Source organism: Mercenaria mercenaria, chromosome 6 (genome assembly GCF_021730395.1).
Source record: "Mercenaria mercenaria strain notata chromosome 6, MADL_Memer_1, whole genome shotgun sequence".
In the NCBI taxonomy this organism is placed as follows: domain Eukaryota; kingdom Metazoa; phylum Mollusca; class Bivalvia; order Venerida; family Veneridae; genus Mercenaria; species Mercenaria mercenaria.
The window spans coordinates 35150469-35294647 of NC_069366.1; the positions used below are offsets into that span (position 1 = coordinate 35150469).

At 35.1% G+C, this 144179-nt stretch overlaps 3 protein-coding genes and 1 pseudogene across 4 annotated transcripts; 3 read left to right on the plus strand and 1 right to left on the minus strand.

The window, feature by feature from the left end:
* The first annotated feature begins 5221 nt into the window (after positions 1-5221).
* Positions 5222-19172, plus strand: LOC123549205 (39S ribosomal protein L52, mitochondrial-like). Of its 2 annotated transcripts, none has more exons than XM_045337108.2 (5): positions 5222-5375; positions 11596-11791; positions 13492-13559; positions 17891-17955; positions 19007-19172. In XM_045337108.2, exons 1-5 carry the CDS (start codon positions 5330-5332, stop codon positions 19127-19129), a joined length of 498 nt encoding a protein of 165 aa, XP_045193043.1. In that variant the 5' UTR covers positions 5222-5329; the 3' UTR covers positions 19130-19172. The 2 variants fall into 2 exon arrangements, with proteins under 2 accessions (XP_045193043.1, XP_045193044.1); XM_045337109.2 differs by lacking the exon at positions 5222-5375 and adding an exon at positions 7520-7610.
* Positions 19173-30680: 11508 nt separating this feature from the next.
* LOC123549206 (transketolase-like protein 2) lies at positions 30681-86893 on the minus strand (annotated as a pseudogene).
* Positions 86894-95247: 8354 nt separating this feature from the next.
* On the plus strand, positions 95248-112040 carry LOC123549208 (endosome-associated-trafficking regulator 1-like). The gene is made up of 7 exons (XM_045337111.2): positions 95248-95464; positions 102339-102919; positions 104762-104835; positions 105683-105794; positions 106370-106432; positions 107407-107540; positions 111689-112040. The coding sequence occupies exons 1-7, from the start codon at positions 95272-95274 to the stop codon at positions 111804-111806; spliced, it is 1275 nt and encodes a 424-aa protein (XP_045193046.2). The 5' UTR covers positions 95248-95271; the 3' UTR covers positions 111807-112040.
* Positions 112041-129798: 17758 nt separating this feature from the next.
* LOC128558122 (uncharacterized) lies at positions 129799-134118 on the plus strand. The gene is made up of 4 exons (XM_053546974.1): positions 129799-130099; positions 130950-131041; positions 132601-132752; positions 133441-134118. Exons 1-4 carry the CDS (start codon positions 129980-129982, stop codon positions 133641-133643), a joined length of 567 nt encoding a protein of 188 aa, XP_053402949.1. The 5' UTR covers positions 129799-129979; the 3' UTR covers positions 133644-134118.
* The last annotated feature ends 10061 nt before the right edge of the window (positions 134119-144179 follow it).

Sequence of the window (144179 nt, forward strand, 5' to 3'; positions counted from 1 at the left end):
ATTTTTTCTTTCAAACATCAAAGATATTGAAAATGTATGGTGGCATATTTCTGCCACGAGATAGCAAGGCAGCGATATTTCTTGACAAAGCAAAGTTTTCTGAAAAGATTGTCTCAGTGGTCGAAAGTTTCCTGGCAATATTATTGCGGAAATTTACATTATTATCTCGATAAGTTTTGTGTTAGTGCTCAAAGCTGCCATTTATTAGCTAGATAGCTATCTCGATATTTTCACTAGTAGCCTAAAGTTTCTTGGAAATAAAAAGCATCTAGAAATAAATAATTTATTTTCGACAATGCATTCAGAAAAAGAAAAAAAAATGCAAAAAAGTATAGAATATTATCCTGATAGCTACCAAGCATCTCGTTGCAGTTTCAAGCATAAACCTGAAATTCTGTGCCAAAACATTTTCAGAAAATAAATAAAATACCTAGAAAATATAATATTGTTCATTGCTGAAATATTTTCAGAAAAATTGCACATATTTCCTGGACAGTTTAGGATATTATCGTGACAGCTATCTAGCTATCTCGTGGCAGAAATATGCCATCGTAAGGATGCACTACTAGAATTCAAAAATGATGTATGATGTGAATAGTTAATTAGTTATATAACCAAATGGTTTCTAGGCGAACCACAAATTCTATGTTGTTGTACCTTTCAGCGTGCGCCACTCGCACGTATCGGGCCTCAGTAAAAACTCAAACATTTTTATAAAGTTATTTTTGATAAAAATCATTTTAAGTTTCTTAGAGATAGATAAAATGTACGTGCATGTGTATAAAATGAATGTAATCGGACGTCAATAAAAATGATTAATCCAAGTGTCTACGATTTTTTGGGACAACCCTCATATTTTCATATCAATGTTAAAGGCTCATAATGCCTTTGCTTAAAATCTGGCTGCCACAGTTTCCGTTATGAATATAAAATATATTAATTTCTTCTTAAATCCTATTTCTGATATTTATTTTCTTTAACATTTGTCAAAGGATTAAATATTGCTGACTATACTAGAATGTTTTATTGAATCAATTGTTTTTTATTACCTCCCTTTATGGCTCTAACTATGACAGTTCATGTTCAATATTAAAAGTAGTGCCTTTCTAACCATGTAAAAATTGAATGCATTATGGACCTTCAAGAGTTATTTGAAAAAAAAGTAGAATAAACTAAATGTGGTGTACATTCACTATAATACGATATCTGTCACACATGCCAGACAGTGACCGTAAAATTGAAAATATCATTAACAAAGGTGAATAAATAGCTCAACATCCTTGACATAGTTACCTGTAGGGCAAGCGAAAGGGGCAAAAAGTAGTAAATCTATTAAACATACAACATGTAACTTCTGTGAAACCTTTACTAATTGACTATTTATCAAAAATCATAAATGTTTTACGTAATATGTTTAAACCCTTTACTATCCGGCTGATTATCAAAAATCATATACATTTCTATATAATTTGTCTGTGTAAATGTATGTTATTTGTTGAACGTCTCGTTGAACTTTTGACTTATTACAATGTGGCATACGACAAAATATGGAGTGGAGTCTTGGAGTGGAGTCATGGTGTGAGATTTTGGAGTGACCTTGGAGTGAAAAAATGGAGTGAGATTTTGGAGTCAAAAATCATATGTTTCGTTTTTTTTTTTTTTTTTGTTTTTTTTTTTTCACATCAGATATATTGATTACACGCTGAAGGTCATAAAGAAGGTGGAACGAAAATGGAAATAGCGAAGCTGGTGATGATGATGATGATGATGATAGTTTCTGTAGCGTTATTTGATGATTATGTTTATGCAAAGTATGCTGATATTACCTTTGTCAATGTTTTATAATGCTGACGATGAAAATACAGCTGATGATGTTAATAGCACTGATGATGATGATGATGTTATTTTTTTAATTGAGAAAGGGAGGGAAAAGAATGACATGTAGTTACAATGTATGCCGCTTTTTTATTATGATTTTGTTTTGATTTTTTATTGCTGCCGCTGCTGTCGATGATGATAATGATGGTGATAATGATGATGATGATGATTTACATGACAGGATGTTTTTAATGATGTTGATAGTGATGAAGATATTTTCATTATAACGTTGTCAGAAATAAGAATGGCATGCATATGATAATGATGATGATTTATATTGTTGTTATTGGTGAAAATTATTTATGTTTGCGATGATGTAATTAAAACATTTGATTTGAAGTGACACTTCAATTAAATGCAATAACTGTATACTGTAAAATCATTTAATTTCGTGGGCATGAATTTTCGTGGTTTTGGTCAAAAAGGCAATTTCGTGGGGATATGAATTCGTGGATTTCAACTTTTGAACATAAAATGGATGGGAGTTTTACTTTTTCGTTGGAATTAAATTTCGAGGATTGACTCAACCACGAAATTCACGAAAATTAGTCCCCCACGAATATTAATGATTTCACAGTATTAGGTTTTTTTTAATCATCATCATCATTAACATCAGCATCAGAAAAATCCTCATGGTATATTTACCAATATTGAACTGGAATGCTCACGATTGGAACTTTTTTATTTTTCAAATTATTTTAATATCAGATTTGAATTTCTCAACCAAAAAAAAAAAAAAAAAACAACCACAAACATATTGCCAATTTGGACGAATGAAAACATTAACATTGTTTATATTATACATCGAACATACTGGGCTTATCAGTGCAATCATGGCATCATACCACTGCTGCATGCTTGGGTACTTCTGATCAGAAAAATTCTTGAAAGATAACAGGCAATAATAGATAAAATTTGAAGGTTTTAAGGTCAATTTAGTGCGTGCCTTATGAAATCTATTCATTATGTAATCCTTTATGCTGGACACAGTAACACTGAGTAATGTGTCGCAGAAACTTGAAAAACATTATTTCAATTAATGTCACCACCACCACCACCATCATCATCATCACCACCACCACCACCACTATCATCACAACAATCATCATGGTCTACATTTTTACCATCACCCCCACTTTCATCAACATGACCACTGTAATCACAATCATAACGACAATCATCATCATTACAAACACTATCATCACCAGCAGCACCACCATCATCTTCATCATCATCACCACCACCACCAACATCATCATCATCACCACCACCAACAACAACACCAGATAATCATCGTAATCATCATTGATTTCATCATCACAATCACCATAGTCATCATCACCACTGCCATAAATATCATTATCATAATCATCATCATCATCATCTGTCATTACATCATTATCATCATCGTTAGTTTTACTGATGGTTTTCTAATGAACAAATGAAAAAAAACCAAGATGTTTTCGGAAGATAACTGTGTTCTTATTGTTGTAAATAATAATAGCGATGACTGAAATTTGGAAAATTCTTTTTCTTAAGTGTGTCCGATTATTTTGCTGTCAAGGGTGATAAATCGGTTTTCAGGATATCAATGATGACGATAATGATGACGATTACATAATTGGTGGTATACATTTTCATCCTAAAGACATGAACAACAATCAATAGTTTTTGTTGTAAACCCTTAAGGAAAGAACTGTCCTAATTTCAATCATCGCCATTATTATTAAGGCGTAAAAAATTGTTTGTTATATCTATCTTCCGTTTTGGTTAACCCCTCGCGAGGACGTAGACCTTTCACACGTCAACCGACAAAAGAATATTAGTAAGAATGTAAAAATAAAGAGGTTTAAAAAAACAACAACAAGGAAAAAAGGTTGGTTAAAAACAGTTAAAAAACAGAGCAGGTGGTTTATGAGGAGATATGTTTAGTCTGACTTACAGCCTGACTGAACTGCGGACCGGACAAGTTGATAGCATTTGGCGGAATAGCATTCCAGTGTTTAATGGTGCGGGGGTAGAAGGAATATTTGTGGTAATCAGTTGAGGTTGGAATTGGCTGGAATGTTTGGGAGTGAGTGTGGCTAGATGGTCTGGCGAGTGGTTTAACATCGTCTGGGAGGGAAATGGCTACCTGGTTATGAAGAATGTTATGAAATATAACAAGGCGCTGGTCTATGCGGCGAAGGTCAAGACGTCTCCAGTTTTGGGAGGACAACATATCGGTGACACTGGACAGTCTGGAATAATCATACATGGCCCACCGAGCTGTCCTGCGCTGCACCGACTCAAGCTGATCAATGCGAGTACCTGTATACGGGGACCAAACTGTAGAACTGTACTCCAGCTGGGGCCTGACCAGTGCCTTGTATGCCGTTGATTTGAGTGCTTGCGAGTGAACTTTGATGTTATGTCTGAGGAAGCCAAGTGTCTGATTTGCTTGTTTGGTGATGTTGTCAATGTGGTTGTTAAAGGTTAAGTCATTTGATATTATAATGCCAAGGTATTTGGCAGATGGAACTGATTCGAGGATGGTGTTTTGAAGTATGTATTGAGTTGGAATGACTGTACTACGTTTTGTGATTTGGGTGACCTGGCACTTGGATGGATTAGGCCTAAATTGCATGTCCCATTTCCGTTCCCATATTTTAAGCTGGTGTAGATTTGTTGTAGTAGGCTAAATGTGAGGCAACAATTTTTTTTTGCCCGAACTTAAATGTTTTTATGGCCTTGGAGAATTTTTTTTCAACTTTTTAACAAAAAGTTGCAAATCTGCTTGTTTTATGCTTTGTTTCCGGTATCCCGACCTACCCTAATTTTTTTGCCCGAACCTAAATGTTTTTATGGCCTTGGAATTTTTTTTTCAACTGTTTAACAAATATTTGCAAAACTGCACGTTTTGTGCTTTACACATTGTCAGTGATGTTAGAAATCAACTTATTGATGCCTCTAAACGCATAACCCCCTTATTTGTATTCATTTTTTGACACAAAAAAATAATTTCCGAAAAGTCTCATTTAGATTTCTAAAAAAAAATCCGACCTACCTACCCTAATTTTTTCGAGCATGTTACCGGAAACAAAGATTTTTTTAAGCCATATATATGAAACAACAATACGAACACAAACAGTTATCTTCCGACAACATCTATTTTTCATCTTGTTTGGACGGCTATATTACATATTATCAAATGTGTACATTTCCCAAACAATATAATTTTCCAAATTTACAGGATCAAAACTTTATATACAGTATTGGTTGCTGTTTAGAAACCGAAAGCAGAGATTAGAGATTAGAATACGCACAGTGGCAAAAGTTTCTAAGGCAGAAGGAATCAGTTTTATCACTCGATTAATTATTTCAGTTGTACATAAGTCAATCACTAATCAAGCACAGCCAAGCAAAGCTAAGACTTACAAAAGAAAGTTGATATTTTCTCTTCTTTCGAACCATGAAACAGGCATTATATACGATGCATCTGTGTAAAACATGTATAGGTATAATATATTTACTGGTTTATTGATTTACAAGAAAAATATGTTATGAAAATGGTAATTGTCTTGTAAATTCGCGACGAAGGTTGTCTTCTGTCGCTTGGTCAGACATTGCTATTAATTTTTCCATAGGCTTACATTGTAAGAAATGACTCTCAGTCTGTAGTAGTCCAAGTAATAGGACGTTTCAGGACAGTGTGATAACTTTTGACTGTCCCGTCACGTCCAAACTTTTATTTATTATGAAATCCGTTAACACAAAGAGCTATAAAAATAAATAGATTGGCAACTTGAAAGGCATATAGAGCAAATCTCACCAACCTCCCGTGACAAAAAAAACGAGATCTCGTTTACCGGAAGTGGCGCTTTCTCCACGCGCCATTTTGTATGCGAAAGTAATTATTCATCGGTAAAATAATTATCACCGTATGACCACGCTTCTAACGATGGCAAAAAAATACGTGTACTTCTTGTCTTAAAACCATTTCTCATTAAACTAATTTTGTGTTAGAAGCTAACATGTATTTTAAATGTAGTTTTAAAGGTACAAATTGTAACTCCATGCTCGCCGATGCTGTTTTTAGTAAGATAACGCCGAATCACGCTCTGACACGAGCTCACGCGAGATTACAGCCAGTTGCCATTCTGAAACTGAAACTGAAACTGGTTTATTTGCTTAAACGCCTATTTCTACATTTAAAACATATTCAATGGCGTTTTACAATACAAGTTGAAATAAAATATTAAATATAAAATATTTTAAATAAGATTAATTAAAACGAATCAAAATAGCAATTATTAATTTAAAGTCAATGATAATACTGTATTTTAAAATATTACTAACATACAATTATCACAGACAAACATTAAATTTCTATCACTGTCACCAGCATCATTGTTTAAAACTCAGTCAAAACTTAGAATAATGCAAAGTAGTCTCTGAAGAAATGCGTTTTCAACCTTTTCCTAAAGCAGTCAATTGAAGAACTTTGTCTGATGTTCAACGGCAAATTGTTCCACAACTTTGGCCCTATAGTACTAAAGCTTCTATCACTAAAAGTTTTTCGCTTGTTGAAAGGGACGATGTAACAGTCAACTGATGACTCCGAGGATCTGAGGGAGCGCTGGGGGATTTTCGGTGTTAAGAGTTCAATCAAATATGCAGGCGCATTTCCAACATGGCAATTGAACATGTACGTCAAGATCTTAAAGTTTATTCTGGCTTTGATCGGCAGCCAGTGCAAATCGTAGAGTGCCTGCTTAGAACTGTCTCTTCTTCTACGATTCAGAACTAACTTCGCACACATATTTTGAATGCGTTGCAGTTTTGCGATGTCACAATCAGAAATACCGTATAAAATAACATTACAGTAGTCTAAATGCGAAATAACCAGCGATAGCACTAAGGTTTCAGTTGCATCCTGAGTCAAATATTTGCGAATGTTTTTGATTCGGAAAAAATTTAACATTGCCGTTCTACACTTTATTTTTATATGCTCTTTGAAAGTTAAAGTTTCGTTCAAATAGGCCCCCAAATATCTGATGTTACTCTGTGTATTTTATACTTCTTTGGTTAACATAATAATTTCTGGTACATGTACAAAGGGATTATGTATCCCACTACAGTGGTGTGGGAGACGTATTGATTTACTCCTGTCTGTGAGTGTGTGTGTGTGTCTTCACAAATCTTGCACTCTTAAGCACAGGTGGCAGTATCATTTATTGGTCACCCCCTCCCCAACCTAAGACCCCTGATACAACCCTGAAAAAAATTCTGACATTCTCAGGTGTTCCTTAATATCCCCACCCTACAAGACCCCTGATACAACCTTGAAAAAAAAATTCTCAACTATCAAAAAAGTACTTATTAGAAGGTATAAAGTCTGCTATATATCCATTTGCCAAACAATGTGGAACATAATTATGATATCGTCATTTCGGTGACTCAGACGCATTCTGACAGCATATCGCTATACCTATCATTCACTTAAATAAAAAGGTCTGCAATTCCATAGTTTACCTAATTCAGATCCAACAAATGACTATATTCTAGCAAAATATTTCAATTTCATGGTATTTTGAGTTGTTGGAAGCCATCTTGGATTTGGCAGTACCTGCGTTGTAACACACGATCTGATTGGATGAGCGTTTCAGTTTCAAGATGGCTTCCAACAACTCAAAATACCGTGAAATTGAAATATTTTGCTAGAATATAGTCATTCGTTGGATCTGAATTAGGTAAACTGTGAAATTGCAGACCTTTTTATTTAAGTGAATGATAGGTATAGCGATATGCCATCAGAATGCGTCTGAGTCGCCGAAACGCTGATATCATATGTTCCACATTGTTTGGCAAATGGACATATAGCAGACTTTATACCTTCTTATAAGTACTGTTTTGATAGTTGAGAATTTTTTTTCAAGGTTGTATCAGGGGTCTTGTAGGGTGGGGATATTAAGGAACACCTGAGAATGTCAGAATTTTTTTCAGGGTTGTATCAGGGGTCTTAGGGTGGGTAGGGGGTGACCAATCAATGATACTGCCACCTGTGCTCTTAAGTCCAACATTTCTCATCCAATCTTCACCAAACTTGAAAAAGATGTGTTTAAACATAAGACCTCGGCCAAGTTTGATAACTAGCCAAATTGATCCAGGCACTTCCTAGTTATGGCCCTTGAGTTACCGAAAATCGGCCTTTTTAATCTTGTCCTTGTGCTAAGTCCTAACAGTAAAATGCAGATATCGGTAAGGCTTATGTGGGGTATTGCGGGTAAACTATATAAGAACGCACATCTGGGTCATCTGAATCTATTATTCAAACTCAAGATGTTTACAATAAAAGGAAGTGACATCAATTACGCCAAAACGTTCTAAATATAAATAGTGTTAAACGTTGTGATACATAAATGTACGTTATTTCCGACAGCTTAATTAGAGGGATGACAACCATTAAATATCGGATCGTAAAATAAGTCATCCTGATAAGCCAAATGAGTAAGGCTAACTCTGTAGGACCCCCTCAAAACTTTTGTTGACACATGAGGTGTCATTTACCTTATCAAATAGCCTTCCATATACCAAAAAGTACCATTTTTATATGGGCATGCCAGGGCCCTCGTTTGCCGATTTTTGGGGCCGAAATTCGGCCCCATTCCCCCCTCGAAATAGTATGTTTCTTTCCCCCCAAGTATAGAAAAATTCCCCCTCGAAAGAAAAAAATATCAAGAAAAAAATCGATACCCGATAGTCTTAGGAGCCCGGGTCCGGGAGATTTTCAAAAGACGCTCAAAGGACCATGATAATTGCCTGTGCGTCACTCGGGACCCGGAGACATTTTCCTTTGATAATCCTTCCTCTTATCAGTCATTTCCCAAAGTAAAACTATGTCCACGATAAACACGTGTATTCAAAGTAAACACTCGCGGTCATGCCCTCCTTCCTGCCTTTGATCTTCTGCTAAATTCCCGCCCTTTATCCTGTGGACATGCCACGCTGATTTTTCTTTATCAGCAAGTTACGTCACGGCGAGTGCACATAGGTAATGAGAATCAATGAAGTGTTAACATTAATTCATTGATAAAGCGTTACCCGTATTGAGCCTGCATACTGTCAAAAAAGGCGCCAATTATTAAATTATCGTAATTAAGCGACCAGCTGATTACCGAGCATGTGAAAAGTGTCCTGCAAGATTTCTTCATGCAAACTTTAAATTAGATCATTGTTTAATGATTGTACCTTAACTTCAACGAGAAAATCCACAAATTTAAATGAATTTGGAAAGTAAAAATAAGTATAGAATGTCCATTCACGATTCTAATTACACCCGATGACATATGCAATTTTTCCAAAATTCACTTAAAAACTTGACTTTCAATGCAATTTTTAATGAAAAGTAGCATCATTATTTGAGGAACTATCTCTGGTTTACCTTAGTGGACCAAGTAACTGGCAAAAAACAACATTTCAGACGACATTCCAGAAGTGTACCAGTATCCGGATAGTACGTTTTTGGATACATTTTTACAGAGTGTTTTAGCACTTTTCTGCTAACAAACAAAAATATTGAAGAAAAACCTCATCAAATTAAAATGAATTTTGATAAAAATTTATTTACAATATGAGATTATATGACCTGAAACAGAAATTGTTATTATGCTGTAACATGTTCTTGGTTGTAGTAGCTATTAATTACGTAGTATTACTTTATAAGAAAATATAGTCAATTGTATCGATGTGTTGGGGCAGGACTCTTGTATTTTGAAAAGGGACCCTTCAAAATTTGGACCCAAGGGTCCCGGGACTCTTTGGTTTTCAGGTCTAGTGGAACCCCTGGTTTTACTGATCCGTATAATACGCTCGTTTTTCAGTTCCCCGGGTGCGTGTATGCAAAGTTACTTCCCTTTGAAAAAAAATGTTGCATAATGTACATCATACAGTAAAAAGATCACAGATGCAACTGGGGCGAAATGCGCAAAAATAGATTTGCTTTTTAAGCAGCATGCTCTCAAAAAACAAACTACTGTCACGGACACCGCTGTTTCATCAGGGCCAGACATGCACAATCAGGTAGATATGACGAAGGGAAGCACTGCTCCGGCTGCTGCTGAGACAATGTCCGTGGATACTGCTAGTGCTTCCGTTAATGACGACATGTGAACCTCGATTGGATGTCACCTAATTGATTTAATAAAAGAAAATAAAAGTTGCCTGTTTTCAATAGATTATGTTCTGTACAATACTTCAGATATATTCACATTAGTTTGATATCTGTAATACTCAATTGACCTTAATTTAAGGGGTTATGTTCAGATGTCATATCTCCAGAATGAATTCCCCCCTCCCTTGAAAACGACGCGAAATTCCCCCCTCCAAGGGCCCCGGCCCCAATCCCCCAAAATGTAGAGAGGGCCCTGCATGCTGGATCCATTTTTTTTCTGTTTCCATTCTAAGACAGCCACCCTCAACTGTGCATGGAATTTAGTGGTGAATTTCCAACTAGTACTTGCTTCATTAAATTGCTAATTTCAGAGTTAAATATATAGGCAGGCAGCTTTAAATACTTCAAAATGCACAGAAAATATTACATTTCAACAAAGAACTATAAAATACATAGAATGGCAACTGGGGATAATCCCGGGTCATCTCGTGTTAGCGCGTTATCTTATTTCAAAGCATTTGCCGACTTGATCAATCGTGATCAAATCAATACTGACGCTTACTGAAGTATAAAACTGGCGGTACACCCGGTGCATAATAAACCAAATCGAGTCCTTTTTTCAAATGAAAACTGTTGATTTCTCAGACTTTCAATCATAAATTCATTCCTTCCCTGTGTAGAAAATACTAATAACATGAAAAAAGCACCATTATCATTATAAACAAACGATCCGAAAGTAACCTTATTTCAAAGTGTTTGCCGACTTGATCAATCGTGATCAACCAGACGCTTACAACGAGATCTCATTCAGTTGTCACGGGATGTTGACGAGATTTTCTCTATATGCCTTTCAAGTTGCCGATCTATTTATTTTTATAGCTCTTTGATTTCAAGATTTTAAGGATATTTTCATGATTCAAGGCAAAACATTTTTAACCAATCAGTTGATGTCTCATTGAATCCTACGGGTTTCCCTACAGTGTAATAGTTGTCATCTCACTAAACCTTACTGGTATCTGCATTTTACTGTTAGGAAAATGAAGACATTCAAAAATCAAAAAAAATCATAATGTACTGGTCAGACTTAATGCCGGCTATATATTTAACTCTGAAATTAGCAATTTAATGAAGTAAGTACTACATTGTAGTTCGAAATTCACCACTAAAGGTTTTTTCAACCAATCCAAAGCGGGCAAACAATAACAACATTTGACCACTTAAAGTGTCGGGTAAGGTTAGCATGACTATTTGAGGAATAGTCCAAGCTATTCTACTCGCCCATGCGTCTGCAACACACCTTGGTTTAGTTCTGCCTACCATAACTTAACTGACACTATTTTTTTTTCTGATCATCCCTTTCATTAAGTTAAAGTTATGGCATAACCTCATTGCATGATTGGGTTACCTAACCAATGTTGAACAGTAACATCTTGAAAGAAAAGAATAGGGCGAATGAAAATACATGTACATGTATAAGAACGTAGGCAGTCAACTTCAGGGGATATTTTATATTTATCACTGCTAAAGTAGTTAAATTATTCTTAAAGTTCTATTTCACTTTGCAGAATGTTTCAAAGGCATGTCTTTGAGGACAGTCAACTCGGCAATTCTGCTGCACGCACAGAAGTCAGCACCTCTTAGCATAGTGACACAAAGAAATATAAGCACAACTCTTCCGCTACAGAGGAAGAAGAGAAAACAAACAAAATATAATCCTGGTGTTCCACCATTTACTGTTTATGGAGATACACATAGGCTAATGTAAGATTTTTTTCTCTTCAGTTTACTGCTAGTAGTGTTGGGAGTGTAGCATGCATGATACCCTACTTAATACAGGTACTGAGACTGTCAAGTAAACTCACCAGAATCCCATGACCAAATGTTTTCAGAGTTTCCACAACTCTTTGGCATTATGGGATGACCTCACAAAGCAAGTTTTATAACTTGGTCTTTACTTTGAGAAAGTTATGCCCCCTTTTCAACTAGAAAATTTTGCTAAATCTGTTGCATGGAGCTAGTATTGCTGGAATAGCTTGAAACAAAAGAGCGTGCTGTTGTTAGCTCTTGTTTATAAGCTAGATGGATTGAACTGCAGTTTAGCTTGTGTTAACCTATCTTACCTACATGTTTGCCCTTTTTTAGCTCGACTTTTCAAAGAAAAGAGCTATTGCATTCGCCCTTGCATCAGCGTCCAGCTATTGCATTTGCCCCTTCGTCAGCGTCACTGGTTAAGTTTTTGATAAAGTCAAATATATCTTCTGCTATCAAAGCAATTGACTTGAAACTTAAAATAGTTATTTACTATCAAAGTCTACACTAGGAGAAACAATCCCCGTTATTCTGATTTGAATTTTGACAGAGTTATGCCCCTTTTTAACTTAGAATTTTTTGGTTAAAGTTTTTGATAAAGTGAAATATCTCTGTTACTATCAAAGCTTTGACTTGAAACTACTTAAAATAGTTAATAAGTTATTTACAATCAAAGTCTACACCAGGAGAATTTTTTGGTTAAAGTTTTATCAGTTTTTTGCTGGCGAAGGTCTAATTCAGAGTCAAGCACTGAGAAAAGTCAAGGCTGTCGAGCATGCTACCTTACGGACAGCTCTCGTTAGCTCGACTATTCAAAGAATAGTCTAGCTATTCTACTCACCCTGGTGTCTGTGTCACATTTTGGTTAAAGTTTTGCATGCAAGTACATATGGCTATCATTTAAAGGCATATAGATTTGAAACTTAATTTTTTAATGTTTCTAGGTCAATTACAAACCTCACTGGGCCAAGTCCCATAACTCTGACATGTATTTTGGCCAAATTATGCCCCCTTTTGTACTTTGAAAATCCTGGTTCAAGTTTTGCGTGCAAATACGTATGGTAATCAAACTAATCATTTAAAGGCATATAGCTTTGAAACTTATTTTTTCTTTTTCTAGGTCAATACCCAACCTCACTGGGTCAAGTCCCATAACCCTGACATGTATTTTGGCTAAATTATGCCCCCTTTTGGACTTAGAAAATCCTGTTTAAGTTTTACATGTAAGTTACTATCTCCAAAACTAATGCAGATATGGATTTGAAACTGCACATGTGTCTTCGGGGTTATGAAACTAGGTGAATGCATCAAGTTCGGTTACTCTGACATACATTTTGGCCAAATTATGTCCCCTTTTGAACTTAAAACTTCTTGTTTTGCATGCAAGTTATCTCCAAAACTAATGCAGATACTGGATTGAAACTCTATAGATATTTTAACATTTAGGGTAATATTCCTGCTTCTGTGACAAAGATTCGAATAGTCGAGCTGTTTTAAGGACAGCTCTTTTAGTTATACTGGTAGTTACACTGTAAGTAGATTTTCCACAAAGTTGGGAGGGGGAAACATAGCAGTATTGGGGTAAAAGGGAATAAAAACATGGCCTTAAGAATAGCATTTTATTAATGTTTAAACTGTTGCATATTTTACAGGAGAGGAGCTTGTGTAAATGGAGAGAGATATGGGCCATTGTTTGATAAGCCAGACTACACATTTTTAGGTAATCTGTATTATAAGTGTAATTTCCAACTATCATAATTATTTTTATGCCCCCAGCATCGGGAGGCATATAGTGATTGGCCTGTCCGTTCGTTCATTTGTCCGTCCGTATGAGGTTAACCAAATGGGACCGTTTCGTCTAGCATCAATACCCCTTACTAGAATGGCTTGATACTAATGCAGATGTAACCTGTGACCATTCCTCATCTTCAGACATCACCTGACCTTAGTTTGACCTTGACCTCATTTTGGACTTAGGTTGCTTTATATGGGCCATCTCTTGGTTAACCAAATGGGACCGTTTCATCTAGCATCAATACTGCTTACAAGAATGAATTGATACTAATACAGATGTAAACTTTGACCATTCCTCATCTTCAAACATCACCTTACCTCAGTTTGACCTTGACCTCGTTTTGGACTTAAGTGCAAAATCTATCGACAAGGATGCCACTGGGGGCATCAAGCGTTTATTGAACGCAGCTCCTTGTTTTCTTTCTTAAGTATGATTTCAAGTACTGGTAGTAATGACTGTTCAAGAGTAACTGTTCCATGGTTAATAAGTGTAATAACTGAATACTTATTATGTCTCCCCAGGAGACATATTGTTTTTGCCCTGTCCGTCCGTCTGTCCTTCCGTCCGTCCGTACGTCACACTTCATTTCTGAGCAATAACTGGAGAACCATTTGACCTAGAACCTTCAAACTTCATAGGGTTGTAGGGCTGCTGGAGTAGACGACCCCTTTTGTTTTTGGGGTCACTCCGTCAAAGGTCAAGGTCACAGGGGCCTGAACATTGAAAACCATTTCCGGTCAGTAACTTGAGAACCACTTGACCCAGAATGATGAAACTTCATAGGATGATTGGTCATGAAGAGTAGATGACCCCTATTGATTTTGGGGTCACTCCGTCAAAGGTCAAGGTCACAGTGGCCTGAACATTGAAAACCATTTCCGATCAATAACTAGAGAACCACTTGACCCAGAATGTGTAAACTTCATAGGATGATTGGTCATGAAGAGTAGATGACCCCTATTGATTTTGGGATCACTCCGTCAAAGGTCAAGGTCACAGGGGCCTGAAAATGGAAAACCATTTCTGATCAATAACTAGAGAACCACTTGACCCAGAATGTTGAAACTTCATAGGATGATTGTACATGCAAAGTAGATGACCCCTATCGATTTTGGGGTCACTCCATTAAAGGTCAAGGCCACAGGGGCCTGAACATTGAAAACCATTTCCGGTCAATAACTTGAGAATCACTTGACCCAGAATGTTGAAACTTAATAGGATGATTGGTCATGCAGAGTAGATGACCCCTAACGATTATGGGAATCACTCTGTGAAGGTCAAGGTCACAGGGGGCCCGAACATTGAAAACCATTTCCGGTCAGTAACTTGAGAACCACTTGACCCAGAATGATGAAACTTCATAGGATGATTGGTCATGCAGAGTAGATGACCCGTACGATTTTAGGGTCACTCTGTTAAAGGTCAAGGCCACAGGGCCTGAACATGGAAAACCATTTCCAATCAATAACTTGAGAACCTCTCGACCCAGAATGTTGAAACTCATAGGATGATTGTTCATGCAGAGTAAATGACCCCCTATTGTTTTTGGGGCCACTTCGTTAAAGGTCAAGGTCACAGGGGCCTGAACATGATAACCAGTTCTGATCAATAACTTGAGAACCACTTGACCCAGAATGTTGAAACTTCATAGGATGATTGAACATGCAGAGTAGATGACCCCTATTGATTTTGGGGTCAGTCGTTAAAGGTCAAGGTCACAGTGGCCTGTTCATGTAAAATCATTTTTTGGAAATAACTTGAGAACCGTTTGACCTACAATGTTGAAACTTAATAGGATGATTGGACATGCAGAGTAGATGACCCCTATTTATTTTGAGGTCACTTGATCAAAGGTCAAGGTCACAGGAGCCTGAACAGTGACTGGAGAACCACTAGGCCAAGAGTGTTGAAATTTAGCGGGATGACTGGACATGCCAAGTAGATGATCCCTATTGCAGCCAACCATCAGTGTCTCTTTGATTTTTGCTCCTGACCCCTATTGACTTCTTGCCTATAGGACTTTGCATTGGGGGAGACATGCGCTTTTTTACAAAAGCATTTTCTAGTTTATGTATTGAAGCTGATTTATAAATACAGCTTTAACATATAATAAATCACTCCCCGAGCCTGCCTCTGTGTTACCTTCTTCTTTGACACCCTGTACTATGTAGAAGCTCTCAGGAGCAATTTATGTAGAGGATCTGACAGTGTCTTTTCAGATTTAATTCTGTAAATTAGTTGAATAAAATGTGATGCTCTGCAAATCATTCCATCAATTTTGTCTCCACCCCCATTTGTTTTAGAGAGGAGGGGGGTGTTGGGCACAGAGTTGCTATTGTCCATCTGTCTGAAATTGTCTTGTGCATATCTCAAAAAAGAATTTGACCCAGAGTCTTCAAACCTCACAGGATTTATATGCGGCTTGGGAAGTTGTGCACCTGGTGATTTAATTTGGATCTCACGCAGATAGACCAGAGTTAAGACCCTTTACTAAAAGTAATCAAAAATATGCAAAAAAAGGGCCTAAGTTTATGTTTATCTCAAAAAATATTTGACCAAGGATTATGAAATATTACAGAAATATTCAGCATGTGAAGTTTTGCAACTGAGTTTTTGTTAGTGATATCACTCAGTCAGACCAGATTTATGGCCCTTGATGTAGTAAAATATGCCTACAAATTTGTGTCACACATACCTTCAAAAATAATTCGACCAAAGGTCATGAAACATCATAGAAATATCATTCAGCATGTGAAGTTGTGCAGCTAGGACTTTGTTCCAGATATCTGTCAGTCAGACCAGAGTTATGGCCTTTGATTGTCAAAAATATACATAAAGGGGATACAAGTTTGTGTTGCATGCATTTCCAAAAGTGTTCCGCATAGAGAAATAAAACATTAGAGGATTGTTATCGGCACATATATAGCATGAAGTTGTGCACCTGATATTCTGTTTGGCACTAAACCAGACCAGATTGATGATCCTTGACTTAGTGAGAAATACACATAAAGTACTTGAAAGTTTGTGTTGCATAAAAAATATTTCACATTGAGTCATAGAAAACCATGTAGTAATATTATCAGCATGTAAATTTGTGCATCTGAGTCTTTTTTAATTTTTTCAGTTTGCAAGACCAGAGTTATGGCCCTTGATTAAGTAAAAAATTAGAAGTTTGTTTCCTTGTGTCCCATGTTCCTCAAAATGTTCTTGATTGGGAGTCATAAAACATTAGATGATTGTTATATTATTGCATGTGAATTTATGTATCTGGTGTCCTCTTTGGGATTTCACTCAGCTAGACCAAGTTATGGTCCTTTACTTAGTGTAAAATACCAAAAAAAGTGCTTAAAAGTTTTTGTTTCATTTATCTTAAGAATATAGGGGTGGGGGAGTTGGGGGAACATGTCCAATGGGTTTAATTCTTTTTTGTGCTCCACAAAGATTGTGTGTGGGGTGGGGGGTGGGGGAAGCACTTGGATTTGCCCTTGTCTGTCTGTCTGAATTTGTGTAAACAGGATTGTTCTTGTACCCCCGAATAACAAGAGTTGTAAGGGGGTATACTGTTTTCAGGTTGTCTGTCTTGTGGTCTGTCAATATGTCTCTCTGACCGTAGATGCAATCTTGTGCGCAGTATCTCACCATCTTCCCCTTGACTCAATTTAATGAAACTTCACACAAGTGATCAGTAACCACAGTAGTTGTGCATGGTGCATGTTAGGTTATTTCCCAAAAAAAATGCAGAGTTACGGGACTTTGTTTTTTGTTATTATACTATATACATAGAGTCTATATACATGCAGTCCATATAATGCAATCTTGTGTGCGTCAAATTGCAAAGGACTTTCTCAGTGTGTGCGGTGGTGGTGGGTGGGGGGGGGGGTGGATACATTCATTACCTTTAGTGATAGCTCTAGTTCAGTTTATGAAGTTGTGTTTTAATTGTTAAACAAATCAGACAATGATCAGGTTTGTACCTCCAAAGGTAAGGACACTAGGGCTAAGGTTACAAAGACCACTTCAAGGACATTCTTCACTTTCTAGTGACATCTGTGGATCAGGCCATTTGACAATATTGGAGCATATTGCCAAAGTCAACCACCAAAATTGACACAGATATCTAACAGCAAATACATGTGAAATGATGCTTGCATATTTAAATATGCAAAATATATTAAATGAATATTTTACATTTGTTACAATCATACTGAAAATGTTGGGATAGTTTAAATCATATGTATTTTTTATTTTGCATATAGATGGGAGACCTACACCTCTAACACCAGAGCAGATGAAACAGAAAGTTGAAAGGAGAGACTTGGCTGTAAGTGTTACTGACTATTTGTTTGAGAAAGAATCAGAATGCTTCAAAAGGTGTATGTCAAAAGAATACTTGAAATTTACCCTGCTAAATTTCGAAAATGGATTGGTCCGTCATTCAGATTGGGCAGTACCATTTGTTATTCGAATGCGTGTTCACTGAAAATTGACCAACTGAATAGCGAACAGTGCAGATCAAGATCAGCCTGCATGGACATGCATAGATCAGCCTGCATAGATGTGCAGGTTGATCTTGGTCTGCACTGGTCACAAAGGCAAAATCATTTGCGGCCAGCATGCTAAAGGCTAAATGAGTAGAAACATCAATCATGACAGAGAATTAAATTTTTTTTTTATTAAACTAGATCAGTTGCACTTTTTAGCTCCCCCAAGCATAATGTGCTCAGTCATCATGCCTCATCAACAATTTTACTGATAACACTTCATAGGTATAGGTCACAATTTTGGCCGTAACTTCATGAAACCTGGTCAGGGTGGTTGTTTTAAGGAATTCTTGGTCAGAATGGAGACTAGGACGTCTTGAGTAGAAAACTAGGTTACTTGGTCAAATGATAAGAAAACATTGTTAACACTACAGAGGTCATTTTCTACCTCATGTATATGCACCTAGTCAGAATGTGTCATGAAATTAGGTCAAATTTTAATTGAGCACTATCAAAAAACTAGGTCACTTGGACTTAGCATAGAAAGACATGCTGGAGGTCATATTTTAAAGCTGATTTACATGAAATCTGGTCGGAATGGTAATCTGTATGAATTCTGGTTAAACATTAAGAATAGGTTATCAGGGATTGTAAGATGTGGCTGTCGTAAATCTTTACATCAAGTCAACCACAGAACTTTCCCACATGTTACTTGCAAAAATAGTTTTTGCAGCTTTTGTTGAATCAAGTTAAAATTTCAATCTTTTCAATTTTGGAATTTTAAAAGCTTTCTGAAATGTAAAGTACTGTAATGAGAAACACTACATGCACAAGAAAAAGTACAGATTAGAAATCTCTTCATATATTGTTTAAATTGTTTTTGCTTTTCAGGAAAGAGTAATGAAATATTTACAAGAAATAGACACAGTGAAGAGCTACAATAAACAAAAGAAGGAAGAGATCGAGAACTATAAAAGGCAAAGAATAGGAGAGAGATTGAAAGCAAAGAGTTAATGTTAATATAACTATAATATTAGTAATAAATTTGTTGATTAAATTTCTTAGTTTTGAAATGCCTTTTTAGCTCATCTGAGCCAAAGGCTCATGGTGAGCTTTTGTGACCGCTCAATGTGCTTCGTGTGTCCATCAACATTTTCTAAAAAAATCTTCTTCTTGAAAACCACTGGGCAGAATTACACCAAGCTTCACAGGAATGATCCTTGGGTGGCCCCCTTTCAAAATTGTTCGAAGCAGAACTCTGGTTGCCATGGCAACCGAAAGGAAAAACTTTAAAAATCTTCTTGTCCAAAACCACAGGGCCTAGGGCTTTGATATCTGGTGTGTGGCATCATCTAGTGGTCCTCTACCAAGATTGTTCAAATTTTCCCCCTAGGGTCAAATATGGCCCCGCCCCGGGGGTCACATGGTTTATATAGACTTATATAGGGAAAACTTTAAAAATCTTCTTGTACAAAACCACACAGCCTAGGGCTTTGATATTTGGTATGTAGCATCATCTAGTGGTCCTCTACGAAAATTGTTCAAATTATCCCCCTAGGGTCAAATATGGCCCCGCCCGTGGGTCCCAAGTTTTACATAGACTTATATAGGAAAAAAAAGTTTAAAAATCTTCTTGTCTGAAACCAAAACACTTTAGACCTTTGATATTTGGTTTGTAGCATTGTCTTATGGTCCTCAACCAAAATTGTTCAAATTGTACCCCTTGGGTGAAAAGAGGCCCTGCCCGGGGGATCCCAAGTTTTATATAGACATATAGGAAAAAGCTTTAAAAATCTTCTTGTCTGAAACCATACGACCTAGGCTTTTGATTCGGTATGATGCATTGTCTAGTAGTCCTCTACCAAAATTGTTCAAATTATGCCCCTGGGATTAAAAGAGGCCCCACCCTGGGATCACTTCATTATTATGTGAGTTGTATAGGAAAAAATACTTAAAAAATCATTTGATCCTATTTCCAAGACTGTTTAACTATAATTACCTGATGACCCCAAGTAATATGATGTCACTTGACTGTGACCTTGACCTACTGACCTACTCTCCTGTTTTTAGCTCACCTGTCACGAAATGACATGGTGACCTATTGTGACCGTTTGATGTCCGTCTTGAAAACCACTGGGTAGAATTACACCAAACTTCACAGGAATGATCCTTGGGTGGCCCCCTTTCAAAATTGCTCAAAGAATTGAATTCCATGCAGAACTCTGGTTGCCACATATGCAACCGAAAGGAAAAACTTTAAAAATCTTCTTGTCCAAAACCACAGGGCCTAGGGCTTTGATATATGGTGTGTAGCATCATCTAGTGGTCCTCTACCAAAACTGTTCAAATTATCCCCCTAGGGTCAAATATGGCCCCGCCCCGGGGGTCACATGGTTTATATAGACTTATATAGGGAAAACTTTCAAAATCTTCTTGTACAAAACCACATGGCCTAGGGCTTTGATATTTGGTATGTAGCATCATCTAGTGGTCCCGGGGGATCCCAAGTTTTATATAGACATATAGGAAAAAGCTTTAAAAATCTTCTTGTCTGAAACCATACGACCTAGGCTTTTGATATTCGGTATGATGCATTGTCTAGTAGTCCTCTACCAAAATTGTTCAAATTATGCCCCTGGGGTTAAAAGAGGCCCCTGGGGTCACTTCGTTATTATGTGAGTTATAGAGGAAAAATACTTAAAAAATCATCTGATCCTATTTCCAAGACTGTTTAATTATAATTACCTGGTGACCCAAAGTAATATGATGTCACTTGACTGTGACCTTGACCTACTGACCTTCTTTCTTGTTTTTAGCTCACCTGTCACAAAGTGACAAGGTGAGCTTTTGTGATCGCGCGGTGTCCGTCGTCAGTCGTGCGTCCGTCCGTCCGTAAACTTTTGCTTGTGACCACTCTAGAGGTCATATTTTTCATGGGATCTTTATGAAAGTTGGTCAGAATGTTCATCTTGATATCTAGGTCAAGTTCGAAACTGGGTCACGTGCCTTCAAAAACTAGGTCAGTAGGTCTAAAAATAGAAAAACCTTGTGACCTCTCTAGAGGCCATACATTTCACAAGATCTTCATGAAAATTGATCAGAATGTTCACCTTGATGATATCTAGGTCAAGTTTGAAACTTGGTCATGTGCCGTCAAAAACTAGGTCAGTAGGTCTAAAAATAGAAAAACCTTGTGACCTCTCTAGAGGCCATATATTTCACAAGATCTTCATGAAAATTGGTCAGAACATTTACCTTGATGATATCTAGGTCAAGTTCGAAAGTGGGTCACGTGCCGTCAAAATCTAGGTCAGTAGGTCAAATAATAGAAAAACCTTGTGACCTCTCTAAAGGCCATATTTTTCATGGGATCTATATGAAAGTTGGTCTGAATGTTCATCTTGATGATTTCTAGATCAAGTTCGAAACTGGGTCACGTGCGGTCAAAAACTAGGTCAGTAGGTCTAAAACTAGATAAACCTCTCTAGAGGCCATATATTTCATAAGATCTTCATGAAAATTGGTCAGAACGTTCACCTTGATGATATCAAGGTCAAGTTCGAAACTGGGTCACGTGCCTTCAAAATCTAGGTCAGTAGGTCAAATAATAGAAAAACCTTGTGACCTCTCTAGAGGCCATATTTTTCATGGGATCTGTATGAAAGTTGGTCTGAATGTTCATCTTGATGATATCTAGGTCAGGTTCGAAAGAGGGTCTTGTGCGGTCAAAAACTAGGTCAGTAGGTCTAAAAATAGAAAAACCTTGTGACCTCTCTAGAGGCCATAATTGTGAATGGATCTCCATAAAAATTGGTCAGAATGTTCACCTTGATGATATCTAGGTCAAGTTCGAAATTGGGTCACGTGCCTTAAAAAACTAGGTCAGTAGGGCAAATAATAAAAAAAACCTTGTGACCTCTCTAGAGGCCATACTTTCATGGGATCTGTATGAAAGTTGGTCTGAATGTTCATCTTGACGATATCTAGGTCAAGTTTGAAACTGGGTCAACTGTGGTCAAAAACTAGGTCAGTAGGTCTAAAATTATTAAAATCTTTTGACCTCTCTAGAGGCCATATTTTTCAATGGATCTTCGTGAAATTTGATCTGAATGTTCACCTTGATGATATCTAGGTCGGTTTCGAAACTGGGTCACGTGTGGTCAAAAACTAGGCCAGTAGGTATAAAAATAGAAAAACCTTGTGAACTCTCTAGAGGCCATATTTTTCATGAGATCTTCATGAAAATTAGTGAGAATGTTCACCTTGATGATATCTAGGTAGAGTTCAAAACAGGGTCACGTACCTTCGAAAGCTAGGTCAATAGGTCAGATAATAGAAAAACCTTGTGACCTCTCTAGAGACCATATTTTTCAATGGATCTTCATGAAAGTTAGTCAGAATTTTTATCTTGATAATATCTATGTCAAGTTCAAAACTGGGTCACATGAGCTCAAAAACTAGGTCACTATGTCAAATAATAGAAAAAACGACATCGTACTCAAAACTGGGTCATGTGGGAAGAGGTGAGCGATTCAGGACCATCATGGTCCTCTTGTTTAAGATACAGCCTTGAAGTTTTGATGACATACAGTTTTGCACACAAATCGTAAAACTGAATTTCATTGACCATGACTGTGACCTACTGACTTTCTTAATATTTTATCATCAGTTTGACATTTGAAACATGTAGCTCATATTACTCAGGTGAGCGATCCAGGGTCATCATGACCCTCTTGTTTTGGTTTTACAGGGAGTATTGTTCTCTTATAATTTTAAAGGGAAGTGTTTCATAAAAATATGAAAACTAAAGAAGTTTGTTGTTCTCTATGAAATAACCAATCAGCAGTTAAAAAGTTTACTTTATGAAAGGCCAAATACAGCAAATTGAATGCAACCACTTTAGAATGCCTTGCCTTCTCGTTTTGAATAAATTGGACGTCTGTATATATTGAAGAAATTAAATTCCAGAATGAAGACTTTTCATAAGGGAAGGTTTTTAAACATCTTACTTTAACTAAAATTTAAAAAGTTCATGATTAGTAAAGTACTGTAAAATCATTAAATTTTGTGGGCATGAAATTTCGTGGTTTTGGTCAAAATGGCAATTTCATGGGGATATGAATTAGTGGATATCAACTTTTGAAGATAAAATGAATGGGAATTTCACTTGTTTGTTGGAATTAAATTTCGTGGATTAACTCAATCACGAAAATTAGTCCCCTATGAATATTAATGATTTCACAGTACATAAAGTTTTTTTTTCAATGACTGAAGTTATCATCCACCTCTGATGCATATGCAGTTAATAAAGACGTTTGTATTTAAAGCTATGTATAGTCTCTTCGGTAACCCATCAGAAGACTGTTATTAATTTTAGTTAGATGATAGCGCAAGAAAAAGACGCTTAAATTCTAGACTCTTTCCTAGTTCTTTAGTATGCAGAGTGTAAAGCACCAAAAAAAAAACACGACTTACCAGAATGGTATATAATTTGGAGCGAGGTCTCAAACTCGCAACCCCTGGTTTTGTAGTCTGAGACAATGTTGGCAGCCTGGACAACTTTGTTCACTGGTACTGAACAGGGGCCTGCATGGGTAAGTTCACCGACTTAATCACTTGCCTCTCACTGATAGGGGGTTTGAATGTAGAATGCATCGTGTAATGAAGCCATCCACCTCACTTACAGAATGTTACTTACAGAGCAGATGACTCCTAATGTTTTTGGGGTCACTCCATCAAAGGTCAAGGTCACAAGGGGCTGAACATAGAAAACTATTGCCAATTAATAACTCGAGAACCACTTAACCCAGAATGTTCAAACTTATTAGGATAATTGGACTTGCAGAGTAGATGACCCCTACTGATTTTGGGGGTCACTTGATCAAAGGTCAAGACCATAGGGGCCTGAACATAGAAAACCACTTCAAATTCATAACTTTAGAACCACTAGGCTCCAAATGTTTAAACTTAGTGGGATGATTGGAGATGCCAAGTAGATGATCCCTATTGCAGCCAACCATCAGTGTCTCTCTGAATTTCGCTCCTGTCCCCTATTGACTTGCCTATACGACTATGCATTGGGGGAGAAGTGCTTCTCTACAAACATGTCATCAGTCAGTTTAGCTGTTCTAAATAAAGTCCGCTGGATTTCCATTGTCACTTCTCGGAAGTAAAACTAACAAGGACCATTTTTAGCGGGACTATTCATAAGAAGAGCTATTAGACTAGCCTGTGCGTCGGCATCGCGATTTGGTTAAGGTTTTGTATGTAAGCTGTTTTCTCAGTTACCACTTGTGGGAATGAATTGAAACTTCACACACTTATTCACTGTGATAAACTGACTTGCATTGCACAGGTTCCATAACTCTATTTTGCTTTTTTACAAAATTATGCCCCTTTTTGACTTAGAAATTTTTGGTTAAGGTTTTGTATGTAAGCTGGTATCTCAGTACTCATTGATGGGAATGGATTGAAACTTCACACACTTGTTCACTGTCATGATGTGACATGCACAAAGCAGGGCCCATAACTATATATTTTTTTTAGATTATGCCCCTTTTTCACTGGTTAGAAATTTTTGGTTAAGTTTTTTATGTAAGCTGGTATCTCAGTATCCACTAATGGGAAAGGATTGAAACTTCACACACTTGTTCACTGTGATGATATGACATGCAGTGCAAAGGGTCAATAACTCTACTTTGCATTTTACAAAATTATGCCCCTTTTTCAACTTAGGAGTTTTTGGTTAAATTCTTATAAGTAAGCTGGTATCTTGGTACCCACTAATGGGAATGGATTGAAACTTCACACACCTGTCCACTGTCATGAGCTGATAAGCATTATGCAGATTCCATAACCCTGTTCTGCTTTTTTACAAAATTATGCCCCTTTTTTCGACTTTTGTATTCATTCAGTTGACAAGGCTGTTGAATAGTCGAGCGTTGCTCTCCTCCGACAGCTCTTGTTGACTTTTGTATTCATTCAATTGACAAGGCTGTTGAAAAGTCAAGCGTTGCTGTCCTCCGACAGCTCTTGTTTGACTGCCGCTTACCATTTTGATGAGTAACTGCTTATCGGAGGTCAATATGAAATTAATATGAAAGGTGTGGAGGGGGATAAAACTGTGCTGTGAGGAGGTAGCTGCTCGTCAGAGGTGCCTTTTTGGGAGGTACAAGTATTATCAGAATTAAAAGTTCAGTGGTGTTTGTCAGAAATAACTTTTTATAATCATCAAGCAAGACAAAGTCTTTTGTTTAAGAGAGATATACAATTCAATAACCGTGACTATTTGATAAACGACATTGTGTCTGAAATCATTAATCCTCCACCTCTGATAATTCATGTGGGGAAGTTGGCAGTTACTTGCGGAGAACAAGTTTGTACTGGTACAGAATCCAGGAACACTGGTTAGGTTAACTGCCCGCCGTTACATGACTGAAATACTGTTGAAAAACGGCGTTAAACCCAAAACAAACAAACAATTCAATATAAAATCTATATAATATTATGAGCTTCCCCATAATTTTTTTTTATGAACTATCAAGCTTGTGTACAGTAGGTCACTGGTTCTAACCAGATGTCTCTTCAGGGAAATAGGCAGGCACCTGGGTCTTCACCATCAAAAGGTGGAAAACTTGCCATATGACCTAAATTGTATCTTTAAACCAAATAAAAAGAAAAAACAAGAGGGCCATGATGGCCCTATATCGCTCACCTGAGTACCATCGCTTTCGGCAAAAACATAAAGAAAAAATTCTTACAAGGTACAGATATGTCAAAATACACGTAACAATTGGATGAACCATCCATGTTGTACCACAGAAAACTGGTCTCAGTTTTTCCCTACATTCAATAATAAAAAAGTTACTAAATAAGCTATTTATAGTAACATAAAAGGGAAGTAATAAAAAAATATTGTAAGCAAACAAAAGGATCTGCCAAATAAAAACAAGAGCAGTGCAATGCAAGGCAAATGCAGAGCAATATTTACATAAAAGTCATATGACCTTTGATCCCTAAGTGTGACCTTGACATTGAGTTAAGCCATCTGAAACATGCGCTCTGCACATCCTTTCAATGAGTGAACATTTGTGTCAGGTTTCTCTGAAATCCATCAAGGGGTTCAAAAGGTAACAGAGCAGAAGGGAAATTGCAAACCAACACACAGACAGACACCGAGGCGATAACAAAATGCGTCCCTGCGGGCGTATAAAAAAGAATTGAGATCTTATGGTGATACAAGTTGTGTGCAAGTTTGGTTAAATTCAAATCATAAATGAAGCTGCTATTTTGCAGACAAGCTCAAAATAGCTAATTTTGGGTCTTTCAGGGGCCATAACTCTGGGACCCATAATGGAATCTGGCCAGTTCCAGCAAGGAACCAAGATCTTATGGTGATACAAGTTGTCTGCAAGTTTGGTAAAAATCAAATCATAAATAAAGCTGCTATTGTGCAGACAAGCTCAAAATAGCTAATTTTGGACCTTTTAGGGTCCATAACTCTGGAACCCATAATGGAATCTGGCCTGTTCCAGAAAGGAACCAAGATCTTATGGTGATACAAGTTGTGTGCAAGTTTTGTAAAACTCAAATCATAAAGCTGCTATTGTGCAGACAAGCTCAAAATAGCTAATTTTGGCCCTTTCAGGGGCCATAACTCTGGAACCCATAATGGGATCTGGCCAGTTCAAGAAAGGATCCAAGATCTTATGGTAATACAAGTTGTGTGCAAGTTTGGTTAAAATAAAAGCATAAATGAAACCACTATCGTGCAGACAAGAAATTGTTGACAGATGCACGGATGGATGGACTGACGACGGACAAAGGGCGATCACAAAAGCTCACCTTGTCACTACGTGACAGGTGAGCTAAAAAACAGCAATATTCATTTTCATATTTTAGATTTTTTTTTTTACAGTAATTTATTAGCACTATTAACAACCATTAAACCATCTTACAGATCCTTATTTTATATATGAATATATCAGAAAATAATATACAGATTAATATACAGAAATGCCATATATACATGTCGTATGCAACAAAATTATCTGCCAACATAGTGGGTTTGCGACCAGCATGGATCCAGACCAGCCTGCACATCCGCGCAGTCTGGTCAGGATCCATGCTATTCGCTGTCAAAGCCTATTGCAATTAGAGAAACCGTTAGCGAACAGCATGGATCCTGACAAGACTGCGCGGATGCGCAGGCTGGTCTGGATCCATGCTGGCCGTAAACCCACTATGTTGGCACAGCTCAAATAAGAAAAAATACCAAACTACAAGATATGCCAGATAAAACGAGTTGTCGCAGGAGACGGCAAGCTTGACAATTTCGATGCTGGATAATATAACCGGACACATGCTGTCACTGGAGTGTTTAATTACTCCAATGTGGATGAAAATATTGGACATTAGCTTAAGTCTGTGTCAAATGTATTTAGTAACAGTCGAGTCAGTTTGAGTCAAGTCTATTAAATTTTAAAGTAATAACATATAGAGCTAAAGTGCATCACAACCAGAACTTCTAGTAATTAGGTGGCGTAACTTGTAGCATTTTGGTGCCAGCATTATGAACTTTGTATCATATGATGTGGGTGATGATGCGGAACAATCATTTTAAGTTTGAATGAAATCCATTTAGTTACAACAGACATATGGTGGAAAAACATCAAAATTAAACTGAAACTAGAGCTGCTTTTGAGAAAAGCGCATATCTCCCATTACTGCCTAATCATCTGAATAGTAGTACATTAGTCAACCATGCACCAAGACCTCAACTGCCTTATCAGACTTTCAGTCCTTTGATTATCAAAAAAAAAGTTTCAAGGGCCATTATTCATAAGTGCCTGGGCCGATTTGGCTAGTTATCGAACTTGGCTGCGGACTTATTGGCAAACACATTTTATTCAAGTTTGGTGAAGATCAGATGAGAAATGTTCTACTTAAGAGTGCGGACAAGATCACACAGACTGTTACACACACACACACACAGAGGAGTAAATCAATATGTCTCCCACACCACTGTGGTGGGAATTCTAAGTAAACAGGGGGACATTATTCATGAAAATATTTCACCAGAGTTATAGACCTTGTGTCATATGATGTGGAAGAACTATTTAAGTTTGAATCATATTCATAAAGTAATAGCAAAGATACAGTGAAAACAGGAACCTGATATTTTAGATGAAACGGAGTCATAATTCAATAAAATACTGGTGCAAGAGTTATGGATTATATGATGTGGGTAAAGATTTGGTACAACTTGTTCAAGGTTGAATCAAATCATTTGGTAATAACAGATATAGAATGAAAATGCATCAAAACTTCAAACTGAAATTTAACATATGGGGGCGTAATTCATGAAATATTGCCATAATTGGTTATAACCCTTGTGTAAAATAATGTTGATGATATGGAACATTTTAAAGTTAAAATCAAATCCCTTCTGTAATTATACAGATATAGTGAAAATGCATCAAAATTAACCTAAAAATTATAAATAAAAACGTGGGCATAATTCATGAAATATTGGTGCAAGAGTTATGGCCCATATGCCAGACGATGTGGTCGAGGATGAATAGTTACTTTTATTAACTATTTCAAGTTTGAGCCAAATCCATCAAGTAATTACAGAGATAAAGAGACAAAAAGAGGAAGTGCATCAAAACTTTAACCAAGGTGTGGACATGAAAGGAAGTCGACACCGGGCCAAGTAGGATAGCTCTCAATATACTTTGTATAGTCCAGCTAAAAAGAAATGACCAATGTCAACTCATTTTTCTAAAGATTTTAAAGAGAGAAATGGTACAACCAAATTTGTGCATCTAGCATGAAAAGATTTTTTTTTTAATTAAGAATTCTGTGCAACATGTATGGTATAACCAGTGTATTCTTACACGACCAGTGAAAAACCTACATACATGTAGAGCAAAATCTATCTCGAGTTATTCTGCAATAAACTATTACACGCAATGACGTCATCCGATCCGAGTGCATAGCACGGTCGTAAAAAGTAGTTGCCATTTTTTCTAACACTGTTGATATTAGTATGTCGTGTTAGAATCGAAATAACAAGTTCCCAATTGTGATTTATCGTAGAATAACCCTAGTTTTTTGTTCTTATGCGAAATGATATATCATTCAGGCCTACGGCCTTCGTGATATATTCTTACGCATAAGAACTCAAAACACTGGTTATTCTACAATAAACCACTCTTGGGAACTTGTTATTTCTTAATTAGTGGTTACATGTATATAGCGTATGCTTAGAATGGTCACCTTCTGGTCCCTAAAATTATACTGACCCTTTATAAAGCATCCCGCTGTCTAATGTGGTCAGCAGACAGTAGAAAAAAACAACGCAAAAAACATAACTGAGGAATAGCTGTAAGGCTTATGCTGCAGGATTACTTTTTTTTTAGCCCTTAGCCTGCTAAATTTCTAAAATGGACTGGTCCATCATTCAATTTGGGCAATACCATTTATTATTCAAAGGGGTGTTCACTGAAAATTTACTAACTGAATAGCGAACAGTGCAGACCATGATCAGACTGCACGGATGTGCAGGCTGATCTTGGTCTGCACTGGTCGCAAAAGCTGAATCACTTGCCGCCAGCAGTCTAAGGGTTAATATTATGGATTCAACAAAAATAGCTAAGAATTATTGATCTAGGAGCTGCATAGCATAACGAATTATGTTGCGAAATTGGGATGGAACACAACTTACAACTGAACTGGCTGGAAAAGTTTTTTGACAAAAATGCTGGCATATTAGACGTAGAAAAAAATGTGTTGTTTCCGGTAACCCGACCTACACTAAATTTTTGGCCTGACCCTAAATGTTTTTATGGCATGGAGAAGTTTTTTTTTTTCAACTTTTAAACAAAAAGTTGCTAAACTGCACTTTTTATGCATTAAACATGATCAGTGATGTTAGAAATCAACTTACTGATGCTCTACAGGCATACCCCCTTAATTATATTCATTTTTTTTTACACAAAAATAATTTCCGAAAAGTCGCTAAAAAAATAAATTAAAAAAAAAAAAAGTTTACCAAAAACCATCTGTTTTTTAGGCCTTATGTAGGTTGAGTTGATGTCTTGTGATAATTAACTTAAGACAACAACCCACTAAATGTTTTGTCACCAATATAATCTACCAAACGATGGTAAATCAATGAAAAATAGAGCAAGCCAAAAAAAGTATAAATACATTTTATAGCTCTTTTGTTCAAACAACCACAATAACAACCACAATAACATTTCTAGACCATTAATTACCATTATTTCTTTTGAAAACTTTAGTAAAGACACCATTGACAAAACATAATTATGAGGTTCAGATGAGGGAACAAAGGCCAAGTCAATGTTGCGGTCATCATCGCATCCGGTTCAGAGGACATGAGGACCTGTATGTCCAGGGCAAAAACAGAAGAGCAAACCTCAAAAACGAAAACCAACAGAGTCAAAGTAAGATGATGATAAGAAGGTTGTTTCATGCCTTTGTAGGAACACACAAAACTGGTGTGTGTATATATATATATATATATATATATATATATATATTTGAAAAAAAAAATACATGTACAAGTTAAGTGTTGACTCTGTACTATAAGTAAAATTTAACGAATGATTACATTCGTTGTCTAATGGACTAGAGTATATTTCAAAGACACATTTTGCCGGAACCTGCAACTCTTGACACATGCTGGAACACTCAAGTTTGGCACAAAATGGCTAGTGTTTTGTGGGTCACTTCATGATGAGGGAAAAAAAATATATCATTCTAAATACGTGTAGAGGATGGAAATTTTGACTGATGAGGTAGCCATAATTTAGAGACAAATAAGCTAAATTGTAAGTTGCAAGACGTAACAGTTGGGGGTATTGAAAAGGTAATGACACAAAATCATTTTATAGAGTACATAAGGATGTTTATAATTAATGTTACAATATCATTGTTATTGTAGATTACCGGCAGGTAATTATGTACACTGTAAATCTGCATCTGCATTGCAGCGCAGACTTAAATAAATGATCATGGTGTCCATTCAGGACTGTTAGCGTGTCCAGGACACTGTGATTGAACATGTTTGTTAAGTTTTTGTCACGAGGATCGCGTAAAAACTTGACTTTTCATTTTGGACATACCATAGTTTGTTTTATACAGTATTGTCTACCTGTACATGACTTGTGTATAGCTTGAAAATTAGGATAACCATAGGGTACCAGTAATTCTAAAGGCAACAAAGGGAGGTTATTAAAACATATTTCAAGGGAGATAATTTTTCCTGAAGAAAAACAAGTCTGGCACTGATGGTGATTTATAGAAAAATATCTCACTGATATTTTCCCATATTTCACCAGCTAGCATAAAATAAAACAATTTATCAGCTTTGTAACAAAACTTTGATGTGTTACATGATACAAGATGTTGTGCAGTTTAAAAAACAATACATCTTAATAATATGTTCATAATAAACAAAATGAAATTTAAAAAAAATGATGTCCTATATAAAATTCCTGGATACATAGAGGTCACCTGTCAGTTAGTCCCTTCAAACACCGCTATAAACAAGTTAGACTGTACTTATTTCTTTGTTATAATATATATGCTCTTTGTCTATCTGAGCATACTGTACACAGCTTTAACAATACAGTTAGCACTGATTCCAAACATCTCCATAAGTTCCTCCGGTTTCCCGCTTCGAGGTACTTCTCTGACTGCCAGCATCTTTATACACAGATCTCTCTCCTCACTTAAGGTACCAGCAACACTGTCACCAAGGCCTCCTGTATCATACAAAATCATAAATTTAACAAGAGGGTAGTAGTAGAGCTATATCGCTCTCCTGGATACTTTCACAAATTAACTTATGTTTCATGAAGATTGCAACTGCAATATGGCCACCTGTACTAACATTTTACAAATTCCAGGTCAAAAGGTTTTACTGATGCAATAATTACCGGTATTATACAATTATTGCCTTTTGATGAAGTCGATATGTGGATTTATCAGGTCGATAAATCTACACAACGACCGAACCTAAAAGCAACAAATGTTTTACTATTAAATCCAGCTTACTTATAAGACTAAACGTGTAAAAATCAAATACAAATATCTGCAGCCTTTGGTCATTTTTCATAGTAAATTGTGTACGATGTCGTATTGTTTTGATGTCAAACCGTGATGACGTCACAGCTGGAGGTCAATATATGTTTTTGGCTCTGCCTTTGAGTCAATACGACTTTTTATCATTGATCATGTGACTACATCTAGATCAATGGGAAGGACTATAAATATAGATTAAATAATAATAATCCTTATCAAATTTGTTCAACATCTTGTAGATTTATACATTCTGTGCAAGTTTCATGAAGATCATTAAGGAATAGTAGAGGTCCATAATCATATGCTGGATAAGATTTCTTATTTAAACAAAACTAAGAGAGCTCCATGCAAAGACTGTACAAGTATAGTATAATGACGATCCATCAAGTGGTTCATTAAAAGGTACACATTGGACTATCTATCTGTACTGTAAGCTCACCTTGAATCAAGTTGAACTCTGCACTGATTGCACCACAACCCTATCACAAATTGTACAACCAATTTTAAGAAATGTTTTTGAAGACAGAAAAAAATGCACCCGCAGGCATATTTTGGTTTACCAATACAGGAGTAAAAGAACACAAACCCCATCTATAATGGTCTTCTACAGTAATGATTCTGCCTCAAGTTTCTCTAGCATTAGTTAGTATAGTATCTTTATCAAGTGGTTTAATGGTGAATGGGTCTATGACTCTGATATTGATGCCGTCTGCTGCTAATTCATCTGCTGCTCTCAGCGTCTCCACCAGAGTGACACAGCATCCAATCACAGTCACTTGGTCACTGTTACTTTTTCTAACTACCTGTTATATAAGGATACAAAAATTAATTTTGTTAACGCTTAGCCTTACACTTGGAGAAAAACAATTCAATCAACACCAAATCGAAGAAAAGAGAGGTTGTTTCTCATGAAAATTAAACAACATATAAAACATGTATATTACTCTACAAAACAACTGTCAGTTAACTAATATATACATTGAATTCCGGAAAAGGACTGCATGCATAAAGGGGCCACACTTTCTGACAATTCAACACCTTTAAAAACACACCATTTTCAAAACATATCTTCGTTTTGATGCATTTGCAATAATGTCCCAGTGCCAAAATTTCACAGAACTATGTGGAACATAATTTTCAGCAATTGTTTATATTTATTTGTTTACAAATGGCATTCATTTTTAAAGGGGGACAACTTTTTGTTAATATCTTCAGTATCAATCATACTGGACATTATGGCAGAACATGTATTGGTCAGGTGATTGTTGGTAAAGATGTTGTTTGTTTATCAATTATTTCTGTGTTTGATGATATATTCTTAAACCTTAAAAGTTTTTCTTGCAGTGTCAGTACAAATATCTGTACAGTGTATGTTGTCAGACAGACGTGTTTTTCTGGGCTGAGACTTTTTCACAAATTTAAAGTGTTTAAAATGGAGTAAACATATTGAAATTTATATGGACATAAAAGTGGTGTTTCGGACTATAATTTGGTAGATATATCATAAACTTTCTTTACTTTACTTTTGATAAACATCGAAAAAAAGATAGAACAATAGAAAAGTTACTGAATTAGTGTTGTGTACATTCATTCATTGACATCCAATACTACTAATCCGTCTTTTGTTGTCTTTTGTTATTGGGGGCTCTATTGACAGTCAATGTGTAGGTATGAACACACCTGTGAAATACCTGTGAAAGTAACACTGCTAGAAAATAACATTCTTTATATAGTGTTTTATAGTAGAGTGTATCTGTGGCTATCCTTGCAAATATGGGCATTGACTTAAGTACGTACAGATGTCGGATTGGTCTTTTCCGTGGAGGACTTGGGAGAAAATGTAAAAGGTGTACTTCAAAAGTGAGATATAATCCATACACTAACGGGTCTGATATTCATTACAGAGCATTTGCCTGTTGCTTTGTTACCATTGTGATATTATTTGGGTGTAATATTTTGCTGGCTACGAACAATTATGTAACTACTAACTGGAACATTACAATGATTGATAATGTACTATTTTGTCCAGGGATATCAAGTGAATCCAGCAGATATTTTAGCATTAATGAACCCTTATTCACACCGACAGATACATGTCCGCAATCAGTAATCTTTTATGTTCAGTATCATCAAAGGCTGTTATTGTTGGCCGCGGATGTTGAATTAAATCCGGGTCCATCTGAAGAAACACAAGAAATACTCGATGCTATTCATGAATCTAGAAGTAGAATTGATCAAGTCAGAAATGAAGTATTGGCTGCTAGATCTGATATTGTCGAAGTAAAACAGCAAATGATGAACATTAAGTTGAAAGTTGAAGATATTGAATCGAAACAGTTACAAATGGATTCGCGGCTATCACAGATGGAATCGGGAATGGACGAATTAAGATATAAGAATGATATTACGAGTATGGATATGCAGGAGTTGGCATTTAGCTTTGAACAAAGGTCTGACGAACTTGAGAAAATAAATAAACAGGTGCATTACATAGAAAAGGAACACCGGAAGAACAATTTGAGAATATTTGGCTTGTCTGAAATCGAAATGGAATCAGAAGATATGTTAACAAGTAAAGTGAGTGACGAGGTCTTGAAAGTTGCTTATCCGAATAATGAGTATGGTGAAAGTTCTATTATTAGTGCCAAAAGAGTAGGTACATCACAAGAGGGTCAACCTAGAATGGTGTTGTTAAAATTGAAAAGTTTTGACAGCAAACTTAAATTGTTTAGTGTACGTGATAAGCTACGTGAGAGAGGAATTAAAATTGCAAATGATCTTACCAGCTGGGAGAGAGAGCAACTTAGAGATTTGAATAGACGTGGGAAAAGAGGATACTTTAAAAATGGCGTACTGAATATTTTACCAGAAAAGAATGATGCAGAGATTAAAACAAGGGTATTTAAGAAAGGGTCTAGAAAGGCAGGTGAAAGTACACCAGTGGGCGAATCAATGGAAATGTCAAATGGTGTTGATCGTTTAGTAACTGGTGAATCTTCAAATGTAGATTAGGGGGATGGTCAAGGTCCTGCACAAGTACACCATACATTGAAAATTGTGTCATGGAATATATGTGGATTTTTAGGGAAACAATTAGATGAGGGGTTTGCTGAGTATTTAAAGTCATTTGATGTAGTGTGTCTTATTGAAACTTGGGTGAACGGGCATAACTGCGTACAGCACTTTTTGAAAGACTTTACATGTTTTATTTGTAATGCAAAAGTATCCAAGAAAGGGGGTCGTAATATGGGTGGTGTACTTGTTTATATTCGTAATACATTGTCTTATGGGGTTAAACGTATTTGTGATTATTACGAATTAGGTATTTTTCTCCGTTTTGATAAAAGCTATTTTGGTCTAGAAACTGATGTTATTTTTGCATGTCTGTATGTGCCACCAGAAAACTCGTCTTTTTTTGATGACACTGTTGAGTATGGCATACAATCTTTTGAAAGTGTAATTGTTGAAAATGAGTACCTATTCGCAAATAGCGAAATGTTAATTTGTGGGGATTTTAATGCACGAACAGGGGGTCTTTTAGATAATGTGACAATTGATAAACAGATCCCAGAAATGCAGGAGTATCTTGAAATTCTTGACGATGATATAGAAATACCAAGAAAAAATTCTGATAATGTTGTAAATAAGTTTGGACGAGATTTAATTTCGTTTTGTAAATCCTATGCACTATTTATAATAAATGGTAGATTAGGAGAGGATGCAAAAAGAGGCGATTTTACCTATGTTGGTCATCTTGGATGCAGTGTAGTAGATTATTATATTTGTTCAAGGAATATTTTTGACAAAGTTTGTAATTTTTCAATAGCATCTCGGTCTGAAAGTGATCATTTACCTATTTGTTTATTTTTAAGAGTGAATGAATATGTATACCCAGATTTTCAAGATGTGAATACAAGCCATGAAAGTTCAAATGTAGATATAAGAATAAGTATAAACACAGAAAATAGTGAGCATTTTAAAATGTTCTTCGTGAAAATGCAATCAGCGGTATGTTTGACGCAATAGACTTGCAAATTGATGAAGATGCTGATATAGATGACATTGTTTTGAATTTTGAAAAAGCTATACTAGCTTGTAGTGATCCTTTTAAAAGGAGAAAGGGTAAATCTTCGAATAGAATGTCTTTCAAAAATACTTGGTATGACAAAGATTGCAGTGAATTGAAACTCAAAATGAATAAGCTTCTAAGAAAATTCCGCACTAGTAGAAGCATTAATGACCTTAATTTATACATGGGCTGTAAAAAACAATATAAAGCATTATGTAAAGAAAAGAAAAAAATGTATAAAAATCAGTGTCTATATGAACTTGAAGCTTCTGTCAAAAATTCTAAATTGTTTTGGAATAAGCTCAGGAGTAATGTAGGCAGTGGGAGTCATACTCCGAATATTACTTCTAGTCAGTGGTTTGAACATTTCAAACAAGTGTTTAGCTGTGATCCAGAAGAAAATGATGTAAATGCAGAGATATTTGTTGAAAATATAACTATGGATGAAGTAGAAGATATACTGTTTAATAACGATATAACTGATGATGAAATTATTGAAGCAGTTAAACTCTTAATCCAAATAAAGCTTCGGCAGGCAATCTTATAGCAGAACATTTTATTTATGGAATAGAAATCTTATTACCATATATAAGGAAACTTTTTAATAAAATATATAGATCTGGTCACTTCCCATCAACTTGGACTAAGTCTATAATAATTCCTTTGCATAAAAAAGGTAACATTGATAATCCTGATAATTACAGAGGAATTGCTCTTGTTGATATTTTTAGTAAAGTGTATATAAGTATATTGACTACACGAGTAACTTTTTACTGTAATGCATTTAAAATAATCACCGAAGCACAGGCTGGTTTTCGCTCTGGATACTCTACTATTGATAATGGTTTTGTTTTATATTCTATAATTAGTAAATACCTAAGTATGAGGCGTAAAAAGTTGTATGTGGCCTTTGTTGACTTTAAAAAGGCATTTGACTCTGTTCATAGATCAAAATTATATACAGCATTGATTCAAAATGGTATAAAGGGTAATCTGTTGAAATCAATTGTAAGTATTTATCATTCTGTAAAAGCATGTGTAAGAAGTAATGCATCATCAACTGCAACATTCGATTGCCCCCTTGGTTTAAGACAAGGTTGTAAACTTAGTCCAATTTTATTTGTCTATTTATAAATGAGTTAGATAATGTAATCAGAAGTAGTGGAATTCATGGCATACAACTTTTACCAAATGATGTTGAAATTTTCTTGTTGCTGTTTGCTGATGATGTGGCCCTAGTATCTGATACTGTTAATGGATTACAGAGGCAACTTAATGTCTTACATCAGTACTGTTTAGAGTGGAAATTAAAGGTTAATGTTGACAAAACTAAAATTGTTGTATTCAAAAATGGTGGTACTTTATCAAAAAATGAAAACTGGATGTATGATGGCCAGACCATAGAAACTGTAAATGCTTTTAGTTATGTTGGTTTAAATTTTACCTGCAGATTGTCATTGTATAAAATGTCTGAACATATGGCACTTAAAGCAAAAAAAGTGCTCGTATCCCTTTTAAAGAGTATGTATAATTTGTTACCAATGTCTTATAAAACTTTCTTTAAGATTTTTGATGCTAAGATATCTCCGGTTTTACTATACGGTTCAGAACTTTGGGGCTTAGAAGTCAGGGATTGTATAGAACGTGTTCATGTATATGCTTGTAAAAGGTATATGAATGCACCATTGTATGCTTGCAATGCTGCTGTTTTAGGTGATTGTGCCAGATTTCCTATGTATATATGGGCTTCAAAGAGATGTATAAAATTTTGGATTCGTATTGTTAATATGCCTGAAGATAGATATGTTAAGAAATGTTACAATATGCTTAAACACTGGGACCATCTTGGTTATAAAAACTGGGTTACTGCATTGAGAAATAATTTGTATAGTAATGGCTTTGGATATATATGGGAGAAACAAGCAATAGATAATCCAAATGTATTTTTAAAACAATATACAACTAGATTAAAAGATCAATATTTACAAATTTGGAACGTTGAAATGGTTAACAATAAGAAACTGGTATTATATAAAGGGTTTAAGCAAAGATTTGTTTTTGAAGATTACCTTGAACACATAGATATTGTTAAATTCCGACGTAGTATTGTGTCTTTTAGAACATCATCTCATCAATTAATGATTGAAAAAGGTAGATATATGGGCTTATCAAAAGAAACCCGTTTTTGCATTCATTGTGATCATGTTATTGAGAACGAGTTTCATTTCCTGCTGGAATGTCCACTTTATGAGATAATTCGCATAAGATATATACCTGATAAGTTTTGGCGCCATCCAACTATACACAAATTTAATGTTTTAATGTCTAGTAAGAATTGCTTGTTACTGCGCAACCTTTCACAGTTTATATATTATGCCATGAAATTACGCTCTGAAATAATATCGTAACTTTAAATTATTAGGTATGCAATGTGACCTAGCACAGTGTATATTTATAATGTCATGTAATTTTGTTTAGATGTAACATCTTGTCATCACTTACGTTTTGTTTAATTATTTAGTTTTGTATTACCATATACCTTTACCTGAACATTTTGTCATGACAACATACACATATTTTATTATTTATGCTTGTATTATACTATTGTGTATGGGCCGGTGGCCTTAAATGCAAATAAATAAAGACATATACTGTAAAATCATTTAATTTCGTGGGCATGAAATTTCGTGGTTTTGGTCAAAACGTCAATTTCGTGGGGATGTGAATTCGTGGATTTCAACTTTTGAACATAAAATGAATGGGAATTTCATTTGTTCGTTGGGATTAAATTTCGTGGATTGACTCAGCAACGAAATCCACGAAAATTAGTCCCCCACAAATATTAATGATTACACAGTATCTACTATTATTTTTCTCTTTACCATCTGGTTCTTTCTCTTGTGACTATAGAAGATCAATGGCAACTAAATTTACAAATGAACATCCCTGATGTCAGACAGTATGGTCTATTGCAACTAAATTCAAATGAAATCACTGGTTGGGCCATAGGGAAACTATGGCAAATAAATTCAAATGTTGCAACTAAACTTCTATTCAACACCATTTATTCAGACTAAACTGCAGTCTATGGAAACTGAATTTCTAATGAACACAACCGCCTCGGTAACCTAGTGGTAGAGCGTCCGCTTCAAGTGCGGGAGGTCGTGGGTTCGATCCCCGGTCGCGTCATACCAAAGACGTAGAAAATGGTACTAGTAGCTTCCTGGCTTGGCACTCAGCATTAAGAGGATAGTGCTAGGACTGGTCAGCCCGGTGTCAGTATAATGTGACTGGATGGGGTATCATGCCAAGTGTCTACGGCTTGATATTCCAGTGAGGCAGCATTATAAAGTTGGGCATTGTGCTCACTGCTACAAGTAGACACCATCGTTTATATGACTGAAAAATTATTGAAAAAGACATTAAACCTGAACACACACACACACACACTCTAACGAACACTGCTTATTCAGACTATAACGCAGTCTATGGCAATTAAACTTCTAATGAACACTACCTATTCAGACTATAATGCAGTCTATAGCAATTAAACTTTTAATGAACACTGCCTATTCAGACTTTAACAGGGTCTATGGCAACTAAACTTCTAATAAACACTGCCTATTCAGACTACAATGCGGTCTATGGCAACTAAACTTCTAATGAACACTACCTATTCAGACTACAATGCGGTCTATGGCAACTAAACTTCTAATGAACACTACCTATTCAGACTTTAACAGGGTCTATGGCAACTAAACTTCTAATGAACACTACCTATTCAGACTACAATGCGGTCTATGGCAACTGAACTTCTAATGAACACTGCCTATTCAGACTATAACGCGGTCTATGGCAACTAAACTTCTAATAAACACTACCTATTCAGACTACAATGCGGTCTATGGCAACTAAACTTCTAATGAACACTGCCTATTCAGACTATAATGCGGTCTATGGCAACTAAATTTCTTATGAATGCCTATTCAGACTATAATGCGGTCTATGGCAACTAAACTTCTAATGAACACTGCCTATTCACACTACAATGCGGTTGATGGCAACTAAACTTCTAATGAACGCTGCCTATTCAGACTATAATACTGTCTATGGCAACTAAACTTCTAATGAACATGTACACTGCCTATTCACACTATAACACAGTCTATGGTAACTGAACTTCTGATGAACACTGCTGGATCAGACTATAGTGTGAACCACAGTCTGTTGCATGGTTCAGACCATGTAAAACAGAAATAGAACCAGTGCATAGCATGTCAGACCTTCACAGTGACCAGCTGTTATAAAGACATAATTATATTTGATATGAAAAGTGTGATCTACAATTATATCAATATATTTGTTGGGACAAGGCAAGTGGCTTTTGAACAGCTGTCATCCATCTGACATGATAACTGTTAGAACAATATCTTTTAAATACACAGAGATTTTGCAATGACCAGATACTGAGTTTGAGCAACAGGAGCTGTTCAACTGATCCAAGCGAAGTAAGTCTATTTACAGCCCTGTAAAACATAATGTAATGGGAGCAGAAATTCTTATAAAATCAGTGTTAGGGGCATACAAAGTTGAAATTCTGGCAAATCTTGATTCTCCAAAATTTGAGGTTGTTCCAGAGCACAATTATTGACTGGACCAATCATGAGACTGCATTCTGAGACTGGTCTAAAAACTTAGTTTAATGGAAAGGCTATTTAGTAGAGTTTGGGAACCAGTCACAAATGCAGTCTTCTCATTGGACAATTTCAAGATAATACTTGGAATGAACCAATCAGATACAGGAGTTATGAGACTGGTCTCCAAATTCAGTTTCATTACTCTGAAGACTGGTCATATGGGATAAAAATAGACTTAAGAGCATACCTTTGCTTTACCAGGCTCAAACACCTCATCATTGCTGTACATGACAGGAACCGGTGTTCGACTCGTTCTAATGTAACACACCCCCTTTGTGTTGGCTGCTAACTCAACAGCTCTTTGTGTAGATACAGCATCACTGGGGTTAAACACTGTAGATCCTGGTATTGATCTAAACATGGCTATATCTTCCAGTGCCATTTGTGAGGAACCATCCTTACCTGTAAGAAAGCAATGCTGATGTAACAAGACATGATAAACTAATATTACAGGCTGTATTATGGTGTATTATTTCTGCCTGTTTGTACTTGTCATACTGCAGCCCTCACAAAACAAGAGGACCATGATGGTCCTGAATCGCTCACCTGTCCCCACTTGACCCAAATTTGAACTGAGTATGACGTCGTTTTTTTCTATTATTTGACACAGTGACCTAGTTTTTGAGCTCATGTGACCCAATTTTGAATTTGACCTAGATATCATCAAGATAAAAATTCTGACCAATTTTCATGAAAATCCATTGAAAAATATGGCCTCTAGAGAGGTCGCAAGGTTTTTCTATTATTTGACCTAATGACCTAGTTTTTAAACACACGTGACCCAGTTTTGAACTTGACCTAGATATCATCAAGGTGAACATTCTCACCAATTTTCATGAAGATCTAATGAAAAATATGACCTCTAGAGAGGTCACAAGGTTTTTCTATTATTTAACCTAATGACCTAGTTTTTGACAGAACGTGACCCAATTTTGAACTTGACCTAGATATCAAGGTGAACATTCAGACCAATTTTAATGAAGATCCATTAAAAAATGTGGCCTCTAGAGAGGTCAAAATGTTTTTCTATTTTTAGATCTACTGACCTAGTTTTTAACCGCAGTTGACCCAGTTTTGAATCTGACCTAGATATCATCAAGATGAACAATCAGACCAACTTTCATACAGATATCATGAAAAATATGGCCTCTAGAGAGGTCACAAGGTTTCATTTATTATTTGACCTACTGACATAGTTTTTGATGGCACGTGACCCAGTTTAGAACTTGACATAGATATCATCAAGTTGAACATTCTGACTAATTTTCATGAAGATCCATTCAAAAGTATGGCCTCTAAGAGAGGTCACAAGGTTTTTCTATTTTTAGACCTACTGACCTAGTTTTGGACTGCACGTGACCCAGTTTCGAACTTGACCTAGATATCATCAAGATGGATATTCAGACCAACTTTCATACAGATCTCATGAAAAATATGGCCTCTAGAGGTCACAAGGTTTTTTCATTATTTGACCTACTGACCTACTTTTTGAAGACACGTGACCCATTTTCAAACTTGACCTAGATATCATCAAAGTGAACATTCTGACCAATTTTTATGAAGATCCATTCACAAGTATGGCCTCTAGAGAGGTCACAAGGTTTTTCTATTTTTAGACCTACTGACCTAGTTTTGACCGCACATGACCCAGTTTCAAACTTGACCTAGATATCATCAAGATGAACATTCAGACCAACTTTCATACAGATCCCAAGAAAAATATGGCCTTTAGAGAGGTCACAAGGTTTTTCTATTATATGACCTACTGACCTAGTTTTTGAAGGCACGTAACCCAGTTTCGAACTTGACCTAGATATCATCAAGGTGAACATTCTGACCAATTTTCATGAAGATCTTGTGAAATATATGGCCTCTAGAGAGGTCACAAGGTTTTTCTATTTTTAGACCTACTGACCTAGTTTTTGACCGCATGTGACTCAGTTTCGAACTTGATCTAGATATCATCAAGATGAACATTCTGACCAATTTTCATAAAGATCCCATAAAAAATGTGACCTCTAGAGTGGTCACAAGCAAAAGTTTACGCACGCACGCACGGACGGACGACGGACGCTACATGATCACAAAAGCTCACCTTGTCACTTTGTGACAGGTTAGCTAAAAAAAAGACAGATCTGAACAACTTTTTTTAAAATTAAATATGACCCCTGAGTTGACACTTTATGATTTAGGTAATGGGTGTTACTATTGTAGGTGTCACAAGGTCCTGAATGATGAAAGCTTGGGCGAACTTATTTGAAGATCCATCCATGCATGGCAAACATACTTGTTAAGACATGAATGTGTGAACTAACAGTCACAGTACAAAATCTTTTGTCTCAAGTTTTCAACTGTAGAATGAAAAGAAGCTCTCCAAAACTTGCTCACTCCAAAGTTTGCTTACCTATACATACACCAACATGGGAACCAGCAAAGTTTACATTGGTTTGGGAAATGGCTCCCATCCTGATTTGATCAAATGCTCGTGTAAAGAAAGCGGCAAATCCATTAATGAAGACAACATTTCTGTCCCTGGCAGCACACCCTATTCCTACACCAACAAGGTTCTGCTCGGCAATATAACATTCTATGTAACGATCTGGGCAAGCATCCTGCAGAAAAAAATGTCCCCAAACTAACATTTTTAGTATTTCAATCAGTACAACTTTGTACATATGATGCACCATGACATCTTCTATCCAAAATACAATATTACATCATTTGAGAAAATCTGAAATAAAGATAATTATGTCAGAAAGACTGGTTGAATTTAACACAGGTTTAGGGCAATTATTCAAAAATAATATTTTTCAGATAGGATAGGCATATGAATGGAGAAACGATCATTCTATAGTATTCATTTCAACATTGCTCAATATTGCTATTTTGTCTTTTTATCAAGTAATAGATGATTGATCGTCCTTGAAACCACATTAACCATTTGAAGATATCAGAACAGGCCCAATCCTTTTAAAAAAATTCACACGTTTTACAAATGCCTGAAATTTCAACATTCAGAAACCAAAAGGGAGGGAGCAAAATGGCTGACTGTTGCTTTTTAATGCCTAATATTTCTTTTCTATAGCCACTTGACAGTGTTTTCTCTGCTTTTTTGAATGCTGTTCTTTAATAACACTCTTCAAAGATAATAACATACTTTTTGTACACTCTCACAAATAAAATATTAAAAAAATCTAATAAAAATCCTAGAAAACTTACCCTGAAAATGTAAGAATACGTAGAATTATTGGTATCGCCATCTAATGCTATAACTCTTGAATTATTTCTTGCAAGTTTTGGAGCACTTTTAGAATCTGTCCGTAGGTAAAATCTGCATAATTTGCAATATCCAGTACCTGTATGGTTTAAATAAAGGTAAGGCTTTTTAGTTTGTATATTTCATAATTGGGGGGCTGCTGCCCCCCACACCCCCCGCATTTTCTAAACCTGGCGAGGAAAATATATCCATGCTACCATATCGATAAATAAAAGAATGCCCAAATAACGAGAATAGTACGGAAAAATTCAAAGTCTAGCCCAATTTTTTCTACAGTTTTTTTTATTATAGGCCACCCTTTTGCAACGGGGAAAATTTGGGGCAGAAGAAATTTTTGGGGGTTATAAAAGTTTTTGCTAAAAAAATAAGGTTTATTTCCCACGGGTAGACTGGTGCCGGGTTTTTCCTCTAGGGTTCCAAAAAACCTTTGGGGGGAAAATTTTAAAGGGTTTGAAGGTCATGGGAAAAGTTCCCAGGTTTTTTGCGACTGTAAACAAACATGGGCGTCCTTTGGGGAAAACTATTGGGGGCGCCGTCTAATGTCAAACAAAAAAAGCGCAGCGGGTTAGAGGCTTTTGGTTTTGTCGGGGGGAAAAAAGAAATGATGTTTTTCGTACTTCCGACAGGAATATGTTTTATTTTAAGGTGGGATTTCCTTTTTTTTTGGGTTTTGGGAAAAAAAAAATTTCCCAAAAAACTTTTAAAATCGGTCGGGCCGGGGGGTCTCTTTTTTAGCCAAATTTGGCTTTTTTAAAAAACTTTTAGCTTATAAAGCATCAGTTAGCGTTTAAAAAACCATCGGATATTGTTTCCCAACCCTTTTTTGGTTTCTTTTGAGTGTTTGACACGAGTTTTATGTAAAATTTCCCCAAATATAAAAAAATTCACCCTGGTATTCTTTTTACACTCAATGGGCCTTAAGTTTTTGTTTTACCCTTTTTTTTAAATTTTAAAAACTTTTAAAAAAAATGTGATTAAATTTTTTTGGGGGTTTTTTTATTGTAGGGAAAAGGCTTTTGTGGTACAGAACCAGGAACCCCTTTTGGCCTAACTTTCCCCCTTTAAAATTAACGGGACAAAACCTTTACAAAACTGGAATACATTTTTAAAAAAGGTTTTAATCCCAAAAAAAAAAATTTTCTTGTTTTTGCGTTTTTAAAAACCCCTGGTTTTAAAAATGAATCTTTCCCAAAGAAGCACTTTAAAAAGGTACCCCCACCCTGTATTTCAATAAAAGAAAAACCTCTTTTTTCAGGGGGAAACCTGTCAAAAGGGGGGTTGATGTCGTTCAAGTCTGACCGGGGAAATTTGCTTTTTCAGGGCTTTTTTTTCTTATGAAAAAAAAGGATGGGAATTTTTTTTAATTGTTTTTTTTTAATTTATGTAGAAAAAATTTTAAATTTTTTTCTTTGGATTTTTATGTGATTGCCCAAAAAAAAAAAAAAATCAACTGCCTAAAACTTAAAAATTTAAATTGGGCGGGTTTTTCCCAAATAAAAACCTCCAAATGGGTCCCCCCCACCCCCCAACGGGACTGAACATTGCACCCCCAGTGAGTTTTGTTTTGAAAGACGTTGTTTATACCTTTTTAGTGGGGGGGGGGGGGGGGGGAAAAAAAATTGAAAAAGAAAAAAAAAACACATTTTCCACTCCCAATTTTTTAAGGGCCATTGGGAACATATATTTTTTTTCTTTAAAAAGTTTTAAACTTAAAAATTTTTGGGGAAAACCCTTTTTTTATTTTAAAATTTTTATCCGGGGAAAATTTTTTAATAACTCATTATTCTTATTGAATTTTAAACGAGTTTTGCCCCTTTTTTAAAAAATGGTTTTTTTAACTTCCCAAAGCTCTAATTTAATTAAGGAAAAGCACTGAGAAAAAGTCAGTGCACTGTCTTTATGGACAGTTTTGAAATTTTACTGAGATTTGATTTTAAAAATTGCAAAAAAGATTTTAGAGCGTCTGAAGGTGGCAACTTTAAAATTTTATATTTTGTCACATCCTGAACAGCTAATAAAGCATGAAGTGGAAGAGACTGCTGATGTCACCCCCATTGGCAAATAGAGTATTCCCACTTTTAAAATCTTGTCTTTTTTAATTTAAAAATTTGAAATGTAACAGAAAACTCCAAATTAAAAGATTTTTGGAAAAATGTTGATTTTGTCATATGTTCACCTTTTTGGGGGAAAATTTTGCTGTAAAAAATTTTAGATGATAAATTGATATTTTTATCCTCATTTTCTTTTTTTTATTTCTGTCGGCTTTAAAAAATACATTAAAACCCTTGGGTTCCCACCTGAACTAAATGTTTTTTATCGTTATTGGTTTTTTAAAAAAAAAATAATAAAATTAAATGAGTACCTTGTTTGGGACTTGAGGGATGGGTTTCTTTAAAAGGGTCCCCTTTTTAAATTAAATTTATTTCTTTTTTGAGAAATTTAAAAATTTGGGACTTTTAAGTATGTCCTTCCCAGGGGGTACTGTGATTTTCCAAAAAAAGGGTATTTTTAAAGTCATTAAATTTAGCAGTGAATGAATATTTCTGCAAAAGATAAATTTCAGGTATTGTTAAATGGGGTTTTTTCATTTAGATAAAAAACATGGTTTGTGGTGAAGCCCACTGTTTTTTCAGGGGTTTTTCCCATCAAAATTTGCCGGCATATAAAAAGTTTGGGGAAAGGCTGGAGCTGTTGTCCCCAATGAAAAAGTTTTGGCGTTTGACGGGCCCAACAGCAACTTTTAAAAGGGCCCCAAAAGGGAAAAAATTTTCCAGTCTCCCATACCCATGACACAAAGGTTATTTCAGCGGTACCGGGACAGGTTTGTTTTATAAAAATTTACTGCCCAAAAAAACCTTTTGGGTTCTAGCAATGGGCAGTATTTTGATTAAAAAAATTTAAATCAAATTCTTTTTAGCTCGACTATACGAAGTATAAGGGAGCTACCTACCCGCCCCGGGCCCGTTTCCCGTCTTTTCCCCGCCCCCCACTTGGTTAAATTTTTTTTTTTTACACTTTTCCATTTTAAACTTTTCTTTTTAATTACTGTTTTGGATTTGATTCAGACTTAAAATAGTTATTCCTCATCATCACCCACATCATCTAAACTTTAAAGGGCCCCTTTAAACTCTGACACCAATATTTCATGATTTACCCCCTTTTTTTAAATTTGATTTTAAGGGTTTTAAAGTTTTGATGCACTTTCCCCCTTTATCTCTGTTATTTCGGGAATGGTTTTGGATTCCAATTTAAAATAGTTTTTCAAAAAACCATCACCCACTTTCTTTGGGACACAAGTTGCAGAATCTGGCACCCATTTTTCATGAATTTTTCCCCCCTTTTTTACTTAGTTTTTCCCGGGTTTTTAAAGTTTTGATGAACTTTCCCCTTTTGTCTTGTTATTATGAAGGGAAATTTGAATTTGGACTTAAAAAAGTTATTAAACTTCATCCCCCGACCCCATAGGAACCTTTGGGTTTCCCTTTATAACTTCCCCCAAAAAAAATTTTTTCTTTTAATTATTCCCCCGTTTTTTTTTTAAAATTTTTCGGGTTTAAAAATTTTTGATGCCTTTGACTTATCTGGGTTTTTACTGAAGGATCTGTTTTAAAAACTTATAATAGTTGTTTAAACATCATTCCCCAAACATCACGACACAGGGCACAAGTCGGGCCCCAATTTTTCATGAAAATGCCTCTTTTTTTACCTAAAAACCTTAAAGGGTTTTAATTTTGATGCATTTTCACTATATCTCATTTATTAAAAAAACCCCATGGATTTAAATTTAAAATTTGTTTTTCCACATCTCGCCACATCAAAATGACACAAGATGCTTTTAAATCTTCCCACCGCATTTTGGATTTATCCCCCCTTTTTTTGCTTAGACTAAAAATTCCCATTTTTGTGTTTTTTTGGGTCCACTTTATCTTTACCACTTTAGTATTTTAATATTTTTGACCCCAGACCAGGCTTTTGGTGCAATATTTCGCCCACCTTTTGGGGTTTTAAACACTCCAGTGACAGCCCCCTTTTTTCCCTCATTTCCCCCGTTTAATTTTAAAATCCAGACCCGGAAATAGCCCGGTCGCACTGCCCCCCCGGGGACAGCTTTTTTTCTGTTAGGATTTTTTTATTCTCCATTAAATTTCATTTTTAGATGGGATTTCGGGGAATTTTTTCTAATTAAAAAATTTTTTCAACCAAAAATTAGTTTTATGATGTTTTTTTATTATGATTTTTTCCTTCTCGCTGTATTACCCCCTTTTTTTAGTGAGATTACTCCGGGGAATTTCAATAAGTTTTATGCAGCATATGTTATTTGTCTGTCAGATGTATTTTATGTGGTTGTGCCCACATCCAAAAATTGTTTTGTTAAAATTTATTTGTGGGGTTTTTGCACGCCTTCAAAAAAATGTTGAATTTGATTACTTCTTACAAAATATTTTTTCTGGAAGACCAGGTTTTAGGTCTTTAAATGTTTTTCCCCCCCAAAAAAAAAAAAGGAAAAAGAGGGGATATATAGGAGGGGGAACTTTTCGATCAGCCTGTATGTAGTCCTGTTTGGTTTTCGGGTTTTCCCCGGACAATAACAAATAAAAGTTTTAAAAAGGGTTTGGGCCCAAATTGCCCACACTTTGACCCCAATTGTTTTTGGAAAGATAGAAGGTAAAAGGGGTAAGGCCCACTGTGCCCGGGAACTTTTGGGAACCCGGTTTTCGAAAATTTTAATTTAAAAAAAATTTTTGGGGTCTTTAAACCATTTTGGGACATGGGAAGGGCAGATGACCCTTTTGGTTTTGAGGTTCGATTTCGACTTTGATTTATTTTTCCTGTGGTAGTTTTAAATTTAAAACCCCAAAAACAAACAAGTTGGGGAGTTGGGGTTTAAAAAGGTGTGAGCTTGTCAGTCTGTCAATGGGTTTTGTTTTCATGTTTTTTTGGGAAGGGTAAAATTTTTTAAAAATTAACTATTTCCAAAATACCAACAAAATTAACCCCTTTACTTTAAAATTTCTTTTTTTTAAAAAAAAAATTTTTTTTTTTTTAGGTTTTTTTTTTTTTTGGGGTTTCCCCCCCCCCCCCCCCCCCCCCCCCCCCGGGGGGGGGGGGGGGGGGCCCCCGGGAATTTTTTAAAATGTTTTTTGGTAACTTCAAAATTCCCTGGGCCCCTTAGGTTCAAAAAAATAAATAGGGTTTAAGTATGCCCAAGCAGATGCCCCCTTTGACTTCATGTTCAAAAGGTAAAGGGAAAGTTCTCGGGACTTTGGGGTTTAGTTCTGGAACAAAACTTTTAAGGGGGTTTTAATTCTACACTCCTATTTTTTCCCAAGGGGTCGTTTTTATTTTTTAAAAATAGGCTAAAAGGGTATTAATGGTTTTTTTCCTTTTTACCAAAATTAAAGTACTATGATCGGTAGGCCCAAAAAAAATTTTTTGGATTTTACAATTGGGAAAAAAGTATTTTCTTTTTTTTAAATCTTTTTATTTTCCCTTTTTGGGACTTATTTCATGATTCATGTTATTGTTTCAATCCCATAGAAGGGAATGGAAAACTTTTTAACAATCTGGTAAAAAACATTTTACTTTTTTTTGGGTTTTGGGGAAGTTCCCATTTCACAATTTTCTGTTTCCCACTGCTCATATGTGTTTTTTTTTTGAAAAAAAGTTTTCCCTCGAGGGGGAAAAAAGGAGACCCCCTTCAAGTGGGGGGGGAATACATTTGGCAGAGGGGGCGGTATTCTCCGGTTTTAGATCCACTGTTCAAAGGTCTAAAAAACAAGGGGGAAAAAACTTTCCAAAAAAGTTATCTATACACAACTTAAATGGTGTGGAATATTGCACAAACGTGCTAAACCCCAATTTTGGGGGCCCACATTTATGTTAAGCGGGTACCTTTCCCCACAATAACGGCTGTAAGTGAAAAATTCGATTTTTTTTTTTTAATTTATCTAAGTGACTGATTTTTATGTTTGCTTACATTTAAACGTTTTTTAAAACCCATCAGCAGCTCTTCTTTTTTAAAGGTGTTATTTATCTGGGTTTACATATGAAAAAATTGTCTGAAAATTTCTCCCAGAGGGAAAACGCTATTGGGGAAAGAGATGGCAGTTTATGTTTAAAAAACAAGAAAGTTCCAAAACAAATTTTTTGTTGCCCCCAAAAAGCCTACGGAAGGGGGATGGAGTTTAAGACAAAAGGGAAATTATTGTACTTTGTTGGCCCCCCAATCAAATCTGGAAGGAAAGGGGCATTAAAATATTTTTTCCCTTTTTTTATATCAAACAGGTACTGGGGGGAAACCCAGTGTTTTTGTGATTTTTCTAATTTTTTGGGGTTTTATGGTGACTGCTTTCTTCTAAAAAGTTTATTTCCAAAGAAACATAACAGTTTTTTTTAAATTTTTCAAAGTTTGGTAATCCCAATTAAATTTTAAAACCCAAAAAAAATTTTTTTGCCTACCAAAAAAAAAAGGGTTTTTAAACAGTTTTATCATGAAAAAAAAATTTTAGTTGGCTTGCGGTGTAAATTTTGACTTGATATTCCGGGGCGCCTGGAAAAAATATAATTTCTTTTTTTCTGTACAAAAACGGGTTATTTCTATGGCTCATTGGGTCATATTTGGTATCTGGTAAAAACCTGAACGATTTTCCAGCTAAATTTATAAAAATTTTTAAGTGAATTACTTAGATTTTTTTTAAATTTTACTTTTTTCAAAGTATATAGGACTCAAAAAATTTAAAACAAAATGATCATTTGTCATTTTAAAAGTGCAAAATATTTTACACTTTGCAAGGGGTTTAAGGGTTAAAATATGCCCCTGAATAATTTTTGGCAATGTTTTTTTTATTCATATGCAATACATCAAATTTTACACTGCAATATCAAAAATTCCCTTTGTTTTTATAAAAGGGAAAAACCCTTAAGGGAAAAACTTAAGAAAGGTTTAACAGTTTGCACATGGAAATACCTTTGTATCATAATATACACATGATAAACAGTTTTTTTTAAAAATTCATAAAAAAAATTTTTAACTGTATATATAATATTCAATAATTTAAATTTTAAAAAAATACATTTTTAAGGGTCGAATAAAAACTTATCTGGACTTTATGTGAATCACAGGGGGGTTTTTGTAACTAAATTTTTTTTAAATTTAAAAATTTTAATCGGGGCTTTGAAGTGGTTTTTCGTCTGTTTACCCGGGCCCCCCGGGGTTCGGGAGGGTGGGGACTGAACCCCATGATGGTTTTGCATCTGAACGAGGGGATTTTTATTTAAAAGTAGATAATAAATCCAAGAAGGCTTTAAATTTGGTTGTTTCACCCTGACATACTCATTGTCATTTTTTAAAAGTATCATAATGGACTTATTTACCCAAATAAGTTATGTTTTGGACTTTCCAAAAAAGGAAATTTAGGCGTCATAATGCCTCTTACTGGGTCCCCTCTTTTTTTATTGTTTTTTGCGAATTAAAAGACCTTTTTTTCCCTTCTTTGTTTAAACCCTTGAAATCAAATCGAAGCCGGGTTAAAATGTTCTAATTCTTTATATGAAATATGTTTTTACTACATATATAGGATTTAGAACATGAAAAAAGTTTTGAGTTTTAAGCCCTTTGTGTATGAAATCAAAAAATTCTAATTGGCTTCGTTTAGTTTTCCCATTAAATGAATTAGATATTTTTAATATTAAAATCAATACATTTCGTGAGGTATTTAAAGTATTAAAAGTAAATTTTAAAAATTTTAAATTTTTCCGAAAAAAGTTGGACTTTGGTTTTAATTAATTTTTTAGATTAAAAAAAGGCGGTCTAAAAGAACCCTAAACCCCCTTTTCCCACGGGCTAGGGATACTAAAAAGGGTAAACCCTTGATTTTTTAGTGTGCTTTGCCCTTTGGGAACTAAACATGGCTGACTCATGAATTCTCCCCCAAAACGTCTTGTTGAGGGGTCCTTTGGCCCAAAATTTTTCAGGGAAAATCCTTAAAGGGGTTTTGGGAAAAATAGGGGCCCGGACCCGAAAGTTTAGGGCAGAGGGAAAAAGGAGGGGCCCCAAAGGGACCATTCCTATAACCCCCCCCAATTTGGGGCGGGGGATTTAAAAAATTTAGTATTATCTAAAAATTTAACCTTAGTTTTTTAATTGAAAAAGTTTTGCGGAAAAATGATTGTACAAAATCATTTTTTTTTTTGCCCTTTCGATAGTAACATGTTCATTAAAATAATTTTGGCACCCCTTTTTCAAGAGTTTTGGGCGATGTGGAGGGAGGGGGGCCCAAAAGGGAAAAAGTTGCCTTATTTTTTAACAGCTCTGATCTAAGAAAAACAAAATTAAAAAGGAAAGAAAAAATACTGCACCACAGAAGGGTTTGGTCGCAGGGAGCTGTTTTTAAATTTCTTTTCCCTTTTTTTAAAAGTGCGCCCAGTCCAAGAAAAACATTTACTGTTGTGATAATTGGCCCCAAGGGACCCTTTTAAAGTAAATTTGGGGTGTTCCCGGGAATTTGGAAAAAACGGGATACTAAAAAATGAAGTTAAAACCTTTTCCCTTTGGGTTCAAATCTCTAATTTGCGGGAAATCCCTCCCCAATTTTTTTTTTTGGAAAATGGTATTGTTGAAAGTTTTGGGAAAACGCAAAAACTTGGAACAGGTCTGTCTAAGATTTTAATTTGGCCCAATATCTGCAAAAAAGTACCAATTGTTGAACCAATTAAAAAAATTTTATATCCATTTTGACTTTTGGGGTCAAACATGAATATACTTTAAGATAATTCTTTTGCCGGGTATGCAGAAAAGGGGTTTGAAATTTATTTTCATCTTTTTTTAACAGTTTCACTGAAATTTTTGGGCCCAAAAATTTTCAAAACAACGCAGAAATGCGAAAATATAACATGTTTAAAAGTTACACTAAATTCAACATTTTAAAATTATTTTGTATTTTTGGCATACAGGATAAAAAGAGAATTTTCCCAAAATTAATGTTTTATTTAAAAAAGCGGCTGCAATAGTTAAACAGCTAAAATGTTTTCATATTTTGACACCTGGAAACCCTTTGGGGCCCTAAATTTGTTGATCTTATTATCGTTTTCTAAGTTTTGTTTTGGTTTTTACTAAAATTAAAATTAAAAAAAAAAACTTTAAAAAAATTTTGAAATAGTTTCTTTCATAAAAGAGCAATAACTTACTACATATTTTGCTATTTTTTGTAAAATTTTTTTACTACTATTTTGGTTCAATTTCACTTTTATTTTTACCTGAATGAATGGATCTTTTTTTTCAAAAAATGACCCATTTTTAAATTTTAATTGTATGACATCTTAAACTAAAAAGATTTCAAGTTTCACTTATTAAATTTACATTACTTTGGAAAATTTTTAAAAATTTAAAAAAAAGCATTAAAATTATCGACCCCCAAATCTTTATAAAATTCATAACAATTTCCGTATATGCAAAAAACCTCATTAGGGATTACTTTTTGGTAAAACATTTTATCCGGGAACATGAACAGGGGCCTTGCAAATTTTGACCAAAGAGGGTTTATTTGTTTTGAGTGAATAAGAAAAAAAAAATTTCCACTGAGAACTGGGGGGAAAAATATAAAAATTTTTTCATGAGCACAAGCCCCGAGTGAAAATGTCCAAAAATTTTCCCCACTTTGGGGGGAGATATTTTTATTCATAAAAAAAAAAACAAAAAAATTTTCTTTTTATCTTATGCTTATTTTAAAATTGAGATATGCATTTAAAAAACCCTTTAAAAATTTGCCCCAGCCGGGGGTACATATATGCTTAAACGAAAATTTTGGTTTAGACGTGTTGTGAAGTTAGAAAGATGCCAAAAACCCCATAAAATTCCATTTTATTTAATTTTTTTGGCCCCCATTATGGGGTTTTTTAAAATTTTCATAAAGTAAAAAAAAATTTTAAATTTAGAAATTTTGCTTTAAAGAACCAAGGGGTGAATACAATTTTTTATCCCGCTTAAGCAAATAATTTAAAAATTCATTCCCCAATGTCAAATGGTCGGCAAAGCAGTAAATGATATGGATTATATCTCCAATTTAAGAAAAATATATCTCTTTCCGTGATCGGGCGTTTAATTTAAAACATTGTTTTTGGGTTTTTGATGGAAAGGGGGTTATATCACGGGGGGGCAGCCCCCATTGATATAATAATAGCTCTGAACGACAAACAATGTTTTTTCAAGGGCAAATCACGAAATGGGGATTTGTTATTTCGATTTAACCGTTTTCCCCGTTTTTTTTTAAATTTCACCCTTGCGGGCATTATTAAATATTTTCAAAGTTTTCAATCGGTTTCTTTTTAGGGCCCCTTTTTTAGCCATGACGTAATAATTTTTTCGTCAGAACAGGGGATTTTTTGTTTAATTTTTTCCTGTTTTTGGGCCTTTTTTTTTATAGGAAATGAATCCCGGTTTGTGTTAGAATTTATTAAATTTTAAAAACGTATTTTTTCAGGTTGCATTTAAAAAAAAAATAGAATTTTACATTTTGTTATCTTGAAAATTAATTAAAAAATTTAAAAACAGTATATGTAAAAAATAAGTTTCAAAAAAAAAAGGGGGGAATTTTCAAAAATTTTATCACACAAGAGTTTCCCCAGTACAAACCCGGGTTTCCCTTTCAAGCAACATTTTTGCTAAGGCCTAAAAAATTTAAAAATTTTTTGGGGTTTTCCGGGTTAAAATGCCCCAAAATTAAATTTGGGTAGGGGAGGTCCCGGGAAATTTTTTTTTTTTGAAATTTTTTTTTTATTAATTTTAAGGGGAGACTTTTCAGAAAAACATTTTTTTGTCAAAAAAAGAACACAAATCAAGGGTTTTTGCCTTTTAAGGGCACTACTTAGTTGATTTCTAACATCACTGCCATGTTTTTAAACGGGTTTTTAAAAAATAAAAATGCCCGTTTTTTTCCAAATTTTTTTTTAAAAAAAATTGAAAAAACATTCTCAAGGCCATAAAAACATTTAGGGTCAGGCCCAAAAATTTAGGGTTTTTGGGCGGGGGGGTACCGGAAACAAACAACTTTTTTTAAGCCTAAATTTCTTTGAAAACTGCTTCAAAAAAGAGGGTTATATTTCTGAAATTTTTTAAATTTTGACAAGTTAGGAGTTTTGGGGGCTCATTATTGTTTGCCCTTTTTTTTTGATGGGTTTTTATTCTTTCCAGATTTAAAAAAAAAACAAAACCAACAGTCATGCACCCCCCCTTTATCAAATTTGCTTTTTTAACGTTTTAGTTGAAAACTTTCTTTAAAAATTAAAATTCGAATCAAACTGGGGGTTTGGGGGCAAGTAAAAATTTTTGGGTTTTTTTTCTTTCTTTAGCTCTTTTTTGGAAATCAAAACATTACATTTTTTTTGGCATTGATCTTTTAAGTAACATGTTGTAAAATTTTTTTGAAAAAAGAAAAAAAAAATTTTTTTAAGAAAAAAATGCCAAAAAACAATTGCCAAAAATTTAGTCAAAAAAGGCCCGAACTAAAATTTATAATCTTTGGGGGATTTTTTATTGAAATTTAAACCTTGGGCCCACACTTTTTGATATACCTGTGTACCAAATTTTTAAATTAGAAACCCAAACAAACCTTAATGGATTAAAGGGGGAAAACCCTTTTTTTGGGACCCGTTCCCCCAAAATCACACACAGCAAGGCAAAATTTCGTAATGCCATTTTTACTATTCCCCTTTTAAAAAGGCCCGGGCTTTTAAAAATAAGACTCCTTTCAAAGGGTTTCAACACAGACTTTTAAAAAAAAGTATTTGTTAACTTCAAACCCAAAGGCCCTTTGATTTTTTAAAAACCCTCAACTTTCTTACATTGATCTTTTAAAAATTTTTTAAAACCTTTGAAAAATCTTCCCCTTTTATGTGGGAAAAGGGGCCTTTATATGTTTTAAAAGTCTTCAAAAAAAATTAAAAAAATTGGTGACCATGTATGTTATATCTGTTCTTATTTGGCAGTACTCTTCTTTATTTAACAGAAGTTTTTCAAAAGACAAAACTTTCTAAATTGGGTTTCAGGACTTCTTTTGGTTGCCAAAAAAAACATGGTCATTTCCCAAAGGGATGTAGATGTGAAATTATGCTCCATATGTTATGTTTGTTGGGTGACTTTAGGGGTGGGTTTCCCAAAACTTTTATTAAAGGGTTTTCACCTATCAACCTTTTTTGTTTACCCTCATTGGCCCGGCCCTCGTAATCAACTGTGGGGTTTTAACTTTCCCCCCGGATGTTAAAAAAACGTGGTGGCACGTTTCGGGGAACACACTCCCAAAACGTTTAGTCTGTCATTTCACCTTTTAAGAAGAATAAAAAAACAAATTTAGTATTAAAGACACTTTAATTTTCCAAAAATTTTCAATTAATTTTTACTCCAATTTAATAATTTAAAAAATTTAAAAAATTTTTTTTTTTGGGTAAAATTTTAGTCTGAAATTTTTAGACAAATGTCTTTACAAATATGAATTTGGAAAAACATGAGTTAACTATTGGGAAGTGATGTATATTTTAAAATTCTTTTAGTAGAGGGGAAAGATCAAAATCTTAAAATGATCATAAAGAAACTCAACTTTTTATTTTGGAAAAAAAAAAATTGGGAAATTGGACATTCAGCCAAGGGTATAATCTTATCAAAGGGGGGATAAAATGAAATAAAGAACAATTTTAAAAAAATTGTAAATTTTGAACTTTGGCACGACTTTAATTTCAAAGTATTTCTCTCAACCTGATTGGTACCTAACCTTTAAGTAAATTTTTCCAAGCCCTTACGTTGTCACATGAAAAAAAAACTCAATACTTTATTAAAAGTGGGTTTTTCGAAGTGATTTTCACGGAATTTTTGGAAACCAAAAGGGTTATGGAAACCTTTTTTTTAAAAGGATTTTTTCACCCCGGTTTTTTGAAAGGAATCAAGAAACTTTTTGGGAATTAAGTTTGGGTGCAATGTTGGTTAAAAATTTTAATATAAAAGTCTTTTTTTTCGTGTTCACAAGGTTAAAAAATTTCCAAAAAATTTTTGGCCCCTTTTAAAAGGGCTGTCAGGGGCCATTACTCCTGATCCTAGGATTGGATCTGACCGTTTTATCCCCGGAATCAAGATTAATTGTTGTTGAGGATATTTTTCGGGTTTTTTTCAAATCAAACAATTTAAAAAAGAAAATCTACAAGTGCCAAAAAAATTTGGACATTTTGACCCCCTTTTCGGTCTCTATCTTTTTCAAAAGCCCCAAAAAAAATTTGCAGTTTTGGCACTTTAAGGGGGGCCCTTTAAATCGGGGAACCCCTTTAAAGAATTGGGCCCCCTTTTTTAAAGTATCAGAATTTTATATGTCTATACAAGTTGTGTGCTTTTTTTATTGAAGTTAAATTTCGAAAAAGTGGTCACGGGTATTTATCAACTTTCATGAAACCCAGGCACAAGGGTTCTTAATTTTCACCAAGAAAAAAGGTTTTTTGTTTTTTTTCAGGATTTACATGACCTTTTACCCTTTTAAAACAGATCTCTAAAATCAATAGGGGTCATCTGCTGGTGAGGGCCCAAACCCTTCCCCTCAATTTCATTTTTTCTGGCCCAATTTGGGTTGTTGAGTTAATTGGAATTTGATTGGTTTTACATTCCAAACGGGGAAAAAAAATGTGTTATCTACGTGTTCACAAACAAACAGTTGACCCGACAGAAAAATTGAATATGGGCACCATAAAAGATTTCCCGACCCCAATTTTTTTCATTCATGTATTTCCCTTCTGCCCAAAAAGGGCCCTGGGAAAAAAAAATGGCTTTAAATTGTTACTACCTGAATCAAAAAAAATTTTAAAATGATAAAAGTAATGAAGTTAAAAAGAGAAAAAAAAGTAACAAAAAGCAACCGGGCCCCTTCCCTTTCCAGGGAAGTGCAAAGGTACTTAAAAATTTATCCCCGGTCAGACTTGAAAATGAATTACCTTTTTTTTTCCCGGTTTCCCCTGGACGCAGGTCTTTCTTTCCTGGTTTCTACAGGGATGAATTTTTAGTACATATATATAGCTGACAGAAATTCCAGTGTAGGCTAATAAAGCCCTTTCCCGTTCACGGCCCTTTTGTACGGAAAAAATTCACACTATTTCAAAAATAAAAATTTACCGTTCCTATTTGTTCCCGGAAAAAATCCCTTTTTTTTGTCCTAACCTTTGTTAAAGGTTAATCGCCCTCAAAATTTTAACTTCCCCGGAGCTTCGTAAAACACAATTTTATCGCTTTTTCTTTGGGATCGCCTTTTGTCGGGTTTGGGCTTTGCAATTGAAATTTTTTATTTGGGGGAAAAAAGAAGACTTACCTTTTTGAAGACAAATTTTATATAAAATTCCTTAAGATCATTACATCAATACAAAACAAAGGGTTTCACAAATACAAAAGGAAAAAAATTCTATTTTATCATTTAAAAAATATATGTCAAACTATAAAAACCTTATCAAAAACTTTAAAAAACTAAAATTTCCCGAGGTTAAAAAATTTCCCTTTTTTACTTTTTGTAAAATTTCATTTTCCCCAACTTGATTATATTACATACAGACAAGGGGTAAAACGATAAAGTAATCATAATGATTTTTTTTAAACAAATTTAAATTTTTTTTATTATTTTCTTTAAACTTTAATCTTACTTTTTTTCCCTGATTTTTGAATTAAAATTTAAATTTATTTTTGAAGAAAAAATTTAGGCGGGAATCATGGGGTTTTTTTACGATTAAATATGATTTTTTGTTTATTTATGGGCTTTATCATTACCTTTAAAAATGGCAGCATTTGGGTCATCCTGGGCATAAAAGTGTGGCAATTAACAAGGATGGTTAGATTGAAATTAAAACCCTTTTGGATATTGCCAAATTTTTCAATAAAATTTTGGTGTACCCCAAATTTATTCGGGGGGAGTTTTCCTAGGGGGAAAGTTTTAAACCATACAAAATTGTATGTAGTTATAAAAGTTTGGGGGAAAATTAAATGGGGAAAAAAAAACAAAAAATATTTAAATTCCAAGAAATAAAAAAATCTTTTAATTTCATAAATTTTCTTAGCTTTTTTTACCATGTTTTGGGTTTTTTTAGTTAACCTATTCAAGGTAATTTTTGTTTTACTAACTTCCTTAGTGTCAACATGGGTTTTGTCCTTTTTCCTGGAAAAAAAATTTTGCCCTTTATTAAAAAAATTTGCCCCAGGAAAAGGTTTTGACTGGTTTTAATTCATGAACATTTGGGGGTTTTGAAATTTTTAATTTAAAATTTCCCTTTCATACCGGCGGGGAAATTTTCCCGTACTTTTTCCGGGGGCTGGGGAAAAAACCCATTTTTTAAACCCCCCGGGGGGTTTTAAAAATGGCTTCGTGCCCTTTAAAAGACGTATTATGGGAAAAACAAATTGTTTGAAGATTTTTGTAGTTATTTATTTTTATTTCGAAAAAAAAGGAATAAAAATCCAATTCCCCTTGGGCAGTTCCTCTTTGTTCTAATAGTTTAATTCTCGATTTTAAAACACCTTTTTTTTATTTAAAACTCATAAAAAGTTTTTGCTGCAGCTTTTTTAAAACAAAACCGGAACCTAAACCAGTTATTTGTCTTTTAAAAAAGACATGACAACATTTTTGTTTAAGGACGTTGGGGTTTTTTTGCGCTTTGTTTAAAAACGGGTGCTATAAGAAAAAGTTATAAAAAAGGGAAAAGGGCCCTTTTTAATTGATTTTTTTTTTATTATTTAAACTTGATATCGGTATTTCAAGAAAAAAAAATTTTGTTTTTGGTTTTTGGTGAGAGGGAAATCCCCGGTCTCAGGTAATGTTTAGGCGGGGAATCGGTTTGGGAAAACCCCGTTACCCGCCCAAAACAGTTACCCTTGGGGGCCAAAGGGAAAAAAATTTCCCCTCCCCGCAAATATAACCAGTGAAAAAAATTTTTTACGATTTAAAAAGAAAATTGGGGCTGTTAATCAATTTAAAAATTGATTATTAAAAAAATGTTTCCCTTAAAAAATCGATTTCTTTTCAAAGTAAACGGCCCCATGTCTGATTACATAAAAAAACAATTTAACTTTACAAAATTAGATATTACATTACCTTTGAAGTTGACTTCCCGGGCATACACACCTTGGGAAAATTTCCCGTCTGTTTTGTCCCCCCTTTATAAAATTGTACACATCTTCAGGTTCATGAGTCTTTGGCCACAAAAAAAAAAATTTTTTGAAAAAATATAAACATAAAAAATACTTTTACATTTATATACGATTTGTTCTCTCAAAATTTTTTTTTTAAATTTTTAAAAATTTAAAAACTTTCGAATGAAACTACTTTTTTTTAACTTTGACCCTTCGTTTAAAAAGGGGCAAAAGTAAAAGTCTTTAATAAGTTTGCCCTTACTCACATTCTTTTTTTGGGACAGGGGGAAACGAAGGGAGAAATACATTCCTTTCCTTTTTTTGTTTGCTGGGCTATTTACTGAAATTTTGATTAAAGAAAAAAAAAATTTGTATTTCAAAAAAAAAAAACAATCCAAAAAATTTAGTGGACAAATTATGCAAAATTGTTTCATAACAAGGATACAAAAATTTTTTTCAAACTAAAAAAAAATAACTTAGATCATGCAAAAGATTAAGTAAACAGAAAATTGGTACCAAAACATTTCCCCAAAAGTAAAGAGTTAAATTATGCATTTATTTTTTAAAGCATCCAGGGAAAATTCCCGATGCTGTTTTGGCTGTTTGGGGGGCATTTGTTTTTATTAAAAAAATATGCAACAAAACAGCATTTCTAAAAATTCAACAGAAAAATCTTACGTCCCAAAAGGGCGTAAAAAATTTCTGTAGCCCCCATCATCTTCACAAATTTATGTCAGAATTTTATTTTAAAAATTAAATGAAAATTTAAAAAAAAAAGGGACAAAAAAGGGGAAACATTTTAATAAAAAATAAATGTGCTTTTAACGAAAAAAAAACGTAACAACCCGAATTTTTAATCATTCTTGTTTTTATCACTTTTTTGGTTTGAATCAATTTTTAAAAAGAAAAAACCCTGGGTTTAAATTTTAAAACACATGTTTTGGGGTTTTGGGACCCTCCTGGGGGAATACCTTTAAAAAAATTTAGTTTTTGCCAAGGGGGAGTGTTTGCAACCTTACCAATTTTTAAATGCCAGAAAGTTCTTTTAAAAAAGGAAAAGGGCCATGAAGGCCCTGTAAAGCTCACCTGACCTATTGCCAAAGATTTATCAAGATCAAAAATTCTGACCAAAACCCCTTTATTAAGATATGGTATAAAAAGTGCCTCTAAAGGTTTTTAATAGCTTTTCTTTTTTAGTTGACCTGGGACCTAGGTTTTTTGATCCCACCCTGAAACCCCGATTTAAACTTGACCTAAAAATCATTTAAGAAATAACTTTTGATTAAGTTTCTTTAAGATTTCAGTCTTAAAAGTGGGGGTTTTAGGTTTTTAACAAGCTTTTCCTTTTTATTTGACCCGGTGACCTTTTTTTTTGACCCCACCCGACCCCGATTTAAATTTTGACTTATAGATCATCAAAATTAACATTTGACCCAAGGGGGTTTTATTAAGTTTTGTCATAAATGTGGGGGGGGATACGTGTTAACAAGCTTTTCCTTTTTTTTGGGCCTGGTTTACCCGTTTTTTAAACAAGAAAGAACCCCAAAAACGAACTCGTTTCCCGATTTTATTGGGGGGTAACATTTGGGCCAAGTTTCATTAAAAATTGGGCCAAATTTTTGAAACTCTAGGTTTTTAAAAAGCTTTTCCTTTTATTTGACCTGGTGAAACCTTTTTTTTGAAACCCCCCCTGACACAGTTTTTAAACCCGATCTTGGATCATCAAGAAATTTTCATTCTGACCAAGTTTCATTAAGAAGGGTCAATAAAGTGGCCCCTAGAGTGTTAAATTGCTTTTCCTTTTTATTTGACCCAGTTTTTAACCCCACATGACCAGTTTTAAACTAGACCCTGAGATCATTAAGATTAATATTCTGACCAAGTTTCATGAAGATATAGTCATAAATGTGACCTTTACAGTGTTAACAAGCTTTTCCTTTGATTTGACTTGGTGACCTAGTTTTTGACCCCAGATGACCCAAAATCAAACTCGTCCAAGATTTTATTAAGGGTAACATTCTGACCAAGTTTCATTAAGATTGAGCCAAAATTGTGACCTCTAGAGTGTTAACAAGCTTTTCCTTTCATCTGACCTGGTGACCTTGTTTCTGACCCCAGATGACCCAATATCGAACTTGTCCAAGATGTTATTGAGGGTAACATTCTGACCAAGTTTCATTAAGATTAGGTAAAAATTGTGACCTCTAGAGTGTCAAATTGTTGACAACGGACGGACGAACGGATGACGACGGACACAGGGCAATCACAAAAGCTCACCTTGAGCACTTCGTGCTCAGGTAAGCTAATAAAACCTGAAAAAAAAGACATCATTTTTAGGTGCAGTCTAATGTTCCAATAACTAATGAGGAAATATGCTTGGGACATTTCAAAAATCAGGGAAGATTTACATGTACCTACTGTCCTAACTGCCACTGTCAAATGTAAGCTGTAGGTGTCATGCATATGCTGTGGTGCAGGTGTTACAAACTTTTAGTGCATTCTGTTTTTCTAGTCAGTCTTCAACCTGTTCATGGAAAACAATGACAGACATTTAAAGCAGGAGATTATCAAAATGGAACTAACTAACTCTGCTGCAGAACAGATAAAACTAGGTACCAGTACACAACAAGAGCTGTATGTTAACAACATGCTCCTTTGAAGCATTGATGGAAGTATGGGGTAAAACTATTACCACAGACTTTCAATTTCCAAGTCCAAAAAGGGCATACTTCAACCGAAATACTTAACAGTACTATTGCTTACAGATGGAAATCATGATGATAAACATTTGTTCAAAGTTTCAAACCCGTTTGTCAAATAGTTTTGACAAAACATGGATTTGTACAAAAATTGTACTATTTCCAAGTCCAAGCAGGCCCATAATTCAGCCAAAATAGTTGACAGAGTTATTTACTCTTGCCTACAGCTATAGACTGTAATAATAAACATGTGATAAAAGTTTCAATGCCATATATCAAACACTTTGTAAACACAAAATGTGAACTGGTACGAAAAACATAACCGAGATTTCTAAGTTAAAAGGGGCCATAATTCAGCCAGAATCCTTGATAGAATTATGTACTCTTGCCTACAACTGGACATGGTGATGGTAAACAAGACAGGTCTAGGAAAGTGGAGTATTTACAGATTATCTGTAAATTTACAGATAATCTATAAATTTACAGATTTTTCAATCTGTAAATTTACGGATTGTGTGTATGAAAATGATGAATACATTTATCCTCAAAACCGCAGCTTGGAATTAATTTATTATAAATTAAGGTCATTTTGTGGGTTTCAGCCATTTTTGTGACTTTCAGTTTTTGGCATTTTAAGAAAAATCAAAGTCAACAGAATGACTGAACCCACAAATGACCTTTATTTATACATACCATAAGTAAATCAATTAATTTCAAGCTGCGATTTGTGTCTAATATAATTTTAGCAGTTTTCAAACACTTGATCTGTAAATTTACAAATAATCTGTAAATACTCCACTTTCCTAGACCTGCAAGAGTTGAAAGTTTCAACGCTTATCTCATAACACTTTGTAAAAAAGTGAACTGGTACGAAAAACTTAAAACAAGGTGTGACGCCGACGAGAGTAGGATAGCTCTACTTATTCTTCGAATAGTCAAGCTAAAAATATATATCTAATCTTTATCTTAATTCTATTAAAACTAATGAGCGTCAAAACAGATGATCGAAACGTGAATTGAATTATAAAGATGGATATTGTGCTGCCTTCTGGACAGCTGAGCTGGCACTGCACATATATAACAGTTTACAGTAATACATAAATTTTCTTAAAGGTCTGTTTATAAAGAAAAAAGTAGTCATATCATGTTATAATCGTTTAAAACACTTCTGACATTTCATTGTTTACATTTTCAGCGGAAGGCTCAGGAACGCTGTCTGTATCCCGGTTTCTACGAAGGCGCTTTAAAAAATTGGGATACAGCAACTTCCGTTTCGTAACTTCCTGTATTAGCGCATACCGGGCTGTTTGGAGAGAATGATTCTCGATATACAGTCGGGTACCAGGCTACTTCACAGGGTCAAAATTACACATTTTAATAGTTTCAATTACTTTGAAATCATTTCTAAGTGGGACTAATTATTGTGAACTTCATGGTTACATGAATCAATCAAATTAAATTCCCATTCTTTTTTGTTTTGTTTTTGTTGGGTTTACATCACACCAACACAGTTATCAGTCATATTGTGACTTTCAAGCTTTTCATGGTGGAGGAAAACCTAGGTGCCCCTCCAGGCATTATTTCATCATGGGTGAGCATCTGGGTGGAACAAGAGACTTTCTGTAACCCAGCTAGATGGCTTCCTTACATGAAGAATTCTACGCCCAAAATGAGGCTTGAACCCATATTGGTGAAGGGCAAGTAATTTGAAGTCAGTGACCATAACCACTCGGCCACGGAGGCCCCTCCATTTCCATTCACTTTATCTTCAAGTTGGCACAAAAATATTCCAGCTGAATGGCATCATAACATGAAGAATTTAAGCTCAAGTGAGGTTGGAACCCAAATCTGTGACAGGCAAGTGATTTGAAGTCAGCCACGTTAACCACTCCACTCTGGAATCCAAAATTAGGTGCTCAAGCAAACTGTATCATAGCAGATGTGTTACCTCTTCTCCAATGACATATTTTGGTGGTTCAGCAAGTTTAACACCAGTAATGTCTACATCCGGCACTGTAGCAGTGATGCACTGTGGGTGAAAATTCCATGGTCCCTGACTGCTCATACGACTCCTGATTACCCTTATAGTAGACTCGGCTTTGGTTCCTAGAACTTTACTGTGCCAGTTATTTACACCTTCAATATCTAAAACAGGGAAATACAAGTATTTACATGATGTGAAATCACTTTATGTCATGGGAATGGAATTCCATGGTTGGAGCCAAAATGGCTGTTTCAAGGGGCATATGAAAATAAGGATAACTTGGTTAATGACTGGAAACATGCTCCATTCACAAACCAACCATTAAGTAAAATATCATGTGTATTCTGTGAAGAGTGAAAGTGCCACATTTGTAATATTTGGTTCAAACTATTTACTTTTGTGTCTTACCATACCTGGACATCCTTTTCCTTTGACTGTTTTAGCCAGGATACAAGTTGGTTTGTCTTTGACCTCTGCTGCATCATGTAGAGCTTTACATAACACCTCCACATCATGGCCATCTACCACATACGTATTCCAGCTGAAGTGAAAATACACATCAAAAATAAATTCCAGTTTAACACTACAGCTTTTGTCCAGAACGAAATAAAAACTTCAGGTATGAACAAATTAATTCAGTGGATATGTAATAGGTATAAAACACAGTCAAACCTGTATTAAGCAGCCAGCCAAGGCAGCGACTCAATCTGCCTGCTTAAGACTGGTGGCTGCTAAGACCAGTTTAAATTAATTTACACATAATTTATTTTAGGTCAATTGTGAAGCAATTTTAAGTTTTACAACTTATATCAATCACTCTCGACACCTCATTCCTGATGGAATCCATTACCACGAGGGTATAAAGTCAAAGTGGGAAGTTAGCAGATTGACTACTTAACGCAAGTGATTGATTAATGCAAGTGGCTACCAAGCAACTGTATATACCAAGTAGGGAAAAATGCTTGCAACAGGGAACACTTTCCACAGGGAAGAAATAGGCTATTTGATTCCTTTACATCAGCTTTTTCAATGGCAGACAAAAAATGACTGGGGGGATGGGGGACATGAGGGACCAGTACAGAGGGATTCCAAACTAAGACCTGGATTCCAAACTAAGACCTTATGCTTGAAAGTCTTATGCACTACCTACTGAGCCAATCCAACCTAAGATATCATACACCTGTGAATGTCACACTTACCCAAATGCATTTAGTTTTTCTTCATATACATCCATGTTATGCCCTGTCATTGTTGCTTCAGTCTGCCCTAGTCTATTCACATCAAATATGGCCACTAGATTATCCAGCTTATAATGTTTAGCAAATGCCAGTGCTTCCCAGATTGAGCCTTCAGAACTCTCCCCATCTCCAACCAGACAGTATACACGATAACTGAAAATATACCACAATTTGCATATTTCCAGTCAATAAAGGGGCTGCTACATGAAGTTAAAGGGAAAATATTTTCACTAATGGGAAGTAATTCTGATGGTTAAAAACCAACATTTTTTCAAATCTTCTGTAGTCTAAATTTTTGTAACAATTATTAACTAAAAACTGATATGAGCCGCGCCATGAGAAAACCAACATAGTGGGTTTGCGACCAGCATGGATCCAGACCAGCCTGCGCATCCGCGCAGTCTGGTCAGGATCCATGCTGTTCGCTTTTAAAACCTACTGCAATTAGAGAAACCATTAGCAAACAGCATGGATCCTGACCAGACTGCGCGGATGCGCAGGCTGGTCTGGATCCATGCTGGTTGCAAACCCACTATGTTGGTTTTCTCATGGCACGGCTCAATTTTTTTTATATTCTCTGTTCCTTTAATGAACTGGTTGCTTGAAAAAAAAAACTGCCAAAGAAGATGTCTCAAGGAAAACATTTTAAAAGAAAATCTCGTCGACGACAAAAATGCTTTCTGGACAAAGCTTCCCGTGCTTATTTTTGTTAAGTTAAATCACTTATCTGTATTATCATGTAGAACAAAAACCTCCCATTAAATGTTCAAAATTGAGAAAACCCCTCCCACTAAAAATGTGAGATATACAACAACACTCCCATGATTCTGAACAGATAGGACAAAACCTAGGCCTACTATCGGTTCCATCTTGCCCATTCAAAAACATTTTAAGAGGTTTTGGTCAATATACAAAAATCTGCTGGCAGGGCTTTATCCTACACTCACAGAACCATCATCACATGTCAGATATAATTAGATGCAATCTAATACATTGTAACGAAACCCTTATATAATTTACGTAACAGCTTTGAAAAAGGGCTTAAATAACATTTTAAAAATGGCATAAAAAAGCCATTTGCTGCACTGAAATAAAGTTGCCATGACATGAACATTGTCAGTATGACAAAAAAAAAGCATATGAAATAGCATCTGTTTTTTAGTGCATTAATCAAATTTTTAACCTTTAGCCTGCTTGCGGCAAGTGATTCTGCCTTTGCGACCAGTGCAGACCAAGATCAGCCTGCACCATGTAGCAGGCTGATCATGGACTGCACTGTTCGCTATTCAGTCAGTACAATTTCAGTGAACACCCCTTTGAATAATATCTGCCCAAAATGAATGATAGACCAGTCCATTTTAGAAATTCAGCAGGGTAAAGGTAAGGAGAACTTCAACGAAAGTTTGAAAGAAAACCTGTATCCCCTATTTTGAGTCTTAATCCCCTACATAGTGAGTGTCAACAAATAATGGGCTTGACATATTGTTGCCCTTCAACATTCTTTAAAGTTATTAAGCGGAAACCATTTTTTCTATTTTTAGAACAGTAACCTTGACCTTGATCCAAATGCAATTCCAACCTTCGTCTCCTTACCATCTATCTACAGGCCAAGTTTGGTGTCTATAGCTTGTTCCAAACTAAAGTTGCTGTGTGGAAACCAAGTTTGATGCCCGCCTGCCCGCCTTTTGATGCCGCCCACCCATCCAACGACATACCCCAATCTAATAACCGGTTTTGAAACAAAACCTGGTTAAAAATAAGATTATTCAATGCATATCAAAGTTATTTGTTTGTTTGTTTTAGGTTTAACACCGTTATTCAACAGTATTTCAGTTATATAATGCCTGAGGCAGTTAACCTTATCACTTCTCCTGGATTCTATACCAGTACAAACCTGTTCTCTGCAAGTATCTGCCAATTCCGCCAAATAAATCAGGTGGAGAATGAATGATGTCAGATTATCAAATCGTCACAGAGAATATCCGTCCTGCGTGGGGAATGAACTCACGACTCTCTGATCTGTAGATTTGCCCTCTGCCTACTGAGCTAAGCAGGCGGACTTGTCAAAGTTTTGGCACAGACAAGCTCTAAAAATGATGTTTGTCCCCTAAGTGTGACCTTGATCTTCGAGGTAGGGGTCTAGGAGTTGCGTCTCATTAATCGGAGGCAAACATTTATTCTGAATAAAAAAGATTGCTTTATGCATGGCAAAGTTACAGCCCAGACAAGCTCTAAAATAACCTTTGACCCCTAAGTGTGACCTTGACCTTAATGGGTTTGTATGCCACGCTCCATCTCATAAATGGTAACATTCATGCCAAATACAAACATGATTCCTTTATGCATGTCAAAGTTATGGCCCGGACAAGATCTGACATGACCTTTGACTCCAAGTGTGACCTTGACCTTTAATAAAGGAACCCGAGGTTTGCACATGACACTCTGTCTCACTGAGGTAAACACTTAGCCAAATATAAACAAGATTGCTCCATCAATGTCAAAGTTATTGTCCGGACGCAAAAATCTGTGTGGACGCACGCACACGCACATACAGCGAATAGCCATAAATTTAGACGACTATGTCTTCGCTTCCGCAAGTGGATCTGACCAAAAGCAAGAAATTATGGAGAGGAAAATATTTATCTCAACTAACAGGCCCTATGAATGGCCCTCACGTGACCATGGCAGTCATTTATTAAAGTTAGAATTCTTACCACTAAATGACCTTCATACTAAATTTTGTTACATTCATATATCAGTCTGTTCTGAGGAAGAAGTTGTATTCATCAATTAGTTCTGACAAAGAAGTTGTCTGACAGATAATACTTAAGGCAACCAAACCTCTGACTATGAACTGGCCAGGGAAATCATCGGATAGGTTCAACTTTAATTCCCCTTGCTAGAGAATACATTAACTCCATCATGTAGTTCAGGTGAAGAGGATGTTTGAAGGAAATGACTACTGTAGATTTGGTAAAAATTGCTATCATGTTCTCTATAATCTTCGCTAGAATTTGTGAACAGAGCGACAGGCAAATTCAAACATTTGCAAATATTAGGCAGTAATATTAGCACAAACAGTTTCAAAGCTCAATTTCATCTATATATCTTTTGTCTTATCAAATTTTGAAATAAAAGCTGACTCAAAAATTATCCCGTCTGGAGTATTAACATCAAAGGGACCACACCCCATGAGCCCTATTAAAGGGAATTATGGCTGCAATTTGTACAGTTTTTGCTCTCTACCTTAAGGGAATGCTTAAAGCCTATTTTGGTTCTTTTCTATACAGTGCATCTAGTGAAGAGACATCTGAAGGAAATGTTGATGGTCAGATAAAACGGACATCCCCTGTTCTTTCTGCCCCAGGTGAGCCAAAACATGATGATGACCCACAGACAAAGGTGCTCTCTGAAGCTGTATTACTAGCTCTCCCCATGTCTTTGGCTCAGGGGAGCTAATAAAACTTACTTTGTATTTGCTTTGCGTCAATGCTTCAGAGTGGGCCCTGTACTTTATCCGGAAGAAGAAGAAGAAGAAGATAGTGTTGTTATTTTTAACCTTTAGCCTGCTGGCGGCAAGTGATTCTGCCTTTGCGACCAGTGCAGACCAAGATCAGCCTGCACATCTGTGCAGTCTGATCATGGTCTGCACTGTTCGCTATTCAGTCAGTAAATTTTCACTAAACACCCCTTTGAATAATAAATGGTATTGCCCAAATTGAATGATGCAGGCTAAAGGTTAAAGGTCCTTCAGGAGAAATGGAGTGCAAATACAGTCAAATTTCATTCGCTTGAACTTGGATAATTCAAACACCACCCTTCACTCAAACTCCTCATTAGGTTCTGGCAAAATCCCTGTGTAATGTATATTGTTGGATACCTCAAACTACCAATAACTCCAACAAATTCTGTCGGTCACACCCAGATCAAGTTAAAGAAGTTTGACTGTAGTGTTTAGTAAGAGTTTCAACTAAGCCAGTACTTGTGGGTGTCAGAGGTAACTAAATGAACTCATGAACATACTCAAATTAAATCAAGTCTGCTATTATTTTGCTGACCAAATGATTTTTGTCTAATTATTTTAGTTATTCAAGATATCCACTTACTCAGATTTGTCAAAGTATTTGCCTGTATAAGCCATACTAGCAGCACAACAAAGGCCTTGGCCTAAAGATCCTGTTGCTACATCAATGAAATTCAACCTCTGTAATTAAAATGACAATTCTAAAACATAACTACCATACTGTCCTTACTGACTCTCACTTAATGTTATAAAGTTCAGCAATTATTATTCACTCTCAGTATTTGACCATGTGCCCCATTGTTATAAGGTTCAATTTATAGTTGTGGTCAACTCAGTGTCTGGCCATGAGCCCCACTTATCCTTACTGCTATAAAGTTCAATAATTATTACTAACTCATCTCTCAGTGTCTGGCCATGAGTCCCACTTATCCTTACTGCTATAAAGTTCAATAATTATTACTATCTCATCTCTCAGTGTCTGGCCATGTGCCCCACTTATCCTTACTGCTATAAAGTTCAATAATTATTACTATCTCATCTCTCAGTGTCTGGCCATGAGCCCCACTTATCCTTACTGCTATAAAGTTCAATAATTATTACTATCTCATCTCTCAGTGTCTGGCCATGAGCCCCACTTATCCTTACTGCTATAAAGTTCAATAATTATTACTATCTCATCTCTCAGTGTCTGGCATGAGCCCCACTTATCCTTACTGCTATAAAGTTCAATAATTATTACTTATCATCTCTCAGTGTCTGGCATGAGCCCCACTTATCCTTACTGCTATAAAGTTCAATAATTATTACTATCTCATCTCTCAGTGTCTGGCATGAGCCCCACTTATCCTTACTGCTATAAAGTTCAATAATTATTACTATCTCATCTCTCAGTGTCTGGCCATGAGCCCCACTTATCCTTACTGCTATAAAGTTCAATAATTATTACTATCTCATCTCTCAGTGTGTCTGGCCATGTGCCCACTTATCCTTACTGCTATAAAGTTCAATAATATTACTATCTCATACTCTCAGTGTCTGGCCATGAGCCCCACTTATCCTTACTGCTATAAAGTTCAATAATTATCTTACTATCTCATCTCTCAGTGTTCTGGCATGAGCCCCACTTATCCTTATGCTATAAAGTTCAATAATTATTACTAACTCATCTCTCAGTGTCTGGCCATGAGCCCAACTATCCTTACTGCTATAAAGTTCAATAAATTATTACTATTCATCTCAGTGTCTGGCCATGAGCCCCACTTATCCTTACTGCTATAAAGTTCAATAATTATTACTATCTCATCTCTCAGTGTCTGGCCATGAGTCCCACTTATCCTTACTGCTATAAAGTTCAATAATTATTACTATCTCATCTCTCAGTGTCTGGCCATGAGCCCCACTTATCCTTACTGCTATAAAGTTCAATAATTATTACTAACTCATCTCTCAGTGTCTGGCCATGAGCCCCACTTATCCTTACTGCTATAAAGTTCAATAATTATTACTAACTCATCTCTCAGTGTCTGGCCATGTGCCCCACTTATCCTTACTGCTATAAAGTTCAATAATTATAACTATTTCATCTCTCAGTGTCTGGCCATGAGTCCCACTTATCCTTACTGCTATAAAGTTCAATAATTATTACTAACTCATCTCTCAGTGTCTGGCCATGTGCCCCACTTATCCTTACTGCTATAAAGTTCAATAATTATTACTAACTCATCTCTCAGTGTCTGGCCATGTGCCCCACTTATCCTTACTGCTATAAAGTTCAATAATTATTACTATGATTCTCTCCATGTCTGGCCATGTTCAATTATTGTTATTTACCCTCAGTGTCTTGTAATGTTCCCCACTTATCGGCTTATTGCAATAAAGTTCAATAATTGATATTTACTCTCAGTGTCTTGTAATGGTCCCCACTTATCCTAACTGTCATAAAGTTCAATAATAAAATTTTTAAAAGAGTTCAATAATAACAAGAGCTGTCAGTTGACAGCGCGCTCAACTATTCTCAGTGCTTGATAGTATAAAAATAAAAATTAAGCTATGAGTAAAACTTTTAACATTACAATAAGCATATTCTAAGTCAAAAAGGGTCCATAATTCAGTCAAAATGCTTGATAGAGTTGTCTGCTTCTGTTTACAGACTGGGGTTATTATGGTAAACAAGTATGCAAAATATGAAAGCAATATCTCAATGGACTTTGAAAATATTTGGGGTGGTATGCAAACTTTAACATTACAATAAGCATATTCTAAGTCGAAAAGGGGCCATAATTCAGTCAAAATGCTTGATAGAGTTGTCTGCTCCTGTTTAAAGAATGGGGTCATGATGGTAAACAAGTATGCAAAATATGAAAGCAATATCTCAATGGACTTTGAAAATATTTGGGGTGGTACGCAAACTTTAACATTTGTGTGACGCTCACGCTAACGCCAGGGCGTGTAGGATAGCTCCCCTATTCTTCGAATAGTCAAGGTAAAAATTATCAAAGACTCCAAAAATAATAGTAATCACTGAAATTTTTGACAATAAGGATAAAATTAGATTGAATTTAAATATCTTTATAGTCCCTTTACTTTAATAATTTACACTAAATTTATATTAAGCTGATGGTGAAACAAGTTCTACAGCTTATATTCTTGACATCCCATTTTTGATGGTATCCATAGCCACAAGGGTATGACTGAAGAGAAGCTAGATTTCCTTTTAATGCCATGTGCAAAGGGAAGGAGCTATAATTTGGTAATTACAATGTATGTCGCCAGACAGCAAACCCACAACCTCCCATACTCAAAGAAAGCACTCTACCGACTACGCTACCAATTATTTTGATGATAGAGGGTAACATATTAAGACAAAATATTAAAACATAAAATTATTATGAAATGAAAACATAGTATACAGCTTATAAATCACAACATGTTTTTATTACAGAAAATACAGAAACTGACATTAAATCAACCGTTAAGCCTGATTTTTTTTAGCAGTATTTTGACCTGATTTCAGGACACATCATTTGCATTTGCTTTTGCCTATGGGAGGCCATCTGTTGCATAATAGCACAGTCAGCTGCATACATATCAACAAAAGCTAAATTAATATTTTTTACATCGATCCCATTAACATGTAATGATGTTGAAAAGATTAGTTTATGCAATACAAATTTTTACCATCTGTGTTCTGTGTGACAAAAACTAAAACTGGAACATGTGTTTTGATGTTATACATCAAAGATACTCAAAACAAGCTGATAAAGCTTTAAGGAATTTTTCTCTTTAAAATCCACAAAAAGCTATTTCAAAATGAATCATCAGTTTTCTGGCTTGAGTAAAACTGTTGTATAAGAATGGTGGACAAAAATAAGGGCAAACTGATATTCGTATCTAATGGATTATGCTTCACTATTGCGCTATGAGCACTAACATTAGTACCATGAGCAGTACAAGTCTACTTTGAGCACTACAACGGAAACTATGAGCACTACAATAGGTACCATTAGCTTTACAAAGGTACTTAGAGCACTGTGTACTAAGAGCACTTCAATGTGTACTACCAGCACTTCATTGTGTATAATCAGCACTACAGTGGGTACTATGAGTACTACACTGGGTACTAAGAGCACTACCGCAGATACTAAGAGCATTACACTGGGTACAATGAACACTACACTTGGTCCTGAAAGTACTACTCTCACTGGGTACTTAGAGCACTACACTGAGTACTAAGTGCACTACACTGGGTATAGTGAACATTACACTGTGTTCTGAGAGCAATACAATGGGTATTATTAGTGCTACACTAGGTACTATGATTACTAAAATCATAACTAAGACACCTAAGACTGGTAACTATGGGCACTGCAATCAGTACTAAAAGCACTGCACTGGGTACTGAGCACTACAATGGGTACTACATGCACTACACTGGGTACTATGAGCACATCAAATAAATTTACAAGAAGACCTGGGGTCAATTACTTTAAAATGTAATTAATTGCATTACAATTACATTGTGAAATATTCCATCACATTACAATTACATGAAATTTAGCAATGTAATTAATTAAATTACATTGCAAATTGTAATTAATTACATTCGATTACAATACCAAATGTGGTAACAACCTAACGTCTTTACTTTGTACTACATATACAGGATAATACACCCATAAACTGATTTCAGGTATTTCAAAATTGAATTTATGCTGAAAGTAAAATGTGTGTTTGCGGGACAACATGACTCAGTCCTTGATATTGCAAAAGAAGGTAATATTCAGCCCTTAATCAATATTTAATACAAGCAAACTTTGGTTAGGAAAGATGCATGTTACCAGGTATTTCTGTGAGGTCTGAATTTCTCTGAAATTCATATGATAATACTTACAATATCTACAATAATAATTATATTTTTTTATCTTGCTAGAACTGTGATGTCAAAATTAATGCTATGTTGTTTGTATCATGTAATTTGACAAATTTAATCATAGATAAAAAAAAATGATTAAACTGAATGCTAAGCTTTTCAATTTTTGCTTAGATAAAAATGAAATAATAATGATGCAGATAACAATTTCATATCAGATTTGATCATTTTCTTCAAAAACATAAAGACAAACATTATCAAATTTACCAGTTGTTTGTAATAAAACAATTAGGCTGTGTCCAAGGGATTAACACTGACCATAATATTCTATTGACATTTTTCACAGCTATGAAATGCAAATTAGCATGTATAAGGGAAGTGTCACTGGTAATAAACTTATAAACTACTTGTTCAACAAACTGAATTAAAGCATGTGCCATGTAATTGGAATGTAATTGAAATGTAATTGTCAATTACACCCCAAAACAGCACTGAAATTAATTAAATTACAATTACTTATAACTGACAAATGACACAATTACAAAGTACATTCAATTACTTAGGAAGCTGAAACTGACCTCAAGCAATGATCCTATTAACTTTGACAGCCACAGCTCAAACAGTGCTCCAGTTATTGACGTGAAAGCAGTCTCAATTTGGCATCATTACCATGTCCTGTGACCTTCTAACCCTCTCATATGAAAGGGGTCATGACCATCATTTTATGAAATCTCACAGCAGTAGGTCTTAATCCTTTATTATTGATTGGAAACCATTTACAGTTTTGTAAAGTCACAATGGCCTTGACCGTCGACACCCACAGCAATAATGGCCATTAACTGACCATAACAATTGTCCGGTAGGTCCAAGTACTCCAGTTATTGATCCGGGACAGTTTTAAGTCTCAAATTAACTATGACCTTGAAACATCTGTTCTACTAACCACAAAACAGAAGAGATCCCCTACTGACCATAAGCACTCATCCTCTGAGGTTTGACAGCGATAGGCCTATTAAAGGTTTTAAAGCCTCAGTTTTCAATTTAATGAAACCGTGACCTTGACCCCTCATCTACTGACTGGAAAACGAAAGGCGGTAGCCAAATGACTAAAAGGAATTATCCTATGAAGTTCTCTATTCCCTGAGGAAGTTTCTGCATGCCAAGAACTTCGGACATCTGAGCTGGTTTCTACGTAATCACTTTCTGACATCTTATATGTAGATTTCTTAACTTACTGCCAATCTGGGGCTTGTGTTATATACTGTGAAATCATTAATATCTGCGGGGGACTAATTTTCATGGATTTCGTGGTTAAGTCAATCCACGAAATTTAATCCCAACGAACAAGTAAAATTCCCATTCATTTTATGTTCGAAAGTTGAAATCCACGAATTCATATCCCCAAGAAATTGCCGTTTTGACCAAAACCACTAAATTTCATGCCCACGAAATTAAATGATTTTACAGTATGACATATCTTGCCTAAACACTTTTTAAGTTCAATGTTTGTTTAACTAAAGCCATTTAATATAAACCACTTACAGGAGTTGGATGACCTTCAAGATCAGAGTCCACTTTCCTCAGGTTCAGCAGTTCTTTGACATCGAACAGACCTGCTTCAGCCCATGCTGCATATAAAATAGGTGCTGCATGCCCCTACAAAACAGTATGATATAAAAGGTATTTCATATCAGAAATACAACAAAAACAAACTGAAAGCACCATAGCACAAACCATAGGCACTCACAGTTCTGTGAGAAAAAAATCATATCCTATATACCCGAGTATTAAAAAGTGCAGAACTTTATTATTTCATGTAACTATATGGTATAAACAAGCTTGTGCAGTTTTTTACCAGGGTAGTAGCAGAGGGGTCTTAGGGGGTGGGGCTGGGGTGGGAACTGAGAATAAACTATAAACTACACATAATGTCAACTGGAGCGAAATTTATGTTCAACAGGAAAAACATATACTGGTCTAAAATTGCACTCACAACACACGTACAGCCTGGAAAATTCACATAAACCCCAATACCCTTTTACTACCATTCTCTGACATCTTGCATTCTTTTTTTCTACTCTGCAAGCTATTTCAATATTTTACTGTTAATTTATAAAATTGAGATACTGACTGCACTTGGTTCAACTTTACAGAAATAGATGTAAAATTAAAAAACCTGTATAATATTTTTATTTATGTAAAAAATACCAATAAAAATGATAAATTACATTTAAAAAAAAGAAAAAAGATATATTAGTGATAACAAAAAAAAAAAAAATTAAGCAAGATTAATACCGCCTGCAGCAAACTGTACCATTGATTTCGCATTAAGTGTAAAAATGACATTTTTATCTGTATTTTAAAACATTTATGATTTATAGGAATAGGTTTTTTTACACATCCATCAGTATAGATGGCATATGATTTTTGCATTTCACTTTTTCACTTTGGTTACAATAATATCGTAATTCACACATTAACAAGTGTTTTTATGATAACAAGGCAGTCTAAAAGACAGCTTTATCCCCTACCACTGTTATGAATAGTGAAAGGGGTAATGGTATTGGGTGGAAGCATTGACGTTCAATGTTAAGTATTTTTACAGTCCATGTATGACGACATCAATGAATTTGAAAATCCTTCAAGGGGTTTAGGAGATACAGAGTGGACACAAAATGGAAGGCTCAAACCTTTGACCTTGAGTTGTGACCTTGACCTTGAGCTGACATGGCTGACTCATGAGTTCTGCACATCGTCTTGATGAGGTGATCATTTGACCAAAGTTTCATGAATTTAGGAGATACAGAGCGGACACAAAGTGGAAGGCTCAAACCTTTGACCTTCGAGCTGTGACCTTGACTTTGAGCCGACATGGCCGACTCATGAGTTTGGCACATCATCTTGATGAGGTGACCGTTCGACCTAATTTTCATGAAAATTTTTAATCGTGGCGGGGGATTAATAACAATATGAAAATACGAAATTTGAAATAAAACCTAAAATAAGCCAAAAGAACTTGTTCTTAAAATTTACAGTATCACATAATCACAAACAGAACAAACAAACAGTAGTTTCATTAAATAAATACATTTTTATTATAATAGACAGACAGATGTAATATTTTAAGTAAAGCATTAAATAAATTCCAAACTCTTCAGCTACTACTTCAAATGTTTACAACCAATGGCAATTTTCCATTTTAAGTTACATAAAAATCAAATATCAGAAAATGTTAAGACAAAATACCTTTGAAAGGACAAATCGATCACTTCTTGGGTCTCTCGGGAATTGCAAGTCATAGCGCATCGTATGAAAGAACAGCACAGACATAATCTCTGCTGCAGACATACATGATGTCACATGTCTGAAATAAAATATGCATAAAATTTGGGAGGTTTTAGACTATGAAAGCCAAATACAATTTCAGTTTATCAAGCAGTTCATGAGTTCCATCCCCTGCAAGGCATACATACTCTGTGACACTGCAATTGTAATAATTCATCCTCCACCTCCAATTCATGTTGGGGAAGTTGGCATTTACTTGCCGAGAACAGCTTAATACTGGTACAGAATCTAGAAACACTGGTTGGATTAACTGTCAGCCATTATATAATTGAAATATTGTTTAAAAACAGCACTAACCCCACAAAAAACAAATCAGCTTCTTCCATGGCAATTTTTGTACCCCCCGACAACAAAGTTGTAAGGGGGGGTATACTGGTTTCAGGTTGTCTGTCTGTCTGTCTGTCTGTCCGTCTGTCCATAGACGCAATCTTGTGCGCACCATCTCTCCTTATCCCCTTGACAGAATTTAATGAAACTTCACACAAGTGATCAGTACCAACAGTAGTTGTGCATGGGGCATGTTAGGTTCTTTAAGAAAAAACATTTGCAGAGTTATGGGACTTTGTTTTTTGTTACTATACTATATACATAGATACAATCTTGTGCGCACCATCTCTCCTCATCCCCTTGACACAATTTAATGAAACTTCACACAAGTGATCAGTAGCAACAGTAGTTGTGCATGGGGCATGTTAGGTTCTATTAGAAAAAAAATTTGCAGAGTTATGGGACTTTGTTTTTTTGTTACTATACTATATACATAGACACAATCTTGTGCGCACCATCTCTCCTCATCCCCTTGACACAATTTAATGAAACTTCACACAACTGATCAGTAACAACAGTAGTTGTGCATGGGGCATGTTAGGTTCTTTCAGCGACAAAAATTGCAGAGTTATGGGACTTTGTTTCTTGTTAACATACTATGTACATACAGCCTGCATATGCAATCTTGTGCGTGCCTAATCTACCAAACCCTTGCACACAATTTAATGAAACTTCACACAAGTGATCAGTACCAACCCTAGTTGTGCATGGTGCATGTTACATTCTTTTAGATAAATATTCTGCATAGTTATGGGACTTTGTTTTTTGTTACTATACTGTATACATACAGCCCACATAATTATGCAGTCTTGTGTGTGTCAAATTCAATGTACTGTGTCAGTGCATGCGGGGGGTACATTCATCACCTTTAGTGATAGCTCTAGTTAAACCTACCTCAATACTACTATACTTTAAGGAAAACATATATCTAAACTACTTTTCTCGACAAAAGCAGCAACCTGAATTCCCTACACGTTTTAAATACTGGACGGAATAACAGATGGAGAATGGCAAAGTATGTATAATACACTTTCCGGTCTTCAAAGCTGCTAAAGAACATGCTGTTTGATAATTAAATTGTGCTTTAAAAAGAAGCAGTCTATCAATCAAAATTGAATGTTTTAAAGAATATTGTCACTTAAGAATAATTTTTTCAAAAGGAAATACAGTTCCTTTCAAAGATCTTATTCCTGACTTATGATATCTATAGCTGAAACTACTCAGTGAAATTCTATTTTGCTAGTACTTAAGTAGTGTCATTACTAATTGCTGCAAGACTTAAGCTGGGAGGAACTCCATGCGCATTTTAACAAATAGCAGTTAAAGTATTCAATCAGCCAGTATTGACTACTACATGTACTCTTCTGAGTATACTGCACTGGACCAAAATGACCAGTATTGTCCATTTCAATGAGTGTAATTTATAGTAATAAAACCTTTAATTAATTTAAAATAAAGGCTACTGCAAGAAGATAAAAGCATTGAATAATGTAGTATTGACAAGTCTAAGTATTGTCCAAAATGGAGCCTGACCAGGAAGCATTGGCAAGGACCAAAACTGAATCAACCAGTATTGACCACTATAGTTACTCTTCAATGAACAAAATTTTATATTATTCAAATTGCTTTATCATTTTTATATTATCATTACAGCCTGTGCTAATCTGTGAATCTAAGTGTTGAATTATACTAGTACTGATTACCTGAAAGTGACCATAGTACTGAATTGACCAGTATTGACTGGTTTTAACCAGTACTGACTGCCGGTGCAACAATTAAATACTGACCCCATTGAAATTAGACCCCATGGATCCTTTTTCAACATTGAGAATTGACCCCGTCAACATTTCAACATTGAATTTAGATCAAAAGGTCCTTTTTCAATGTTGAGAATTGACCCCGTCAACATTTCAACATTGAATTTTGATCAAAAGGTCCTTTTTCAACGTTGAGAATCGACACCACCAACATTTCAACATTAAATTTTGATCAGTGGGGTCAACTTTCAACGGGGTCAATATTTAATGTTACACTGGCCCGGTCAATACCCATATTGACCGGCTTTTTGACAACAATGGCTAGTAGTGTCACTACTACACTGCAAGACTTAGGCTGCACAGAGACAACAGCGTAAAATCCTCATACTATACCGGATCTACTACCAACTGACTGATTACAATGCAGGTAATACTATGCTTGGCCTAGTCAGAGATCTGACCTACAAGACAACCACTTCCTTGAACACTGCTTACAAAGTAGATCATTCTTCCCATCTTGTAACCTAGTCCAAATAATATGATTTTTAGGAACAGTGTGATAACTTTTGACTGTTGCTGTCCAACTAAGTCAAATGAGTAAGGCTACTCCTCTACCATACACATTCGGAAATGTTTTAACATCTCAGCCATAACAATGCCACCTATTTAGTATTTATGCCTTCAAAGCCTATACTGGTGCAGTGTTCAACAGCAACCACAGACGCATTTGCTTTAAGTGTACGGCCCACGTTTTGGAAAAAAAATTTTGAACATCAAATCATAGAAATATAGAGAAGTTTTACATGAAAATTAAGCAGCATTTAAAACATTTGTATCATTCTACCAATTCACTCATATATGTATTGAATTCCGGAAAGGAATTGCATGAAGGGGCCACACTTCTGGAAAGTTCAACACCTTCAAAGGCACTGACCTCCATATTTGCCCTAAAATTGTATGACCTTCTTTTAAAATTGTAGTTTGAGCTTATTGTGAACATTAGAGCACGAGTTCTTTTAAAAATTATCTTAAAAAAGCCAAAACAAGAAAAAAAAACATGACTGTGGATCAAGGCAGGGCTGGTCTAAGCCCCAGTATATATGCCCCTTACCAAAACTGACGCTCATATGCACCTAGATACACGAGTTGCTTTTAAAATATAGTGAAATTGAGAAGATTGCCCAAGAAAGCAACATCATCGCTGACACATGGCCCAGGCAGGTACTTGTTCTTGAAAAGTCAAGCTGAAAACGTATGTTCATATTAATAAACCTTTATAATTTGAAGATTTAGGACCTTAATTCTATATCTAAAACTTATGGTGGCATATTTTGATCACTACTTAACCAGTTAATTTTTATGAAAAGTTTTGCGTTACAAATGGTGGATATGTAAGATAAACACAGATCTAGCAAGTGGAAACTTGAACTTTTACAATGTGGTCCAGCCATGATGGAATATAGGGTGTTCTGTGAACTTTAATTATAATCTTTTAATGATACCATTAATAACACAGGCACCAGTATCGGGATGAAAACAATGTCATATTTTTTGTCCTGATACTGGTGCCTGTTATTAGTTCAAAATATTAGTTCAAAATGAAAAATATATAAAGAAATACACTGTACTATCTACAGTAGACATAATTATGTATCTTTTTAAGGGGGCTCATATTTCACTACATATTTTTCATTTTGAACTCATTTAGGATGAAAACAAACATATTTTTGTCCCAGGTCCGATACTGATGCCTGTGATTATACTGCACATCTGTATTTTCGCGGCAATTAACAATTTTCAGTGATGTTGTAATAAATTCTGAAATCAGTTTCTTTCGTTGAATAGGGAACAATTTTTGCTGTTTCAAAGCTTGCAAAATCTTCGTGAGTAAGTCGAAAGAAAGTCAGAACTCCAAAGCAAAACAAATGTACAAATGCTTCACAATGTAACTTCAATACCGCGAGATTAGTGATACCGCGAGAATAGTGATGTCCAGTATAATAATAAAACAGGACCAACGTGTGACCGCAGTTGATAATTTGACACCCTATAGATTACAGCGACCACTCAATTAAGCACGGGTGAACATTATCGATTATTTTCATAATTTCATTAACAAATCGAGATGTCGGCGCTTTTGATCATAGAAACAGCGGTTACGCCAATATATCAACCGGCCAAAATATACGAGGCGATTTCTTTTACAAGTGGAGTTACTATATCAAGGGGGCGTAACTGTGCGCACTGGTGATTTTCATATCTATTAAAGTACTTTCCTGCTGATTTGCAGGATGTCCCGGCCAGTCTTACTAGTCTACCCGTATTTTATATTGACATTTTTACGGTATCGTGCTACAAAAACCAGTGGTTTGCTTTCCGGGACAATCAGAAAATCAAATCACAATTATGTATTCGACAAATTATGTACCAGCCAAAAAAACCCACAGGCACAGGTCCAGTGATTTTTTTGTTTAATATAAAAAACTCACCTTTTTCACACAAATATACTTTTTATATGTTAGTCAAATGAAAAAAAAAATGATGACAAAAAATCTGGTCACAGTATCATATACATTGAATTATATGATACTGTGACCGGATTTTTGCTCATCGATTTTTTTTTTCATTTGACTAACACATATAAAAAGTATATTTGTGTGAAAAAAAGGGATCTTTTTATATTAAACAAAAAATATACACTGGACCCGTCCCTGTGAAAATACCCACCAACGTTCCTGGTTTTTATTTAAAGTTGTTTCATTTGGTGTTTTTTTTTTTTAATTTTTTTAATCCAGTGAAAAATCATGCAGTCGTGCCGATTCAGTTTTGATCTTAACGGTCGGAAAAATTAGTTATGTCAGTAGAGCTTTAATCAAAATTTAATGTTCTTTTTGAAATTTTTGCGTCCAATCAAATCAGTTTTCAAGAAAGACTTTTTCAAACACATGTTTTTTTTTTATTATTTTTTATTTTTATTTTATTTTTTTGTGAATGATGTCTGATTACCACTGCAATCTCGCAGAAAGGACATATACCTTGATATTATTACACCAGTGTTGTTTATACGAAAATTAACGCCCTTTTCTTTCCATTGAAAATGTATAATGAATGTAAAAAAAAAGCTACAAACATCAGCAAGAAGTTACACTATACGAGACATTAAGTTAACAACCTTAGGGGATTTCTTCAGGACTGTGATGAGATTTTGCATTAAATTTGCTCGACTATTTGCAAATGGTAGAGCTTTAGTAATCACCCTTTCGTAGGCGTCAGCGTCACACAGGTTAAAATTTTTCATGTTAGCAGGCTTCTCAGAATCTACTGGACCATATGCTTTCAAACTTCAAACATATCTTTTGCATCATGAGATGACCTCCCAGGACAAGTTATATAACACTAGCTTTTATTTTGTTACAGTTATGCCCCTTTTTAACTTAGAATTTCAGGTCAAAGTTTTGCATGTAAGCAGGTTCTCAGAAACAACTAGGCCAACTGCTTTTTTAACTTCACATATGTCTTTCATATCATATGAGATGACATCAGAGGGCAAGTTATATCACTCTAGATCTAGCTTTTATTTTTGTGACAGATGTTCATGTAAACATATTTCTCCGGAATTACTTGACCAAGCGTTTTCAGATTCTCCGCACGTCTTTGACATCATGAGTTGATCTCATCGGACAAGTTACATAACTCTAGCCTTTTTGTCAAAATTAAGCCCCTTTTACATAGAAATGTTGCTAAAATTTTTGCACGTAAGCATGTTTCTGAGGAATTACTTGACCAAATGATTTCAGACACCCCTTACAGAAGAAAAAGGCCTGCTGCGTACTCTTGCTGTGTACATACAGCGTATATGATGCGTACATGATGTGTACTGAAATCAAGGGCTTTAAATAGTACGCAGGATATACACCGCACATACACCGATAGTACGTTTGTAGTACACTTTTGACATGCAAATGAGCTCTGCCGCGTACTACTTGCTGCGTACATGCTGTGGACTACATAGTACACAGGATGTACGCTAGAGGAATTTAGTATGCGGGAAATAGTACACAGCATGTACGCGGCACATACACTTTTCACATGCAAATGAGCCTGCGGTGTACTAACCCTGTGGCGTACATGCTGTGTACTCCTGCGGCGTACATTCTGTGTACTCCTGGCCCGAGTCCTGCGGCGTACATGCTGTGTACTCCTGCTGCATACATGTTGTGTACTCTTGTGGCGAAACTGCTGTGATAATGTAAATTCCTTACCCCACCAACTTTCTTATGCAAATGCTGATCATTTGGACAGAAAAAAACAGAAAAAAGATAAGTGACATGCATCAATAAGTATTTACCCATACCAAAATAATGTAGATTGATGTTATCAAATAAATTAGTATGCTTTTCTTCATCCACTTTTCAATGAAATAAATCAATTTTTGTAGCATGTAATTTGGTAAATATCTGAAGAAAATGGTGTTACTGCATCAAGGGGAAACAACTTTAATGCAACTAAATATAAGTGTTATAAATTTCAAAGTATCTGCGGTGTACATGCAGTGTACTATTTTCTTGTACAAGTCCCTCCTGCGTACATGCAGTGTACTCCTTAAATTTTCAGAGTCTGTGCTGCGTACTTGAAGTGTACTACTGACCTCCTGCGTACATGCTGTGTACTCGTCGAAATAGTACGCGGCATGTACGCGGCATGCGGTGTATGTAAAATGTACTCCTCTGGCGTACTACTGTGTTCGCGGCATATACACAGCAAATACGCAGCATGTACGCCACAGAGGCTTGCTTCTGTAAGGGACTCCACACGTCTTCGGCATCGTGGGATGACCTCATTTGACAAGGCTCATAACTCTGGCTTTAAGTTTATCAAAACCTAGAAAATGTTGCTAAAGCTTTGATATGTAAACTAGTATTGGAGAGCAGCTGCGCAATAATACAAGGAAAGTAGCAAATCATAGAAACTGCATAAAAACCGATACAAAATATAACCACATTTAATTTAATATATCATTTGACTCGGTTAAAATTCAACCCGTAGGTATTCAAGTAGATGATTTTTGATACTATCTCTTTCGACTAGGTTATTACCACAGTACATCTCTTTCCTCCCATGATTTACATTATCAACTTACAGATTTAGTTTTACATAATATGTGCGGAATGCTAATGTTTCATTGAAGGGGAAAGTTGTTTTCATCCATCAAAAGGTTCGACATGGCCCCGAGAAGAGTTCTGGGAAGTGTATATATGTCTAAATCCTTGGTAACACCTCCTTTGAGACATGTGGTAAAGTTGCAAGCTATTCAAAGAATATGAATGTTGCTACTAAATCAAGGGATAATATGGGGTGGACGGAAAAAATGTTATAAAAATGCATTTACAAGAATTGCACACAACTTGTGACATTAAAATCCATTAATTTCTTGCATAGACAGATATATAATAATACATACCCTATTGACAATGTCGCAAATGTTATATTTAAGTGTTACATTAGGACGAAAAAATTTAGAAAGCTGTCTAGGTAGTGTATAAACATAGTTAACATCCAGGCTACTCAGTGCCGGTCGCAGTATATTAACGTCATGCATTCTGTTAATGTTTCAAGTACTTTTTTTTATCAAACATATCTAAAAATATCTCTTATTAAGGTAAGTGTCAGCTTATAGGTTAGGCCAAATGCCCGGTGACCGTACCTCCAGACTTAGCGTCTTGATATTCAGCATAGTCGCTGCCTTGAAACTACAAAGTTCTATGTTTTGATCTCAGTGTTGTTATATTTTCTTGTCCTTTGGGTTCATGGAGAACTTTTAATTCTATATTGCAATAGAATTCCGCTTTTTAGCCGATGCTAGGGAGAGAGATGGGTAGGTCCCTTATAAACACACCCAGTCAAACCAAGTCTGCTATTATGTTGCTTTGTTTCGTTCTATGTTTGAATTCACAAATCTTATTGAAGATGCCTCTTGTTGAACGTTATTCTAGCGTTAGAGTATTTTAGATCTCGGCGATTCACAAATCATGTATTTTTTTTTTATTTTGCTACAGACGATAAAACGTCAGAAAAATAAACATACTTTGCAATACCATTGATTCTTTAATGCAAAGCAGTCATGAAGTTGTTTTATACATAGATATCTTCTCTATTTCATTTATAAATCGAACTTCTGAAATTGTATTTTACTAATAAATCTGCAAGTGTTACACCCATTTTACGGAGCCAGTGCGCTTTTAATTATCTTCGCAGGAAAGTAAAACTTACACCCCAGTAGGGAGTGTAAAAATACTTCCCCCTAAACTATATGAATATGTGAGATACTCATCGATGAGCTTTAGTCCCAACACTCTATTAATCATGCAAAAAAAGTATTATATGCCACTTACCCTGAATTACTGGCCTGGGTAGCATTGATAGTATCAATTCTTAGCTGATTTGCCATGTCCCTGAGGAACTGAAAAGCTTTCGAATCTGGGTGTTGATAGTCCGTCATTATTTCTTCCTATAGGTAGATGAATCACGTCGAATCCGAACAAAACTGGTAAAATCGTAAGAATTTTCAAAACTTTGCTGCCCTTCTTTTTTTAGAAAAATCTGCTTCAGGATTTTTTTTCATGAAATTAAGGCAGTACGCCTGCGTCAGTATATTATACAAGCTCCGCCCAGTTACAACAGGACAAACGACTGATTTTACTAATTTATTGATATATTCCAGTTAAAACAATCCGAGACTATGGGAACGTTTTCCTCATGAAAAAGAAATATACGACAATATTGCATAACCCGTACAGTTGCGTTAAATATTCCAGACTACTGAGGACAAAGTGCGAATTAGGATGGATATGTTTCACGAAAGTATAATATTGAGCCGCGCCATGGGAAAACCAACATAGTGGCTTTGCGAACAGCATTGATCCAGACCAGCCTGCGCATCCGCGCAGTCTGGTCAGGATCCATGCTGTTCGCTAACAGTTTCTCTAATTGCAATAGGCTCTGAAAGCGAACAGCATGGATCCTGACCAGACTGCTCGGATGCGCAGGCTGGTCTGGATCCATGCTGGTCGCAAACCCACTATGTTGATTTTCTCATGGCACGGCTCATATGTTAAAAATCAGATTTATTCCAATCAGAGTTCATAGTTCTTATAAACTATTCGACTCCATAGAGCTGCTTTAGTATATAGTTTATAAATGGTACCGGTTATAACTCATGAAAAACAAATGCACTGCAGTTTATCCAGTCAAAGAATAAACATCTGTTGCCAAACATTTACTGCCTTTTTAACAACGGTTAACGGTTTATACAAAATTTTCTGATAAAACACCATGTAAGAAAGTTTGCAAAATATCTTGTTCATGCATACTTGCATAAACGTAAATCTATTTATCTAAATGTATAAATGATCTCGCAGGGTTTTAATGTATGACTTACCACTAAATAATCTTAGTGAAGTTTTTCAGATATATGTTTACGTGATAGTTCATTTAAATTCACACTGTATTATTACCATTATATTTTAATAGAGACTTATAGGTCCATGGGGCTGGATGATTCTTTTTTTGTTATTTATACGTTTTGCTATATTGTATATATCACATATCACTTTAATAAACGATTTTTCTTCTTCTTCTTCTTCTTCTATAAAGCCACTCAACATGTTATTTTTAAAAATGACCCATGGTATTTCCCTATACAATTTCAGAAAGTGATTATGTAAATTATTGAAAATAAATGTTTTGAAATTATGTAAAGCGTTTAATTAATCAGGAATGCATTTAGGATATTACATAAATATATTCAAAACCGATGTTCGCATGTTTTTTATTTCTCAATGTTAAAAGCATGTACACTTTGTTTCGTCGAAAGTGTGAACGAGTAGCTTTAACCTTGTAGTGAAGGTTTCTGAATAATAAGTTTGACTGTGCTGTTAATTTTATGTTTACTTACCCACAGTTTGGATGAAATTTTTCATTATGTCCATTTCCATCAAGTTTGGCATGGAATGTATATATGACACTGAAAAATGATAAAGTTGGTGAAAATAAAAGTTAGATATTGGTAAAAATGCAAGAAGTATGTAGATTTTCTGCATTATTTCAAAAACCCAGATGTTACGTAACAAAGACCATATAAATTTGCGGTAATATACATAAACGTTAACGTATGGGGCAAAAGGGTACACATTTCTCAAAATCGCAAAATCTGTAGGCATATTGAAACAGTTTCTTGTTAAAGGAATTATCCATATTGTCAATGCTCTATCAAGCTTTTAAAATTAATGATTTGAGATAGGTATTGCAAATAAGTAAGTTTAGAATATATCAAAGAACAAATAAATGAAATTTTTCGAAGTGTAATGCCTTTAAAAGTGCGCTAACAGCTTTTCGAATTGAATTAATGGCTAAACAATTTAAAGTTCACCTAAGCTAAAAGTTTTCATGGTGAACTTCTATATATAAGATTATTGGATGTCATTTGTCTGTCCGTCCTTTGTCCACAATCTTCTTCTAAACCACTACGCTAAATTCAACCAAGCCTGACAGAAATGTTCTTTGGATGTGGTTCTTTCAGATTCTTTCGACGAATTTAGATCACCCATGCTCAATTCTGGTTGCAATGGCAACTGAAAGGGGAAAAAAATAAAAATCTTCTCGGAAACTATTACAGAAGAACAGCTACCCTACTCATCCGTGCAGAACTCTGGTTGCCATAGGAACCAAAAGAAAAGATTTCAAAAATATTCATCTTCTCACAAACCCCTGGCATATTTTTGAAATAATTTCACAGAAATGTTCCTTTGGTGACCCTTACCAAACTCCATTCCTTCAAACCATTCATTCTCCTTAAACCTAGCCCCCAGAGGGCGGGGTTAGTTTTCCCATTGTAGCTTTACGGTAAACTTAAATATTTTCACACAAACGGTCCATGGTTAACCCTCTTCCACATTCCACCAGGTCCCCCCTCTCTCCCCCACCCTCTCCCTCCACACTTGAACTTTTATTCTTTTTACTAGTATTTGATATTTCTCTTAGTATCATATGTTATCATTCCTTGAAGCATATCCCACCAACCCTCACATACACGCGCCAGTGTTTTTTTTTATGGAAACTTAATTACACTTGCCGTGTTACAGATATTTTCTTTGCATTACCGTCTTGTAAAACTGTTCAGTTAAGGAAGCTGTGTCACTCAGACGAACGATCCAGGACCATCATTGCCCTCTTGTTTTGAGTGTCGGTGTTTCATATCATTTGAAGGCAAATAAGAAATAGCACATAACGTTTATCGTACATTGAACGAAGAGATAGTGCAATATAAAAGAATCGATATTAGATGAAAGTGAATATTTTCTATTTAAGTTCGACTATATAAAGTATAAGGAGAGCAGTCTTACTCGACGGGTGTCCGCGTCCACACTTTAGGGAAAAACGCCTTTCTCTTTTTTTTTATTACTCAATGGATTTGCTTCAAACTTAAAGGGACTGGCCTCCAGATCGTTCGACAACAAAATTTTTTTTTTCAGATATCTGGAAATAAATGCTGTCTTTCTTAAGAAGGCTTTAAAACTTAATTACTGACAAACTATGAGAACTTACTGATTTTACTACTTTTAACGATGAAAATCGAAAAGCGTTTGTAACGCTTTAAATTTACTGCAGGTAAACTGTCTCGATTATAAATATCTACATTTTGAAGTTATAATTCAATACTTCACCATATATAGCGCTATTGGTTGCGACGACGGGAAAATGTCTTTATTGCCGCCCCTTACAGAAGCAAGCCTCTGTGGCGTACATGCTGCGTATTTGCTGTGTATATGCCGCGAACACAGTAGTACGCCAGAGGAGTACATTTTACATACACCGCATGCCGCATACATGCCACGTACTATTTCGACGAGTACACAGCATGTACGCAGGAGGTCACTAGTACACTTCAAGTACGCAGCACAGACTCTGAAAATTTAAGGAGTACACTGCATGTACGCAGGAGGGACTTGTACAAGAAAATAGTACACTGCATGTACACCGCAGATACTTCGAAATTTATAACACTTATATTTAGTTGCATTAAAGTTGTTTCCCCTTGATGCAGTTACGCCATTTTCTTCAGATGTTTACCAAATTACATGCTACAAAAATTGATTTATTTCATTGAAAAGTGGATGAAGAAAAGCATACTAATTGATTTGATAACATCAATCTACATTATTTTGGTAAGGGTAAATACTTATTGATGCATGTCACTTATCTTTTTTCTGTTTTTTTCTGTCCAAATGATCAGCATTTGCATAAGAAAGTTGGTGGGGTAAGGAATTTACACTATCACAGCAGTTTCGCCACAAGAGTACACAGCATGTATGCAGCAGGAGTACACAGCATGTACGCCGCAGGACTCGGGCCAGGAGTACACAGAATGTACGCCGCAGGAGTACACAGCATGTACGCCGCAGGAGTACACAGCATGTATGCCGCAGGGGTAGTACACCGCAGGCTCATTTGCATGTGAAAAATGTATGTGCCGCGTACATGCTGCGTACTATTTCCCGCATACTAAATTCCTCCAGCGTACATCCTGTGTACTATGTAGTCCACAGCATGTACGCAGCAAGTAGTACGCGGCAGAGCTCATTTGCATGTCAAAAGTGTACTACAAACGTACTATCGGTGTATGTGCGGTGTATATCCTGCGTACTATTTAAAGCCCTTGATTTCAGTACACATCATGTACGCATCATATACGCTGTATGTACACAGCAAGAGTACGCAGCAGGCCTTTTTCTTCTGTAAGGGGCGGCGGTCCGGGATTCGATTCCCGACGCGGTCATCATTTTTTTCTTGATTTAGATTTTTTAAAAATATTTCAGAAACAAAAATTCATATTCTAATGTTCGTAATATAACCAAACTTTAATTTGACAGAAAGATTATTTTTTTAGCCAATTCTGGAGGTCAGTGCCTTTAAAGTTGTTATTCCTCATCATCACCCGCATCATATGACACAAGGGCCATAACTCTCTGGCACCATGAATTATGTCTCCTTCTTTTAGTAAGAATTTCAGTTTAAAGTTTAAATTGATGTTGTTGTTTTTATCTCTATTCTTTCTAATTGAAATTGACTCACAAACAAGTCTGCTGTTATTTTACTTAATTGCGTTCTATGCTTCCAAATGGTCTTTCCAAAGATATGATTCAGTAAAATTACCAGCCGGATTATTGTAATAAAACGTCCAAGTAAGCATGAACGTTATACATCACTGTTCAAAATCACTTTCTATTACCACTTCTGCAAACTTTCGTAAGGATCGATGTATATGTTTTTAAAGGCGTACGCTAGAATTCCCTGTATATGAGATGGGCGAAAATTTTCCCAGTAACAGAATTTCTGTAAACTTTGGATATTGAAGGACAATCATCTAAGAAACAAAAATATGCAATAAAAATCATAGGTCACCGGTATCGAAAAAGAGTTATCTGCCCTTGAAAACGTCATTTTTGGGGAAATGACGTTTTCAAGGGCAGATAACTCTTTTTCGATACCGGTGACCTATAATTTTTATTGCATATTTTTGTTTCTTAGATGATTGTCCTTCAATATCCAAAGTTTGAAGAAATTCTGTTATTGGGAAAATTTTCGCACCAAATTCTAGCATACGTCCTTAATATCTAGATAGTTCTTTCACAGTTCAGATGAAATTAACGGATAATAATAAAACTAGTGCACGCCTTTGCGGGTACATACGCGCTCTTGGCATTATTAATCGATATTGTGTCATAGTTTTCTGTGTATACCCTATGGAAAATATGCAGATAAAGCCCATGACCACATTTTCTCTAGAGAGAATGGCTGCGTGTAGAACCAGCAGAAAAAAAAGAGAGAATTTCGAAAAATTCGTCACGGCTTAGAAGATATGCGAAGACGTTAAACAATCAAATAGCAGGAACACCATATCACTCCTTGCCCAAAGAACGGCTTTGAGTTGTTGGTGGTCAGGGTGAAGCAAGTCACAGGGCCTCTGATTGGCTGAAAATGTATAGGAATTCCGCGGTGTATATTTCCATGTAAAGTTGTCTCCCATTGGTCTAACAAGTGTTGAATGTGTTTGAAAACCATCTAATTTCATAGGTTAAAATTCTAATCCACGACTTCTGGCTAAAATTATTTGAAATTGTGATTTTTGGGTGATAGATATGTATGTTTTTCTAGTGGAGCATTTTCATGAAAAAAATCACTGTCGAACTATGGGTAACCGAGTTCAACGAGAAAAAAAGTGCCCTAAAGTAATGGTCAACTGGTACATTTCTTGCTGTTTTATAATTGGCCTTGGACAGTTCTTTCACCCTGAGTAGGTGGTATCAAAAGTTTAACTGTTAGGAAAAGCCTAAAACACAAAACATTACAATGTAGGCCCAGTTCCCTCCCTATGACCTAAAGGCCTACCAGCGTAGGAACGGACAGGATTTTGAACATTAATTTTTCACTTGGTATGGCCACAGAGGTCTAAATTAAAGCTGGTTTATGTTTAAATTTCATTGTGGATGTATTATTGACATTTTGGTAGAAAGAATGAAAGAGGACGTTATATCTGGTGAAACGAAAGTCAATTTTAGTACAAGTTGTACTTCCAGGTCACAGTAGTATGATTTCGATGTGATTTTACAGTAAGCAAATGTGACAAGAGAAATTTCTCTTACAAGATACATGACCCCTTCTGTTCTCTTCATTTTGTATCAGTTTTACCATAATTCTTTAAAATGAGGTCAGGATTTGTTCTCTGAAATGGGTCTAGCTATGTTTGGCAGCTCTTTCTAAAGAATGTCAATTTTAGAATATTAGTCAGAGACTACCAATTCAAAAAAAAAAAAAGTGCAGGGAACTTACTGGGAATGAGGCAAACTCCAACACAGTGTTACCTCCCCTTATCGGTACAGTAGATTGACAATGTTCCTGCGCGGAGGTTGGGAATGAGGTAAGTGTATATATATCTGGACAGAAGTAAGGTAATGTTTTGTCAGTTCAATGACATGTAAACAAACCCAAGAAGTGATTATTTTTCAAAATGGAATATTTTTACTGCATTTACAGTATTTCATTATACATGTTGACAAATTTTGCCACATTTTATGTGTATTGAAAAAAAGTTTTATTAGATGAATTTCTGCCGCCATGCCAACGATGTAAACAGTTCACACGAAAATTACTTAAATAAAGTAAATAACTATTCATATGTTTTTCTTCCGATATTTTGGTGGAACTATAATAGGTATTGAAAAAAATGCGATTGGATATATATGTTTCGATCTATGGAAGGCCGTACACACCATAATGTAATAATGGAAGTCTATCTATCTATCTGTCTATCTATCTATCAATCTGCCGTTGACGTCAAACCCCTTGCGGCGGGAACGTCGACGTTTTGCGCGTCAAAATCAAGAAGAGAAAGAATATAGTTATAAAAAAATTTAGAGTGGAAGAAACTAAAAATAAATTTGGTGATATAAAAAAGATTAAAATTGAGTTTGCAGGATGACTAGGGCGAGACATGTTCTATGCTGCAAACTGCAGCATTGAACTGCTCTAGGGTAGGGATGTGGGCGACACTGGGGGGAAGCTGGTTCCAAAGGTACACTGTTCTCGGAAAATAAGAAAACTTGTCATAGTAAGTGGTTGCAGTAATTAACCTATAACTTAGGGAATGGCCATAGCGAACATAGCGGGTCATTGGGGTCAGGTAATCTTCGACTGGGATGGCAACCAGATGATGATGAATCTTACAGAAGAGTGATAACTTAGAATCAATACGCCTTAAATCCAGTAGACGAAGGTTTAGGGAGTACACTGGAAGTACGGCCATAGTCGGTCTTGATCAAACGGGCGGCTCTCCTTTGGGTGCTTTCAATTTGGTCAATTTGAGTCTGAGTGTGGGGCGACCATACCTCGGAAGCATATTCAAGCTGGGGGTCGGACTGGAGTCTGGTAAGCAATGGTCTTAATGGGTTCGGATTTGACCTTAATGTTTCTTCGCAGAAACCCAGGGATTGGTTAGCTTTCTTGGTTGACCTGTTTATGTGATTGTCCCACGATAGATCATTTGAGATATCCATGCCAAGGTATTTAGCTGAGCTGACTGATTCAAGTCGGACTCCATGTAGGTAATACTGGGTAGGGATAGAATGTTTCCTTCTAGTGGCGTGGATAACTTGACACTTGGAAGAGTTGAACTCTATATACCACTCCAACTCCCACTTTTCTAGAAGTTTGAGGTCATTTTGGAGAGTGACTGTGGGACACCTGATGATACCGGGATGGCATCAGAGGTAGTGCCATTTAGGACTACTGACTGGATCCTATTATCTAAGAAGCTTTTGACCCATGACCACCATCTTAGGGTGTTACCTTTTAGAAGAGCTTTCTCATGGCTTACCTTGTCGAAAGCCTTGCTAAAGTCTAGCAGTTTAAGATCTACTTGGTTCTTACTGCAGACTGAAGTGACCAGATCATTTACTAACATAACTAACTGAGTAACAGATTATCTTTATTCCCTAAAACCATGCTGCAGGTCATACAGAATACCATGGGTGGTGTGATCTGGAATATGACCTCAAGGATACGGGATAGTTCTATAGAGAGTGTTTTAAGTATTATAGGCTTGATTTTGTCAGGACCACTGGCCTTATAGGAGTTCAGGTTGCTGAGAAGTTTCTCAATACCATTGGTGCCTATCCTAATGTCTGGCATAGTAGGGACTGATTTACCATCTGGAGTTAATTTTATTTTGCTGAGCGAGGCAAGGTTTAGTGGCGATTTGGGGCTAAAAACAGACTGAAACTGTTTGTTTAGTACTGTTGCCTTATGTCTATGGGAAAACAATTGGTGTTCTCTTACCATTACGGAATACTATAGGGGTGTGTGACCTATAGGTAAGGAGCATGTGGGACCAGCTGTTGGTAGATATCTTTTAATATATATATTTTTTATAATCAGGTCGATTGTAGTTTACAGAAATAATACTAAAAATTAAAAAATAACACCAATGACTTTTTAATTGAATTCATAAATCATTTTTGGGGTAAACTCAGTCCGAAATAATAACTTCTCCTACAAACAGGAAGTATGGCGGAAGGTGGACAAAATCCGGACAGAGATAATCCGTTTTCCTTCAAAAGCTTCGTAACAAAGAAAGATAAAAAGTTGACAGGGGATGGCAAAGAATCTGCTGATGATGACCTTGATATATTGGACATGCCAGATGTCAGTAGCCAACGTAAACGCGATAAACCGAAGCAAATCGTTGTTGTTGACGAAGGTAGGCAGTAGGTGAATAGAAAGACCGGAAAGCACCGGATAGCACCGAAACACCGGAAAGCACTCAAATTTCTTATAAAAAACATATAAGGGATGTTCTGGGCGAGTTTTCAATGGTTTAAATCGATTTATTATTGAAAAAAAAAGATATAATTTGATGAAATGTTGACCAATTATCTTGCTTGTATCAGGATAGTATGATAATTGACAATTAGCGAGTGCTTTCCGGTCAGTGAAAAAAGAAGAAATATATATATTTCTGTTTGAAATATACTGCAATTTTATCTTTCTACATGCTTTTAAGTGGTTTTACTTATTTATTAAGTAATCTGTTTCACATAGATTTATATTTGATCATATTGATGATGTGACTATGTTCATTTGAGTAGTGCTTTTCGGTCAGAGTTTAAAAAAAAAACGTGCTTTTCGGTCAGAATTGAAAAAAAAAAACGTTGGATAAAGTAATGTGAGAAATATTTAAGATATATAATAATGATGCCAAAAAATATGTAAATGATGCAATTACATTGGGTCTATGTGAGTAAACCATATTCCCCAAGCTGTCGAAAAGCAGTTCATAAAAACATAACATCTGAAACCGGAAAGCACTAACAGAAGTGTTTTTGTAGAAATTGAATAAAAAATAAAATAAAATAAATGTGTTTTTATATTTATATTTTAGTTTTCAATATCTGGATTATATGTAGCAAAAACAGACCTATATGAACTCACTTTGACTGACTATTAAACATTTCTAGATCACCGGAAAGCACATAAGACATCACAATATATTACTTAAGATATGTAATGTTAAAAAATAACTCGCTTTATTTATAAAGTTAGACAGTTAATTCATCATTAGAATACCTGATAACCTGATAAGAAACTTTAATTTAAAAAAAAAACGATAAACACAAGAAATAAACACGAAAAAAAAAACGAGCAAGAAACAGACTTAATAAACTCAATATTCACTCGAGATCACCGGAAAGCACACACGACGTCAGCGGGATCAGAACTATTATTACTTAAGATTTTTAATTCATAAATATAAGTACTTTATAAGAAATATTAATTCATTATTATGTGTACTTGATAAGAAACATTGATAAATAAAATTAACGATAACCACTAGAATTAATAAAAACAAGTAGATCTAGCAGTAGTATAACAAGTGTTAATCTAATCAATGATTAACGGTTTAGCGGCCTTACAGAGGTGTTAATTTAATCAAAGATGATTAATGGTGTTGTTTATTGAAAATGAAAAGAAATTGCACCGACCGGTTGGCTTTAATTTTGAAAAAGGATATTATTAACAGCGGTTTATCAAAAGCATATATGGCCAAACTGAGGAAACATTTAATGTACGATCCATTTAATTCTTTTATTTATTTTTTCTGAGATAATTAGTACAGACACCTTTTTTTAAAGAGATGACATGAGAATTTTCCGACAAATTTTCAAACGGCGGTTTCCTTTTGATAAACACACCCTACACCTTACATTAAACAATATATGTGACCAACAAATAGTTAATAAAGAACAATTATTTTTTGAGTAGAATCTACATTTAGTATATAAACACTGAAAAAAATATTCCTTTTACCATTCGATATTGCTATTTATGCTTATCTATTATGCTATTACATTGCTAAATCAAAATCAAAATCATGACAGAATTTCCGTGCATTGAATGCACTTTAGAGTGTTCAGATGACACAATACAGTGTTCAAATTGTAGAAATTGGTTACATCGCACTTGTACAAATTTGACTGATGTAGAATTTAGGTCTTGGTCAGATAGAAATTTAGTTTATCTGTGTAAGTGTTGTGCATTCCGTGGAACGGATTACGATGCTGAAGGCGCTCTTAGGCGGTGAGTACATTTGTTGTTTCATTAACTTTGTATATAGAAATTGTGATCCGGAATTACTGACACTTAAGAAAAAGAATAAAACTAATATAACATGTTATTTTTTATTCCTCTCTTCCGATAAGACCACCGTGATGATTGGATTAACGCCTATTAATTATCGCTAATATACAATCGCTGTGATTAAATTAGCACCTCGTTAACTATAGATGTACAATACACGATGTGACAAGTGCTTTCCGGTAACCTTGAATTTGCTTTTCGGTACACAAATACATATAATATTGAACGTAAACAAATGTAAACATGTCATATCATAAAATAGTTAAAGAAAAAAAATGTTTAGTAATTCTGGATCATCGTATTTTTAATGTTTTTAATGTTTTTATATGTAAGTCTTGTCTTCAATTTGTGATCATAAAAGTTCAACAACTACGATGAATTTTACAGACCGTCATCTGCTTTACGTTTGTATGTATATTATATGTCGTATGTGCTTGTACATGTTTGTATGTTATTTTGACAGTTGTCACAAAAATAAATATGAAAATTGTTTTCAGATATGCTTTGATTCTCTTTATCTGTTTAACAAGTTTATTTTCTCAAAACCGGAAAGCACTATTGAAATAAATATTATCAAATGAACGTAATTATGAGACTTAATTTGACCAAATATTTATCACTTTTTATTACTTTTTCAATCATTACAAGTTAAACAGATTCAACGCTATGATTAAAGATTGCTTTCCGGTCGTGTTGATATATTCACGAAGTGAATGGACATGTGCGTCGGACATTTAGTTTTCATGTAGACATTGATAAATTCGCTTATAATCAATTAATATAATAAAACTTTAAATAATTATCTGAATTTCTGCTGCTCTTATAAATTCCAATTTCCTTCAAATATTATTAATCTCTTATAATTTAACAGGATCGCAGAACCGGAAAGCACTCGCGAAATGTCAATTATCATACTATCCTGATACAAGCAAGTTAATTGGTCAACATTTCATCAAATTATATCTTTTTTTCAATAATAAATCGATTTAAACCATTGAAAACTCGCCCAGAACATCACTTATATGTTTTTTATAAGAAATTTGAGTGCTTTCCGGTGTTTCGGTGCTATCCGGTGCTTTCCGGTCATTCTATTTACCCGTAGGCAGTAGATAGGTAGAAGATATCTAGGAAAATCCACAAGAACTCGGCCTGTTGTCAGGACACGTAATTCATAACATGGGGTTCTCCGAAATGCTCAATTCAGTGTCAAAATATTTCAACCTTGAGTCCCTGGGACGTGTAAAAATATTGTCGAACGCTTAGCTTACCGATTACTCAAAAGAACTATTAATAAATGTCCGAAGTTTGCCTGTCAATCAAAGGCGGAGGTTGCGGTGGCTGTTTTACTCTCTCGGGCAATGAGAGATCCTTGTGTTCCAATAACAGCATGGTCGATTAGATAGTATTGTTTACGTAACATGCGACAAACATGTGCCTTTGATTTATGTGCTAAGTGGGTTGACCATCTACATCGTTACAACCAACAATCGATTTCCGATTATGACTGGATAATGCTGGACCATGCAATTTATTTTCATAAGACGTGGCTCACTTAAGCTTTTTGCATTCACCACAAATTTAGATAATTGGATTAAATGATGACTGAAAGTGTAGTAGCTCTAGTGCAGGGTTTCCACTGGGCACAATTTTTTTTCCGCCACTTAAATTTTTTAAAGAAAAAGGTGCGCGCGGCAGAGGATCAGTAATGTTGAAAAAATTAGAATTAATATAATATCACTCAATGAGTTCAGTTTTTTAAATTTATTTTCTACATTCCACAAATAACTCAACAAGCAGATGCATACACTTTAACATTGATTTATCATGTAAAGACAAGTAGTCATTTCAAAATCATATACCTTTTTTTTCAATCTCTTTTTCATTTCATACTTTAACTATGCAATTTGCTCTTGAACCAGTCTATCCTAATATCACATTGAGTCAAAAATAGATTTTAATCTTAATTCTCAACCATTTTCAAAACAAATCTATAAAACCCTTTAATGGTCATTTTTCACAACTAAGATGTTTCTAAAACATGAACATTTAGCTCTTTAATTTCTAACTTTTTATTTCAAAATTTATATAAGGTCATTTATCCAAAACAGCGTGTTTTATTTTGTTTTATGACTTTGGAAAAGCTTTTCAAAAAGGCTTAAATTTCATTATATATATATCTAAATTTCTTTAATGTTTCATACATAAAATGTATAGCGAAAATACCACCTAAAGGTACAAGTAGCTCTTTATTTTGATGCCCCTGAATGGGGCCGTCAATACTATACGTTGGGCACATAAAAGAACCAAACGAACTGCTTTAGTTCATTTGTATCTCAATTCTTCGACTGAAATTTTACAAACGCAACTGAAATTTACGAGCGCATAGATTTATTTAACAGTAATATTTTATGATCGCGCAAATTTATCTTTAATATCTTCGACTTTTCTTTATTATTGATTACTTCGGCGAATTGGCTTGATATTAAAAATAACTTGCGTTTTAGTATCAAGAAAATGGGTGGGGCTTTAGATGAAGCGCTCAGCAAATATTTCATTTCATTTGCTTTTGTAATAGTAGGCGGGTCTGAATTTGGCGAATCAGATTGACTGATAATCATTCTTGCATGGAGGAACACTCTCGTGACTCCGCGAAGTTTTAAATTATGCCCAGAGGTGTAATTCGGTATCGACACGGTGTATTGTCTTCGTGTTTTGCTTAATATCAGATTATCCGTGACACGCTGTGTATAATTATTGATCGGTGATAGTTGGCACGTTTCTATTGTACTATGACCTTGTTTCCGGTAGTAAAACAGATGTTTATTTTACACAAATTTAAAATTGTTAACTGTGGAAATTTTTTTTTGCCAATTTAATTTATTTTTCGCCAAAAAAGGAATTGGCGAATAGCAGCGGAAACCCTGTAGTGTTTGCACAGTAACTGGACTTAATTTAGCCGTACTCGATTTTATTGTGAAGTTATTTGCAGCCGTTCAAGAATTAGAAATTTAATATGTTAATAATTGACTCGCTTTGTTTCCATAATAGATGCGATACAAAATATATTTCAAACGCTGACATGGTTCAGTCATTTAAAGTATGAAATTTGGGGAATAAAAATATTCAAATGATTAATCAATGCAAAATTTTGACATTCTGATGTGATTATATCGCAGTTAAAATTAGAAAATCTTTGCGTAAAATGCAAACGTGTTGAATCTAGTGCAAATATTGAAAATATTGAAAGTGAAACCGAAATTGAATCTAACGTTAAAAACGGATCAGATCTGTATGGAATGATTCCTGGTTCAGGACATTTCCGTGGCTTGAAAAAGTGACTGAAAATGACAATGTTCAAGAAGTTTATTGCAAACATGTAGTTGATGCCATTGATGATTATGATAATGTGTTTTTTTTTTCCACTTGAATAAATAGACTTTGTTTTGAAATGTTATTCCTTCATCTTTTTACCATGAATACAGTTACATTAAATGGAATTTTATAAGGCAAGAGTGTTTGATTAGTTGTCTCTTGGGAGCAATAAATACGATATACTGAAATTCAAAGTTAAAATAAAAGTAAGGCGTTTTTGTAACTTCATCATATTAGATCATTGTAGATATAAGAAACAACCTATTAAAGAAGCTGGTATTAAGAGTTTTTTTTCTGGTCTAGCTTGAATTATTTTTTTTTCCTTGGCCAAGTTGGATAACTAGTCAAATCAGCCAAGGCACTTTGGAATTATGGCCCTTGAATTACTGAAAATCACTCAGGTCTTGGGGCACAAATGACTCATATACATGTACTACTAATCATGTGAGTCATTTGTGCCCCAAGACCTAATCTTGTCAGATGATTAGGCAGTTGAGGTCTTGGTGCATGGTTGACTCATACTACTACTCAGATGATTAGGCAGTTGTGGGAGACATGCGCTTTTCTCAAAAGCAGCTCTAGTTTATTGTTAAGTAACAACATAAATTGGTGCCTATGCCTTTTCATATCGTAAAGTTTGTTTTAATTATTTTTTCTGCTGAATTTCAAATATCATTCATTTGAAAGTTTGATACTCTAGTGAATCTTTACACCAACAGTTTATTTTACAATAGATTAATCAGCACAGAACAATACTTTCATTTGGAGTTCCTCGGTTTTTAGCTTGCCTATTCGAAGAATAGTTTAGCTATTCTACTCACCCTGGCGTTGGTGTCGGCATTACACATTGGTTAAAGTTTTGCATGCAAGTACACATGGCTATCATTTAAAGGCATATAGCTTTGAAACTTATTTTTTTTCTATTTTTAGGTCAATTACCAACCTCACTGGGTCAAGTTCAGTAATTCTGACATATTTTTAGGCCAAATTATGCCCCCTTTTGGACTTAGAAAATCCTGGTTAAAAATTTACATACAAGTTACTATCTCTAAAACTAACGTAGATATTGAATTGAAATTTCACGTGCATCAAGAGCCATAATCCTGACATGCATTTTGGCCATATTATGCCCCATTTTGGACTTAGAAAATTCTGGTTAAAGTTCTGCGTGCAAGTACATATTTCTATTACTTAAAGGCATATAGCTTTGAAACTTATTTCTTCTTTTTCTAGGTCAATTACCAACCTTACTGGGTCAAGTTCCGTAACTCTGACTTGTATTTTGGGCAAATTATACCCCCTTTTGGACTTAGAAAATCCTGGTTAAAGTTTTGCAAGTTTCTTTCTCCAAAACTAATGCAGATACTGGATTAAAACTCTGTAGATATCTTAACATTAAGGGTAATATTTCTGCTTCTGGGAAAACAATTCCAATAGTGGAGCATTGGCTGTCTTACGGACAGCAGCTGCTCTTGTTTTACTTATCATTATTCTTTTTGTTTTTGCATCATGTGCAACCTAAAGGTTATATACATTACAGGCTTATTAATCATATCTCTTTTTAGAAGAACCAAAACAATCACACAAGAAGAAAGGGAAATCTGAAAATCCATTTTCTTTCAAAAAGTTTCTGTCTGGATCTAGCGGGAAAAGTAGCGAAAGGATCGGTTCTTCACAGCAGCCCTCCGTTCAGAGAATCAGTGGTGACTTACACAGTATGCCAAATTTACACGTTGCTGGGGACCTTCCAGACTTTGTACAGGATCACTACTCGGATAATATCGGAACATCACCAAGAGGTTTGGAGCTGCCAGATTTCACCCTGAGAGGTATCAGAGACAATGGTCCCGACATTGGTGATACAAATTTTCCAAATACAGACTATTCAAATTCAGTAACAAATGATAATCTGGAACTCAGACACAATGAACATAATTCTGGTGCTAATGATCAAAGTGATTTTGATGAGAATTCCGACGTAGAAGATAATGTTCCACAACAGGGTAGCTTAGTTAATAGTTTGCCAGATTTCTTATCGGACGCTGCAGTTAGCTCAAATAAAAGCTCAGACAATGTTACAAACAGTATTCCAGGAGATTTAAGACTTTCAAGTGATCAGTTAAATGACCACTTAGAACTTCAGAGGGTAAATATTTTTCATTGTATTTACAATCCATGTTCTGTAGAGAAAGATCTGTACAAAATTTGCAATTTTAGAATTTGATAAAAAATTGAGCTCAGTCAATTGGGAAGATAGTTATGTACATTATGTATTATTTGATTTTGAATAATGTGTAATTTTGTGTAAAAAATATGAATTCTTAACCTTGTTCCAGGAGGTATTAATTAAGAAAGCACAGTGTAGGATAATTCTAAATGAATGCAACTGTCTGTTTATAAAAACAGAGAATATTTCATAGAGATGGTACCTACCCAAATAAATCAAAGGGGGACAACTCTGAATTGATCAATAAACTGAAGCCAACATTAAACATTGATCAAAAGTGAAAGAAAAATCAGATAGGTCCTTTTTCAAACAACTTATCAGGCAGACAAAATGTGACCTACATTTGCTTAAATCCCTTTGTATTCAATATACAATATGCATGCTTTTCTCATGATTTACACTGACAGTTATTTTGTAAGTTGTAGTGAGGCCCTGATAGAAAGTTTAGTAATGCAAACATTAGAATAATGCATGCATTCCTTTGAAGAAAATTAACGACATTAAGAAACGTTAAGTTTTGATCTTTTAGCCAAAGTTGTTCATTTATTGTTCTCAATGGTGATACATTGGTTTACACAACATTTATATATCAAAATGTAAAATGTATATATCCAACAATGAGAAATAACAAAAAAAGTTAAATTGGTAACACAAAAATTCATTGTCGTCAAATATAATTACAATGTTTTAAGGTAGTGGTTGTAATTACTACATGTTAAGGTAGCTGACAGGTAATGACTCTATGTAATGTATTTTAAGCAATTCTCAATTTAAAAATTCTCTGGAGGGAACTAGCACGATCATTTGCTTTCCTTGAAAATCGAATAAATGCTGAAAAAGTATATGGAGATTACTTTATTTGATGATTTTCGTTACAGGTCAACTACCCTAAACAAACTAAAAGGTGTTTTATTTATTGTTGAAAACAAAGTAATCGGATAATTTCAGATATCAACATTAATTTAAAACTTATTCTGTTTACACAACTTGGAAAAAGGTTTTTGTTGGGGCCTCTCATTTACAAATATATCAACAATTATCACCTGAATTGAGTGCATTCATGAGTGGAAAATATTGATAGTAAAATGGTGTAGAGGTTTGTTTACAATACAAAATCTTTAATAACTTCTTTAAGGTACATTTTTGGTATGGTTTTTGGTAAGCTTATAATAAAGAGCATGTCATTCTCTTTCACTCAGATTTTTTTCAAGCGTTTTAGACTCTTGGCTAGTCTTGGAATTTGACTTTATTAAAAGACAAAAGGAAGTTCAGTATAGGCTCTTTCAAAATGTTGAAAGTAGAGTTAACTTACCTTATACTCTATTGAATTTATTTAGCTGTTGGAGCTTTTGATATAGACTATAATTGGGGAAGTCCTAAAATCTTTGAAAAACGGTCAATACAAGAGTTGTTCATTTTGCTTCAGATATTTTGAGAAAGTCATTTTTTAGATATCAAATATTGCTATTTTTGACATGGAGAAGAGGAAAACCATGAATATATTTAGAAAATTGGTGCACTTAGCTATCATTTCAGTCTGAAAAAAAACTATAAAGATGAATTTGAATTTTTTAGGTACCATCTCTATATTTCATTTTTATCAACTCTGTAATAGATATTTAATTTGCCACTCAAATGAACATTATATTTTAGAATAAGGAATATTCATCCTAAAATTTGAAAATGATGTGCAGAGAAATCAAAATGGTTTATTGATGTTGTTATTCTTGTTTTATTCGTACGAATGAAGGTTTGTTTCAGTTACATGAGGAAAACTTGCAATTAAAAAGGCAGCTTGAAGAATTTAGAACAAAGAAGTTACAAGATGCAGAAAGGTACTTAGTATGTTTTTAACTTTTCTTGATATTAATTAAATTCCATAATGTTTTATGTGAAACCTAATCATATAATTAGTGCCTTTTCTTTAGTACTTTGTTTTGAAATGTCCTTTGACAGTGTAAGTACTAGAAGTATGTTTTCTGGTCCTTTGGAATCCTTGAGTACATTCAGTGTATCTGTATCATAGAATTCTGTCTAACTGGTGCTTGTAGCTTGAGAGGTGTTGCACATTTCGTAACGTCTCCTTGACAGACTGGGTCGAAACTAGTTTGGTGTGATTTTGCTTGGTTGCATTCTATGCTTGCAAAGGATCTTAAGGATTATATTTGCAAGAGGTAGGTAATAAACTACATATGAGCCGTGCCATGAGAAAACCAGCATAGTGGGTATGCGACCAGCATGGATCCAGACCAGCCTGCGCATCTGCGCAGTCTGGTCAGGCTCCATGCTGTCCGCTTTTAAAGCCTATTGGAATTGGAGAAACTATTAGCGAACAGCATGGATCCTGACCAGACTGCGCGGATGCGCAGGCTGGTCTGGATCCATGCTGGTCGCATACCCACTGTGTTGGTTTTCCCATGGCACGGCTCATATTTATTAATTTCAGCTAGAATTGGATTATTACTTATTTAATTCATGTTTGTCATAGGTTTCTAACCTGTATTTATAATGGGAAGCAGTGCCCTATTCATGAATGCTTTAAATTTGAAATTTAGAACTTCGATGAATACGAATATGGAACAAGCTGAAGTACAGGAGCTATCTATTGCTGAGTGATGAAGGTTGCTGACTTCCAGTGATAAATGTTGCTGACTGAATTACATGGTTCTCATCTATTTTCAGAATTTCTGAGCTTCAGCGTCAGATGGTTGAACAAAAGAAGAAAGAAGTAGAAGAGACGACAGCAATGGAACAAGCAATGGAACAGGTGGAACAGAATCTGTCCACAACAACGGTAAATAAAGATCTTGAAACCCATCCAGTTAGCTCAGTCTGTAGATCATATAACTATGAATCAAGAGGTTGCAAGTTCCATTTCTGGGTGGGGTATGAGTTCTTCGTAAACATTTCACAAAAGACATAGTATCTGAAGTCATTCATCCTCTGAATCATGTTTAGAAGTTGTCTGTTGCTTGTTGGGAACATCTGAATTCCGGTACAGAATCCAGGAACCACATGCTACCTCTATTGCATATCTGAAATACTGTTTGAAAAAGCATGATAAAACTAGTCACAGACATGCAATTAAACAGTTTAATGAAACTCATTTAAATGCTTGATATTTTGCAAAGTCAAATTTTTGTACCAATACGTAATCTTATTTCTTTTAGCACAGTTGAGACTAGTTTTAATTATTCTTGACTCTGCTTCTTTGAAAATTAGTTTCAATTTCATACAAGGAAGGAGGATCTGAATTTGAGACTTGAGACTACATGAATACCAAAATTACTTTAAACAATTGCTTTTAAATATAAGAAATTGATCCATTTTAAAAGACATGATATAACATTTGTGTTGCAATTTTGCCAGAAACGAGCTGTGCTTGCGGAATCATCGGTGACAAAGTTAAAACAAGAGGTTAAAGTGCTGCACGTGAGTTACATATTTTGCTTTGCGATAGTTTCCCTTTGATGATTTTTGAGCCATAAAATAAAACAGATTTGAAACTGTCAGAAAAATATAGATTGAAATCTCACTAAATCTCGCAATACAGCTGTAACAAAATGAGATCTTGTTGATCATTGAAGATGCCTTATTCTTTACTTTAAAATTTAGAATTTTCTTTTGTTTGAGTATTTCTGTTTGAAGGCCAATTATTGAAACGTTTAAGCTGTTCATTTGCTTTACATGATTTTTTTTCCTATTGAGACAGTATTGATAGCTTAGGAAAAAATTCCTTTATGTGTGTAAATTTGTGTTCTTGTATTTAAAATTTGAATTAAACTAACCAGTACTATTTCTATTGTTTCGTGTTTCTTTAACAAATTTTGTGCATGTGCTAAAGACGATTATTCTGAAGTCATCTATTTTGAATTTTATTTAAAATTTTGTGGTATAAACCAAAGCTGTTTGCTGAGTTCAGATACATTTGCATGGATTTTTAATTTTACATGCAGAGATAAGGTTAATGGAAGTCTTATTTGATAGTTGGGATTGAATTTTATCAATTCTGATATAAATGTCTCATGAATATTAATGATTTGTCCTGCACTGCTTAATCATGTAGGGAGGTTGTCATTTGCTGGTGAATTATAAGTCAGTACGGGTAAAAAAATGCAGGAAAATTGGTGAAGTTAACTGACCACTGTTGAGTAACTGAAGTACTGTAGAGAAATACTGTAAAATCACTTAATTTCGTGGGCATGGAATTTCATGGTTTTGATCAAAACGGCAATTTCGTGGGGACATGAATTCGTGGATTTCAACTTTTGAACATAAAATGAATGAGAATTTTACTTGTTCGTTAGGATTGAATTTCGTGGATTGACTCAACCATGAAATCTGTGAAAATTAGTCCCCCACGAATATTAAGGATTTCACAGCAAACAAACAAATAAATATTTCAGACAGAGATTAAAGTGCTACGTGGAGAGAATGGTATGTTATCTGGAGACCAGTATCTCAGTGACATCAAGGAAAGGACAAGTTATGTTGCAGAGCAACTGTCGTCTGCTACAAAAACTGCTGAAACATCTCTAAAGTAAGTTTGAACCTCATTAGAATATCTAGGTGGCCTCCCTCCAGTTCTACCTCAACCCTGTCTCGCCAGGTTTCATGTATATATAGGTAAAATTTCGGATCCTTCAGGTTATTGTAGAAATTATATTTTTCACATTTTACTGATATGCTTAGTTTGAATTATAATAATCAGTCACTAGTTGGAGACAGGAATATCTGGTTTGAGGGTAACTGCTTTGGTAGTAAAGAATCAGTTACTTGAGAGCAGGATATTCCTGTCTGCATCTTCACCTGTGATAGATTATTTTTCTTTTATAGATATTCTACTGTTTTACAAAATAATAGAAAAAAAGCAAAACAAACCACTTTCTTTATAGAAATGACGTCGTCATGATATGTCAGTAATGCACAACAACATAGTTCTGGTTTTGTTTTATTTTTTGTAGCATATTGCATACAATATATTGTCAATGCACGAATTACTAGTTGTCATTAACAGCACCAAAGTCATCTGGGATGGGAGGTGACAGGTGGATTTTGACAGCACTGGTAAGATCACTTCAAACACAACACTTCAGTTGTCTGTTCAATGTCTGACTGTGCCTATTATAAAAAATATGGGGAACCTATAAGTTCAGGATGGTTAATTAGATCGGGAACAGGTGTATTACTCAGTTATTTTAATTTTGAAAATGTACAAAGGAAAGCAGCCACTAGTTTTGATAGAAAATATATGAAATCATTGTCTACACTTTGGTTTGACCTGCCAAAATTTCAAAATTTGATTAAAGGGATACTCACATATTTTTCAAAGAAATACATATATGATTTAAGAAATAATTTATAACAAAACAGTGCTTTATCACTATTTATACACGATGGGCAGTTATACGTCGGGCGTAATAATTTCACAAGGGCGCAGCTTGAGTGAAATTATTTCGGACGACATATAGCCGCCCGAGTGTATAAATAGTAATAAAGCACTGTTCTGCTATAAATTATTTCGATTCTGTTATGTTCATTATTGTAAAATTTATATCAAATATGATGGAACTGTTTCTTCGCGCAAGCATGGCGCCAATAGTAGGTATTTGTTAAAACACGCCAGGACCGGAAACGGTAATACGTCTTGCGGCAGAATTCAGTTTGAGCAAAAATTATTGCGAATCATCAGCAAAGCGAGTAACTAATTCAGTATGTGTATAAATTAATCAAAACATTTGTGCAATGTGATTTTTCGTTTAAAACATGTTATTAAGTAAAATATTTCATGAAATTTAAAAGCGCCATTTCTTGATGCGTACATGGCGCTAAATATCACGTTGACGTGACATCAACATAACATCGTTGTGATGCTTAAAGCATTGTTAGTCATACTAGAATAATTTATAATATTTTGCTAAGTTAATTAAAGAAACAGAAAGAGACTGAATTATCAAATTAAACTTTGCTGTGGTAGTCACTCTGTAAATGTTAAAAAATACATGACAAAGCATCCAGTCAGTAATCTGACCATCAAAATCTGTTTAAATTATCTTACCTTGTCTGTAATTAAAATGAGTAACGTCAAAAAAGATAAGTGGAATGTGACATTTTATAGCCATTTTTAGATGTTATCTTAACCTGGCATACATAGGTCAGGATGTTATCTTAACCTGGCATACGTAGGTCAGGATGTTATCATAACCTGGCATACGTAGGTCAGGATGTTATCTTTAACTTGGCTTACGAGGCATACGTAGGTCAGGATGTTATCTTAATCTGGCATACGTAGGTCAAGATGTTATCTTAACTTGGCATACGTAGGTCAGGTTAGCAAAACATGCAAGTTGGGAGCCCAGATCATGTAAAGTAAGACTCCATATATTATAGCTAAGCATGTCAGCAAAATGTGAAAAAGGTTTTTTACAATGATTTAAAGGCTTTTAACCTTTAGCCTGCTGATTGTAAGTGTTTCTGCCTTTGCGACCAGTGCAGACCAAGATTAGCCTGCACATCTGTGCAGGCTAATTAATCATGGTCTGCACTGTTTGCCATTCAGTCAGTATCTTTTTGGTAAGCACCCCTTTAAACAGTTAATGGTACTGTCCAAATTGAAAGATGAACCAGTCCATTTTAGAAATTTAGCAGGCTAAGGGATAATTTTCCTGTCACAGTTTTACCTCTGCATCTTGTTTATATACCTTTTCAACAGTGGATCATTATAGAGAACAACAAGAAAAGGCCTGAAAAGTGAACAAAATATTTTTATTGTTTTATATTTGATGATTTATTTTTACAAAAGGCCTTTGGCTATTGCAGAGAAAAAAATACCATTAAAGTTGTTTTATAACTAATTGTTATTTTTGTTTATCAGTTCAATCAGATAAGCATCTACCTATGTTTTGTAATGAATTGTGGTGATTTTTTTGTTCATTTCATGTATATTGCAACACTTTGTTGATGTCAGTTAAAGTTATAATATTTATGTTGCTTGTGAATTCACCAATAGGATCGGTTGTTTTATTTAAGATGTGAAAAAAAGGTTAAAGGTTTTAGAAGTAACCTAGATTTTAACAAAATTATTCCCCTTCTAAAATTGAAAAGGTCCTCCATTGCCCCATGGTTGAGGTCACTGACTTAGTGCCACTTTCCCCTGTCTGCTTTGTGATCAAACAGGATTTTCAGGAAGCTGTCCAACTGACTTGATTCATGGTTTTCTTACAGGACTCTTGTCAATACACATGAAAAACATGAAGTCAACATTAAGCTGGAAATTGTGCTATGATCTAAAGCATTTCATTTAGGCTGGACAGTTACCATCTGGATATAAAATTCATTGAACGGTTTAAAGCATTTTGAGGCTGAAGGCCTTATGCATATTTTAAAGAACTTAATGTATTCATTTGCAGATGGTAACTCATTCCTTATATTTACAGTTTTGTTCTTTCTCATTGATTTATTTGATTCAATGTTGAATGCTTTTAAAGAAATATAGTTTTCAACTAAAGACATCTGTTTGAATCTGAAGACTTGGTGTTTTAATGTGGCATTACAATGTACGCTTTCCATGTGCAACTTCAAGGAAAATGAGCTTTTTATGCCCCCGGCATCTACTGATGCGGGAGGCGTATAGTGATCGTCCTGTCCGTCCTTCCGTCCGTTCATTCGTCCGTCCGTCCGTCCGTACGAGGTTAACCAAATGGGACCGTTTCCTCTAGCATCAATACCCCTTTCTAGAATGACTTGAAACTAATGCAGATGTAACCTGTGACCATTCCTCATCTTCAGACATCACCTGACCTCAGTTTGACCTTGACGTTGACCTCATTTTGGACTTAGGTTGCTTTATATGGGCCATCTCTTGGTTAACCAAATGGGACCATTTCGTCTAGCATCAATACCACTTACAAAAATGAATTGATACTAATACAGATGTAACCTGTGACCATTCCTCATCTTCAAACATCACCTGACCTCAGTTTGACCTTGACCTCATTTTGGACTTAGGTTGCTTTATATGGACCATCTCTTGGTTAACCAAATGGGACCGTTTCGTCTAGCATTAATACCGCTTACAAGAATGAATTGATACTAATAACCTGTGACCATTTCTCATCTTCAGACATCACCTGACCTCAGTTTGACCTTGACCTCGTTTTGGACTTAGGTTGCTTTGTATCGACAAGGATGCCACCGGGGGCATCAAGCGTTTATTGAACGCAGCTCCTTGTTTCACATGAATTTGATGATTTTACTTATGAAAATGGTTGTAGCCATTCAAACAATATGCTCTGCCACTTTGGTCTCAATATTCATGGGATGCAGTATGCACCTACAGTATATAGCTTCATCCACAGGTGTTTGAAGCTCAATCAGTAAAAATGTATATATGTAGGTCTCTTGGTATCTATTGATACAGCTTCAAAGCACCTGTGCTTCATCTATGCACACTGGTTTCAAATTTTTTGTGAGTCACTTTCAGAGAAAAAAGTAACATAAATAGACTTTTAATGAAAGATAGTCTAGTTTTAAGAGCAACAGTTTTGTTGAACTTGTAGCAAATGGCTCAAGTGGCAAATTATGAATAAATAGTCAACAAAACAAACAATCATCATAGTGGAGAATATTCTAAGCAATGTAGAGTTATTTGTCATGAAATAGTTATAACAATGATGAATTTTGTTTCAGGCAACTTCTGTCTGGTGTAGATAATCTGAAGTTACTATCCCAGGTGCTCACTTCCATAGACAAGATTTCAGAAGAGACGACGTCGAGTACAAACAAAAATACACATGACAGTTCCTGACACACACACAAAAATGAATGCATGTTTTTGTTGTTTATTATATGTATTTTCCTGTATATATTATGCTAATACAAAATGGAAACCAAATGAGCACTGCTGTGCAGAGACCAACGTTAGGGCTTTGCGACCAGCAAGGATTCTGAGCAGTGTACATTCTTACCATTCATTTATCCACACCTCTGTACCGTTTGTTCATCAGTTTCAGCACTTGTATGCAACTGAAAACAAATAGTGTGGATCCAGTTCAGACTGTATGGATGTGCATGCTGATCTGTACTCGTACTGGTCGCAGAGCCTTAACGTCAACGTTGTTTCCACACAGGTGCGCTGAAACACTTCGCTTAAGAATATGCCTCCAAGGCAATGTAAAATTTTAGAATTTGTTAGTACATGTAATTGTCAATTAAAAGCAAGAGTGCCAGTACCAAAGGTCTACCATGTTTTGGATATTTCTATTCTCTTTACATACAGGTTTAAGGTTTCATCCAATCAGTGGCATTTTGCTACAAAAAATGTGAAATTCTAAGGCAGTCGAAATTCTCTATGAAAAGCGTTGTCATGTTTAATCAAAATTGATGCCAACTAACAAGAAATAGGGCAACTAACAAGAAATAGTTTTATTTGTCATAGTAAATTGTTTGACATCCTATATGCAGTCAGTATGTCTTTATTGTTGGCATTTATTTTTGTGTTGTCATTTTTCATTGCTGGCAAGCAATCAGATAACTGTAAGAAATAAATAAGAAGTTCTTCTAGTCAGTATGTCAGACCTCTTTTTGATCAGAATTTTGAGATTTAATAAAGTAGTTATTTCTAAAAGTATATGCACAGTCTTTGACACATGTTATAAAGGTCTCTGCAGTGTTAGTCAGATAATTATCTATATTTGTTTAGATTACTACAGAAGAATTGACTGAAATGATTTGATGTAATCTTACAAAGTTTATATTTTTTTTCAAAACTTTTGCTATGATATTCAGTTGGAGCCATGCCCATCATAGGATACAATAATCCTGACATTTTCACCTGATATTGTTGAACATAGTGTTAGTTTGTTGTTTTCATGGTTGAAGGGTTGTTGAAGGTTGTTGTTTATCTAACTGTTTACTTACAATGCACAGTGTAATTTTCAGTAGGACTTTCATCATTAATTACAAAATGTAAATTGACCATTGTGATCAATGGAAATATCAATATATTGATTCTTTCCAATTTACAATATGTACAATATGTATGTCTCCTTTGCAGAATAGGGGATGTATTGTTTCTTCATGTCATTGGATAGGTTGGTCTGTCTGTCAGTTGGTAGACTTTTTATTTTTTGTAAAATTTTTGCTTGTGTTCATGATGGTTAGTAGTTGACCTCTACTGCTTTAGGGCTAATAGGTCAAATGTCAAGGACACACTAACCTAAAACCATTTTAACCTCAGTAACAGGGGAACATTTAGGCCAATAGGTCTCTAACTTGATATGATTGAAACCTACGATCAAGGAATGAGATTTATAGTAATTATGTCTCCCACCACACAGTGGTGTCGGAGACATATTGATTTACTCCAGTCTGTCTGTCTGTGTGTGTAGTGTGTGTGTCTGTCACAAAGCTTGTCCGCACTCTAAGTCAAACATTTCTCATCCGACTTCAACAAAGTGTGTCTGCCAATAAGTGCTCGGCCAGGTTCGATAACTAGCCAAATCGGCCTAGGCACTTCGGAATTATGGCCCTTGAATTACCAAAAACACTCAGATTTCTTGTGCAGTTTTGCCCCCAAACTGGTGCCTATACTACTCCTTTTGGTGTCAAGAAAGCGCATGCACATGTGGATTAAGTAAACAGTATATAAAGACTGACTTACTATTTAGATGATTAGGCAGTTGTGGGAGACATGCGCTTTTCTCAAAAGCATCTCTAGTTTTTGGATCTGATTCAGTAGGTCAAAGGTTAAGGTCACATTGATATTAAACATGAACATTCTCTCTGATCAATAACTGAAGAATAATGTTGTCTCATTTGAACATTTTTGAGGGGTCTGGAGGTCAAAGGTCAAGGTTACACTGACATTGAAACTTAATGTGATTTAAAACAAATTTCTGGATAAACCTGTGCTCATTAAACTCCATGGAGTAATAGCTTTTAGTTAAAAATCAACCACTATTGTTTTGGTGGCTGGTATTTTATTTGTCAAAGTCATAGCGATGAAAATGCTTTCCTGTCAATAACTTGAGAAGATTTTGGCCTATCGGTCTTAGTTATGTAAAATAATTGCTTATTGGTCAGTATAAAATTGAAAGTAAATGACCCATTTTGCTATGTTTAATGTTAAGGTTGTGCTGCACGTATGGATCGAAAACTTTTCTACAATGTAGAATTAAATTAAACTCTGATTTTTCAGAACTACAGAATATACTGAAGAAATTCAGCAAATAAAAAAGATAGGGTCCTGTGCTTGATTTTTTGCTAGACCGATATAAAAAAATTGGACCTCACGCAATTTTTCATAATAGGAAAATTACAGCTTTCATAACATTTAAGTGAATAGAAATCTTTCTACAATGTAGATTTTAATGAAACTGCTCACAGTTGAAAATAAACATATGGCCTATATTCTGGTGAAATAAAATGTATTGGTCATTGGGTATTTTTTTTTTAGGTATATGACATAATTTAAGTGACCCGCACATTTTAAGCTTAATTTCAGACATTATTTGGGATTATCTAACATGTCAGCTGTTTTAATATCATATTTTAACTTTAGAAAGATACTGTCATTGTGATAAATGTACTCACAGGTTGTCATTAATTCATAAACTGATTTTCATGTCCGTAGCCAAATCCAGATATCCAGATAAATGACGTTACACCATCACTTTCGGTAATGGCCAGTTATTTCATACAATGTACGTAATAGTTATAGTATGTGTGAGAGTGTGTTACCAGGATATATCAGAGCTAGGGGTACATCGAGGGTATTTTTCTCTGCACATATCGTCGAGGCCGGTAGGCCGAGACAGATATGTGAAGAGAAAAATAACGAGATGTACCCCTAGCTCTGATATATCCTGGTAACACACGAGCATTACATATTATAACTGTTTTATCGCATAGTTTATCATTAAAATTTATATATTATTTTCATTTAAATTTGTTTATTATTATTTTTACTATTTTGATTCCCTTTCTGCGCCTCGCTGACTGAAACACTAAAACTTCTGTTTTAGAAAATGTGTTCCCCAGATAAAAGTACCCAACAAATTTCTGCATTGGTTTTAAATCTTTGCATTTCATTGGCCAGACATATTGTAAAACTTGTTGTTTTGTTTGTAAAAAAAATCAAAGAAAAAGAAACATTTGAGAAATCTCAGAATTTCATATATTTCATGTATTTCTGAATTTGGCAATAACTATCAAGTTTTTGAAATATTCTAGTTTATTTATTCTTTTACTTTATAAATGTAGGTGTTTGTGACAATTCTTTCTCTGTGAACTGTAAATTGGAGCTAAAATCATCTTTTCTTTGAAAGGAAAAAATTATACTCCCTTGATAGGACCTCAATAGAGAAAAAGTGTTCCGATATATATCGGAACAGTTTTACTGTGCTGATATATATCGGAACACTTTTTTTCTTATGAAACTCCATAGAGATTTCCGTGTTGATATATATCGCAACAGTTTTGTAAGATATCAGCACAGTTTTGTAGTAATAATGTGTGTTACTATGTATAACATGCTGCAAAGATCAAAGGAAAATTGCCGCACTATGCGATAAATGCATAATAATGCATTGGTGAATTGACTGTTATAGTGCTTGTTTAATTATATTGTGTGATAAATACACATAAGTCGTCATTGAGGATGCATATGTGTTTTGCAAAAAGCCCTTGTTCATTGTTATATCATTGTATAGTTGGTAATGCTTTTGAAATGAATTCCTGTTGAAGAAAAATGTCTTTGTTAAATACATAGGCCTGTTTTCATGTGATAGATATGTGCAATGAAATAAAAAAAAAAAAAGATGTTGACAGAAGGCTATGTGGTTAAAATCTCTTTCTGGTTGTTAGCCGCTTTAGTTTTTAGCTTGACTATAGCAAGTATATGGAGAACTGTCCTACATACCGGTTGTTGGCATCTGCTTTGTCCTCCATTCTGCGTCCACACTTTCTTCAAGTTCTGATGAACTTTCTCTTATATCTGTAATAAATTGATTGATTGGCTTCAGACTTAAAATCGTTATCGCTCATCATTACTCCCATCATACAACACAAGGGTCATGACTCTGGCACCGAAATTGCATGAACAATACCCCCTTTTCAGCTTATCTGATCTAAAGGCTCATGGTGAGCTTCTGTGACCGCTCAATATCCGTTGTCCGGCCGTCAATAGTCTCTGAAAAAATCTTCTTCAAAACCACTGGGCAGATTTATGCCAAACTTCACAGGAATTATCCCCAGGTGGCCCCCTTTCTAAATTGTTCGAAGAATTGAATTCCACAAAGAAGTCAGGTTGCAATGGCAACCAAAAGGCAAAAACTTAAAAAAATCTTCTTGTCCAAAACCACAAGGCGTAGAGCTTTGATATTTGGTATATAACAATATCTAATGGTCCTCTATAAAAAAATATTTCAAATTATGCCCCTGGGATGAAAAGAGACCCCTTCCTGGGGGGTCTCGAGTTTTACATAGGAAACAACTGTCTAAAACCACAAGGCCTAGGCCTTTGATATATATTTGGTATAATGTGGCATTGCCTTTTGGTCCTCTACCAAGATTGTTCAAATTATTACGCAGGGGTGGTTCCAAGCTTTACATAGACTTATATAGGAGAAAAATTTAAATATCTTCTTGTCTGAAATTGCAAGGCCTAGGCTTTTGATATATTTTATGTTGCATTGCCTAGTGGTTCTCTACCAAAACTGTTCAAATTATGCCCATGAGTGAAAAGAGACCCTGCCCTGGGGTCCCTAGTTTTACATATACTTGTAAATAGGAAAAAAAACTTGAAAAATCTTCTTGTCTGAAAGTTCAAGGCCTAGGCCTTTGATATTTGGTTTGTAGCACTGCATAGTGGTTCTCTAACAAGATTTATCAAATTTTCCCCAGGGGTGAAAAGGGGCCCCACCCTGGGGGTCACTTGTTACATTAGTTATATAGGTAGAAATACTTTAAAAATTATCTGATCATATTTCCTAGACTGTTTAATTGAAATGATGGATGACATATACACTTTTGCACACTGATCTTAAAACTGACTTTCAGTGACCATGAATGTGACCTTACTGACTACTTTCTTAATTTTAGCAACAGTTTGACATTTGAAACATGTAGTTCACATTACTCAGGTGAGCGATCCAAGGTCATCATGATGATCTTGTTATTTAGAATATTTTAGGTTAAAGTTTTTATGCACTTTCTTTCTATCCGTGTTATTACTGAAAGGATTTGATTCAATCTGATGATAGTTGTTCTACATCAGTATCATATGACTCAAGGTGTCATAATCCTTGCACCAGTTGATGAATTATCCCCCTTTTTTGCTTAGAATTTCAGGTTATAGTTTTCATGCACTTTTGCTCAATTTTTAGCTCACCTGAGCCAAAGGTTCATGGTGAGCTTTTGTGACCGCTCAATGTCCGTCGTTAGTCGTGCGTCCGTCAACATTTTCTAAAAAAATCTTCTTCTTGAAAACTACTGGACAGAATTACACCAAACTTCACATGAATGATCCTTGGGAAGAGCCTTGATATTTGGCATGTGACATCATCTTATGGTCCTCTATCAAGATATTCAAATTGTGCCCCTGGGGTGAAAAGAGGCCCCGTCCCGGGGGTCACAAGTTTAATATAGACTTATATAGTAAATAACTTTAAAAATCTTCTTGTCTAAAACCACATGACCTAGGCCTTTGATATTTTGTATGTAGCATTACCTTGTGATCCTCTACCAAAATTATTCAAATTATGCCCCTGGGATGAAAAGAGGCCCTGCCCCGGGGGTCTCATGTTTACATAGACTCATATAGGAAAAAAAACTTTAAAAATCTTCTTGCCTGAAACTGAAAGGCCTAGGCTTTTGATATTAAGTATGTTGCCTTTCCTAGTGTTTCTCTACCAAAATTGTTCAAATTATATCCCCAGGGGGAAAAGAGGCCCTGCCCTGGGGGTATCAAGTTTAACATAGACTTACATAGGTAAAAAACTAAAGATCTTCTTGTCTGAAAGGTCAAGGCCTAGGCATTTGATATTTGGTATTTAACATTGCCTGGTGGATCTCGAACAAGTTTGTTCAAATTATGCCCGTAGGGTGAAAAAAGGCCCAGCCCTGGGGATCACTTGTTATAATTATGAGTTATATAGGAAAAAATACTTTGAAAATTATCAGGTCATATTTCCTAGACTGTTTAATTATAATTACCTGATGACCAAAGCGATTAGGGATCACTTGACTGTGACCTTGACCTACTGACCTACTTTCTTGTTTTTTAAGATACAGCCTTGAAATTTGGGTGACATGTACAGTTTTGCACACCAATCTTAAAACTGTCTTTCAATGACAATGAATTTGACCTGACCTACTTTCTAATATTTTAGCGTCAGTTTGCCATTTGAAACATGTGGCTCATATTACTCAGGTGAGTGATTCAGAGTCATCATGACCCTCTTGTTGTTATTACTGAATGGATTTGATTTAAGCTTAAAATAGATGTGCCTTATTATCTGCCAAATGTTAGTACAAAATGTTTTGACTCGGAATTAAACTTGTCCGATATCGTCATCCACATTATAGTCATTAAAGGCTCTGTGACAGTTGCATCTTCTTCAGAATTGGCCTATTTCACTTTCCAGCATTGAAATAGTCGAACACGCTGTCTTCTGTGGCAGCTTTTGTACTTTTGTCTGTCTGCCTAGCAGTCTGCATTTATATACAGGTACAACCGGACTTTGACAGAAAAAAGTTAGGCCATTGTATTGGCCTTGGCATGGCTGTTTTATTCGTGGTTCTTTATTTCATTTTGTTTTCTCCACCACTGAAGCCAGTAAATTATCAACTTTTTCTTAGGGGTTTATCCTGGTAAATTACTGTTTTTTGACAGACACCTTTGATTTAGGGTCAAGTACTCCAAAAGTCAATGTTAGATGTAATAAGTGTGTTGGTCAAAGTTTTTTTTCAGTGCTGTCTATTTGACATAAACTGCATATTACTGTCTTTGACAGAAGTAAATCTCGCAAGGCAAAAGGAAAACGACCACCCAAAGGTCAAGGTCACTGGGGATAACATTCTCACCTGACCCCTATTTTTTTTGTATCGATTTCTTTAGTAGAATCCACAATTTTCTTCTTTCAAACCAAAGAAGTATAAAATATTTAATTTTTATAGCTCTTTGTTCAAACAGTTTTCGCATTTTTTAGACTGGTAGATGAACAGGTTGCTTCAAACACTTATCCATTAATCCTATTTTAACAATTACCCTATTAAATACCTGCAATGAACTCGTCCATCTTTCTATTTGGACAGAACCATTAACTGTTAAAAGGGGTGTTAACCAAAAAGATATTGAATTAATGGCGAACAGTACAGATCTTGATCAGACTACACTGGTCGCAAAGGCAGAATCAATAGTGTCCAGCATGATAAGGTTATGCTACGCTATTTTTGAGTCCAGTATTTAGTTTTCAGATAAGCGAATTCGGTCAAACCTGTGCTATAAAATCACATGGAGCATTGACCTGGCTCTAAAGTAATTATTAGCGCCGATGTATGGAAAAAACGTAATAGCCTTGTGACAGTATGGATCCATAACAGCTTGCGAATGTCCGCTTATCAGTTGCGTAGAAGTGCTTAACTCGATAAACGGCAGTATTTTTCTAAAATAGACCATAATATTATTATACAACAACTTATTTTTGGCATATTTATGAAAACATTATTGAATTTCTTGCAAAATTGATAAAAAAGTAACATCTAAAAACGGTAAACAACAACAACAACAACAAAACCCTCTCCACCAATACATAGACATGTTCGAAAAGTAACATCTGAACTTCGAATTAAGGTCCCCTTTTCTCAGTATATATAATACAATTAATTACGATCTGGATTACATCAGGCACCGTCCTCCGTTCTGAAATAAAAAAAAACGAGTCTAGAAGTGCAGATTTTACTGGGTCTGTGGCTGGAAACGGCTATAACTGCGTAGCGCAGCGTAAACAATGAATAAAACAAATGGGTTAGGGGGAATCTAGATCCTTCTTGGTCACAAAGCCCTATCAATGGCTTTCGCATATACATATTGGGTTGACCTCCACTTAAAATCAAATTTTCGATAGTTAGTCATTACCAAAATATCAAAGACTATGTTAGTTTAATACACAATATCAAACATGGTAAACAAATATTTAAGAGGGACTGAACAAATTTTACTGACAGTTAAACCTTTATTTGAAGACAAACTTTGGAAGGTCTGATTCTTGTTTGCATGTTGAATTTATTGACTTATTGAACTGCAGTAAAAGTGTTCAAATTGACAATGGAGCAAGTGACACTTGAAGTAATGGTATCTTCGTCCACATGATGTATTAGTACATGTTTGAATGTATAACTGTTTCGAAGTTTAAAAGTCAAATCTGTGGGAAACAGTATTTTAATATTTACGTTACATTAAACTTGGTAGCTCTAGCTTAGAAAACGTGTCACCGCTGAGTGCAAACATCGTGCATCTATGGTTGAAATTGTCCAGCTTGCTCGTGGAAAGTCGATCGTTGGTCATACCCAAGTTATGTTTAATAACTGGCTATTTTCAAAGGCGAACACCGCTGCAACACAGTACTAATCAGTCTAGATTGTATTTCTATCTATCTCCGACATTGCATACAATCTGCTACATCTATAAATTTGTTTTGCTACTGTAAATGTTCATTTTGTAAATTCATTTTTGTTTCAGTTTCCTTTATCATGAAGTATATAGAAATAATGATATCGTAAGTCCTAATGGTATCGGTACTTGCGTTCTTGCTGGATTCAGTGTTGAATTTACGGTTAATATTAGATGTTAAATCGTTTTGCATTTATTATATACAGCTTTCATTTTAATACACATCAGATCATATAGTTTAACACAGTTTGTCGACTAGTATATTGAAGCATATATATTTGAAATATATGAGAATTGTTTAAAAGAAAGCTAAGGCACTGATTTGCAGCTTACGCTAGAGTGATTGACCATTTAGTTACAGGGAACTGGAAACAGATGAAAACATTTGGAATGCTGGATATAGGACAAAAACATATACTGACGTGATTCCAAACGAAGGTTAAATGCTTATTTCTAGCGACCAGCGTGTGGGCATTTATCGAAGCTACAGGGCAAAATATCAAAATTAAATACACCTTTAAAGTTGTCAAGAGAGATCGATCAGAATGAAATCTTCATTTCAGTTAGTAACTTGGTAATATCATTTTTATTAGCAGGTGGTTTAGTTATTTCCATTTCATTCTGATAGATCTATCTTGACATGACAACTAAATAAATGGTCAATCACTCCAGTGTTAACTTCAAAATCATTGTTACAGTAATAACACATGTATGCCTTCATCTTTGGTTCAGAAAATAAATACAAGATAAATTGTTTAGAACATTTCTGTAAACGATTAATGAATAACAGCTTTATTTAGAACCGATCACTTGACTTATGCCACTGACAACAAATATATTTAAATTTTCTAGCCTAGCTGATCTTTTATGTAGAACTATGTTACTATCAGTGGGCTCTTAGTATGAAAGCTTAATAATGCAAAACAATTTGATATTTAATATTAACCGTATATTCAACACTGAATCCAGCAAGAACGCAAGGATCAGGACTTAAGATATCATTGCTGGCAGCAAATTTCTGTATATTATGATAAAAAAAGAAACAAAAATGATTCTACAAAACGAAGACTTTCAGTGGCGAAACAACTCTATACATATAGCAAATTGTATGCAATGTAGGAGATAAACATAAATACAATCCAGACTGCTTGCAAAACGATTTAACATTTAATATTAACCGTAAATTTAACACTGAATCCAGCAAGAACGCAAGTACCGATACCATTAGGACTTAGATATCATTATTTCTGTATATTTCATGATAAAGGAAATTGAAACAAATATGAATTTACAAAACACTTATAGTAGCAAAACAATGTCGGAGATAATATAAATTCAATTTAGACTGATTAACACCGTGTTACAGCTAGCGGTGTTCGCCTTTGAAAATCGCCCATTATTAAATACAAGTATAAACAATGCATATTGCTAATAATTCCATGACCTCCCAGGTCTTAAAAGCAAAACAAACATCCAGAATAGACGTTTTTACACCAAATTTCCCTCTGCCGTAAACGATATCCTAGATTTTGACTCCTCGGCGGGATGGGCATCATTTAAAAATGCCCTCTGCGGTAAAGTTTATCATACGTGACTATACCCGGGTTCCTTTGGATGGTCAGAATGTCGGTGTAGACGTACGGACAGACTTGAAATTTGCCAGGATTATCCCCAGATGATTGATCGTTTGACATGTGAGGTAAACCCGATCAAATTATTTTGTAAACATTTCGAATTAGGCCGTTGAATATGATTTTCGCATCAATTTTAATAAACGTCTAATTTAAACGGCTGAATACTTCTTTATTTCGCAAAGTTGGCGACCAGGATTAACTGTATAATATGTTTAGGCATTTACACGTATACCTGCACCAGAATATCTTCATGGAAAGTCGAAATGAAAAAATACAGCTCAAAAAACTAACACCACTACTCACCGTTATTAATTTCCTACCTCTGTGGCAGCCGCATCCCTCGGTGTGGTAGTTTGGTAGCGTCGATATGCGACTATACGCGCGTAGTCAGGACTCTCCAGGACGGCAATTGATGAGTATAGTCGCGGCACCGAGATCATGATGATTGCGATAAGTACTTGTTAATTTTTGATAATCTTGACAAAAGCAAAATTACTTTGCATACGGGCTATTGTTTCTTTGATGTAATAATTACTAGTTGTGCTAATAATTAGCTCCCTTGTTAAAATAAATGTCTGGAACTATGCGGTAATGTAAATGAAATAAAAAGACGATCCGCTGTGTTTCATTCATACTGTATTTCAAAAGAGTAAAATAATGTCGTCAGCCAGAGATCTTTCTTAAAATGAAGAAAATATTTATTTATTATCATGCTGATTCTGAAATATCAGTTCCGTCGGATGATGATTCCGACGATGCGATTCCATTATCAGACAAATGAATGGTCGGAAAATGTTAAGTTTTAGAAGGCTGAAATATTGGTACACTTACATCACATACGATACAAATGGATAAAAAATAACACAACAAAGCATAATTCATAAAATACAAAAAAATATTTGTAAATAAACGCATGTTTGTAAATTTAATAATTATTCAAAGATGGATGTAAATATTACAACTTAACAGTCTCAGCGCGTGACACACAACATGTTTAGAAATAGATTATACATCAAAATAAACCATTGACATTCACACAAAAACGGGTGTAAATTTCGAGTAATGCTGATGTAAATATTCATTGTTAATGATGCATTTTTATTTATTGGAATTTAATGTTCAAATATCTATTAAACGCAGTAGGTGTGTTAAAATTGTGAATATTTCGAAGTGAAAATTTTGTTCTATTTGGATATAAGCTACGGACGAAATTGGATATAAAAAATATTTGTTCAAACTTCGAATATTTTGTAAGTATATTTTAATTTACACCCAAGTTAATAATGTTTCCCTACGGTGTTCCGTTGGGTATGGTGTTCCGTTGGGGCCATCGCAGTTTCGCGTTGTCGTCCTAGGGGCGAAATCGCGAAAACGCGATATTTTTACGCGAAAACGCGATACTTTCACACGAAAACACGAAACAAAAATATCGTGTTTTCGTGTTGTTAATATCGTGTTTTCGCGTTTTCGCCCTTGATCTAACATCGTCTTTTCGTGTTTTCGCCTTCGTGGTTAGTAGGGCGAAAACGCGAAAACACGATATTGATAGCGCGAAAACGCGATATTTTTGCTTCGTGTTTTCGTGTGGAAGTATCGCATTTTCGCGTTTTCGCCCTGCTGACCGCGAAGGCGAAAATACGAAAACACGATATTTTAATATCGCACTTTAGCCTTCCGGTTTTGCATGCGTAAACATGGAAAACGAAGTAGACTCACATGTCCGAGAGTATTTTAAGCCGGTTTTTCATTAACTGAAACACTGACCTTGCTAGAAATTAAACAAAATGTTATTCTTAGGTAAGTTATACGTCTAGGTGATCAAGGTGTGATTGAACTACATGCATATATCACGTACTTTGTAAGTTGTTTACATGCTGTATACATTTACGGTTCATGTAAAGTCTTTTGAAACCGCTCCTCGGGTGAATTTTTGTTTTAGTTGTTTACGTCACATAGGCATTGGTCTATCATAAAGAATACACCAAATTGTTCATAATAAGCAGAAGAAACTTTTAAGATATTCCCTTACGGACAACACATTTTGTCTTATATCACATGTGCTTTGACTGTTAGATATCAAACTTCTTTTACAAAAGTATTTTGTCATTACTTCTATTATCATTGTGCTTCTAACATATTTGTCCAGGTACTCCAGGAGTTGAAAGTGTTACAAACCATGTACACATAAAATGCAAACATTGCAAAATGAAAGTGAAAGTAGAGCTGTCAAATTGACAAAAACTGCAGTATTTCAACAAATATAAACCATGTACATATAAAAATGCAAACATTGCAAAATGAAAGTAAAAGTAGAGCTGTCAAATTGACAAAAACTGAAGTATTTCAACAAATATAAGAGTAAACTATTTTTTATTTCCCGGTGTATCTTGATAATTATGTAAGACACATAACAAGAACGAACTTAGAGAAAAAAATATGTTTGAAAAAGAAGTTTGATATTTTGTACAAAATATAATGCGGACAATTGAAGTACATGTTTTGTAAGACTAAATACCTATTACCAAACAAGGTGACTTCTATAGAAAGTATTTTCTACTTATTCTGAACAACTCCGTATATAAATATTATGGGTCTGTCGGTTATAATTTCCAAAATGAACCTTGAAGGTACAGCGAAAACGGTCCGCAACAGGGAAGACACAGACATGAGGCATATCACCATCCCAGACCCGAAACAACCGCATACACGGGTAAAACAGCGCAAAGACTTGGTGGTGAGGTTTTTACACGTGATGGTAGCAATAACTGTAGTTGTTGCGGTAAGTGCCAGTTACCCTTAGTGCTGATACCCGTTACATTCAGTACATGTGTGAAATACATGTATGTTATAATTGGTGTCGGAGATTGTTGCCTTTGGTGTTACTGACAAAGTTATCTTTAGTGCTGGTTGCTTTGGGTGTCAAAAATTGTTACTCTTAGTGCATGGTGTTACCTTTAGTGCAGATGTTACCGTTATGGTTGTTACATGATAACTTCATGTACAGGGATGTTTCTGTTGGCTTTGGTCTCATTTCTGTTTTCACATAGAATAGCAAGTCAATCTGGAACATAGTGTCTCCACCCACCCCCCTCCTAACACACACACACACACACACACACACGCACGCGCACGCGCACACACACACACACACACACAAATCATGCAGTTGTTGCATTTGTTGTCATTGCTGACATTACTGTTAAATAAACGTCGGTATACCATGAAAATAACTCGACTCGTCAGTAATTGAATTAAAGATCGTGAGATCAAACCCACACTATGTATTATCATACTCTATTCACCTGTTTGTTGATGTTTTTACTAGCGCTGCGCATTGACATTCTTTTATTATTCTAGCTATCGGCAACTTAAACGGCATTGTAAAAGACTTGGTCTAAAGAGGCGGCCAAACTGGAATCGTGCTGTCGTTCATGCAGCTATTTTGGTAAATATCTATATCAGTTCATTTTCACAAATTTGTAAATAGGAATTTACGTCTTGTTGCTTGAGATGCAAGGAACTGACTGATAATGATACACGAAATATGAATATTCCTGAGATAGCTGAAAAAGACCTTCTTTAGAGTTGGTATCCCATTGGTGTTCTGATAGAGATATAGCTCCAAATGTATGTGTTACAAGACAAGCAGCTCAGTACAAAACAAAAGATAGACCCAGAGTAATATGGCTCTATTCATGTCAGTTTTACGTCTGAGATACGAAACGTTTTGTATCACAATTACGTCTGAGATACGAAACGTTGAAATGTATCACAATAGGTATATAATGTACTGGCATATATAGCAACTTCGAGATATGCGATGACCTGAGACTAGCGCAATGAATAGATGTTGTTGTTAGTTTGTCTGGTCGATAAAGATTCTTGAAAGCTACAAGGTCGTTTGTTGGGCTTGTTTATTCCTCTTAGTAAGGTTTCTAGCTAGCTAGTAGTTACCATGTAGATAACTATTCAATCTGTTGACTGCCCTGGATGTTGACTGAAGGATTGACGATGATGATCGGGTTTATATATAACGTCTGTGTAGGTTATTTTACCCTTTTGTATAGAAGCCAAAGTGTGCCCACATCTCTGATTGGTTAAATGTTGAAGCCAAATGGGCACATGTTGCGAGAGCATATTGCCAATGATTACCAATCTGATGCCAATTAAAATATCTATTCGTTGGCCAATGAGGTCCGAGGTGAACAGATACCGTTTTGATTTTTGGCGCAAATTCGCTATCGTTATCCAAACTTGTGATAATCAGTACTAACACTGCAACTGTCCATTAAGATGGCATAGAGACCCGAGAAATTCTTTTTTAACCTTTATCATTCAGGCTGAAGTTCAGGGTACAGGTGGAAATCTCGGTTTTCGGGTCATGGCTAGTAGGTTGCGAACAAAGTATGGAATAATGTTAGGGAGGTTTGTATTGCTGCTCTGTACCATGTAACACTGAAACATTGTGACTTAGTTATTGGCATTTTCAAATTTCTGCTTAACATACTTAACATGCTATATTTATATCTTAAATGCGCCAGAAGGTTGCATCAGTTTATTGTTTCACATTTTGTTGTCAGTGAAACTCGTTATCTAGAACTCTAGCTATTTGTTTCCGTTAAAGTGTCTTTTGGAGTGATGTTACTAATGAGTGAAAGTACTAAATATTTTCTTATTATTTGTCATGAAAATTGTGATTGTGTTTTCATGTTACTGTTGGTTATACAGTGTTTCCCAGAATACATATCCACTTAAAAATAAATTACAAATAAGCATGATTGGTCTCAAATGAAAGGAAATGGATGTAAGTTTTACAACTATACAAACAGAATTATATCATTAAGTATCACACTATCTGATGATGACGCCATTAATGAAACTATATTTATGTTTTATTTTTTTGTTGTTTTTTTTCAACCCCACTTTTCTTTCAACTTTTTCTTTAGTGAGTTTGTTTAGAATACATTACAGACTGTTCATCAATATATAAGAAAAGAAAATCTTAGAATAAATTATGATACGTACTAGTATTTACTAATAGATAAACTACGTTAAACCTCATAAAAGACAATACGTGAGATAAAGAATATGAGAAAAGGACCGGAATGCACTGTTTTAATAATGATTTCATCCATATTTATTACCATAATACTGTAAGTCTAAAAAGCCTTTCTTTTTTGACCAGTCATGCATACTAGTATTTGAAATTTATTTTAGCAAACTTAATATCATTGTGAAGTGGAAATTTATTCTGGGACACCCACTACTAATATTTATGATATCGTTATTCAACAATTTTAGATATACTAAGTGCAAAACTGTATAAGTGTAATTACATGTACTATGCGATACATTATAGATGAATAAATATGTTTAAACCAAATATTTTAGATATAAGGTACTGCAATATCAAAACATCATAGATCCCGAAGGTGTTCAGGCCAGACTGTCAAACAGGCTTTCAAGAAGAGAATACTTTAACAGAGGTCCGAATTTTCTAATTCACATTGACGGTTACGACAAGATAAAAAAGTATGGGTTTGGAATCCACAGAGCCATTTGTGGGTATGAGTTTTTCAAGTCATTTCATTGTCAGTTAACTGTCATTGTTAGTCTATAACTTTGGCCGATATCTGTCTTTTAACAGCAAAATCCTTTTAGACCATCTTTGAATTAGGACCAATATGTTTTGATTAACTGAAACATTTTCAGCCCAAATAAGAAATAAATTGAACCAGCTTACTGTTTAGGCCATGTTTTGAGAGAGCAGATGTTGTCTTAATAGCGAGGATACACTTTGATCAAATGATTGTATTAAATGCTAATTGTTATCAATTTTTACATTTTATTATTTATATAACTGATAATTTTACATAAACTCTATGAACATTTTCCCCTTTTTATTGTTCAGTTGCTATAGATTTTGATCGTATGTCCGATAAATTGATTATTGAAATGGTGATAAAAACCTTTTAAAACCATCGTAATTGTAAACTGTGAGTACTAGTTTAAACATTTTGAAGAATAACTGAAGTAATGGTGAAAATGCACGTTTTATGCATTTGTTTTCGAAAATTAAGCTTTTGTTTTGCAAATCTATCATTGAGCTACCTGCAATGATAATTCTAAATCTTTCAAAAACGTGCAGAAAAATATGTTGAGAAATATCCTTAATGTTTTCATGTAAACGCCAACGCAAGTAGGACTCAAACTAAATACAGACAAGTTTTCATTGGTGATAATAATTAAATATATTAGACTAGGCATATTAAATGTAATTAAATTAATATCGTAAATTGATTTCCTTAGAATCATAGATGCCAAACAAGTTCAAGTTTTCCATGAATAATTTTTTGTTTCCTGTTTCCTTACCTACCCTAAAATTTTGGCAATATTGTTTTTAACTTTTGAGAAAAAAGTTGCAGAATTGCACTTTTTATGCTTTAAACATTGTCAGTGATGTTAGAAATCATCTGCGTGACCCCCTTACTTGTATTTATTTTTGGACAACAAAAAATCTGAATAGTATCATTCAGTCCTAAAAATTATTAAATAATTTCCGTTTCAGCATGTTACCAGACACAAAGAATATTTAGGCCTTATAAAAATGGGTTCAATTTTGAAATACATGTAAATACAATAAACCGCAAGAAACCCATGTTTAGAATACACGTATGTCTGATACTTTTTTAATATAGTTCTACTCAGTTAATATCCTTTTTTCAGCTTTTCGAGACGGATTCTTTGGCTGAAAGTTGCACATTCCAATAATAATCCGAATATCATTGCTGCCTATTTTCTAGAGTTCGTAAAAGAAATAAAAGGTGAGCAAGTTACTAATTACAATAGTATAATGACCAATCATTTTCACTGTGATGTGGTGTAAGGTTATTTCAGTACTGTGCGCGGTTATTACTTACTGCATGTATGTTATACATGTATGCACTGTCACACCCTTTATAGCTCCCTTCGGATATAGCTCCGCAGGGAGTTATATTCGGAGCACCGTTTCGTATATAGCTTCCTTGCTAAAACAAGAGCTATAAACGTAACATCTGTAGCTTTGTTCCGTATATAGCTTCACGGTGTTTTTGTGTAATTATTCCCCGAGGAGCTGTATCCGAAGGGAGCCATATAGGGTGTGACAATGCACAGCTTCTTGTGACAAGTACTGATGCCTAGTAAAAAGTAGTTCAACTTTGAATATACCGGGTTTATCCCGTTAACAAATTTAAAGCGTATTTCTGACAATCATAGCATCTGACCATTTAGATTATATAAGATCTATCAATGATAAGGTATTACAGCCCGTGGTTACATCACCAGCTGGGTCAGGCAGAGTTCGTCTTTGATATGAGGCATATTAAATTTGCATTTGTTTCTCATTCATGTATATTCATAGACTGGCATTTAAACAGAAAATAAATCTACCAAAACCCCGCAACCATCAGACATATCAATGCTTTGATTTACTTTACAGATTCTACTAACTGTATTGTACTACCTCTGTGTGTTGAGATCAATGATCCCTAAGGACCAGAAAACTCTACCAAAATCAAGCCTTGGATATCAGTGTAGGTTACTTGTACATTCCGCGTTATAAAGTATAGATATAGCCAATAGTTGTGAATTTTTTTAACGTTTATTATATAAGGGGTTTCACGGTGTATCAGGATGGATGCGGGTACGGAAAATGTTGTTGTGGAGGATATGCAAAAATCATTCAGATGGTATCACGGTGACGATATGGCTGGTGAACGAAGTGTTATCGTTGGTAGCTCGCATACAAACCAGGTTAGTAAAAGTGTCAGAATGCAATACGTTATTGTTCTTTGAATTTGAGCTGCACGCGTCACAATACTTTTTACACCCTCTCCCCGGATCGAATGATAGGGGGCATATTGTTTTGGTTCTGTCATTCCGCCAGTCCGTCTGTGTCACACAATTTTCACATTGCTCATAAAATGAAAACGCTTCCACCTAGGGTATTCAAACTTCATATGTAGATGAGCCTTGTTGATCTCCACATCCGTCAATTGCCTTGACCCTTTACTAGGTTAAAGGTAAAGGTCACCGTGACCCCTGATAGTGAAACTTTAATCTGACCCATAAAACATAACTGTTAACGAAAAGGTTGCTTGAGGGGGAATAGTGTTTTTCGGACACACCTTGTTCAATTTTGTTCATATAATATATCCTTGTCCAAATACTTGTAAGATCGCTACACAAACTGGTATAGCCCTTGTGGTTTTGGGCTCCCTTTAATGGAAAAATGAACAGAACTGCAACCACCTTGAAGCCGTGCGCGCATCGTAAGAGCCGACTTAATGGGCTTTAACAATTGAAATCTTTGAAACTGAAGATTCCAGCAGGCGGGTGGTTTTGATATCATGCCTCGCATTTGCACGGGTTCTTTTGAAATGCGTGAGATAAGCTAAAATAATTCCTGTGAAAAGAAACTTGTCAGGTACTTGAATAATTCAGCAAATACTACTGGTAAACTGATTAGCGATATGCTGAAAGCGGCGTTAAGTTAAACCCCATTCAAACCAGCAAACAATAAAATCGGTATAAACAGTGATTGAAAAGATTTGGCGACTCCAAGTTTAAATTTGCATACACATTATTGTTTCCTTATTTTTAGAGGATAGAGTGTTGGTGCATAGCGGCATGGAAAGATAAATTTTGTCAAATGGAAGAGCAAGGGATTTTCTCAACAGCAGACGGTATTCATGTGTAAGTTATTGTTATAAGGTTGAAAATTAGTAGCTCGACTATTCAAAGAATAAGTTGGTCTATTGGATTGGCACATGCTTCGTCGTCGGAGTCCCGACTTTGTTAAGTTTTATATGTAAATTGGTTTGTTATTACTCACTAATGGGAATGGCTTGAAACTTCACACATTTGTTCATTGTGATGATCTAACATGCGGTGAACAGATTTCATAACACTGTTATGCAGTTTTACAGAATTATGCTCCTTTTTCGACGTGTTTCTGTTGACAAAGCTGTTGAATAAGCAAGCGTTGCTGACCTCCGGCAGCTCTTGTTTTAAACATTTTCGGTTTCCGATGATTATTATCTTACCTATTTTTAATATTAAATGTCTGCTTAGGGCATTGGTGAAGTGGTTAGTTCTGAATCCGTGTTAGGTTCTACTTCTGTTCTGGGCGTATGTGATTTTGGTTGTTTTTACATATTCCAGAACGATGGGTTTCTCTGAGCCATCCTGTTTCTCCCACGTCTTAAGACAACAATCGCCTGTAAATACTGGTGCCAACTTGTTGAAAGTTTGCTTTGCAGTCGTTGTAAAATGAATATGTTTAAGATAAGCCACATGAAAGTTGGCGACGCACTAGGTTGCGTCCATCCCTACAGTAAATCATATCAGTTGTAGAATCACGATGTTTAGTCATTATGAGGACTCGCATACCTAATTTCGTCAGGCGACACCTTCTGTTTATAAGCAGAGTTATTATCCTTGAAATAGCAAAAAGCCTGTCCATTTTATGATTTTAACACACCAGTCCTAGATAAAAAAGTTCTGTTGTAGAATCATGAAACCTTTCATTTACATTCATCAGGATGTGAACTTGCGCATCTTGAAATGTTTGTCCAGCCTAGCGTAATTATTTGCCCCTGAAATATTCATATTGAGCTCCTTCTTCAGACCTATTTGTCGTAATTACATTTATAGAATTCACGATATAAATTTTTGCATCTTCTGTATTTCTCTGGTCATGCTCTTTATTTTCATAGTTATATGTTCCTTAAATTCTCATAAATGACCGTTTCTTACCAAGGATGTCGATATAATATCGATACATGCCGTTTCAAATACATATCGGCACACAAGTATGGCATATGTGATACATAGACTAACATCTAAATGTTCGAGTTATAATTTATCTATGTTCCAATGTTTTAGATAAAGAAAGTGTTGTCAAAAACGTGTCTTCCCCACAAATCGGCACTCGCAATAATCTCTAGCAAGTCACTATGTACCTTGATTGTTACTTAGTACCTTAGATATTTGTTAACATATTACTCAATTGCTCTATGTTGAAAGAATATGTGGTCGCTGGACAGTCAACTGCGGTGGGTGCCACTGGATCCGAGCATGCTTAGAAAAAGGGTTTATGGAACAGAAAACTTATTTTGTAAATTTATGTTTTGATAGCGTTATGTCATATTCTGTGGACAATACATGATCGCGCTGCAAAACAATTGCCAGTTTTACTTTTTGTATTACTTTTTCTCAGTTATAATTGTTATCGTGTTTGTTTCTTGTTGCAGAAGTTGCGTCAGATTCTGTTTTATGCAACTTATTCAGCATGAATTGGACTTAATACGGGCAGAGTGGAATACTCATTATATAAGGAGGCAGACACGGGAAGGAACACCTTGTGGAAAACCAGACATTTTATATTTGTATCCAGAATTATATGGTAAACGAATTTTAATTATGGTCTTGCCACAATACAACTTTTTAAGTATTTATTTTGCTCTTGTAATTGTGGTGTAAAATGTATACCCGTGTCAACACTGCAGGAATAGGTCAAGTTAGCTTAACAATGACCCAACAAAAGTTGCGTACATACAATAAGTATAGCAAGAAAAGTGAATGGACTGTGGAACAGTTGCGACTTCATACGTGAATGATTTTGATAAAAACATGCAAAACAGATGTCAGTATTTAACTGCAACTAAAGTGGGGTTAGTTGTTCTATAAAAATCAACACGTCGGATGGGATTCGAAACCTTGATGGTCAGTTTGTTTTGGTCTTTTACATTGCCAACCATATTAAAATGACTCTAGCAACTGTTCCGTGTTCAACCGAAGTTGACCGCCTATCGTAAAGATTACCTTTCCCTAGAGATCGTAACGTTATTCTACTTCGCACGTCCGTATTGAAACTGAAATACATGGGTAAAATAAACTGAAATTGAAGGGAATGTCATGTTCGTTAAAATGGAACACCGACATTACTTACGTGCACAGAATTGCGACAGCAGAGTGAATGTAAATTATGCCACGTTATGGTCATGTGTTGAAAAAACCTATTTACCGTTGTTGACCTTACTTTAATGCTAGTAACCTTTAATGTTATCCACCTATTTTTTTCAACCGGACAGGAACTTATGACTACAAATTCCCAGTTGAAGAGGCAGACTGCGAGTGCCTGGGTGATAACTGCGACGTTCCATCTAGCACTGGAATAGACGAAGAACTAGAAGGAAGATTTCTTCAAATGATGGAACTGGATGGAATGCGTATGCCAGATACATTAGCTGAAGCCATCGACTTGCTCACCTGGCTAATAAGCAAACTTGACTAACTGCTTGAGCAGAAATGACATTCCATTAAAGGCATTCGTTCTAAAGATTTACTGACAGTGGGGCGGTTTCGTCGGTCGTGTCCTTTACTTAATAGAAAAAATAAAGATGCTGATTTGTTATAAAGTTTTATAAATTCAAATCAATTCCTTGTGATTCATGAAGTATAAAGTCTCAACTTCCATGTTCTTTTTTATACGACAATTGACAGTCGCATGTTCTCTCTAAGAAATCGTTGGAAATAGTGAAAGTTGAAAAGTATTCTGAGCAACATCTGTTGTTGTGATTTCTGGCTAACTGTTTCTTTCAAGCAAACAGCGAAATAGGCCCAACATTAAAGTGACTTTTTGGTGCTACGTAGGAGCCTACAAAGCAAGCCTAGAAAAAAGCAACAATTTGTGTATCATAGATCTGTATTCCCTTCAAAACAACCAATAAATAGTTTTGTAAATGATACATGAAATCTATCAACAACTGGATCGCTCACCTGAGTAATATGAGCTACATGTTTCAAATGTCAAAATGATGATAAAATATTAAGAAAGTCATTAGGTCACATTCATGCTCAATAAAATTCAGTTTTACAATTTGTGTGCAAAACTGATTATATGTCATAAAAATTTCAAGGCTGTATCTTAAAAAAAAAAAAACAACAAGAAAGTAGGTCAAGGTCACAGTCAAGTGACATCATATTACTTGGGGTCATCAGTTAATTATAATTAAACAGTCTTGGAAATAGGATCAGATGATTTTTTAAAGTATTTTTCCTATATAACTCACATAATAACTAATTGACCCCAGGGCGGGACCTCTTTTAACCCCAGGGGCATAATTTGAACAATTTTGGTAGAGGACTACCAGACAATGCATTATACCAAATATCAAAAGCCTAGGTCGTATGGTTTCAGACATTAGAAGATTTTTAAAGCTAGTCTATATAAAACTTGGGACCCCTTTTTTCACCCAAGGGGTACAATTTGAACAATTTTGGTTGAGGACCATAAGACAATGTTACAAACCAAATATTAAGTGTTGTGGTTTCAGACCAGAAGATTTTTAATTTTTTTTCCTATACAAGTATGTAAAACTTGGAACCCCGGGTCGGGGCTATATTTGACCTTAGGGGGATAATTTGAACAATTTTGGTAGAGGACCACTAGATGATGCTACATACTAAATATCAAAGCCCTAGGCCATGTGGTTTTGTACAAGAAGATTTTCAAAGTGGTTTTCAAGAAGATTTTTTAGAAATTGTTGACGGACGACTGACGACGGACGACGGACATCAAGCGGTCACAATAGCTCACCTTGTCACTTCGTGACAGGTGAGCTAAAAATTAGTTTAAACTGAACTCAACAACAATTCTGTAATTGACCGATTTTATAGTGCATATTTTCTGACCTGGCGGAGATATTTATAGAAAGGTCATAAGTGGGCCATTCTATCATTTTTAGGGTAATCGGCTATATCATTAGATTTCGTTTCATTACGTCGGATAAATCCGATATGCACAAAGTTACCTTGATTTTAATGCTACAGCCTGTACTAAAAATATCTTGGCCACGTCAGAAAATATGCACTATATCTATCTAAATAATACAAAAACAAATTAAACATTGCATTGAAACCAACTGAAACAATTTTCCAATACATTTAGAAAATTACCATTCCATTAAATGTACAAAATTCAGGACCTATAGCAAATCTTTAAGAAAAGTCTCAAAACATTCCATGTCAGGAAATTTGAATCGTGGTTTTTAGAATACGTTTCAGAGAACCGCAGTAAAAAGGATTTACTTTTAAGAGAACTGCAATAAACATATAAGAATAGAATTTAATATACTTCTGTATAATGTATGTATGCTTAGAAGTGTTGGAGTCTTGGATGTATGATAAGTGTAACTGACACAGTACTTTGCAATTAGATGCATGAAAGATTACATAAACATTATGTGGGCTGTATTGATTAGAATCTATTTATATAGAAAAGTAACAAATAGAAAAACAATGTGGACCTCTGTAGAATAGTTTCCTAAAAGAACTTATTATGCACCATGCACAAGTTAGGTTGGCACTTATCAAATATGATTGAACTGTGTGCAACTGTTTGAGAGACCAAGTGCGCACAAAATTGCATATGCATACTTGTATATAGCATAGTAACAAAAACCAAAATCCAACAAGAGCTGCTTTTTGAGAAAAGCACATGTCTCCCCCTAACTGGCAAATTATCTCAACAGTATTTATTTATTTATTTAAGTTTTACGGCACACCAACACAGTATAGGTTATATGGTGCCAAACAGGACTACATATTTTGGTTTCACATCTCATTTACATCTAAATAAAAACACGAGGTATGGAATCAAAATTTGCATACCTGCTGGAATCACAGAGTTACTACAAAACCAACTGTTAAGACCCTATTATACAATCATGCTAGGGTAAGGCAGTGGTTCCAATTCTTTTCATACACAGATCATCTCTCAACAGTAGTACAAGACTGGATTAGAAATGGTCAATCATAAACCCCTACTCTCTACATATTTTTTATTCCCATTCAGACTTTCAGTGCTTTGACACAATCCAGTCAAACTTTTAGTGCTTTAATACAACCAAATCAGACTTTCAGTGTTTTGATATTACCCAAGCAGCCTTTCAGTGCTTTGATAATCAAAACCAATTAAAAAGAGACATAATTCCTAAGTGCCTTTCAAATATTTTTATTATGAACAAGAACAAGGACTTACTGGCAAACATATTTTGTTAAAGTTTGGTGCAGATCAGACAAGATATATTCAACTTAGATTGCGGACAGGATTTGTGACAGGCGGACGACAGGAGTAAATCAATATGTCTCCCATCACATAGTGGTGTGGGAAACATAATAAGCCTGCACAATATTTATATAAAAGAATGTAACATGCACCATCCACAAGTAGGGTTGGTACTGATCAACAGTGTTAAGATTCATTTGTGTGCAAGGGTTCAGGAGTTTAGGTGCGCACAAGATTACATAATTTATGCAGACGATAGTTAATAGTATATTAACAAACAATAGCCATAAGTAAGACAGCGCAGTCCAATATTTAACGATTTTACCATAAAATGATTTTATGTCTCAGTAATAAGTTCTCTTGACTTGGGTATAATGAATTCACATCCTGCACAAACTTTGTTTGTATGCTGAACAATAATTATGTGAAAATACAGTAAGATATAAGCAAAAGTAACAAAGGTATGACAGAGAAACAAAGGTTGCCGAAGAACTTTAACCTTAACAATAATCTTAAGTATAACACCTTGTTGACCTTGACCTTTGGTATAATGGTCCCAGCCCCTGCACATACTTTGCTTGTAAACTGAACAATGTTAATGTGAACTAACAGTAAGATATAAGCAATAGTAACAAAGATAATTAATTATGACAGAAAAACCAAGGTTGTAAAACACCTTGGTGACCTTGAACTTTCGTATAATGGGCCCAGCCCCTACACAAACTTTGTTTGCATGCTGGTCAAAGTTCATATGAACTTACAGTTACATATAAGAAATAGTAGCAAAGATATGACAGAAAAACAAAGGTTTTTGAAAAACTTAAACCTTAACAATAACCTAAGTATAACACCTTGGCAACCTTGAGTATACTGGGCCTAGCCCCAGCACATACTTTGCTTGTATGCTGGACAATGTTTATGTGAACTAACAGTAAGATATAAGAAATGGTAACAAATATATGACAGAAAAACAAAGGTTGCCGAAAAAAATTCACCTTAAAAATAATCTTAGTATAACACCCTGGTGTCCTTGACCTTACATATAACTGACCTAGCCCCTGCATTGTATTTTGTACTTTGCCAATGCTCTACTATTTGAATAATTGTCCTAGAAGCAGGAATATTATCATAAGACTTGAGATATCCATCCAGTATTTCCATTAGTTTTGGATTAGTTTAAATATGAAACAGAAATGGGATTTGATTTGGTCAAAATGCACGTTAGAGTTATGGGACTTGATGCAATCAACTAGTTTCCTAGCCCCGTAGACATCAATTCAATATCTGCATTAGTTTTTTGAGATAGCATTACATTTAAAACTTTAACCACAATTTTCCAATTCTATTAACTCTGCAATGCAGTTTTGTTTATGAAAGACCCAAACATGCACCATGCACAATTACTGCTGTTACTGATTACTGTTACTGTCCAATTTCAAGTATAGGTGATATTGGTCGAAATTACTAGTCTATAAGATGTAAATAAAAAGATTTGTGGTTTTTTGACAGGAAAAGCTTACACGAGATTAAAAGATATTACATTTGTGTATTTCCGAATTCAATTCTTAAATCTGTTGAATAAAAATGATAAAATGCTGGGAAAAGCCTTGAATTGTATTATTTAATTAGTTTATAAAACTGTTTAATAAATTCAGTAAGAAAAGACACTCATGTAATATCCTCTGTAAGTACACATCTAAATATCCTCTACTTTACCTCAGAACTTCAGGCATTGGAAAAAAAGGTAATATGATAAAGCAACAAAACTCATAAACGTATTACTATAATAGTGAGTTTAGTCCTATTTTTGCACCTATAAGGCAAACCTAGAAAGTGACCATTTATGTATTCCCAGAAAAATAGAACAAAAAACAGTTCACAAACAGATATATCAAAATAATACAAAATAACTTCGAAACAAACTAAACACAACCATGAAATAAACTTTAACAAAACTATTATATATCCGATACATGATTCCTAACACAACAGTACAGGAGGTGGTCAATTAATTTTGACAAAGTGAATTCGATGAATTGGTATCCCCTGGCGAAAGAGTTTGTGGTGAGGAATGGCCAAAAATATATCCATCAAAAAGTTAAGGATGTTACTTTGAAGCAAATCATTTCAAAAGTCAAAATCAGTTTAACAGAAAATGAATGTTTTAAGTGTACATAATAAATGTATGTCATGTTGATCCTGACTAATGAAATTATTTTGAATGAAATATGTTTACTATAGTAAACAAGCAAATTTGATGAACTGGTATCCACTGCCGAAAGGGTGGTGAGGAACGGCAAAAAGTGAAGGATGTTACTGAGTGGCAAATAATTTCATTAGTCAAAATCAATTTAACAGAAAATGAATGATGTATATCTGTTTTAATATGTCTGCCCTGATGATTTAGAAATGAAACCGGTAGGTAGACAGAAATACAGATAGAGGAAATCCATTGGATGTTTTTCTTATATATATATTTTTTTGGGGGGGGGGGGGGGGGGGGGGGGGGGGGGGGCAGCGGGGGTGACTTGGTGAGGGTACAAAACAGCATATGAGCCATGCCATGAGAAAACCAACATAGTGGGTTTGCGACCAGCATGGATCCAGACCAGCCTGCGCATTCAGAACTTCTGGTCAGGATCCATGCTGTTCGCTTTTAAAGCCTACTGAAATTGGAGAAACAGTTAGCGAACAGCATGGACCCTGACCAGACTGCGCAGGCTGGTCTGGATCCATGCTGGTCGCAAACCCACTATGTTGGTTTTCTCATGGCACGGCTCATATATTGATGGGAAAATATAAATTGAAAAAAAAAAGGAAAAAAATATTGGGCCGGGGTGGGGGTGGGGGGCGGGGGCATGGCTGGGTGGCGGAGTGTGGTGGGGGAATGGTACAACTTTGCATGTTGATAAATACTCATTGAAGGCTTTAAAAAAAATAAAAAAGAATGAAAACATTATCTTTTTTTGGAGGGGGTGGGGGAGGGGAGGGGAGGGTGTGTGACCAAGGCAAGGTGGTGACCAGGTACACAGCTTCACCTGTTTATAACAAATGTTCATGGAAAAGAATGTATTATGTATCATTTATTTGGTATGAAACAAGCGCATATGTATTTATAGCCAAACATTTTTATTTTAACATAGAAGAAGCATTTATAAAGATGTTCTATTCAGTGGGACATGTGACCTTTTCAGAGAAAACATTAAGTATGTATATAGAAAGCAAAACCACAGATATTCGATAATACTTGTAGCTGAAAAAAATATAACATTTTTGAAATGATAAAACTTTCTACATTGTAGATTTTATTAAAACTTCTTATCAACGTTTGGAATTAATGATATATAAATTGGAATATATGGCCAACTTAAATGTATATTTCTATGTGATTTTTTTAAATGTTATGAAATATACGACTAAATTCATGTCAGATTTTAAAACATAATTGGAATCATTTCATTTGTCAACATCTTAACATTTACACTGTTACATAGAAAGTGACAATTACAATTATTATACACATGAACACCAATACGATTTTTGATCATATATTACGGGTCTAGGCTATATTTTATGTTATTCAGAACAAGGAAATCGGTAATAAAATTGTGCAGAACAAGGTTATGTAGAACAGTTCTTAAAATTGTTCATTTGCATATACCCATACCTTTTAACTGAATTAAAGGCACTTATTTAAAAAAAAAAAAAATGCAATTTTACAACGGTACCCAGGCATTGTCTTGTAATTGAAAATGTGTCTAAAACTTATAATTGATTAGCAATGGATTGAACTAGCTAGGACTACGTCAATAAAAATGAATAAAACAACAACCAAATAAATAATGAATAGAATGAAATTTTATACATGTTTATTTTAAAATCACGTTCACATTCTTTTCGGTCACTTTTTGAAAAGGCCGAGAAGGTCAATAAAACGGGAACAATAAAACAATTAGTCATATTTCAAATGTGTTTTCACTAAAAAAGTAATCACATAAGATATACAAATATATATACACGCTTTTACCAATTTTTGCCATGTTGTTTTTTTAACTTTCCTTATATGGAACTTCTCTGGTCAAATTATGCTCCACGGAATTTTATTAAAGACTTGCACATGGTATATCGTCATGCAACATTTGTCACAACCTGAATTTGCTGCTTTTAGCTCCTGCTTGTTGTCACAGGGTATTTGTTCATTTCAAGGACAAACTACCGCAGACTCCATCTGTAGTAAATGCCATACAAACATACATAAGTATATAAACAGACAGACAGGCAGACACAAAGACAGATACATAGACTGACAGACAAACGACACACAAAACGATACCCAATGTATGAATAAAATATAGAGAGAACATTTTAAGACACTGGCCTTATTCTCAACTGATCACGAAACTCAAGCCTACGTGCGATTTACATTTTTTTGGAAATAAAACTCATTAATAATTATTGCGATTTGGGTGGTTATTTTATTTCTACCAGTAGTGTGAAAATGTAAAAGAAAAAGGGGCCAAAATGGCCAAGGAAGGGTCGAAATGGCCAAGGAACACCGTAAGTTGGGGTTGAAATGTATCGGGGTGGAATTTACGGTCTCTAGAAATGTCTTTCAGGCGTTTGCGCAAGTCAAACCGGAAGACGAAATTACGATATAAAAATATCGTGTTTTCGCGTTTTCGCTATAAAAATATCGTGTTTTCGCGTTTTCGCTTTGTGCGAAAACGCGAAAACGCGATACTTTCACACGAAAACACGAAGCAAAAATATCGCGTTTTCGCGCTATCAATATCGTGTTTTCGCATTTTCGCCCTACTTACCACGAAGGCGAAAACACGAAAAGACGATGGCAAATCGAGGGCGAAAACGCGAAAATACGATATTAAGAGCGCGAAAACGCGATATTTTTGTTTCGTGTTTTCGCTTTATAGCTTCGTGTTTTCGTGTGAAAGTATCGCGTTTTCGCGTAAAAATATCGCGTTTTCGCGATTTCGCCCCTAGGACGACAACGCGAAACTGCGATGGCCCCAACGGAACACCGTAGAACACCGTAATAAAGTGATGAATTAAATATTTACTTGTGGAAAACTTGCTTAATGTTTGAATGAAAGAAAGATCAATAGATACATCGATTAAATTATGCATTATCAACATCAATTAAATACTGAGGAACTCGAGACTTTAAAGATTGTAAAATGTAAGTTGAAAATCTTTGAGTAAATGCTTTTATTGTTATATATACAAAAATGGAAATTTAGTATACATACATACTTGATTATCCTTAATGTTTGTAATTTATTAATTCATTAATTATTAATCAGTTATATAATTAATTATTTTATACAAACTTGTACAATTATAAAGGATAATATTCTCCTATGAAAACATAACTCTAGTGCATCACTTTGCCTGCAAATTTCCAAACTTCTGAATTCCGGAAACTTCCAAATACCGAACTTCAGGTTGGTCCGGAGGTCGTTCGGTTTTCGGAAGTTACACTGTACTTCGCGCATTTTTTCAAACCGTTTGCTCCACTGTAAAAGCAGATCAACTTAAATCAGATGAGCTATCGAATGCCAGTTCTACCGTCTTGCTAAACATATTTAACAACTTTTTAGGAGCAAAGGAATTGATTTATAGAAATGTGCATTGTGTAGTTTCCAACAATGTTGCAAGGCGTTTTACTTGGTCAGGCCGCAGAGCGAAAATACGAAATGACTCAAATCAGCCATCATACGTCGGAACTTCAATCCCTAAACTTACGTCTATTCTGGAGAGAGCGTGCAAAAAGACAATACTCCATTGTTATTTTATATGGTATCCAAATATCAATATAATGTTAAGTCATTTAATTTAGCTGGCATATAATTTTGTAGGTTTTGGACAAAATGGCTTGTTGGTTTGAGACAATAAGATATGGATTTTCAATTTTTGAGAGAGATACGTTGAAATTTTATCAATTAATTGAAATTTTATGCCATCGGTCGGCTGGGGCACGAAAGCTAGTACCCGACGAACAATAATAATGACTTCACAATAACTCAATATTTGTCATAATATTATATTACAAGAAACAGGCGAATTATTTATACACTCTTTCAAATGAACGATCAATATCTAAAGTTGGCATTGATTTTGTATTGTCTAAGAGGCCGATTATCCGCATTCTGAATATAGTCGGCTGATAACAAAAGTGTTAGATAACATTTGATCTAGAAAGAGAGGAACTATTTTCAGTCCAACTTTTTCATTTTAACACCGACGAATGTGGATTAAATTTTGTAATTTGTATGCAGTCGCAGAATCCATAGTTTCTATGAGTAAATTTCTAATATGTGCTTATAAAGATAAAATCATCTGGTACCAGTCACGAAACTCTATCATCTGAGTGGTTGGTTCCCAGCTCATTCTTGGAAATGGATTTCAAAGTTAGTTTTAAAGCTTTGAACCAAACTACTGGAATTTTGAGACTGGTCTTTAAGCTATGTTTTACAGCTTTGAACATTTATAGGGAAATGAAAAAGATTCAAGCTTTCGTTATACAGATGTCACGCTAAGGGCGGTAACTGGCACAACGACGATTTTTGTTGACGTTAAGAAAAAAGTCGTTATCTTCGGCCTTATGTTGCTTTCACTTTTCTGATAAGTATCCCCTCCCCACTCCCCTCCACGCACACGTGCACCCACTACAAAAATAGCACAAGTAAATAAAAATTGTAGAAAACTGGTAAGTATAAGCCAAAAATACATTTCCAACAGATCTGAGCGGGGTGTATTTTTATGACCCACTTATAAAAAGAACGGGTATATTGTTTTGCTCATGTCGGTCTGCGGATACTTTGGTTTCTGATCAATAACTGTTGAATGCGTTAGCTTACAGTATCAAACTCAAAGGACATTGGTTAGTAGATGATCGTATTGTTTTTGGGTCAGTGGGTCAAATGTCAAGGTCACAGTGACCTTCAGTCTGGAAACGGTTTCTACTCATTAACTAAAGAAGATTGAGACCACAGTGGTCAGACATCGGAGAATGATTGCATATTATTAGTAGATAACCCTCATGTTTAATTAAGTACTCATTATATCAAAGGTCAAGAACTTGACCTTTAGACTGAGACCGGTATCCGTTCAGGAACTAGCGAAGCCTTTGATCTGCAGTAGTCAAACATTGTTTGCCTATAGCCAGTAGGTGATCCATATGAATTTGGTAGTCGAGGGTCACATTTACCTTTGAGGCTGCTAACTATGGCGTACCATTTGGGTCAAAAGATTCCAGGTACCACAGGTAGTAATAAAATTATACCTGCAGGTATAAAATTGTATCCGCGGAACATTTTTTATACCCGCGGGTACATTTCCAATTTATACCTGCAGGTATATTTTTATTACTACCTGTGGTACCTGGAAACTTTCGACCCAAATGGTACGCCATAGCTAACAGTTTCCTGCTGGAGAAGGGTTACGTTTACTGTTTTTACTTAGCTGTGACGGGCCATCATGGAGGCATATGTGTTCCATCATGGAGGCATATGTGTTCTCATGGAGGCATATGTGTTCCATCATGGAGGCATATGTGTTCACACTAAAACTTGGTTTGCACCAAGTCTTATTAGGCACAAAAATACATACTAAGCAATTGTACACAGCGCATAATTCAGTGAGCTGGAGGCAGGTTTTAAATTTAATGAAACCGCTTCCGTATATTGTTAAATAGATCTATGTAGGAAATATATGTACCGCATTCACGCAGGTTTTTTTTTT

Bases quoted from the DNA above. Each gene is read 5' to 3' on its own strand.
- LOC123549205 (XM_045337108.2), top strand. From the start codon at position 5,330: ATGAAACAGGCATTATATACGATGCATCTGTGTAAAACATGTATAG. The intron at 11,792-13,491 runs GTAAGATTTTTT...CATATTTTACAG, and splicing joins GGAGATACACATAGGCTAAT to GAGAGGAGCTTGTGTAAATG. The intron at 17,956-19,006 runs GTAAGTGTTACT...TTTGCTTTTCAG, and splicing joins TTGAAAGGAGAGACTTGGCT to GAAAGAGTAATGAAATATTT.
- LOC123549208 (XM_045337111.2), top strand. From the start codon at position 95,272: ATGGCGGAAGGTGGACAAAATCCGGACAGAGATAATCCGTTTTCCTTC. The intron at 105,795-106,369 runs GTAAATAAAGAT...CAATTTTGCCAG, and splicing joins AGAATCTGTCCACAACAACG to AAACGAGCTGTGCTTGCGGA. The intron at 107,541-111,688 runs GTAAGTTTGAAC...ATTTTGTTTCAG, and splicing joins ACTGCTGAAACATCTCTAAA to GCAACTTCTGTCTGGTGTAG.
- LOC128558122 (XM_053546974.1), top strand. From the start codon at position 129,980: ATGGATGCGGGTACGGAAAATGTTGTTGTGGAGGATATGCAAAAATCA. The intron at 131,042-132,600 runs GTAAGTTATTGT...TTCTTGTTGCAG, and splicing joins ACAGCAGACGGTATTCATGT to AAGTTGCGTCAGATTCTGTT. The intron at 132,753-133,440 runs GTAAACGAATTT...TCAACCGGACAG, and splicing joins TTTGTATCCAGAATTATATG to GAACTTATGACTACAAATTC.